The sequence below is a fragment of the Corvus moneduloides genome, chromosome 2, assembly GCF_009650955.1.
Source record: "Corvus moneduloides isolate bCorMon1 chromosome 2, bCorMon1.pri, whole genome shotgun sequence".
NCBI lineage: Eukaryota > Metazoa > Chordata > Aves > Passeriformes > Corvidae > Corvus > Corvus moneduloides.
Genome location: NC_045477.1, coordinates 26,166,060 through 26,307,989, shown reverse-complemented (window position 1 = coordinate 26,307,989; position 141,930 = coordinate 26,166,060). Strand labels below are relative to the sequence as shown.

The 141,930-nt window shown below is 43.5% G+C and overlaps 5 protein-coding genes across 11 annotated transcripts; 3 read left to right on the top strand and 2 right to left on the bottom strand.

Annotated features, from left to right (window-relative positions):
• Window positions 1-45,111: 45,111 nt before the first annotated feature.
• On the bottom strand, window positions 45,112-63,054 carry CD200R1 (CD200 receptor 1). The gene is made up of 6 exons (XM_032098579.1): window positions 62,751-63,054; window positions 50,772-51,080; window positions 49,762-50,016; window positions 48,397-48,496; window positions 47,413-47,464; window positions 45,112-46,161 (listed from the first exon to the last, which is right to left on the bottom strand). The coding sequence occupies exons 1-6, from the start codon at window positions 62,836-62,838 to the stop codon at window positions 46,039-46,041; spliced, it is 927 nt and encodes a 308-aa protein (XP_031954470.1). The 5' UTR covers window positions 62,839-63,054; the 3' UTR covers window positions 45,112-46,038.
• A 26,528-nt stretch (window positions 63,055-89,582) lies between these two features.
• GTPBP8 (GTP binding protein 8 (putative)) lies at window positions 89,583-94,449 on the top strand. Of its 3 annotated transcripts, none has more exons than XM_032098577.1 (7): window positions 89,583-89,896; window positions 90,244-90,342; window positions 90,803-90,933; window positions 91,278-91,377; window positions 91,793-91,911; window positions 92,356-92,482; window positions 93,072-94,449. In XM_032098577.1, exons 1-6 carry the CDS (start codon window positions 89,603-89,605, stop codon window positions 92,438-92,440), a joined length of 828 nt encoding a protein of 275 aa, XP_031954468.1. In that variant the 5' UTR covers window positions 89,583-89,602; the 3' UTR covers window positions 92,441-92,482; window positions 93,072-94,449. The 3 variants fall into 3 exon arrangements, with proteins under 3 accessions (XP_031954468.1, XP_031954467.1, XP_031954469.1); XM_032098576.1 differs by having other exon boundaries at window positions 93,069-94,449; XM_032098578.1 differs by lacking the exon at window positions 90,244-90,342 and having other exon boundaries at window positions 93,069-94,449.
• Window positions 94,450-95,840: 1,391 nt separating this feature from the next.
• On the top strand, window positions 95,841-98,333 carry TAF13 (TATA-box binding protein associated factor 13). The gene is made up of 4 exons (XM_032098574.1): window positions 95,841-95,909; window positions 96,033-96,111; window positions 96,587-96,684; window positions 97,681-98,333. The coding sequence occupies exons 1-4, from the start codon at window positions 95,883-95,885 to the stop codon at window positions 97,849-97,851; spliced, it is 375 nt and encodes a 124-aa protein (XP_031954465.1). The 5' UTR covers window positions 95,841-95,882; the 3' UTR covers window positions 97,852-98,333.
• Window positions 98,334-98,723: 390 nt separating this feature from the next.
• Window positions 98,724-104,940, bottom strand: NEPRO (nucleolus and neural progenitor protein). The gene is made up of 9 exons (XM_032098568.1): window positions 104,712-104,940; window positions 104,385-104,539; window positions 103,528-103,604; window positions 103,289-103,420; window positions 102,848-102,925; window positions 101,610-101,971; window positions 100,876-100,937; window positions 100,176-100,426; window positions 98,724-99,719 (listed from the first exon to the last, which is right to left on the bottom strand). The coding sequence occupies exons 1-9, from the start codon at window positions 104,923-104,925 to the stop codon at window positions 99,323-99,325; spliced, it is 1,728 nt and encodes a 575-aa protein (XP_031954459.1). The 5' UTR covers window positions 104,926-104,940; the 3' UTR covers window positions 98,724-99,322.
• A 67-nt stretch (window positions 104,941-105,007) lies between these two features.
• On the top strand, window positions 105,008-135,969 carry LOC116439268 (protein spire homolog 1-like). Of its 5 annotated transcripts, XM_032098571.1 has the most exons (16): window positions 105,008-105,272; window positions 107,176-107,207; window positions 107,656-107,820; window positions 108,569-108,694; window positions 108,972-109,037; window positions 111,892-112,053; window positions 114,067-114,135; window positions 114,611-114,743; window positions 115,205-115,329; window positions 117,000-117,075; window positions 117,623-117,774; window positions 118,698-118,829; window positions 120,143-120,207; window positions 121,052-121,079; window positions 121,490-121,632; window positions 122,775-123,668. In XM_032098571.1, exons 3-16 carry the CDS (start codon window positions 107,674-107,676, stop codon window positions 122,944-122,946), a joined length of 1,596 nt encoding a protein of 531 aa, XP_031954462.1. In that variant the 5' UTR covers window positions 105,008-105,272; window positions 107,176-107,207; window positions 107,656-107,673; the 3' UTR covers window positions 122,947-123,668. The 5 variants fall into 5 exon arrangements, with proteins under 5 accessions (XP_031954462.1, XP_031954463.1, XP_031954460.1 ...); XM_032098572.1 differs by lacking the exons at window positions 105,008-105,272; window positions 122,775-123,668 and adding an exon at window positions 135,614-135,969 and having other exon boundaries at window positions 106,400-107,207; XM_032098569.1 differs by lacking the exon at window positions 105,008-105,272 and having other exon boundaries at window positions 106,400-107,207.
• Window positions 135,970-141,930: the final 5,961 nt, after the last annotated feature.

Here is a 141,930-nt window from a genome sequence, read left to right as displayed (position 1 = left end):
TCCTGAAACTGAAGTATATTATATGATAGCAAATTTGTCTTCTTGAAGTCTGCTACTCCTGTGTATTTTTTATTAAGAAACGAGATCCTGAGAGCCATCTTAACTTTTTCTTAATGAAGCCTAGAGGAAGACTGTGGGAAAAATCTCTTTAAAAGATCAGCATTTCCATTAGGATCACAGAATATTCTGAGTTGGAAAGGACCCACAATGATTATCAAGTCCAGCTCTTAAATGAATTGTTCATACTGAGATCAAAGTCACACCCTTGGCATTATTAGCACAGTGCTCTAACCAACTAATCTCAGGGGGGTTTGCCCAATATTCAATTTATCACCATATCATATTATTTAAGGATCGTTGTCCAGAATAAACCTTAAATTTATGAAGTGGAGAACAGAATCCAAAAGCATTTTGATTCTGTGGAACCACCATGTTGTCAAGGGGCATATTTTAAATTCCTCTCCATTAACAACTTTGTTGCTTCTAAAACACAGAATCCATATTTTCTCCCTTGTCCCCCCTGCCCAGTAAACAAATATTTTGTGTCAGTGTTAGAATACACATTGCAGAAATCTCTCCCAATCCTCCCTGGTCTAATGTAGATATAAGTATCTAATACTTCTACAGTAAAATAGTGCATCAGAATATAGGAGATATTAGGCCATAAACATAGAAAGGGTCCATAGCTAAAGTATTAAAAAACCTCTCCTTTTCAGTCTCAGAGGTTAATACTTTACATTTGGGGAGTGCATTTATGTTTAGTGTGGGACAGGAGAACACACTATGGGGGAGTGTGGAAATGTTTCATGGTTACCCACTTTGGGAGACAAATCGCACAGAGGGGGGGCCTGTGCCCAAAGCAGGACACAGCCTCTGCTGTGAGGAGCACACAGCCTGAGACAAGGGTCTGTCCCCAGGGCCTCTGCCATGGCTGGCTGACAAAAAGAGCCGTGCGTGATTTCCCAGCAGATCATAACTTCCTCACTATCACTGCCTGTGTGTCAACAAAGGCTGGGGGCTGTTGGCATAAACTGAACTGGGAGAAAGGGAAACTGGAAACTACTGGCATCCAGCCCAGGCTTCAAACCACACAGCTATCCTATGTATTTTTTTGTTTATCTGAACTGGGGTTCTGTTTGAGGTCATCTTTAAGATCTGTGTATTCACCCAAGGACCACTCCTATATATAGCACACTTGTTTATGTTGCCCTGCTGTGCCAGAAGCCTTCTCTCCAGGAGATCCACATTGCTGACTCATTTTGTCATTGTTCTTTCCCATCTCTTGCTGGTAAAGGGCATAGTTGTTGCAAGCTGGTACTCAACTGAATTTGCAGTTCATTATATATCAAATAATTCTGAAAACAAATGTCACAGTTTTTGATCTTTTCAGTTTCACCCAGTCTCCAGCTTTGTGCTCCAGTTTTATTCTCATTATAAAAGAAAGTTGACTTCAAGAGATGGGTATTTCTTAAAAGAAAACCTGTGTGTGCAGGAGAATGGGAAGGAAATACCCCAGAAGTAGTTAATTGGGAGATACATCTGAGACTAAGCCATTCAGATTTATAAGTTGCTTAATTTCCAGAACTTTCAACTCTTACAACTCCTGTGAGATATTGTTTGTCCCAGTGTAAAACTCCAGGGTTTATGGTGACTTCCCAGTGATGGCTCACTGGTTACTGTGGTATCTCCTGCCATACAGAAAGCACAGGTCTGAACAAACAAGGAATATAAGGATAATTCTGGCTTGGGGCAGCTGGATGGATTCCATCCTGTGGTTTTCTGTGGTCCTCTAGTCCTATTCATCTGTCTGGGTGGATGAAGACAAGCCCAGGAAGATGTGTGGCCACACTGGGGCTGCTCTGTACCTCAGGATAAGGATGACACAGTATGTGTGTGGAAAAATAGCATGGTGTTCACATAGATGTTGTCTGGCACTGGTGTTACCAGTGTATGATCAAAAGCTGGGGGCTATCATTGTAATGAGGATGGATTTACACACCGAGCCTCAAAATAGGGAAGAATTTGTCCATCTGTTTCTCTGCTAGGGCTGCAGTACTACTTACATTTCTGGCACTACTGCATGACTGTTTCTCTGTACCTTTCTAAATCTGCCTTGTTGAGCAGAAAAATTGGAGCTGAGCTGTAGCACAGCAGTGGGTAGTTACAGTATTTTGGCAGGGAAAGGAAAATCCGGCTCACCAGTGTCAAAGGACTAGAGGCTTCTCTGCCTTCCCTGAATAACCTGTGCCTGTGCAGTGCAGGAACAGACATAGCTATATCTGGGATCTAAGCTGCACTCAAGGGTGTATCCAGGACCTTGAACTGGAAGGAGCAGACACAGAAGGATCTCAGTAGTCTCAAAGGACATTTCAGACAGATGAATAAAAAATTGGCAAGTTTCTCCAGTAAGGAGCATCAATTTAGACAGGTGAAAAAGTTGCTGTGGTGAACAGCCTGCTGCAAAGGTCTGCAGAGCAAAGCAGCATCACAGTGCACATTTGGGCAAAACAGATGGGAAAGCTGATGAATGCCTAAAGCTGTGAGGTTCAGAGCCTGCTAGAAACAAGCTGTTCCCATGCAGAAAGGTCCCTGGTGAAGCTGTCAAGTCCTGTTCTGTTATTCTGAACCAGAAAAGTCAATGTTTGCTCATCCTGGCACAGCTTCAGCAAAATCATCATAATAGTTTCCTGTGTGGTCTGAGATAAAAAATAGCAGCTCAAAATGGTTTTCTGTTCAGATTCAGTTCAGTACCCTCTCCAAAAGGCACTCTGGAGGAACAGCTCATTCTCAGAGCATACCAGTGTGCCTGGATGGTAAGAGGAAAGGTTTTAATTGCTCTGTGGATTTTGACCTCAATTTTGCCTGTGCTTTGTTTCACCTACCATTGTGCAAATCACTATGTCACTGCTCCCTACTCACTCAGCAGCTTCACTGGGATGAGTGAGTGGGTCACAGCTTGATTCCTGGTAGGTAAAGACCCATCTTTACAAAATCACTGCTGTGCTTGTGCCTTCACAGAAGTAAAGAGGCCAGTGGCTGACTAGGCCATGGAAATGGGCTTCTTGCCCTTAAAAAGGACTCTGGAGATTAGGGTTGCAACACATCAGCATGTGCTGTTGGCAGTAGCCACTGCTATAGCTCATCTTTTAACACATGGAGATATCAGGCTCCAGGATCATCAATCATACATTCATTTATTTTAATGAAAGGAAAGAATGAAGACTCCAGTTTCCCTGGAAAAGGATGAAGAAAAGCTTGACCTAATGCCAGACTAAAAATTATTAAAGGGAGACTGTACCTTTCCCCTTCTCTATAGACAGGTGTGCTGCCAGTTCCTGGGCCCCAGACACTGCAGTCAGTGGAGCAAAAGAGCCATCTTCTGTGCTATTCTCTGTGCAACAAGTGCAGCGTTTAGACCAAGGTCAGGCTGGAATTAGTGCTTTTCCCCCTGAGGGACATCATCACTATTATGCCAGAACCAGTCTGCACTGGGTGAGTTCCTTTGCTGGATTATCCCTTCCCATCCTGTGTGCCTCCTTGCCCTGTGACTCCCAGCCTATTCACAGCAGTGTCCTTAGGGCGCCTGCAGTGCTGGGATCCAGCTGGCAGCTTACCCAGAGTTGCTCTGGGGAAGGTTTTAGTGGGCTGTTCTCCTCTGCCTCGCTCCCACCCTAAAGCCACACGCTTTCATGCTTAATGTACACACAGGCACACCACATATGCACTTGTACAACAATCTGCTTTATCAGCCTGGACATTTTCATACATTGGAGATTTACACTCCCAGCTGCTGTGGTTACAGCCTGACTTCACTGGCGAGGAATTAGACTACTGTAAGGTCTCCTAAGCTGTGTAGGCATTTGAAAGGCAGCTGCTTTGCAGTGAGCAAATTTATTTTGTGCAGAAGGGGGCAAAATTATCAAGTTATCAGTTTTACCTTATTTTGGGACAAATCTCCCCAAATTAAAGCCCCCATTGTGCACATATAAAAAATGAGAGAATTTGGACCACAATATTGAAGGCTGTAGCTATAGATGGGGTGACAGAAACTCTCTGGTTATGATGCAATGTACTATATAACAGTTCCTTCCAGCTGTGTTTGGGTGGTAGAACACGGTTTTATTTTATAGTATGGATTCCCATTTGATTTATAGCTGAATTGGTTCCATTGCTGTCAGTGAGCTGTTCCAAAAGAGGCTTTATTTTCCCTTGTGTGTCCTGCAGTGACTCTTCCTTTTGCTGCTAAAGTTTGTAAAACATCTACTGAGAAGTGTGACGAGAAACAAGGTTTGCTGGATGCATTTATTTTCCATTCAGTCATACCTCTACCACAGGAGAAAGCAACAAGAACAGAACAATAAAATATTAACTGGTGTAACTGAACACAGAATTGGACTTAACTGTTTTCAACAATTATCACACTGTCTTTAATTTTAGTTTATTTTAATTCTTTCAAAATAACCTGTGAAATCATAGGCAGTCCACTTGGGAAGTGCATTTCTCTCATCATTTGTTCCACTTCATTTTGTCTTGTGTAAGCAATTTTTCATTTCCAAAACTTCAAGAAATGACACATGAAATTAATTAAACCTATTCTGATACTTTGTATCCATATATTATCCCTATTAATTGCTTCAGGAAAGCTGATGCAGCATCAGTAGTCAAGACTAAAAATACTGGCTGTCACTTGAAATTATGTCCTTCCACCTTTTTCCCTCCATTGGTGACAAATAAGTTGTGCCTAGCACAATATACTTCACAGCATATTCTTTCAGTCACCCTCTGCCTGTGTGGGTTTTTCCCCCGCTATAAAATTTCCAATTCATTCCTGTATGCCACCAAATTCCTGGCTAAAGTGACTGCCTCAGTGGCTGCCTGGGTTCTTCTTTTCTTCTGTCTGAGATGACTTTCAGTTTGATGTTAATCTGGGCCAAATTTCTCCCCACTTTAGCATTCCTCAAAATCATTGCACATATGTGACAGCAATAGGATTAAGTCCATGGTACTTGAAACTGATGCTACAGATTTACACAGCCTCTGTGGCAGTCATCCAATATTCAGTAATAATGTAATGGTTTTGGATCTTTTCCTGATTTTTCTTAAGCATCTTCATTCTGGCCTCAATAGCCTCAGTCTCCCCTGTACAGAAACATTCTGCTCCAACTCACATTTGTTACTTCACTCTGGTAAGTCCTCTGTGGCTCTTTTGGAGGTGAATACAGTATTATGGGTAAGTGTGTGCCATTGATTCATATAATGCTTCTACAAGGTTCAATGCATTATTTCTCATTCTGACTTAATAAACACTTTTTTAAGTCTTAGGAAATGAGCAGGTAATGCAATATTTATGTCTTCTAGTCATCCATCACAGAAATTGTCATGCATAAAAGAAGCCCATTGTTTCATTTGCAGTTCATCCATTCTGTCCTTTGGTCCCATCACGACTTTTGGTATGTCTGTTATCCAGCCTTGGTGGCTTGCTTCTCTTTTATTTGTTCATTCTGAGCTTCTAGTTTCTGACAGCATATTATCTTTATTGTCTGAAGAGCCTAACGCCAGAGTCAACTTCTCAGTGCTGTTTATTTAGCCAAAAGCCAAGGTGATGAAGATTTTCTGCAACAGAGTCCCTTAACCATGCTGCATTGGAAACATGGAAACACTGGAAACATCCGTCTGATTTCAGAGCACCATGAAAAAAGAGATTACAGGGGCATTTTGTGAAAAGGAAGGAGTGATGAGAGGAATTAATACTAACATATGGAGCCTTTCACCTGGAATTCAGTAGTTCTAATCTGTGATAAACAAAACTTGGTTAGTCCTGAATCTCTTTGGTTGTTTTGTGCTCCCTCTCGTTCTTGTGAACCCCTGTATCATAACAAGCACTAACAACTCCAACTGCAGCTCATTCTGCAGCGAGGCACACTGTGCAATCTATGGATAACTGAACCCTAAACCTAGTCTTAAAGTAGCATTGAGATGGATTTACACTGCTCCCATGCAGCTTTCAAAAGGGGGAAGAAGCATATGGAAAGCTGTTAAACTAGTGCTAAACAAAACTTTAAAGGAATGCACTTACTGATCAGTGCAAATTCTTGTCCTAATGTAAACACTGGAAAAACTCCCCCTGAATTATTCTGGATTTAGCCACAGGCCCCTGGAATATTCATGTGAGTGAAAATGGGATCCGTTAAAGAAGGCTCCTGGCCAAGGTGGTACAGGCCCCTGCCTTACAAAGTGGCTGCTAGACAGGCTTTTGAGACAAAGAGTTGACTTTTGGTGTTTATTTTAATTTATATTTAAAATTACTTGGGAGGGGAAAGTCAGGAAGGAGTTGACAGGCTTTCACCTTATCTGAGTTACAATCTGGACCTGATTGCTGTTCCACCACTCCAATCACCACGATTGATTTACCCTGCTTAACAAGGAAACACTGCGGTGCAGGCTGTATCATTGCCCTGACCTCAGCCACAACCTCTCCCTGGGTAAGAGCTCAGGTATGCATTTATGGTGCCTGCTCTGAATATTTGCAGGCAGGAACGGCAGCCTGAGCTGCTCTCAAGTCAGAAGGGAGAGCCAAGGTGCATTACATCATACATTAGTAATTCAACCAAGAGGCACTTCTACCAACACTCACTGAATTTCTCTTTTTCTCCTTCTGGAAAGAAAGCCAATTTCTATCGTACCAGGTTCTATTCACATTTTGTGACTTTTCTGGAATGCTCAAATGGCCTGTTGGCCTAAGTGAGTTAGGGAATAAAGTATCATTAAAAAGGTGAAAATTAATCACAACAGTATAGTCAGAAGAAAGATGTTTGATCAATATTTTCCCCAACATGCTGCCCACGAATGCTCCATAAATAGCTGTCGCACTGGTATATACAGCATTTTTGTGGGAATATGTAGGTTTGTGTGGACCTTTGTAGACTCTTAGGATTCTGTGCAACCAGTGATTTACTATCCTTGTAAACAGACATTTTGCAGAGAAAAATCTATGATCATTGCTTGTCTTCCAATCTGTGTGGCCTAGGATTTCACAATAATCCTTAACTCTTTCAGTTAGCACTTACCTTCAAGAAAATCTTCCTGACTCAAAGTCTTCACCAAAGCAGACACATCCAGTCAAAAGGTTGACATCCCTTTGCAACATATGCAACATGAAATATGCAACATATATTTGTTGTATATTATGTTTAAACTACATTTGCTTCAACATTGGTTTCTAGTAATGAGCTGTCATGAAGCAGCTAGGCTAGGATTAAGCACATACTTCTTTGGGCAGAAGCACATGGTTACATGCAAGCCATAAATTTGGAATCTTCCTCAGCTCTGCCTACAAATTCTTCATGATGCAGTGCTTAACTGCTGAAAATGTTACAAGGAATTCTGAAGGTAAGGAATGTGCCCCACAGATCCTAGGAGTATGGTGTCAGTGACTGAATAAACCAAGCAGGGAAGGCTTCCTGGAAGGTCTGAGGGGGCATATGTTAATGGGGGAGGTAGACACTTGCTTCAGCATCTGGCTGGCATCAGTCATTTGTTCATTTGTTTTGTGCAATGTAAGGTCTGGTCCTTTTCTCTTTTTAATCAGCAGGTACTATAAATTAGTCCTGGTTTAGTGCTTGAGATGTAGTGTACTGTAAAATTAGTATATCACTCCCTAGGAGACTAATACTCCTTCTGATTCAGTTTATCTTACTTCCATTTGTGCAGGAATGTGTTTGAGGACAAGACATTTTAACACTGAGAGATGGGGAAGAAGGAGAGGTGAAGCTAGTATCTGAACACTCCACAGCTAGGAGAGGAAGTGGGGAGTTTGTAATTAGATCCAATCTGGCTTTACATCTATTGTGTTGCACTTACACTTCATGCTTGATCAAAGAACTATTACATTCACATGGAGAAGAAAAGGTTCAAAATCTGAATCTGGAACAAAACTGTGTTAAGTTCCACTCAACATCAGAGATTTGCTTTTATCACAGCTGATGTCTTACCCACTGATACTGATATGGAGAATATACCTTTTTGGTGTGTTTTTGTTGTTTTTAATGTTCTGGCCTCTTTGGAATATTTTAAGCTGAAGACAGAGTGCTTTCCCCAGTGAGCACATACATTAACCATGTGGAAAAACAAAGCATCTTTTTCACACCCAAGCCCTTCTATAGTCATTCTGTGCATTCTGTGCACGCCAGGTGAAGCAGTCAGACGTACGGAAGCAGTCTGCAGAGGCAGAGCCTTGCTTTGGTTGATGTTCACCATAAAATGGTTCACATTTTTTCTGAGAGCTTTTGAAATCTCTTACAGAGCATCAGCCCTGGTGACTGATCCAGAATTGCTAGGGCATGGCAGTAACACCCAAACTGTTGTTACAGAACTGAGTCACTGATGCATAAGCCAAATGAGTGTAGAGGAAAAGAGGACCACAGTGATGGGTAAGATGTGCAGACTCTCTAAATCTGGTTTTTCATGTTATCCCCTAGTTTTTCACTGTTCATGAACTCATCAAACTCATCTTAAAACATTTGTTTACATTATTTTGTCAGCTCTAAAAATGATTCATGACAACTGACTTTATTGACTTCTGTGTATCACTGCAACAACTGGGGCAACTTTGAATCAATCCCTTCCTTCATATGCGGGATTACTCACCCGGGCACTGTTAAAAGATATACCTAACCTGAAGTGAGTGCCTTAATCAGTGAGCCCAGACCTATTCTTCAAGATACGAATATACTTAGCACCTTGTGGAATTTATGTCCTTACCTTAGGCATGCAGGCTCCCTTGTAACTAGTTCTGTAGTGTTTTTTAGAACATTATTAACACTCCTAAAGATTCCAAAAGGTAGTCGAGAAGTAAAGAAGTAGTAAAGAATTTCTTTCGAGGTGACAGAAAAAGAGTGGAAACCCTTTGCAGTGGATGAGATGCTTTTACATGTCGAACAGCAAGCTGAGTTGCCCATTCTGCATGATTATGTAATGAAAGACCCTATTGTGACAACGTGATACACCCAGGGAGAAGGGGTTAGAGCTGCTCTGCGATCCTGCAGTCTGAACTTCCTGATCTTTCTGCAATTAAAATTTCAGACAGCCTTGCATGTGTGCATTCTTTTGACACTGCATTCCCTGAGAGAGCGGCTGTTTGGATTTTGGGCAAGAGACTTGAAAACACTGCTGGATAAATAAATGTAAATCAGCTGCAGATGCCATTGTGCAACTATTACTCCTCCCTAAACTCCTGCAAATACTAAACCTCTGTGTAATGAATGAGTGGTTTACGTTAATAAGGTAGTTTGAAAGGTGTTAGGGTGAGGTAAGGGAAAACAAAGCAAGGGATCATGAAGTGCTTATGAACTTGAGTCTGTTTTTCCTTTCACTGGCAGTGCAGCCAAGTGCTGCACAAAACACAGAGTTGTTGCCCTCTACTTTAACTCGTTTTCCTCTACAAATTCCAAGCAGGCCTAACACTTCTGACTGCTAAGCACAGACCTGTTCTTCAGGCTGTCCAACAATTGCCTTTCCAGTTGCAGCTCTCAGTCTCCTGTGTTAATTACATGCTGCATATCTGAATATGCTGGATGGCTGTGTGATCTTTCTATGACTTAATACTTGCAGAGTATGAGGTCCCCCCATGTGCCATCTGAGTTTGAACTGAATAACCTACTATAATTTCTGCCACATATTGCACAAGCATGCCTTAGGAGTAGTATTTTGGACAGAGATATGAGCCAGTCCCATATATGAAGGAGTCTCATCTTCTCAGCAAGGTCAATTAGCCCAACTAGATTTCCACGTTAAACTGATTCTGAAGTAGTTCTGGTATCTGGACAGGGAAAACATAACTCTCTAGAGGCAAGGCCTGAACCTGGGCTGTGGATTTCTCTGCCATCCTTTGTACACACGCTGGTAAAAACTGCAAGCCTCACCTTTGTGCCTTTGTGCCTCTCCCAGGCATTTTCAAGTTCTTGACAATGTAAGACTGCAGGAACATGAGAACAGAGACAGTACAATTTTCTGCCTGAGCAGTGCTAAAGGCTTTCGTGTAAATGGTGATTAAGCTCTTTGATTCTGGATAATACAACACAATCAGTGACACTAAGTCCTTGGAATTCATGGAGGCTTTCTTTTCTTTCCCCCAAAATGGGAGCAACCACCCTCCCAGGTCATGGGCTTCTAAAAGGAGAATATTTCCAGATGGAAAATGGACTAAGCTCTGCTCAGAGAGAGGCCTCTCTGGTATGGAAAGAATGAATAAACTATGATACATGTCCTCCAGTACACTGTAACTTTAGTAAATTCCAAGTGAGCTAAAAGCTTTTATTGTCTGCAGCACAAGGCAAAGTATTAATGCACTAGGTTCACCTTCACATGTTCTTGTCCCCATCCTCTCTAAGAGAATATTCTGGTTATTCTGGTCATCCAGGTGTCATAATCAAGGCCTGGTAATACCACAGTGCCATCAGTCTTATGCAAAGTACAACTGGGATGCAGAGCCATGTACTGTCCTGTCCTGGCAAAACACATTTTTGCAGCCTAGCTCACCTCTAGACGAATGAAAATCACAATCCAGAAAATCTAATTAGTATTCCTAATATGAGGGGTCAGGAGAGAGGAAAGAATTGAGCCTTGCTTGGATATGGTCACTGGCACGAAATACAGCTGAGTATTGCCTGGCTGATGAAAATGTGCACTTGAAGACAGTGTTCCTGAGGGCTGAATTACTCAGAATCTGCCTGTTGTGCTCCTTATGGAGAAAAGCAAGTCTTTTGCAAGTACCTAGAACACCAGCATTTTACTGAACTGTACAGGTAGAGTAGGGCAGAAAAAGGGTTTGGCACCAGGATTCCCACATCCCGCTTCCTGACCTGGTTTGGATTCTCTGCATGGCATCTTACTTTTCTTACAAAAGAAGAAACCACTATCTCCTTGGTCTCAGAAAGTTTAATTTTGGGATCCTCTGTAAGAAAGACAAGTAGTGAAGGTAAAGATAATCTACTGACAGTTACAGAAAGGTTATAAATGCATGGTTTCCTATGATTGCTTCCATCAAATTTCCCCTCAGGTAAATCAATGTGATTAGGAAATTGTAGCATCAGCAAGGATGTTGTCACATCAGGAGATCAAGCAAGTTGCTTTTTTACCTCCATTCCGGTTCAGGTTAATCTGGAGCTGAAAATGTTCCTGCTTGGTTTCAGTTCAGACCACTAATAATTTGTTAACCACTTGCACCTGACTCACAACAGTCAGGTGCTGGAAAAGATTCAGTGGAACAGAGCTTCAGGCACAAAAAATATTACCTCCCCTTGTTAATTAACTAAAGTAAATTTTGAGAGGGTCTGGTGCTAGTTCAGGTTCTGCAAGGCTCCAAAACTACACTCCAATTCTGGTTCAAAAGAAAAATGACATTTCTAGGTGGCTTTTGGTTGGGTTCATTTCTCTGGTTGCATTGCCAGCAAGCATGGTGTCTTAGTCACCTGCTGTAAGAAGTGATGGGTGCTACAAACAGAAAAGGCCTACTGACTCATTTACTCAGTGTTCCTGGTGAAATGGGTTTATTTGATTCCTTGCATTTGCAATTCCTTAGTCCAGTTAATTGTATTTGAAACAGTCAATAAAGCTTCTGTTACTTAAGAGACTACTGTTCCAATTAACAGATCTTCCTATCAGGAAGGTCCCTTAATTTTCTTACAATTTCTTCCAGCATTGCTGTAGATACTTTTTCCTCCAAGGAGGCCAGACCAATTAAAACTTGTGGTAGCTTTTTCTGCTTCTATGTGACTCCATACAGAGGGCCAGATTTGCTCCCCCTCTCCCCATTGATACCTTCCTCACATGAGTAGTCCCACAGAAAGGAACACACTTGTATGACTAATCTGCTCAGCAGCATACAAAGTTCACTGTCTGGACTAGAATTAAATGACTTTTCTGTAGAGCACTACAGAGGTTGCAGAGGGGACGGATTAAAACTCAGGAGTCCCTAGTGGCAAATGCCTTGCTTTGAGAACTAGACCGTTCTTCCTGTCTAACTTAACTGAGTCTGGACACCAACATTTTTTTCTCAGATATTTTCTTTCCCCTTAAAAAATAAATAAAATGCAACTTTTTTCCTGTAAGGGTCTCCTCAATTGTGCCACTCTGTCTTAGTTGGATTAAATGCCTGAAAATGGTCTTGTTTTCCCCAGACATTTGCTTGCCAAACTTGTTGACCTAGCAGACGTATTGCTGTATGTTGGTGCATACATTACCTCAGCTTAAACTAATTTATGGGATGTGGCACCTCTGACACAGTTCCCCTGTTCCAAACAACAGTCTTAATCAGTCACACTCAGAAACATGTATAATACAGCTGAGGAGCTGTAACTACTAGTAGCTTTTCTCTTGATTAGGACTTTGGCGCTGGTCCATTATTCAGCCCTATGTGAACAAATGCGTGAAGCAGCTCACTGAAGCAGAGATGGCATTGACAGATGGGTCAGTGATTTTTTTTTCTGTCAGGAAGAACAAAAATGTGTTGAGACAACTGAGAGACAGGGAAAGTCATACAAGAGGATCCTGCCTTCTTAAATTTCCTCCTTGAAAAAAGATGTCTGGAGTGAGCCTGCACTAGACCGTGGTAGCATTTATTTGTTGTTTCTTGGGATGCTGTGGAGGATAGAGCTTCCTGAGGCACTGGAACATCTCTACAGTCACTTTGGAAAATAGGGATGCCGATTGTGACTCTCTGCTCTGCTTCCTTGAAAACTGCAAAATGTGGCCCTCAATATAAACATACCCAAGGGGCTGCTCCAGGTTGGAGCAAGGTTACATATCTCTTCATGACTTACTCTGAAGTTTGGGAGGACTAACCTCTCTACTGTATCTCTTTCCAAGGTCTAACCTGCTTCATCTTTTCTAAGCTAAGAACTACATAAGAGAGCCCCTGGTTATGCACCATATTTATTTCTGCATAGGCTGTGGTCACTTTCTCAGCAGAGTTGTGAATTTAGCCTGACATCCCCTTCAGCATCATTTTAACTGAGGAAAAGGAAGGAGAAGCAGGAACCGAGGGCAAAGAATTTACAGGGAAATTCTAGATACAGCTAAGTACAGTCCTCTGTTCATCTGTTTCTGCAGCTTGTTTCATAACTCAGGAAAATAATTAAGGTAATTAGCTAAAAGAATTCACTTTAAAGAGTGATCAGCATTTACAAGTGTTTTCCTTAAATTTGCCAAAAATATTTTTTCCATTTAACTCACAATTTCTCACTGCTTCTTCTTTTACTTTCCAGCTAAGTGAGCTGTTTCAAAAAATATTTGCCTCTCCTTTAAAGAAAAAAGGAGAAAAACGGGAAGCTAAAAAAAAATGGTCAACAAAGCCAAACAAAAAATTGCAAGATTTTTTTCATTTTTACTAAATAACTCAAAACCAAGAAAAACAAATCTCTCTGAAGTTTGGTTTGGCCTTTTTTTCACCCTAAAATGTGTGGACGTGCAGTAAGATGGATGAAATCTTACTGTGTGAAATGGGCTCATGGTGAAGGTCCTGGTGGCTGTGACGCAGCTTCTTGCTAAGCCGGCATAGCTCACCCTCATGGCTGCCAGTTTTACCTTACTTTGCCCTACAAAGAACACCCTGAAATACGAGGTGTTTCACCCCACATTTGAAACAAAAAGCAATTTAAATAAAAAGGAAAACATGACTCTGGTTATTTTTGTGAACCTGGGTAGGGTGGTGCTGCTAGTAGTGCACCAGACACCGGAGCTGCCATGGACTGCACTGAGCTGGGCAGGGAGGAAAACAGAGATGTTTTCAAGCACTCCTGAGTTGCCAAACCACCACTTCCCATTGCACTAACCCTGTCCCGACCCTTCCACCCTGCAGAAAAGGCCATTCTGCCCTACCCCAGGGCAACATCGCCTCTGCACGAGGTTTCAGCCGATGAGGACGTGCAGGTTATAAGGTGGTGTTTGGACACAAAACATTCTGGCCCCACAGCTGTGACGGGAGGGAAGAGGAGGGCACCCCATGGGCAGGGCGTGGGGAACAGCTGTGAGGCACAGGCAGGGGCTTGGGGGGCTGTTCCTGAGGAGCAGCAAAGGGGACTGGACTCCCTGCAGCCCTTGCTGAGATAAGAGCTGGTGGCCATGCCTCTTTTGAAGTGGGGAGATAGGCCCAAACTAATGCGTGGTGGCCAAGCTGCCCTGCAGCCAGACAATATGGGCACTTCCTGTGGGATTCAGGTGAGGGTCCGGCTATTTGGGTGAGGAGGGAACTCCTGGTTCATTCTGCTGCTTCTTTCAAGCCCCACATGCCTTGGTAGTGTTTTTAGGTGTCTGACAGATACCCTGAAATCTGTCGCTTCTGCCAAAGAATAATGGGATGTGTAAGTATGTGGGACACCTACCTATATGTTCCGTCTGCCTGAAGTAAGAGGATTTTTTTCATCTGTCCAGAATGAGGTAGGAAGAACGGAGTAGACACTGTCTGATTTTTGAAAATATAAATAGGCAGAGATGAATCCATTTTTTTCTCAGTGAATAGTGTCTTGTCACATGAGAACCAAAATATAATAAGAAAGAGGTGCAAGAAAAATGATACCTGGAGAAGAGATTGGAAGTACCTCTGGTTTTCTAGCTGTACCCTTTCAGAATTACATCCCCTTAACAATCTGCAACCAGCTTTCTCATCCATCAGGTTTAATGGGTTTAAGGCAAATGCATTTGTGTACTGTGGGCTGAAGATAACAAAACCCAGAAAGACTGTCAAAAGCCAAACCCTAAAGCTTTGTAAGTCTGATTTCTCCTCACGTTTTCCTGCATATGTCCAGCTTCTGTGTGTTAAACTAACGTGGAACTTTCTCTCACCAGTAACTCTAAGGAGGACTAAGAGACTCAGGATTCTAGGTTTGTTTTTTTCAGTACACCATGCTCTCTGACTGTCAGCATCCCATAAGAGGCAAATTGCCATGACTAATAAGTTCCATCTCACACTTCATATGAAGAGGTTTGGTAGCTTTTTCCAGAGCCTTAAATTGAATCAGGGATAAGCCAACAAAGAGATTACAGATATATCAAGAGTTTATTTTGCGTGATTGCCACATATTTGCTGCCAGATACAGTATCCTGTTTTCCCTCTACACTTCACTTGGAGATCAGATCAAATAAATCTCAACTTCTCAGTTATGTAGAAATAAAGCAAGCTGCCCTCTAGTTCTGAAATACTTTTTATTTAGCCAGAAATGAAAAAACCCCAGGCATTATGCTGAGAGAATTCACTTGATTTGAAAAGAGATTTTGGTGAAAGGTTTTTTCAAGTCTTTTCTGGGAGATGAGCCTGCGAGCCCAAACCATGACAAACAGGACTGGGGGAGAGGAGAGAGAAAAAACAATCCTCTGTGGACTTTTTCACTTAAAAATACTTTGGTTGTTTTCTGAGAGCTTTTCCTCTGAGCCCTGACCTATTTCCACCTGCTGCCTGGCATTTGATGAAGCACATTACTAAATGAATCCATTGTTATGGTTGGAAATAAATTTCCTCACTGGCAAAGGTTAGACTTTAGGATGCTTTTTACAGCCTTAGACCTTACAGTCAGCACATATTTGGGTGGATACTCAGGTTTCAGGAGCAGCTCCTGGTGCTGCCTCTCCTCTTAGGTCTCTGGATGTGACTGGGCACAAGTGACCTTTCTTTGATCTACAGAGACCAGTGAGAGCCTCTGTAGCAAAGTGGCTGCTTGTTATCCAGCAATGATGAGTCCATAAAAGGAGCTTCAACTTTTACCTGACACAAGGAAACCCATTGTGTTGAATTGACAGTAAAAAAGATCTTCAGGGTAATTATGTTGCAAAGCAGTGATATATTTAGAAAGCTTATCTATCTTTAATTGTGGTCAGTGAACAGGAGGGCTAAAATGATCCTGCTGCTGAACACTCTTGGAATAGTCAGGTGCTGGTGACTGCCATCATCTCTGGCAAATAATGTGTGAGTCTGTGGTCTCCCAGCACATTTATCTGTGAGCATGAGTCATGACTGCACACCAGCATGCCCACCAGACTTACCTGCTCTCTTCTGTTCTCTTCTATATGCACTGCTCTGCTTACAACTCAGGCCAGGTAAGAACCTTCAGAACAAGAAGTTGAACAAATCTATTAGAAACCTGTCATTCCAACAGCTCTTTACTAATGAGGTAAATCCTTTCCAGCTATTGGTGGAAAAAAATCAGGTGATCCTATGAAAAGCAAATTTAGGTACTCCAAACTATCTAACTGGAGGAGCAGAAGTTGTGGACATTCTGATATGGAGGATAGAGGGAGGTGCTGAGGAAATTCAGTTTATTGAATTTGATGGGTGTGAGATGTTGGGATGCATTTTGCCATGGATATTTAGTGCAGGAACTGTGCAGACACTGTAATTTCATTCATCCATCTTCTGTGAAAATTAGAGTACTTAACAGCAGAGTCTGAAGGCTTTATTATCATAGTAAAATGCAACTGTAGATGTATAAAAATGTGTTGCACAGTACAGAATAAAAATAAGACAGATTCCTGCCCCAGGAGCTCATCAATTAGATTCCAAATGCCCATGTTGAATTCCAGCTTCCAGAATTTTGAGTGCCAGCCAGGCTTTCCACACGCCTTGAATTCAGGGGTTTGCTGTGGCCTCAACTCTTGCTACATAGCTCCAACCCTTTCTTCTGCTGCTGCTCTGGGCTGGCTTAAGAGGCTGTTGCACTGTGAGCTGTGAGAGAAACAAATGATTCCACAAACTATTCCAAGATTTGTAGGCCTCTGAAATAGGTCCAGAACTGGGAAGTGAATTTGCAAATTTATACCCTGGCACTTCCTCTGTAACTAGCTGAGCCTAATAGGTGTGAGCAGGGCATTCCTACTGGAATGGGCCATCTCTAGAGGAACCAACAGTGGCTTAGGGCCACCACACACTCAGGCACAGGGAATGAGACTGGGGCAGCTCTACTTACTGCCTTTGGTAGCTGCACTGTAGAAACCTATCAGGATACTGGGTGCCTTCCAGGTGATCCCCAATGCCTGGCTTTGTTGTTTCTGGTTAGAAACGTATGTAACCCATGTCTTCATAGCCCAGAGTTTAAAGGAAAAGGTTGAAATTCAGTGGTAATCTGAATTAATTGGCTCTGACCTCACTGTAATAGGGAAAAAAATCTTAATGGATATAAGTGAATATCAAATCTGAAGGAGAGGGACTTGATGGGGAGATGGAGATCACTGTGGCACACTGAAGAAGATTTCACTTGCTCTGACCTATAGTTTTTGAGATGTGCTGCTTTTTCACTGAGAACCATTTCAATCAGAGAATCTGACCATTCTCTTCAGTGATTTATTTTCACATTACAGAAGCTAACTCCTTCTGCATGTCCTGATATCACTGGGAGAGGGAGCCTCATTGCATAACCTCAAAACCCTTTTCAGTTTTGTTTATTCTTACCAACATGTTGCATGGGTTGTTACCAGGGTTCTGTGGATGGCAGGAATCAATCTCAACGAAGTGGCTAGAGAGCAGTTATTGTGATGCTAAAGAAATCACCACAGCAGTAGACTTCTGCTCCTGTTGCCAGCAGAGGTTTGCAGACTCAGACAGTTGCTATCTCTTAGTATCTTATCCCCTTACTAAAATTTCTGCGCATCAGGCAAGGGATGATGAGGAGGACATAATGAGAGAGGTTATATTTTTCCTAATAGGAACTTCATTTTTAGAATTCTCAAGCAAGCATTAAGTTCATGAGAAAAAAATACTGACATTATCCTACAAATACTTTTATCTGTTGCCAGGCCAGAAAGCTGATTTTCTGGAGCTTAAAGTGTAGCCCTGGAAGCATGTAGGCTTTGTAAGCCTGCACTATGTGAACAGGCTTGCCAGTGAAAGTTACAGGAATTCCAGTTTATAAGTATGTAGCACTTGCAATAACATCATAAATATTTCCTTTCACATCACACTTGCAGTTCCCAGCACTGTTAATACAGATATATTGTCAATCCCCAGCCACTGAGGAAGGCGAGCTTGTCTGGAAACTGGTTCATTCCTTTACTGGAAAGCCCATTCCTTCCAAAAGTCTGTAGTGAGCTGGTTGTAAAGTGTGGGCCCCTGGTTTCCCTTCTAAGCACAAGGAGATTATTTTTGTTATTTCTTCTCTAGCAAAGACTCTGGGGTCTATCATCTGACTTCCTGACATGTTTGTTTATCCTGGGCTCGAATAAGTTCTTCACCTCTTAAAGCCACAGACAGAAGAGCATGTCTCAGTATAACATCTCATTTCCTTTAAATCTGTTGCTGGATAGATGGTGGGATCCTTTGTGCTGCCGATTTTCTCAGTAACGCATTGAGAGCAGGACTGTAGCAGAAGTAAGGCAGCACTGAAAATGATGACTATTTTTCCCTGTCAAGGCAATGTCTGTATATGCACATTAGAATCCCAACAAGCACCCTTAATCCTTTTGTGCTTCTTTATATCTTAGCATGTTTAAAAGTGGTTCACTATGAAACAATCTGAAAAATAAAGTGTTTTTCTGAGAAATTAGCACAACTTTAAATCTTAAGTTTTTTTTATTTATATGTAATAATAAAAATGTTAAAAATCCACTCTTTGCATTGAATCTGAGCAAAGAATACATACAAAAGAGAAGCTGATTTTGCTCTTAAAAGGTTTCTGATGTGCAAAGTGTGGAGGTATACCAGAAGTGAATGGCAAGATCTGACTGCAGATATCAAGGCTCTTTCTGCAAATTTAGAGAGATGTGTGTCCATGGAACTGCTCCATCATCACATCCAACAGCTGACTTAACACTCTAGCTGAGAGTCCAGCAAACAAGATTTTTGCTATGTTGTGTTCACTCACCTCTGTTCATGTTAGATTGTGGTCCAGGAATTCGAACTGTCATGGTCCAGCCCAGCAACAGCTGTGACACCATGTCTGGTGGGGCTGCAATTGCATTGGCAAAGCTCCATGGAAATGGACAGTACAGAGGATGATGATGATGACTTTTGCCTAAGAGCTGAGAACATGGCTTTAGATCTTAAATATGAATACTCTTGTATGCCATCTTGAATGGAGCCTGCTGGACCTGCTTTTTTAAGTGTGTCATTGAAGAAACCCATCGGCTTTGCAGCTTTAGTCTTGCACAAATTCCATATTCCATAGGGTGGAACCCAGCAGAGGTGCAGCTCTTGTCGAGTACCCAAACTCTACCAAGAACTAAGGGCTTTAATGCATCATGTTTTTTGAAACCTGCAAGAGCAAAATCTTCAGTGGAACCCTGCAAGGGGGATATCACAACATCCAACTTTCGGCATGGAACTTAGATGAGTAAGATTTGAGTGTCAAAACACCATTGTTTCTGAAGAGATCATTGTCCTGCCTAATGACACAAACACAGATTATAAACCTTGGATGTCATCTTGTGTATTTATAAAGTATGCAAAACCAGGAGCATGTTCCCCCAAACACAGTAGGAGTCAAGGTGTTTTCGGTTCTTAGCCTTTCAGAGACAGCATGGTGAAAGCCGCCTTTCTAGACCTTTTCACAGAGTTCCCAGTGTTTCTATTTAAATGTTGAATTTTGTTTCTTTTCTTTGCTCTCACTTACATAAGTCCATCCCCTGCTCTAATACACAGAAAAACATGCATGCCCTTGTGATATAAATATGTACCTAATGAAGCCATTCTGCTGATGTGTTTGAGGTTTTCAAATTGCTTTTCATTTGCCTATGCTTTGTGTGGTTAAGGTACCTGTGGTTTGAGGTTACTATCAGCTCATACTGTTAATTATCAGACTTTGATAAATTGTTCTTTAATGACTTTGTGTTTATTGACATTGTCCAAAGGACTCAGTTGAGCTTCAAGGAAGATTTTAAGAGTTCCATTAATTTCACTTTTTCAAATCCAGATAAGCAAATTAATGAGGCAAATGCTGATCCCTCTGAAAAGTCAGCTGGACTTTTTCTATCCCTTCCCATACATTAGCAGTAGGAAATATTCTGTTGGAAATGAGACAATAGCTAGGGGAGCAGTGGCTGATGCAGACTATACCCCACCTCATAATGGCTGAGGCTGGATGTGTGGCAAGGTGGTTGGGTGTGTAATCTCACTTACCAGGAAATGGAGCAGTCCACATTCCTGGCTCACGTGGAGTGAAAACTGTTCTTGCAAAAAGACCAGGAGAGAGCTACGTAGCACCTTGGACTCTTCACAAGGAAAAACCCATGTCAGTTTACTTTGTTGCTTTTCTACAAATAACCACTCTTTGAGGGAGATTTTATTTCCTCTCCCAAAGTTTGTATATTCAGAGTAGTGTTTCCTTACACAGACTCTGTGCTCATCCTGTGTTCTTTGTCCTTTCATGTCCAACAATCCAACATTAATATTTTGGTTCTGTGGTTTTCTGACTATACACATGGATGCCTCCAGTTAGGCTAATGACATGTGATTTCAATTATTATTACTAGTAGTAGTAGTAGTAGTGTTAATATTTCCTCCAGAAATACAGAGTTCCTAGACAGAATCAGAGCCCTACTGGAATGAGTATTTTATACATTCATGTACTGTCTTAAGAACAGATCTAGTTTTCTATTACAATTAATTTCTAATTGCTGGCAAACCAGAAATCTTCAGGATTTCTTTAAGCAGATGTTTTGTTCTTTTTCCATATGAAGCAGAACTTTTCATTGTTTATTTGCTTTTTAGGGCTCAGTTATCACTGAGTTTTGCTTTTGTACATTTTCATCCTCATCTACTTAAATCTCGTGGTGTTTCTGTAGATGTATCTTATCAGTATTGTCTTTAAACATATTTAGGGAGAAGACCAAATGGAAGGGGACCAAAGTATTATCTGCATAGTACCACGTATAACATTTGTTTCAGAGCCTGCACTGGCTTTGGTGCACATGGCTGCTGGTCTTTGGAGCCAACAAACTCCTTATATTTAATTGTCTAACACACAAACAAGCCCCAGTTACATAAAATATTGTCATGAAATACAGTGGAGTTATGCAATGTGTGAATCAAGTTGAGCTTGAAGCAAATCTCCATTTCCTGTGAACTTAAACAATGGTGAAATTTTGGATCTGGGTGAGAATTCTGTAGCTAAGGTTGACCTGGAGAAATTTAATTGCGGGATATTGCTAGGACCTGATTAGTACCTGAGGGTTCAAATGCTGACAATGATTCATTTCCTGCTTACTGCCAAGGGAAGTGTGCTTCAACATAAGGCAACAGGGAGGAAGAAAGGACAGGGAAAAGTCAGCCCCCTGCCACTTCACAAATGGCATTAGACTGAAATCTTTTGTCCTGGGAATTGTTTAAAACAATGCATGGTCTGTGAAAAATAATCTGGAGAATCTCCACGATGAATCTCTCCAGACCAGCACAGACTGTGAAAGCCAACAACAAAAAAACCACAAAGCTTGTTTTAGTGAAAAACAAACAAGCAAAAATCAAAACCCAAAAATCCATTCTAGGGCTTGTAATTTAGGACAAAAAGTGAAAAATGCATTAGATTGACTTTAAAAACCAAAAAGACATGTTCTAACTAGTTGCAGTGAACCAAGACTTCTATCACTCTATTCTTCTAGAGAAGCAGACTAGATTTATATGTAGTTTTGGAAGGGGGAAAAGAGCAGATTCTCTCTCAAATCAGTTTCGTTTAGAGCACAGCCTGATGTAGCTCTGCTTTCTGTCATCTGTGGATGAAACAGCATTTTTTCTTCACACACAAAAATAATAACTGCTAAAGGGTGTTACTTTCTCTTTTGCTCATTTTCAATTGCTCTTTCTATTCTTCTAGAATTCACTGATCTTCTTGGTAGAGCCTCTTGAAAGTGCTTATGCAGATCATAGGCAGATCTTTATATCTTATGCCTGTAATACTAACAAAATATCCTCAGTACATGGTATCTCATTTGCCCCTTGAAGTCAGCCAAAAAGCCTCTGATTTACTTTAGTGCTGTTTGGCTCAGACTCTGAATGTTGATTTAGTAATGTCACAGCAATAAACACTGCTTGAGTTTCCTGAAAAACAGTTGAAAGCTGTATATTTACTCTTCCTAACTTTTCTCTTAGAAGATGACACACACATCCTTAAGCCAAGCCTAGCCTGAATTAACTGCTGTCAAAGAATACCTGACATAAATAATGTTGTGTTAACGCAGCTACAATACGGGGAGGAATTTTTTAACTCTCCCAGTGTTCTCAAACTCAGACTTGTTATATTAATAGGACCTTGTACGTGTAATTTTTACTGAAGCATACTAAAAATTCCATCAAATTAGCATTATCCCCTTTGAATTGGCACTGCTCACTGCTTCCATGCTCTTCATTAGAAGAAATACATCTGATCTACAGTTGTACTTCTAAACTTGTTTTCAGGCACTTTCCCTGCACATCACCATACAGCTGCCTTAAGATACAGCAACCCACATTTCCTTAGAGAAACTCTAATGAGAGCAATTCGGAGCAGACAGCAATTTTAAAGATATTTAGTCTAAAGCATAAAGAGTAAGTGATATGAGGTGGGGGTTGTTGTCCTGGGCATTGAGTTGGCTCTTTGGCAGAAAATAACTGGGGTTATTCAGGAGCTCTCTGGCAATTTTGATGATGCTGCCTCTCATGAAAATGCTTGTGTTTCACTGCCTCCACAGAAACAAATCTAGTGACAGGTTTCAGCAGTGATGTAGGAATCAGCTCTTTTCCATCCTAATTTGAAACCAGGACTTTATACGCTAATCTACTTAATGAAAATACTGCTGTTTTGTCCATGCACAGATGTAAGGAAATGAAAAACAATTGAAAATATTCAAAAGCCATTTATGTCCACTTCTATAACATAACTCCTCCAACGGTCTCTTCTAAAACAAGAGAAAATAGATACTGAGGTCCAATTCCAATTCAGAAATGTGCTTGATGCGTCTGATCAACTGTTAGCACATTAAAATACTCCTAAATTAGGATGTAAAGATAAATATCTCTGTTGTAAATCAGGCTCACAGTTGTGTGATAAGATTTCCTATTATTGCATTGTTACTGTTATGAAGTAAAGAATGCTTACTATAAATTTAATGTATTTTAGTAACCTAGCAAAGATTGCCAAGGTTTCTTATAAAAGGAGCAAATCTGGTTTCTATTCTTCCGTATTTTTATGTAGCGAATATTCTTTTCAAAACCCCTCTTTTGGCCTTTGTTTTCTTGTCATTGTGGATTAATGAAACTGCTCTATCATTGGGATTGTCACGTAGATTGTCATGGAGCTTCTGTTACAAGTACAAGTTGAACAATTTACCTCTGCCTCTAAATGACAATCGGCAAAGGGTTTTACTCGTGTTGCTTGCATTCCTTCCTGAAGAAGAACTTTTATTAGTAGCTGGTTGTAGGATATGCCCAGCCACTGCCCTGGAGGGATGTCTGCTGAGATTGCACAATCCCCAGCAGGACTCCCTGGAAAGGCAACCACTTCTTTAGTCACAGCGAGAAAAGACAGACCCAGAATCCTCTGGGAAACCCTATGCAGATCCTTTGTAACCCATTGACCTTTACCCTCTGACACCCATCCCCTGTATCCCTATAAAAGCAAGCCCTCTGCCCCTGCAAGATAGAGCTCTCGTCCTTGGCTTTCCCCTTCACTGGAGTGCAGACCAACAATAAAGCTACCTCGTGCGGAACCAGCCACACGAGCCTCTCGTCTCTCTCTCTGGTCTGGCTTGGCCTGGAGGCTGCCTTGCAGAGCTGAGCTGAAATCACGAGCTGACAATCACTAAAGAGCTGACAGCTTCTGCGCGGGCCCTCCTGCCAGCAGCTGAGGGAAGACACCGGGCCTCGGGAAGGCGATTCCTTTCGGGACCATCTCCCCAGACCGGTCACCTCTTCCTGGGTCAGAGCTACTGACCCCTCCACCAGCTGTAATAGCTGGTGGCTTTACTAGTGTGTCACGTACAGATGAAATACAGGGCTGTCACCTTCAAAGAAATTGAGTTCCACAGCAGTATCAGGCATTTGAGTTTTATTCACTTTGTTAAGCAGTTCCTATGGAGTCTACATCCTGAATCTGACAAAACAAAATGCTGAAGGGAGAAGCACACAGGTTTGTGGAGTGTTGGAATGATGCTTCAGCTGCCTTGAGCTGAACATAGTTCCTAACAGATGAAAAACATTTTTGTTCACTTGAGATAACTGCAAGGCAGCCAAATGATTACATTCAAACTTTCCAAAGCTTGGAAATATTTGCTTCTGAGTCACAGCCAAACATGAGTAACGGCTGCCCAGAAGAGATACTGTTGTTTGGAAAGAGACAGACAGCTATAACTGATTGCTGTGCTGAGCCTGGAAATTCCATCTCAACCTTATCTTCAGCATCATGCTTTTGCAGCGCTCTCATGAGCTCCACCACTGCTGAAGCAGCAATCCAGGAGCAGCAGACCCACCTTTATGATGCGACAAACTGCTCCAACAAAAATTGTGGTGAATCCCTACACTGAGAAACAAGTAGTCTAGCAAGCAGGTAGCCTGGAGAACAGAAAGCAGTCATCAGTGTTCCTTCCAAAAAACCATAAATGTACTGCATAAAATTCAGCAAGTGATCTTTCTCTTTTTTTAAATTTGATTTTGATTTTTTGATTTGTGTGGTCAAACAGGATGTTCTGCCAGAATTAAATACAGGTTAGCCTTTATCAAATGACTGTGAGTAGTTGGCTGTTAACCATTTTTGTTGGTTTTGTGACTTCAAATCTTGGCCTACAGCAATTTATTTTTGCGTGTGGTGAATGATATTTCACCTATTTTTTGAAACACAGTTATTCTTGGAGTAAGAACTAAACATTCCAAGGACTTGCTGTAAATTAAAAAGAAACATGTAGGATCTTTGTAGAAACAAGTCACATAGGAAATGCCTTCAAAACAGTTTTGTATTGGACTGAGCAAGAGATACCGATTGGGATACTCATGGAGAATCAAAAGTGACAGACATGCAATATTTGGTTCTTAACTTTATTTATGGCGCCAATATGTCTCTATCCAATCTTCCCCAAGAAGGCTTTCTTGAAGACCTTAGTATGATCTTCCCTTCTCAAGCATCCTGCCATTTTTAATGGGAGAAGGTAATAACATTAGGAAACAGTCAAAAAAAACCCCTCCCAGGTTGAAAACAGTGCCTTTCCTGTGGTGCTTCAAGTCTCTATATGGATTTCACTTACCACCAACCAAAATGTTCCTTTTCTAAGAGGAGGAAGACTGACTCTTGGAAAGGACTAAAAGGTTCTGGGCATTTGGAGTCTCTCGTTGCTGCCAGCTTTTCAGCTAAATACGGTTGCAGACTCTCCACTGTGCATAGGGGGATAAAAAGCAGATGCCTTTCAAATCCCATGAAGTTTCTGTAACTGTCATTTAAAAGAAAACACCTTTGACTTGTGCAGCAGGCAAGCCTGAACCGAAACCACAGGGAGAGAGTAAATATGATCCTCATGCTGAAACCATAGGGAGAGAGTAAATATGATCCTCGTGGTGTCATTTTAAAAGCCTCTTTTCTGTCTGTAACTGCTCTTTAAAGGTAAATAAACACTGTTCTCTTAATACGTGAATTTCTTCCCCAGTACTCTATTAGGGATTGCACAAATATTACCTCAGTGTATATTCAGACATTATTAAAACAAATTATTCTGTTGCAGTACAGCTAAGGCCCATTCATTCATTCATTCATTCATAATGGTGGAGGACTGTGCAATGTCCCTGAGGTATGCCAGAAACAACCGTTCTCTTGTAAGCTTACACAATCAGTTATTTAAAATTGATTTATTTTGTTAATGTTGTATAATGGCTCCCAGGAGGAGATGAAAACAAACAGATCAGAGCTGATTATGCCTCCAGGTTATAGCTTGAGACAAGGCAGTAACTCGTGGGTCTAGAACTCACAGCTACAGAAAGATACTGCTTTGTGCTCTGTGTGCTTTTTTCTCCTTGCAAACCTTTGAACCTCACAGTGTTCATGTGCCTCAGGGCCTAAACCACCACAGGCCTGCATTGTACAGCTTGGCCCAAGGTCTCCAGATTGCCTGGACTGTACCTGGCAGAAGTCCAAAGAGGCTCTGTGTTGTACACACAGCTATGGGTAGTTTCAAACCATCCTTTAAAGCTCCCCTGCTCTTAGGTTCCTCTAGTCTTGGCCAGGTATTGGCATTGGATAAAACTGGCCAAAGAAAAAAATCTCAAAACAGCTGGGGATTCCTGGTGAACAGAGACAATTTGTTCCCCCTTTTATACTCTGTGTGTTGAAAACAGCAAAGGCGTGACCTAGAATACAAAGATCTGTATTGGAAATTGCTCAGCCCAAATAGGAAATTTGGAGCCATGTTCTGATTTGGCTTCCAAGAGGGATTTTAGCATATAGACATCTCTCTTCCTCTCAAAACCATTGTTCGTGGTTTCATCATTTCATGGTTTTCATCATTCATGGACATCGTTTCATGTGTTGCATGTTCCTGACTCTCCATTTGTTTCCATTTTCATGTCAGATGCAGGTTTCTGTCAGCTTTAATTAGCTTTAATTAGTCAGTGGTACGACTATGCAGCAGCTTTCTCTTGCCACAGGAGAGGGGTCATTCCTAACCTTGCTGCTGAGGTCGTTCCTTACCACTGCTGCTGTAAACAGCCCATGAATTACTTTTGCAGGAACAAAGCAAAACATCAGAAACACGAAGGGAGAAATCTGCTGTGTCGTGTGTCCACACTCACGCTGAACTGCTGCGAATGCTCTCAACCCAGAGGCCGTTTGGCCAGCTGGATGAGGCACACTACAGACAGTGGCTAAGAATGTAATTTCTGAGTAGGACTGTTGCACTGGCTGCTGTCACTGTGGTCAAAGTGCCTTCTGGCTGCAGTCACACATGAAAACCTGCTATAGTGGGAGCTGCTTCGCTTGTATGTAGCGCAGCACGAAGCGGTGTTATCATACACATTCCCCTTCCCAGCAAAGCTGTATAAGGGTGTCTTGGGGTGACCTTATGATGTGTATCCCATATCGCTGCCTATGCCCAGAAATTAATTATTGGCCTTTCTATGCCTCTGAACTGAGCCTGAGAGGGGGAAGAAAAAACTGAGCAAAACTTTCTCAAAGCAGTTTGAAACTTGTTCAAGGTCACATAAAGATAGCAGGTTTTTTTTTTCAGCTGGGGCAGGGGGGAGCGAGGAAGCACCCGGCTGGCAGCTTTTCCAGTCAGCTTTTGGCCAGTTTTTTTTGCAGTTCCTTGTTCTCTGGAGAGAGGCTGAGAGCTGAACTTTTCCTTCTCTGGAATTTCGGATTTTCTCCCTTTTCTACTGGACTGCCTGATTGCTGTAACATCAGAGCACATCGGGAGGACTTTTCACCGGGCACAGAGGGCCTGGCCCCGGCCCAAGCCCCAGCTCCGAGGAGACCAAAGGGAGGACTCGAACACTTTCTCAGGTTTTTCCTCTACAGCGAAAGATTTTACCATTTAACATTATTTTCCTTTCCCGTGTGCTTGTTAAATAAATAGTTTTATCTTCTTCACTTTCCTTCGAGGAAAATTTATTTTTTTTCCCGAACCTGGTGGGGGGAGGGGTGGTTGTGCCTTCTCTCAGAGTATATATATATATTTCTAAATTTGGCCAAACCGGAACAAATTTAGTGGCGCCCAACTGTGTGGCTCGAAGGACAGTGAAAAAACTTGTGCTAATTACATTTTGGGTTGAATTTACTTATTCTGTGTTGGAGTAAAATAGTCACCACGCTGGCTGAGTTCATAATGTCACTCTGGCTCGATGTACTCACGTCTTTCTGGTCCTTAGGCTTCATTGAGGTACTAGTGCTTTTTTGGTCCCTAGGGTTGTTTGCCTATCCACAACTTGCTCCAATCTTGTCCTTGATATGTAAATTTTACAGAGAAGGGAGACGAATCAGGATTTCTATTTTGCTGTGCTCAGTGATAATGATTTATAAGAAGTTGATAGAGGTACAGGCAACTGTTCGACGTGTGTATGATAAGTGGTTTCTCCGTCCTAACCCCAGTCCTAGCTTCAGTAGCCTGTTTTGGGAATTTATTAGTAATTGCACCCAGATTGTTAGAGGAGGAGGAGATGGGGTTTCCCTTGCCTTTAAATTTGATAGGTTATCTTTTGAGAATGTTCAGTATCCCCTGGATGTTAAAGAGACCACCCTCCTGGTATTTAATCTGGTAAGCTTCCTCTATGTGCTCTGTATGTCTCGCAGCTTGTCTAGAATAAGAGCTCAGATTTCCAGGGTGACTGCTGAGACACCTGACCCAGAGGTGGAAAATCCTGAGTGGTGTGGGGAATGGGAGGACATCGGCCAAACCCTAAAGAAATTCTCTGACCCGATAGTTTGGGATTTCCCATCTGAACAAATTCAGAAACCAGCTGAGGTGGGAAAATATCTGAAAGAGAGATACAATGACAATTCTAATGAGAACAAGCTCCTTGCAATATGTTGGGCTTTGGCATATGCCTATCGCACACTGCAGCAGCAAGTAAAGGTAGAGAGGCAAGAAGATCAATCAGCAAAGCCTGCAGACACCCCAGTCACTCAGGCTGCAGATAAACCAGACAGCCAGCCCAAAACAGATGGAGAGTCTAAGCCACTGACAGTGGCTCCTGTCACGAGGAAAAAGCACACAACCAAAACTGATCGCCCAGTGAAAGATGATGATGATGCAGGGGAAGGAACCTCAAAAGATACAGGGGAAGGAACCTCAAAACCACCAGCGGACTCAGGCACAGAAACCATTACTGAGTCCATGTCCATAAAGGACCTTCACAGCCTAAGAAAGGATTACACCCGACGGTCCGATGAATCCATAATAAGTTGGATGGTCCGTATTTGGGATGCGGCAGGTGATGATGTGATGCTGGACGGTGCTGAAGCGAGGCATTTGGGATCCCTGTCACAAGATCCAGTGATCGACCAAGAGATGAAAAGGGAGGCTAACTCTACCAGTCTCTGGAGGCGAGTTTTGACAGGCGTGATGGAAAGATATATGTGTGGAGATGATCTCTACATGCAGCAAACCCCGTGGAAGACCATAGAACAAGGGATCCAGCGCCTGAGAGAACTAGGGGTGGTAGAGGTTGTCTTCACACATGACCCAGGATTGAGGAGTCCAGACCGGGCCAGAGTTATTCCATACATGTGGCGAAAACTCATACAGCTTGGGCCACCAGAATACGCTTCTGCTTTAGCAATAATGAAACCAGACTACGGTGCAAATGAGACTGTGAAAGATATGGCAGTGAAGCTCCGAGCATATGCAGACTCTGTGCATGGCCCAACACATGCAAGAATTGCAGCTGTGGAAACACGTATGCAGAAATTGGAAGATAAGATGGAAAGGAATCACCAGGAGATTAAAGAGTGCCTTCTCCGCGGACGTTCCCCAGAGAGAAGGTACATCCCACGAAGTGAGCTGTGGAATTTCCTGTGTGACAGTGGGGAAAACATGAGGAAGTGGGGTGGACAACCCACTTCTGCTCTGGCAGCACGAGTGAGTGAATTGAAGGAGCGCAAGTCTCAGAAAGGAGGATCTACCAAAAAGGAAGTAGCTCCAGTTGCCTGTAGCCAAATTGCCGGAAATGATGGAAAAGACGACGGCATGTCCAATTCCCATGAAGGAACTTCTAAGATACAGGCCCAGGGAAAGAAGGATAACCAGGCATAGAGGGGCCCTGCCTCTAGCCAGGTAGAGGTCAGGGAAAACCGTGTTTTTTGGACTGTGTGGATTCGTTGGCCTGGTACATCAGAACCACAAAAATATGATGCCTTGGTTGACACTGGTGCGCAGTGTACAATAATTCCATCGCAGCATGTGGGGGTAGAATCTGTTTCTATTTCTGGTGTAACAGGTGGATCACAAAATTTGACCTTGGTGGAAGCTGAGGTGAGCCTGACTGGAAATGAGTGGAAGAGACATCTCATTGTGACTGGCCCAGAGGCCCCGTGCATTTTGGGCATAGAACTTCCTCCGGAACGGGTATTTTAGAGACCCAAAGGGACTCAGGTGGCTTTTGGAATAGCTGCTGTGGAGACAGAGGGCATTAAGCAATTGAACACTTTGCCTGGGCTATCAGAGAACCCGTCTGCAGTCGGCCTTCTGAAGGTGGAAGAACAAAGAGTACCAATTGCTACCTCGACAGTGCATCGCCGACAGTACCGGACAACTCGAGATGCTGTGATTCCCATCCACAAGATGATCCGTGAGCTGGAGACCCAAGGGGTGGTCAGCAAGACCCACTCACCCTTCAACAGCCCCATCTGGCCTGTGCGCAAATCGGAAGGAGAATGGAGATTGACTGTGGACTATCGTGCCCTGAATGAAGTGACTCCACCGCTGAGCGCTGCTGTGCCGGACATGTTGGAGCTCCAGTATGAGCTGGAGTCCAAAGCAGCGAAGTGGTATGCCACTATTGACATTGCCAATGCATTTTTCTCCATTCCTCTGGCAGCAGAGTGCAGGCCTCAGTTTGCCTTCACCTGGAGGGGCGTGCAGTACACCTGGAACCGACTGCCTCAGGGGTGGAAGCACAGTCCCACCATCTGCCATGGACTGATCCAGACTGCACTAGAAAAGGGTGAGGCTCCAGAACATATGCAGTACATTGATGACATCATTGTGTGGGGGAACACTGCAACAGAAGTGTTTGAGAAAGGAGAGGAAGTTATCCGGATTCTCCTGGAAGCTGGTTTCGCCATTAAGAAGAGCAAAGTCAAGGGACCTGCCCGAGAGATCCAGTTCCTGGGAGTGAAATGGCAAGATGGACGGCGTCAGATTCCCACTGAGGTCATCAATAAGATCACAGTAATGTCTCCACCAACCAACAAGAAGGAAACACAAGCTTTCCTAGGCGCTATAGGTTTCTGGAGGATGCACATTCCCGAGTACAGCCAGATTGTGAGTCCTCTTTACCTGGTTACCCGCAAGAAGAACGATTTCCACTGGGGCCCTGAACAGCAACAAGCTTTTGCCCAAATCAAGCAGGAAATCGCTCATGCGGTAGCCCTTGGCCCAGTTAGGACAGGACCCGAAGTGAAGAACGTGCTCTATTCTGCAGCCGGAAGCCATGGCCTGTCCTGGAGCCTCTGGCAGAAGGTGCCTGGTGAGACTCGAGGTCGACCACTGGGATTCTGGAGCCGAAGCTACAGAGGGTCTGAGGCCAACTACACCCCAACAGAAAAGGAGATCTTGGCAGCCTATGAAGGAATCCAAGCTGTCTCAGAGGTAATTGGCACTGAGGCACAACTCCTCCTGGCACCCCGACTACCGGTGCTGGGGTGGATGTTCAAAGCAGAGGTTCCCTCTACCCACCATGCCACCAATGCCACATGGAGCAAATGGATTGCTCTCATCACACAGCGCGCCCGAATCGGAAAACTGAATCGCCCTGGGATTTTGGAAATAATTACCAACTGGCCTGAAGGTGAAAACTTTGGTCTTGCTGATGAAGAACAAGTGACACGCGCTGAAGAAGCTCCACCGTACAACCAACTGCCATCAGAAGACACACGCTACGCTCTTTTCACCGATGGTTCTTGTCGCATCGTAGGGATGAAACGAAAGTGGAAAGCAGCCGTATGGAGCCCCACACGACGGGTTGCAGAAGCTACTGAAGGAGAAGGTGGATCAAGCCAACTCGCTGAACTCAAAGCTGTTCAACTAGCCCTGGACATTGCTGAAAGGGAGAAGTGGCCAAAGCTCTACCTCTACACTGATTCATGGATGGTAGCCAATGCTCTGTGGGGATGGCTGGAAAAGTGGGAAAAAGCTAATTGGCAGCGTAGGGGAAAACCAATCTGGGCTGCTGCAGAGTGGAAAAACATCGCTGCCCGAGTAAGAAAGCTGGTTGTGAGAGTCCGCCATGTAGATGCTCACGTCCCCAAGAGTAGGGCTAATGAGGAACACCAAAACAACAAGCAGGTAGATCAGGCTGCAAAGATAGAAGTGTCACAGGTAGACTTGGACTGGAAACACAAGGGAGAGTTGTTCCTAGCTCGATGGGCCCATGATGCCTCAGGCCATCAGGGCAGAGATGCCACCTATAAGTGGGCACGAGACCGAGGGGTGGATCTAACCATGGACAGTATCTCCCAGGTTATCCATGACTGTGAGACATGCGCTGCGATCAAGCAGGCCAAGCGGGTGAAGCCCCTGTGGTACGGTGGGCGATGGTCCAAATACAAGTATGGGGAGGCCTGGCAGATTGATTACATCACACTGCCTCAAACCCACCAAGGCAAGCGCTATGTGCTCACAATGGTAGAAGCCACCACTGGATGGCTGGAGACCTACCCTGTGCCTCACGCTACTGCCCGGAACACCATCCTGGGCCTTGAAAAGCAAGTCCTTTGGAGGCATGGCACCCCTGAGAGAATTGAGTCTGACAATGGGACTCATTTTAAGAATAGCCTTATTAATACCTGGGCTAGAGAACATGGCATTGAGTGGGTGTACCACATCCCTTACCATGCACCAGCTGCAGGCAAAGTGGAACGGTGCAATGGATTGTTGAAAACCACTTTGAAGGCACTGGGTGGGGGAACTTTCAAAAATTGGGAACAGAATCTAGCAAAGGCCACCTGGTTAGTTAACACCCGAGGTTCCACCAATAGAGCTGGTCCAGCCCAGTCTGAATCCCTGCATACAGTAGATGGAGATAAGGTCCCAGTAGTGCATGTCAGAGGTCTGTTAGGAAAGACTGTTTGGATTAATTCTGCCTCGAGTACAGACAAACCCATCCGTGGGGTTGTCTTTGCTCAGGGACCTGGTTGCACATGGTGGGTAATGCAGAAAGATGGAACAACACGTTGTGTACCACAGGGAGATCTGATTGTTGTGTGAAAACCACCTGTAGTGTGAAATGCCAGTATACCCCTGCTTGCTGATTGTCACTGTCACTGTTTATACATAGCTGCATATATATATTTACATATGTATTAATGTGTGTGGAGAATTAGAATATCTTAGTTTGGACATTGAGCCAACAATATGGGATAAGGGGTGGAATGTCTTGGGGTGACCTTATGATGTGTATCCCATATCGCTGCCTATGCCCAGAAATTAATTATTGGCCTTTCTATGCCTCTGAACTGAGCCTGAGAGGGGGAAGAAAAAACTGAGCAAAACTTTCTCAAAGCAGTTTGAAACTTGTTCAAGGTCACATAAAGATAGCAGGTTTTTTTTTTCAGCTGGGGCAGGGGGGGAGCGAGGAAGCACCCGGCTGGCAGCTTTTCCAGTCAGCTTTTGGCCAGTTTTTTTGCAGTTCCTTGTTCTCTGGAGAGAGGCTGAGAGCTGAACTTTTCCTTCTCTGGAATTTCGGATTTTCTCCCTTTTCTACTGGACTGCCTGATTGCTGTAACATCAGAGCACATCGGGAGGACTTTTCACCGGGCACAGAGGGCCTGGCCCCGGCCCAAGCCCCAGCTCCGAGGAGACCAAAGGGAGGACTCGAACACTTTCTCAGGTTTTTCCTCTACAGCGAAAGATTTTACCATTTAACATTATTTTCCTTTCCCGTGTGCTTGTTAAATAAATAGTTTTATCTTCTTCACTTTCCTTCGAGGAAAATTTATTTTTTTCCCGAACCTGGTGGGGGGAGGGGTGGTTGTGCCTTCTCTCAGAGTATATATATATTTCTAAATTTGGCCAAACCGGAACAAGGGCTGTCAGATCTTTGCTCTAAATATAAAATTCATGCCTTGGAGCTACTTGACTGCTGATCATTATGTAGCCCTGCAAGACTAAATCCTTGGGATTCTGTTGCTTGGCTGTGCTTGCCTCCGCAATCCATGCTTTTAGATAGTCCCTGAGGAGCAGAATCTGCCTGGCCTGAATGGTGATAGATTGTTGAAAGCAAAGTCATCCCCTATCTGTAAGAGAATCACAAGTTTTCCTTATATTCCTGGATCTCTGAGGCTTCAGTGGATAACAAGATCTTATTTCAATCCCTTGGCAACTATCTAGGGATCTGTCCAATAAAACAGTTATATTACTTCAAATAAAGTGAGGCCAGGACCAAGGATACATTTATGGTTTCTTAATGCCTTGTTTAACTGTTGCTACTTTAATGGTGTTTGGCCTTCAGATTTCGGCCTGATTCAAACCTCTGAGGGCTGAGCTTTCAAGGCAGAGTTGTCCCTACATCTCTTGGGTAGCTGTATCAAGTATATTAGACTGACACAACTGTGACCCTGGAATGTACTTTACGCCTGTGGCTGAAGGCCCTGAGTAGACCCTTCTGAGTGACACTTTTGAGTGTCTTCTGAGCATCTACTGAGCAGACACTTCTGAGGCTTATTCAGAGAAGGCCTAGACAGCACCTGCACACTTAAAAGCTGTTGGGAATCTCTGCATAGTCTGAGGTCTGCCCAGCCCTAGCTAGAGCCTCACAGTTTGTTTTAACTATGATCTTCCTTGCATGGGTCCTGGAACTGTTACACGCTCCTAATGTAGATGTGTCACTCTGTGCTGACAATGGCTTCATTCTTCGGGCCCTGCCTATTACAAGATGTTTGATTTCTTTCTTTTTATTTTAATGATAGGTATAAAACTCACTGTTGTTTAATTTGCAAGTTCTTTTTGAGGTGCATGAAAGGCATGAAGTAAAAGAGATAGAAAGTATACATCTATCATGAAGACTTGAAGTTATTTTCTTACACACTGTACCTATTTTGACTATTCAGATGGTAAACTATCCCTGGTAAACTAGGACCTCTAAATTTACCAGTAATGCATAAATAACATTAAATAATAGTAATGTTACATCCATATATCTGTAAATGCATACGGTATATATACAGCACAAATCTGTTTTGTAAATACCAGTTTAGGATTCTGCTTTTTTATTCAGAGCTTTTTATCAAGACAATCTTTTGGTAAAATTTAAAAGCACGTGAAATTTCCAATAAAGGACAAACTCTAGAAAAAGAATAGAGCAGGCATTGGGACAAAAAGGATGAGCAAATAATAAAGTTTATATGTAGAGTATGGATCAGATTTCAAAAGCAAATGAAATAAACTTAAGCAAAACAGCATGTATTCCAAGTTGGAATCAGCTATAATGTTATGAGAAATCTGTGTACCTCCTATTGTAAATATTTATACTTTTGAATTTCCTTAGTAAATGCCAGATATTATTCCCCAAAGAACATTATTTACTTGTTTTAGGTTTTAGCTTATCTGCCCTTCAATTCTCTGGTGAGATCAAATTCTCACATTACTGACACATGGGAGTTTGTTTATTGCAGATCAAAGGGGAATACAATTCATACATGCATTACAGCATAATCTCTTAACACCTAGCAGAATATAGTGATTAAAATCTGACTTCATAGAGCATTAAAATTTGAATATGATGCCAGAAAATGTACCATAAATCTCCCTGGAACTGAAATCCACTAGTTATCCTCATATACGTAACTTCTGCACGGCCTTCCCTATGTCAAATCACTGCCAGTTCTGCAACACAATTTCAAAGGGAGAATTCCATGCACTCAGAGATCAGGGGATTATTGGTGCAGGAATTATTCTATTTAAATTTACATATGAATTCTGCTCTGTCTCAGCATACCTGCAATTATTAGGTTTCTGACAATACACAGTCTATTGATCGGTCTTGCTCAAGGTGATGGGACAGATCCTGAGCTCTGACCTACCTATCTAATTCCAAATTATCCTGTATCTGTAGATAATTTCTGTCCCATCTTTCATGCTTTATGTTTTATCTGCTGTCTACTTTCCCCACTCCTCAGTGGGGATACAGTGAGGCTTACATGTCTTTTACTTAACTGCCTTGATGCCTGCCCAATAAAGTCATCATAACAACGTAGTTTGTTATTTTTGCTTTGAGCTTTTAAATGGAACATGCACTATTGACTGCAATGGCACAAGATCCAGCTTTTGTTTCTACAGGAGGTTGCAAGGGAAATGGAAATTCTCAGTGAAGGGTTTATATCTTCACTAGCTCACAGAGTCAGTAATTTAAGGTGAGCTTCCTCTACGCATTTGCGTATCTCACACCCTTTTGGAAAATCTTCTCTTTGATCTAGGAAGGTGTGACTGGGCATTAAAGTATGAAATATGCTGCTACAATTGCACATGCTTTCCAAAATCACTGATAACATCCTGTTCTGTCAAGTTGGTGTGTCTGTTTAACTTATAAGTTCCTTAGGTCAAGGACTGTCTACAGCTCCTTGTTTATATGGTAAATTAATCTTTGTCTGCGTTGATTAGTCCCTAGACATTACAATAATAAACAAAGCAGTTAGGAATCATCAGTCACATCAGATTTGAACTAGAAGCATAAAGGCAAGGCCTAATCATCCCTTGTGCCATTCACTCAGTCTTTTTTCAGCACAAGATGTTTCCACCTCCTTTCCAGCAATCCCCATCTCTTATTCTTTCTTTATGTGGCTAAAAAAACAGGTAAGAGAATAGTCTCAAAAATTCTTAGGAAAAAATTGTCATCTGAGCCCCTCCAGGTCCAGACAACAACAGAAAAACAGAAAAGCAGGGGGAAAAAAAGAAGAAAAAGTGTCTAGTTTGGCAAAAAAGTTTTGATCAAAACAGCTGCAATTTGCAAGGATTAGATCTGGTTCACTGTCCTACAGAGGTAAGAACTGGACAGTGGCTCTTTATGATTTCACAAGCCTCTGTGTAGGCTGCCAAATTAAGTATGTTTTGGATGGAAGTCTGAAGAAAGAGCTGGCATCAAAAAAAGTTTTGGTGTCCACTTCCAGCCCTAATAGTTTTCTTTTAATCTTTAGCCAGGGCATGGGAAATACAATCCTCCTTCATTAAAAGTATTTAAGTGATCATCTGTTGGACTGTATGTGACTTGATATTTGCCCCCTTTATGGGATGAATAAGCTGCATGGAATCTGGTTATAAGCTGAAAAGTCGCCATGGAAATTTTTACAAAGTTTCTCTCCTCTTTACCCCCCCCAAAAGTAACTTTCTTTTCTAGAACTACTTCTCCTCCTTCTGATGTGATGTGAGGAGTAAACCAAGGAGAGCACATATCTACCTGGAATAATACCTAAAAATATTCAAGGTAGTCCTACTGTATTTTAGTTCCCTAAAGCTCTCTTTCACAGCCATGTGGCCATTTAAGTGATTTTCTGTGTTCTCTTGTATGCTTACAGATAGAAGAAGGAAAAAAGTAATTGTTTACGTTCGGCTGGTGCAATTGAGCTTGAAATAGTAAGTGAAAGCAGATGATGAACAACCGAAGTCTCAATACTGTACACTGGTTTTGCAGGGTTTTTTTCCTAGTTCTTTTGAAATCAACACTCCCACCCCCACACACACGTGGCAGTGTTTGTAGATTTTGAGCCTCGGGATTGTTAGCAGCTGAGTCTTGTCTAACCTTTCCACTCTGGGGCGGGAGCTCCTCAGCTTGTGCAGCTAAACCACTGCTGGGCACTGGTCAGTGTGAAGTGAGGAGGCCACAGGAAAATAAACAAGCCAACAAAAACCAGTGTCCTGTGGAAAGCATTGCCTAGCAAATAGACAATAGACAGTGATTTATTTTTTGCTAAGTGACATCTTAAATACCAAAAGACATTAAAACTTTCAGTAGTATTCTCTGTAAGGATATTATACACTCTTCTGTGACATGGTGCAAATGCTGGGGGCTGAAGGACAGCTTGCCCATCTAAACTCAGTTTGCCAGTTTCAGTTTGATGATACAATTTTCACTTTCTATTCTGTGACTCTCAAATATTCTGTTCTCTCAGCTTTCTGTTCTCTCAGTGTTCAGGCTCAGAGGCGGCTGCGCTTTGAGGTTAAAAGCAATACTTAGTTTTTACACAATATCTGACATAAGTAGAAGACAATGCACTTCACAAAATAGATCTGTATCATTACCCTTTTACTTAAGGGAAAAGTGAGGCTTTTAGAGGTGAAGAAATTGGCTGTTGATTATTAGAGTATTACAGGCTTTTTTTTTATTGTTAAGGAAAGTTAGAGCATGTTAATTATTATTTTATTTTTTATTTACTCTTGCCGTAGATCTGTCCTGATTTTTGAGTAGTCAAAATGTGGTTCTTGGTGACTGTGTGAAAATCACAGAATCCTTCTTTCCCTTTATATTCTTGTCTATGGAAAATATTGATGATACCTTGATTTTAATTTTAAAATACTGATGATAATTGAAAGCAGATTAATAGAATTAAATTTAGACGTAATGGTAAAGTACTGCAAGATCTTTGGCTAGGAATTATTTACTGACAGGCAAGGCAATATTATTCATATGATACAGTATTCTGGACTGCTCTTAAAATACTGATACTAAACCCAGAGAGCCATGACTGACTACTTACATGAGCCTTATTGGATTAGCAAGGCAAAGGGAACCATGTTTTTTTAAAAATCCCTTTTTTATTGCCTCCCACGCTGCTCTGCTGTGGCAGTGGCAGTTCCTACATTTACAACAGCATCCTGGTTTGGATATTCCCTAAATCAGATTTCACCTTGATAGAAGATTTGTAATGTGCTGAGTTGTTTTCCTGAAATGGAAGTCCTGGAGCTGGAAAGAGGCAGTTGCACTGCACCCAGCCAGCAGTAAATACTTCTAAAAGGCATGTTACTACAGTCATTCATCTATAAATCATCTCTGTATAATCTCCCCTAAGTTTCTTCTGCAGATCTATGCTGGTGCCACCAGCTAGCCCAGATGTCCCTGTTCTTTGCTGGAACCTCACACCCACCTACTTCCCTTTCCTGAAACAGCACGCCAAGCAGCATGATGGATCACACGAGTCCATGCCCAGACATCTGTTTACTTTCTATTTGGAAAAACAGCTTTTCACATTATATAGCCCAGTGTGCACGTCTTCAGACATCCGCAGTGTGTCTGTGATGTGACCATACAGGCGTCTCATGTTGGCAGCACCCAACATTTTCATCAGCCTTTCAGTATTGAGAGTTCTGAGTGCTTGCAGAGAGGGCTGAGTTGAACTGAGGATATGAAGCGGTCACTCATGAGAAATGTGAAGGGAATTAAGGTGTGTGACTGTGGTGGGATGCAAACTTTTAATAGTATCTGGTCCCTGGTTTTCACTGTGAGAGAGCCATAAGGGCTGTGAAATAAGTGTTCCTGAGGGGTGTGTATGTTTCCCTGTGATCAGAAATTCTTGGCCACTTTCATAGGATTGCCTCAAGATAGAAAGGCCCCTGATAGCAGAGGGGTAATACATAGGTCATACCTTTAATAGGCAGGGCCAGCATCAGCTCTTCTTGTTTACATGGCTCTCCCCAGCTTAGCCCTCCATAGAAGCAGAAAGTGACCACTGTGTGCTCTTTCCATTGTGTTTTCCATTAGGTTTTGATCACAATTACCCGTTGGGCTGGTATGCAGTGATCTCTCACCCACTTCCTTTTTCTGTGTCCAAACTGAAAGATGGAGATTAAGCTTGATAACAACCCTCATGTGACGTCAATGGACACCCTAAAGGATCCCACCTTGTCAAGAACTCTGTAACTTTCTGGTTTAACAGGTGAGGGATGTACAAGGGAGAGGAGTAGGAAATTTGGACAAAGCTGACCTCAGATGTTTATTTTGTCTAGACAATAAGGACCAATTTTCTGCGTAGAATAACCACTGGACCGGATGGTCTGCTCTGTTGTTACTCATACTGAGGTCAGGGACCTGTGGAACTGAGGGCATGAATTTTACTGAAGGCATGGGATGTCTCCTAAGGTTTCTACTGCAAATCTGTGGATTTGGACCTACCAGCAAGAGGACTAACTAGCCCAGACATCCCTGTCCTTTGCTGGCTCTCTGCTGGGACACACACCTACTTCCTGTCTTGAAGCAGTAGCCAAGGAGGTATGAGGACAGTGGGGTCTGCAGGGAGGAACCAGCTGCTCTGTGGACTCCAGGCAGTACACAGATTTTGATACTTAAAATAAAGAGAAGAATGAGCCTTTCCACTGTGAAGCTGGAGTGCTGAAAATGGAAGGGAACTCCTGTTCCTATCTGCAGTCCTTTGAATTCTCATTATTCACTCCCTCATTTGTCTTTTACAATGCCAGCCCTACAGATCCCACTAATTTTTCCCTATTCTTTTCTCTATACCCTCAGAACCTACTTACCACCAAGCATTTGAGAGTTGTGTATACCACAGAGAAATTTCCAGTGATGTTTTAATGAGTTTCTTGGTGTATACCATGTTATTTTTGTTGGTTTTCCTTTTAATTGCCTTATTTCTCAATGTTGTTATCCACAAGAAAATGATTTTTTTTTCTTTTTGTGAGAACATTCTGCCACAAATGGAGCTCTAAATGTAGGAAAATGAGTCACTACAATTACAAATCTAATAAGAGAGTATTTGGAGAACTAATGCTTCTCCTGTGGAAGTGTTTTCCATAGGGCGAGGTAAAACTGTCATCTAGTGGTCATGATCTGTTCCTGAATTCCTGTTTTCATTTGGATATAGCCAGAATGTTTCCTATTCCCAGGATGAAATATACTGAAATACACCTGAAAATACTAAGCTAGAAAAAAATATGTGTTCGAAAGGCTTTGAGGTAAAGGGAAAAACCCTAGAATCTTTCATAAAGAATAAATTTATAACTTCATGCAGCAAAGCTGTGAACTCCCCTTTTTCTCTCTCTCCCACAATTTACCACAGTGACATATCACTTTCTGCCTTACTGAACAGCTGTGGGAGGCAGAAGATCAAGATAACTGAAGCTAAAAGAGACCATCAAAATAACCTCTCTTAATAGGTGTCCTGCTACAGTCATTTTACAAGTCAGTCTCAACTTTTCTGCGACAAGCACGTTGATGCTATCAGGAGAGAGCTGACTGTGTGCATCTTCTCACTTTGAGCTTATTTGTGTACCAGTGCTTTGCAGCTGCTGATTGCTAAAGGTAATGCTCACACCTACATATTAACAACTGGAGTTCAGTGAATAAATGTGAAGAAAAGCAGCACTGGGACATGGTGTAATAAGATTATGCCCTTACAAAAAAGGAGAACTGGCAGAGCAAAATGCAGTGCTATGAGTTTATTGACTCAGGCTGGAGTATTGCTGCATAGGATTAGCACCTGCATCTAGTACCTGTGATACTGTGGACAGAAGCAGGTGGGATTCTCAGATTTTTTAATGGAGAAATTCATGTGTCTTGATGAGTGAGGAAGCTTTTATGCAGGCAGTATCTCCTGGAGTGAATTGGCTAGTATAAATCATAATACTTAGCAAACAAGCTTCCTGCTCAGTTTGGTTTCCAGATTCTGTTTATAACTTGTATTTTCACAAGGTGGTGGATCCCTAGTTTTGGATTAGGATCCCTTTATTCAAGGTGCTTTGCAAACTCAGAACTTCAAGATACTATCTGCCTTGTAATGCTTAGCGTTTTAAGCATATATTGAAGGGCATTGCTGACAGAGGCAGATGATGGGGACCACAAGGAAATTACAAGACAGTCTGTACATAATTAGCAATAATTCCAATATGCCCACATGCTTAAGAATGTAATTTCTATTGAGCAGATGTTATTGAAGAGGTTTAACAAAGATATTAATAAAAATAATGAGGTACCTTTCTGGATGTTTATGCGGTTTCCTGACTGAGGACAGTGCTATCTGAGGTAAATGACAAAAAGCACAAGGTGAATTATTTTTAAACTTAATGCATAGTCAAAAATAGTTGTCATCTTTAGTCCACCAGAGAGAAAAGATTTCTCAATGGTGAATGCAAGGGAGAACAGGTTAGGCTGTGGAAGCCTTTCTTACATATTCATTATGAAATACATTTAGGAGTGAACATTCTTTGCTTAGTATTTGCTGTGAATAGGTTTTGCTCTGACTGCATAGCTTCTGTGCAAATCTATTTTTTTATCTTTCTTTCTAGTTATGACTAAATACACTGTACAATTTTCTTTCCCTACCAATTAAATATGAATCTGTTTTTATTCTGCTTATAAAGATTTTAGATTTTCTTAACATTTAGTTTAATAAATTGGGTTTTTTGAAAAAAATTATCTGGTATTCCCTAGCCAATATACTCATTCTCCAGGTTTGTGTAAGTACACTCATTCTTTAGATTTGTATGAAGAAATCCCTGCTGTATCTAGAGGGAGAATGCTCCTGTGAAAGTCATCCAGCTCTAGCATGAAAACTTAAACTTCTGTAGCCGGTAGGATAAATATAGAAGATCCTGAGGTAATTTTACTTCATAACTGGAAGTAAGCTGAGCAATACTTCAGCAGTCACACACTGAACCAGAGGGTCATGATGGACAGCAGGGTTAAAAACTAGGCTGCAGGTAGTAAACAAACAAATACGAGTAGGTGATACTGGCAGGAGAATGCAGTTGTAAATCCTGAAAGCTGTTGGGATGCAGAGACAGGGTTATGTCTGAAACACCACTTTCACTGGACTCTGTTACTAGCAAAGCTGTTTGAAGCAGGTAAGTGATGATATAATGACCTTTCTGCTGATATTTGCAATGTAACCAAATCTTACATGTTACTGTGATGGGTGATGAAGCGCTTTACCCGGTTCTCATGAAACTATTTCCAGTTAGGGAGGCCAAGGAATTGATGCATGTACAGAAGCTATATTCAGTCTCAGGATTTGTGGTGCATCCATTTTTTAGTACTCCACTGCTATCCTAAAGAATAGGTGAGCAGCTACTCTGTGGATGCACAGCAGCAGAGAATCTGCTGACATGCTGTGCGTGTGAGCTGGGTGCTCGGGACTCTACAGTCATAAGGTAAGTGTGATTATTAACCGCCTCCTTAGAGCAGGAATGGCAGTTATAAACTGTCAGGAGACTGAAACATGCCTGTGAAGATAAAATATAGTGGTAAAAGCGTGAGATGCAAATTTACCAAAATCAAATGTTGCAGCACAAGATACAGCATCGGTAAATGTGGTTAAAGCCAAAACCTGTCTGTACGGGATGAGCTGAAAAGCTGCTGACTTTCTTCCTGTGACTTTGCAACACGCTGGGGAGTTTATAGGGCAGGCTGGCCTGACTGCTAAGAAACAGCCAACACAGAAGTTTTGTGTGGAGGATGCCTGCACCACAACAGCAGCACAGTGCAGAGAGGAGCAGCAAGCACCCTGACAGAGAAAGAGGAGTGCACAAAGGGACTCTCTGCTTTAGATTTCTGTGCTGCTAAGGACAAAAAATGCACTTGTATATGTGTGTATACATAAGACTCTTAATACTATTTACCACAGTCACAAACTAAAATCCTGTTTTCTGCCCATAGCAGGTCTGATTGTGGAATAAAGTAAAGTACAAAGAAAATAATCAACCAATTAGCAACTTAGCAATGTCCAGGTCTGGAACTTATGTGATTTAGTTCAGTGTGATAGGCCTGTGAATGATCATAAAACCCCACAGCTAGAGAGCAGTTTAGTAGGTGATACACGTCTGTAAATGTAATATATTGCTTACAAACTGGCAACAACCTACCTTCAAGAGCTGATGAACCCCATTTATGAACACTGAACAACATAAACCACTTTCTAGTCCACAGAAAAAAAGCCTTAAGAAGGGATGCAACTCTATTTTTGAGTGGGAAAAAATATCACTGGTCAGTATTACACCTTTTTTAAGTGGAGAATTTCAGAGGATTATGCCTGTGTTGACTGTCTCTCTTCCTTGGTCAGTCACTGGAAAGGGAAGTTCCTTTAAAAGTTGTTTGTAGCTGCTTGATATTCAGCTTTGATCCCTTCCACTCTAAAATGCCATGCAGAAGTGGAGAAAAGCAATACTTGCATGCAGAGAGCACCTGGACAAGAGTGGCTGTTTCATAGCTGCTAGAGTGAGAGTAAATAACTCTATCGGTCTACATGAGTAATACATTTGGGAACTGCAATCAGTCTAGAAGTCTGTTTTCCAAGCACTGTGTCATAGCCCTTGGGAGCTTTGCTCAAAAGAAAACTCTAGCAATGTGTGTCAAAAGACATTTCTAAATCTAAAGGAAAAATCCAGTTCTGATGCTACAATCAGACCAAGTACCCAGTCAGTCTTTTAAAATACTGAAATAAGAGGTAGTCAACAGCGGTTTATAAATATATTTCTTTACTCTTACTGTAAAGTCATTTCATGCTTTAGGTAGAAAGGCATCAATCCAAAAAGTCTGAGAACTGCTATTATATGGAGGACAATTTATTTTACTTATTCCCAAAGGATATTCTGTGAAGGTGGGAACAAGTCACCTCAAAATGAGACACAATAAGATATATAAGCTAATTTACAGAGTAAAACGTGAACTTGCAAGTACATTGAAAAGAATATGAGTAAAATATCTAGACATACAAATGAAAAAAACTTCATTTGTTGTAGTTATAATAAATATGACTACAATTAGCAAGCATTTGATCATTTTTGTACATTATTGCACATTTATAGAAGATGTATTTGTAATTGTTCTGTTTTGTGAAATATTTTACGTTTGTTTCTGGTAAAAGTAGTCTATGGGTTTTGAGTAACAAAATTATTTTACAGCATCTTAATGCTTATACTCTTAAGAAAGAGAGGAATGCCGTATCTTCATAGAATCTTATGGGAAAATAATCATACCAGTGATCTGAAACACAGAATGAACATATTTAGTGGACATCACAAAATCATAGAGTGGTTTGGGTTGGAGGGGACCTTAAAGATTATCAAGGTCCACCCCCCTGGCACTGGCAGGGACACCTTTCACTAAACCAGGTTGCTCAGAGCTCCATCCAACCTGTTCTTGAACACTGCCAGCAACGGGGCATTCACAGCTTTTCTGGGCAACCTCTTCTAGTGTCTCACCACCTCACAGAAAAGAAACTTCCTCCTAATATCTAATCTAAACCTACTCTCTTTCAGTTTGAATTCATTCCCCCCTGCCCTGTCACTGCACACTCTTGTAAAAGTCCATCTCTGTCTTTCTTGCAGGTTCTCTTCAGGTACTGGAAGGCTGCAATTAGGTCACCCTGCAGCCTTCTCTTTTCCAGGCTGAACAATCCCAGCTCTCTCAGGCCTTCCTCATAGGAGAGGGGCTTCATCCCTCTAATCATCTTGATAGCCTCCTCTGGATCTGCTCCAGCAGATCCATGTCCCTCCTGTGCTGAGGACCCCAGATCTGGATGCAGCACTGCAGGTGGGGTCTCACCAGAGCAGAGCAGAGGGGCAGAATCCCCTCCCTCCCCTGCTCGCCACACTGCTTTGGATGCAGCCAGGATGTGTTTGGCTTCTTGGACTGCAAGTGCATGTTGCTGGGCTGTGTCCAGCCTCTCATCCACCCCAAGTCCTTCTCAGCAGGGCTGCTCTTAATCTGTTCATCCCCTGGCCTGTGTTGATACTGGGGGTTGTCTCAGCCTGGGTGCAGCCCCTTGCACTTGGTCTTGTTAAACCTCATGAGATTCCCATTGGCCCTCTTCTTAACCTTGTCCAGGTTCTTCTGGATGACATCCCATAATGGCTTCTCAAAATACTGGATATGAACCTAACAAGTCAATTAGTCATGCTAGTGCAGTCTCTTTCTTAGTGGATGACCTTCTAAATTTCTCCTTTATTTCCATTTTCAAAACCCAAGTCTTCCCTACCATTATCTTCTGCTATTTGAGGTATTCAGTGATGATCAGTACTCAGGTCACATGTTACTAACATATGAATTAGAAAAAAGTGGCTGTTGGTGGAAGAGTGTTTCATTTTAGTTCAGACATAACACTCCTCTGGTCTCCCAAATGTGTGCATCATAGTGTCAAGTGCATCAAAGTAACTACAAGTGACTGACAAAACTAGGATCTCCACGGCAAGAACAGCAAAGGGAAGACTGGTCACAACTTCTTTTCCAGGAAAAACTGTGGTGTGTGGTCTGTCACGTCTTCCCAAGGAATAACACATTTTTCCAAGGAAGAAAGCAAAATGGGGAAAAAAAGAACTATGGACTCATCAGCAGGCAGAGGTGTTTGAACAGACCTAGTGGTCTATGCTGCTCCAAAATCTGAAGAAATCCTCTGAGAAGTTTCTTTCTATAAGCAGTCTTCTATAAAGTACCTCTTTCCTTTTCCGGTGTTGTTGAATCATTCATGTTTCTGTACACAGGTCTTGTGGAAGATTCTGCCCCACTGTCAGATCAGACACTGAGTTGTAAATTACATTCTCCTTCTGCACATAAGTAGTATAAGGTTCCACTTCCATCGTGTCATCCTAGCAAAACAAAACCAAGAAGTGTGAATACAAGGAGGAGTTTAGTTTGGCAAGACTCTGCAAATCTTTCATCTGGACTGAAGAAAATAACTGGGAAATAGTGCTCTCATATTTATTCCTCTTCGGCTAAGGGAAAAAACCCCTTCTATTGCTTTTTCTACCAAGGAAAACGGATTGCTGTTCCTGTCAAAGATTTGGAGTGTAAAGCTAAGGTATTGTTTCACTTGCCTCCTTTTTTTCCCCTTTTACTCTACTTATTTTGGCCTGAAAAAAAAAAAATTGTATTAGGTTCTAATTCTCTAGAAAGAACAAATAATATGCTGGAGTGTTGACCTTGATTCATTCCTCCATCAGCCTACAATTTAATAAAAGTCACATGACATGACAGCAAGAACACTGGTACTTAAATCATTATTTTACATTAATGCAGCTGCATCTGTCAGCAACAACGGGGAGGTAGGAACAGCAGAACACTAATAACTAGATTCGACTAAGTCTCTTCAGAAACTGAAGCGTCTTTTAAACGATGACAGATTTGGAGGCTAGTGTATACTGTGGGTGCACAGATACAATATAATTGTAACACATCTTGTCTGCATAGAGATGCTCTTATTTGGGTTTGGCAGCAGAGAACAGAGACAGAGCTGACAGGTGAATTGATCAGCTACACAGAAAGCTTCTAACAACATAGGGAATCCAATAATATCTCCCAGTTTGCAGCTCAGCACTCCTTCCCTTGCCTTGAGTATGATTGTTTCTTTGATTGTAGATTCACCATGCAAGAAAAAGACTGGCCTTCAAAACTCACATTACCATTCTGGACACCAAAAGAGATGTTCTTTTTCTATTGGTGTCTGTTAATCTTGTTGCTTAATCTTCTTGTTCACTAATAGTTTTCTTAATATTCCCCAACCCAAGATATTGAGTCCCTTCCTGATTATTATTTGGAGAGCAGTTGTGGTCAGAGTATCTGATATGATGAGGGAAATGTGCTAGGACTCACTTCTTGTTAAGATTAAAGGATGGCAGTAGCTGAGTGTTTGCTGTTGGAACACCCCTCTAGTGTTTGCTCCAAGGGAAGATAAGCTTTGTTTTGTCCTATAAAGAGCTAAGAGTAAATATATAAGACACAGTAGTACTTGCTGAAAGCAGAGAGTAAAAATCTAATGTTTTCCTTTCACTGGTCATGTTTCCATGGCTACCAGAAGATCCCTGATTTGGTGATGGTCTAATTTGGAGCATTGTCCTTACCTGTTGGGAATGTGCAGGAGCAATTTCAGGAGGCTTGGTTTTGTGGCATGGTCTGTGAAAAAGAAAACAAATATTAAAACATGTTTGGCTGGATCACAGCTTGGTTTCTTTGATCAAAAGCTTATGACATATTTATTTTTCTTCTCTTCAAGAGTAAAGCTTTCTCATGTTTCTCTCTCCTTGAATTTGATCCTGAAATTATAGCACCTTAATTTTCTTAAGAAGTCTTTTCTCATGTTTGTGGGAGCTTGTACATAAAATGGAAGCAAAAGATTAAAATCAAAGCTCTCTGTAAGGATATACATTTTGTGGTTAGTGGAATTGTATAGAACTAATTCTTCACCTCAGAGGGAAAAGGCCTGAGAGAAAAACAGTTTCTGAACAGGCAAATGAGGAACATAGCTGAGGTCTTCAGTACAGGTGCCAATTCAGCTTTCCACTGCACAAATGATTTCTGTAGATTTTCCTTTGAACTACTTTTTTTTCTTCATAGGAAATCCTAAAGAGGCTAGACTCCAGCTACACCCAGGGAACTTTTTCATAAATACAGATACAATCTGCTGTCCCTTCTGATCATATGGCAGGCTGGCATTGATCAGCCCTCTGGCATTTAGCACAACTTACCAGGCAGCAGAACAAACGCCCTGATCTAACCAAGAGAGACACTGACAGACTATCACAGTATCTGAAGAACAGTTTTACTCTCACAAATTCCTATCAGAATGAAGAGCTCCCCTTTAGCAGGCAATGCAATGAGGGCCCTCAGCCAACTTCTTCCCATTTATATTTTACTCAGGTGCATTATTCCATGAAGATGTGCGCAATGCACAGTGTCAGCAGTACAGAAATATTTGATGTAGTTAATTCAGTTATTCACAGCAGCACAGACTGACAGAATCATATTATTTCAAGACACAAACAGTACTTTAATATTTCTTCCAGTGCTAGAAAATATTTCCTTAGCACCTTATCACACATACATACCTATCACTGCAGAGCTTGAAATAGTGAATGACACCCAACAAGATTATAATGAGCAGAACACAAGGAATGGCGTAGACATACCGGATAAAGCTGTCTCCCTCTAAACACAAAGAGACAGTCTCAGTTATATCTTCTTACTTCTCAGTTTCTCTCTTATTTCAGTAGAAGATTAAAGTTGTTTTAGCATATACACATATTTTCAGCATGCTTGTAAATGAAATATAGAATGAAATAGAATGTCCTTCACCAGAAGGGAAAGTCAGTAATGAAACCTGGCTGAGAAACACAAATAGAGTCTGTGTCGGAGACTAAAGCAGATTCCACAAATCCCACAGTGGACACTCAGAATATTTTTTCACAATGCCACATCTGAGCTCCTCTCAAGGACTCAGCTTTTCTCAGTACTCATGTGTAGTTCTCAAAAGCAACAAGAAAACCAAATACCAGAACCCAAGGGTCATACAGTGTCAGACATTCACAACTTGGAATGAAGTAATTCATTTTTTTCTGCTAGCCACACAAGAGTTGACTCTCTTTCTCTCTCTTATCATTGATGCCATGATGATTTTTGCCTTTTCTTTTATACTCCTGTTATACCTTTTTACAACTTCTGTATTCTTAGTGCTTTTTGCCTACATTCTTGGACTTGTTTGTTCAGCTAAGAGACAAAATATTTTAGAAGCTTCGCAGTTAGGGATCAGTGTGCCCCAGACCCCAAGGTCCTCTCCAGAACACATTCTGTAAACTAAGATAGAACCATCCAGGGGAAGGTTCCTTGGGGAGGGGGGCTCATCTGAGCCTCTCATTGGGGAATTTTTTGATAGATATGCTAATTAGTAAGACCTATAATGTTACACCAGATCTTTTGGGGGTGGGCATTGCGGTGTGCATTAAAGGACATTCGACCTAGACATAGCGCACCTAAAGATCCTTAAAACAAATACCAAGGTAAAATCCCTTTTTCCCTTCTAACCATGTTTGACTCTTGATTTTAAGACCAAGAAAACGCATCACCATAACATTTACGTTTGCATAAAAAAAAAAAAATTGCTGATATTCTCATTCCAAGTTATTATTTTATCCCAAAGATCATGACTGATTTGTCTTCGCTTCCAACAGCATTTCCACTACCAAAAGAACACTACAACATTTGTATATATATCCCTCTCAGGGAAGAAACCATTGGGAAATAGTGTCCAGAACACAAACAAGCTGGTGATGTTTCTGGGCAAAGGCAGCTGGGGATGATACCCTTGTCTTTGCAGGACTTCAGTGAATTTTTTAGAGATTTTCCCTCCTAGAAGGAACATGAGCTGACAAAGCTGAACAGGGGTTTGAACACCAAACATACAAAGGGAAACTCACCTAAGGGATAACACGCTATGGACTCACTCCAGTTCCCAGCTGGGTGGGACATCATGCAGGTGGTCACATTGGTCACACTGGTGTTACTTGCTGTGAACCTGCTGAGAACAGTCACTGTCCCGTTGTCGTGGCCTTTTTCCTCTGCAGTGGAGCTGCTCTCTGGGACCCACGAGAGCTGAGCCGGCGGCTTCCCTGCCGCTGCCTTGCACACGGGGCTCCCCTGCTCATCACAGTACAGGCTCGGCCTGGGGGGGGCTGCAAAGCACCAGCAAGGGGAGATGCATGGAGTTAGTTTGGCACAGCAGGGCTGGGCTGTTCTTGTTCCCTACCCAAAATGAACCCAGTGCAAAGAGGAGGATAAGGCTGGAGGTCCCATCCCATCCCATCCCATCCCATCCCATCGCAGAGATGTGGCCCCAAAGCACAAGAGACAGACAGTGTCTCTTTTTCCCTTTTGCACAATTCTCTCCCACTCAGGTGAGCCTCACCTCAGCCATTCATATCCTCTGTGAGTACATGGGAAATTGCTTCACACCTGTCATTTCTAACCAGTGGGAAAGGAAACAGCAGAAAGAGTTTTGGAAAATAAAGAGAAGGGATATGGCAGCTACTATCAATGAAATCCATGAGTTTATCCCAGCAAGAATTACAGAATGGCTTAGGTTAAGGGAATTTTAAGGGACCTCAAAGATCATCTAGTTCCAACCTCACTGCCATGGGCAGGGCCACCTTCCACCACCCCTGGTTGCTCAGAGACCCATCCAGCCTGGCCTTTAACACTTCAAAGGATGGGGCATCCACAGGTTCTCTGTTCCAGTGCCTCACCAGCCTCCCAGTACAGAATTTCTTTCAAATATCTGATCTAAATCTTCTCTCCTTCACTTCAAAAAAAGAAAAAAGTTCCACTTCTTGCTGCACACTTCCCCTGCTGCATGGGCAGAGGAGCTCTGTATGTCCAGGCCTGGCCATGGTCCTTTGGATAACTGTAAAAGGAGCAAGGAGTGCCTTACCCAGCACAGTCAGGTGGTACGTCGTGGGGAAATTCCCCTCTGTTGATACCATTTCGCAGCTGTAATATCCCTCCTGGGCTATTCCCACTTGCCGTATCTCAAGGGCAGGAGCCAGACGTGGTCTGAATATCAAGTTTATGTTGTCACAGCAGTTTGTTCTGTTTGTCATGTTCTTATCAGCCCTGTATACCAAGGAGCAGGAGCCTCCAGCCTTGGGGCTTGTTGTCCATGTCAGCATAGTGATATTTCCTTTGAGAGGGCAGGTGAGTACTGAGCTGTCACCTACAGTCACTGACACTCTGCTGTTCCCTGAGGAGAAAAAAAAAGAACATGTGAGACGGTGCCCAGGGATGTGTTAGCCTTGGAGTTGTGGTCTGCACTTCACAAGGAGACGTCTGCCCTGGTACACACCAGCATGAGGCCATGGCTGTGCTCATCTGCACATTGTCTGTCATCTCTTATTGTAACTGTGGGTTGTGGAGCCAGTGGCCTGTCACAGCCAACCCTCGCAATACTGTCAACAAATTTCCCGCTGGGGATCATCTTAGCGGACAAGACTGGATACTGGAGAAGGACCCTACTGCTGCCCATTGTCTTAAGCAGTTCAGCATCCAAACAGTGTGCTTCTATCAGCAAATCCTCCAGTGGGTTGCTCACAGGGCTGAAAATATAGAAATATGACTATTACATCTGGCCACATGATAGTGGCTTTTCTCTGGAACTGTTGCTACCAACAAAGTAAACAGTTTTACTTCTGCATTCCTACGAATCCAGCACTGTGGGCAAAGGCCATCTACACCTCTCAGGCATTACACAGGCGCACATAGCAGTGATGGAGCTTTGTGTAGGAGGAAAGTCATGCCTAAGCTTTCTAAATATTTTTCATATATTTGTAGCTTTGTAGATTTCTAATACATGGCTGTAGCTCCCAGTACTTTTCCTACCCCTTTCCCCCTACATTTTAGAACAATAAGGTAACATTAGCACGTATTACACTACATTCCTGAAATATTATTTAGTCTTGCCTCTTTAGCCAAGGACATCATATTTTTTTTACCATGTATCCTAGACATAATAAATATGGGTCTAGAAACTTGGGGGGTGGTGCTCCATATGGAGCAGAACCAAAAGGGGGATTACTTAACTAACTGCTCTTTTAATTGGACACTATTGTTAAATATGCTAATTTGTTGAACTTATAAAATTGTAGAACTCCTGTATTACATAGGCATTTTGCCATATTTACACCTGGATGCCTCCAATTAAAGACCTGCTTTTATATTACTTACTATATTAATACTGTCTTGAAAGTGTATTGTTTTGTTTCTAGATTTTGAAGGCATCAAAAGAATTTTGCCTTATGTCTCAGGGTTGTCTTATATGTGCATTAGTGTTGCCTACACGTCCATAGGCAGCCTCTTTTGTGAGGCACTGGTGAGACTCAGAGAAGAGTCTGAGGCACAGGTTGTGAAGAGTAGGAGAGGGAATGGAACTTTTGTGTCCGTTGGCTCCTGCTGAAATAAAAAGCAAGGAATCCCTAGAATTCACAATGTACGTGAATGAAAATTCACAATTAATGAGTTAACAGGAATAATACCCATAGCTGTAGTCCAAACAAACCTCTATTTACCACTTCACTCAGTTCCTCTTTTAGTAGGTGGCCATTAAACTTTGGGGCCGTAAACCACTCATCTCTCAGTTCCCTGTGTCACTGGTGGAACACGAGTTGCTCTTTCCTTGGGCTGAGCAATGGTTTTAGTGGCATTCTGAAAGCTGTGTGTGAGGAGAAAATCAGAGTACTACTTTCAAAACATGCATTAATCTGGACCGACAGCTAAAGTTAACCAATCTGATTGGTACTGACAAATGAGTTTTTCACAAATGATTCCAAAAATGTTAACCCCCTCCCCAAATCTTCCAAGCAGATACACTAAAGCAGCAATTGAAAGTTCATCTGGAATATGCAAAGAATTAGAAGATTTAATTTTTGCATGATTAGTCAAACTCTTGTCAGTCTTCCTCCATGGTAGCAGACCTGATTCCTGATTTTGTTGGGTTTTGCTACCCCCTACCCAGGTCTGGAATTATATTACCTGCGCTGTTCAGCACAATGTGAGGGCCAGTTCCTGAACATTCACAATGCTATAAGCAGTGGTCTTAATGAGCATCAACTTTAAATCATTGGTCAAATCATTACTATTAGCCTCTTTGAGAAAACTATAGTTGGTTTTACCTCGATAATATTATCTGAAACCTCATCATCTTCTTGAATCTAGGTGAATGAACCATTGCAGCTCAAGCACTTTTGCTTGTTTGACTGTTTTCTTGGGAAATGATTGCTGTCTTGCAAAATGAACACAGTTCACTGCCTTTTAACTTCTTATATATTCCTTTAAAGGTTTTTGCCTTTTCATTTTGAGCATTAGGTATCCTTGGGGTGAAGACACTTCAGCTGTTAAGAGTGTTCTGTGATGCATTATTACACTGGAGGTGTTTTTAAATGACAAGTATTTTTCTCCCTAATCGCATTCCAAGAAAATGTGAGGCACCTGTTTTAAACTCTGATGATTTTACCAGGAGTGGAAATAAAAGAAGCCTTTTGTCTCGTGATAGTTTCTGGATGAGTTCAATGAATGTCTCTGAAAATTGGAGAACAAAGTGTTTCCTCTCCTAGTTTTACATTGCTGAGGGCCTCAGAGCTCCGAGTCATGCAGAGTATGGCTGACCTCATCTGAAAATGACTAAGCAAACCCAAGCACTCAAACAAGCCCATGTATTGGAGCTGGGATTTTTTGGATGATGTTTGAAAACGTTGAGCATGAATGACAGTGCTGTACATATTTAACTGTGTACACTTTCATTTACATATTAAAGCAGCATCATTTTACTTGTCTTTCAACTCTTCATCTCCTAAGGAGCTCATTGCAATGTAAAAGTTCCCCAACATAATGGGTTTTCACGCTTCAAGGCTGTAAAGAAAGAGGCAGTGAAAGTGGGGCTTTCTGCCATGCCCTTCATATTCTCCTCTGAATGAATCAGGTACCATTCACTTCAAATAAGAAACCACATCAGTCAGCTTATAATCTGCTGAATCAAGTTTAAGTACAAGTTTAGGTTTACAGAAAATTTGTAGAAGGCTTGTGAAATCCCCTGTATCTTGTTATTAATTCAGAAGGCTCTTAGTAAGGCAAGAGCTTTTCCCCAGATGGCCGATTATTAGTAAAAAATCTTCTTGCTTATCCTCTCCACACTGCTTTCTAGTTTTGCAAAGGTGCCTTATTAATATAAAAGGTTAAACTGTTTTTACTTTACTGCCTCTTTCATTGCTAGAGTGCAGGTAAGCAGCATTAGTGTAAATATTAATTGTGAATTTTCTTCCTCGATCTGCTTTTTTTCTGTACATGCTGCTAGAAACATGATCATTCGATTTCTTTTACAGAAGAATGTGTCTGCCAAAAATCCTCAAAGGTTTGGTTAATTTGTGCTTCCGAAGTAACTCTGAAGTGACTTACAAGCAAAATAGGACTGGACCTGGGTAATACTTGATGAGGAGCTTCCAAACCATGAAGAATAATGTAATCCATTTTCGTAGCAGTTTCTGATGAACTTTCCATTTCAAGCTAAAATATAATCTCAGGAAATGTCAAAACTTGCTAGTTTTTACCACAGAGTGAACTTTATTTAGAAGCCATCCAAAATGGATATTCCCAGAAGTTAATATGCAAATAGCTATGGGATCCACAAGCTCAAAGGCTGTTCTTAAAATGGAAATTATCCTCAGCCTTATCCTGTCCTTCCTGGTCAGCCTTAGCATTTCCTCCAGTTTGGCGATGTTGCTAGGACCTCATGTTAGACTGAAGTTGGGCATACTCTGCTTTCTCTAATTTCTCTGAGCCTACCAAAAGCCATCTAAGTATCTAAAAGTATATTTTATTAGAACATAAATCAATATGCTAGAAAGGGACAGTTCTGCGGGGAATGCAGAATTGCTGGCTATACTCATGAAAATAAAAGACAAGAAAATAAATTTCCTCTGCTTCCTCTACCCCTAAAGAACAGGTTCTTTCCCTCAATCCTCTTTTCTACTCCACAAGCTTTTGTTGACTTGTCAGGCTGCATATTTCTTACATGATGACATCTGAGCTCCTTTTCCCTCACTTCCATGACTTCTTGTGGGTCTGCTCCAATCAAGCCCTTTGCCTGGGTCTCCTGATCTGCTTTTTAGTCCTTCTTATGCTGCCTGCCCCAGCCTGTGCTCTTGGATGTGGACTGAGCAGCTCTGAGGGAAGACACAATCTCCCCTTCCCTCTGGGAATTTCACTAAACCTAGAGGGTGCATGTTTAATCTGCACGAGAACTAAACAAACGAAAGTATTTCTTGTGGTTTAATCCCAGCTGGCAATAAAGTCCCACACAGCTGCTGGCTCACTCTCGCTCACTCCCCCCACAGTGGGATGGGGAGAGAATCAGAAAGGTGAGAAAACTCTCATGTTAATAGGTAAAGAAAAGCCATGTACACAAGCAAAGCAAAACAAGGAATTCCCAAGGGCAGGCAGGTGTTCAGCCATCTCCAGGAAAGCAGGACTACGTCATGCATAATGGTGACTTGGGAAGACAAACATCATAGCTCCAAGCATCCCTTCTTCGTTCTTCCCCTGGTTTTATGTGCTGAGCATGATGCCACATGGTCTGGAATACCCCTATGGCCAGTTGGGGTCAGCTGTCCTGGCTGTGTTCCCTCCCAGCCTCTTTTGGACCCCCAGCCGACTCACTGGTGGTGTGAGAATCAGAAAAGGCCTTGGCTCTGTGTAAGCACTGCTCGAAACATCCTTGTAATGTCAACACAGTTTCCAGCACAAATCCAGCTCCATAGTAACTACTGTGAAGAAAATTAACTCTATCCCTGCCAGAAACCAGCACAGCATTCCATTCTGTTAAACAGGAAAGGTTCAGTGCTGCAAGTGTTCTAATTCAGACCTGTCATCACAACACTGTTTTCTGGAATGGTCTTTCATGCTGCAAAGTGGCTAAAGTCATTTGCTGATGTTTCCTCTGTGATAAGCAATTGGTTTATGACCATTGCATTAGGGAAGATCAGCATTTCTCTACTCAAACAAAGGCTCAGAAACAAACCAGCAATGTTGCATGGCTACATCTCTCAAGGTGAAATCTCATTTTACAGCTGAGCTGAACTGACAGCTTGCTGTGGCTGAAAAAGGGGATAAGAGGTGCAGCAAAGGCCTCATCATCTGTGGGCCTGCAGAGAACAAGTGATGTGAAGAGGTGTGAGCTATCACACTCTTCAGTGTGATAGCTCACACTGCATCTCGGTGCAGTGCTAACTGTAGGATGGTAATTAAATGTCAGTACTGTTAAATATTTCATTGCACACAAGAGAGATAAAATGAAAGGTCATATATCCACATATTTATTGTAAATAACATCTCATTTTCAGTCATGTTCTTCACAATGAGTTGACTCTGGAAAACAGCAATCATTTTTTCTGTTAGCCAGAAAGAGCAGAGCTCAGGAAACCAGGATTACGTGCTGCCTGTCACACCAATGTGGAAAAAAGGTAAGTCAGGTTCTGGGAGTTCTGTACAGCACCAGGCTGAACCGTTTTATTTTGGTTGTGAATGCAAATCCATTGTGAACAGGTTTCACCTTGGAGACTCATCTGACAGTAGCAGGCCTTTAGACTGAGGTCCTCCAATTTTACTCCAGCCTTTGAAATCTAATTATGCCTCATTGTCTCTCCTTGACTGTTGAAGAAGACTTCAAGCCATGTCTAAGAAGGTTCTCAAGCTCTATTGCAGTGCATTGAGTGCACATTCCAGCACAATGACAGATTCCACTTTTATGTTTGAAAATGGACATATCCTCTCTCAGGAAAAAACAAACTCGGTTGAGGAGTTCACATTTGTGTTTCAAAAATGTGCTGGTTATTGTTGTCATGGTAAGATTACTGTAATTGACTTTGCTCCTTTTTCTTCAGTGTGGTTTATGTAGAGTGTTCGACAGCTCTCATGAATAACTAGTTGCACCAGCTTCTTTGCAGTATCACTTATTTAGTCATTTCTCCTGTTTCTCAGAGACTTTCCCACACTAAAAGAAGAAAGATTTTAAAAACAGGAAAATTTGATGGTGAAGCCACTAAACTATTGAGGGGAATCACTGCAAAATCAGACACAGCTACGCAGGTTGAAAGTGCTTCTGGTTGCTTTCAAACACGAAAGATTTCCAGCCTCTGTTATTCTTTATAGCAGGTTTTAAACCACAGTAGAACTTTTTATTGCCTCAATTTCCATGACAGCCTCTTCCAAAATTTAACTGTTAAAGAGTTTTTGCACTATAAAGAGACTGCTTTACTTTCTCCAACATATTGCTCAGACATCCTACTGATTCTTTATTTCTTAGAGCAACAATTTACCACATCATTTTGATGGATCTTCCCCCTACACCCCCTGCAGATATTAAACTTAGAGATATAATGAACTGAAACAATGATCATACCACAGCAAATGCCTAACTGTATCTTGGAATGAATGTAATATATGAGTCACAGCAAGTCATAATTAAAAAGGCAGCACCGGACGCTTGGAAGAGTTCAGATACAACAGTATCTGTGTTCTGCATCTGCGTTCCCCCTCTACTGCCACAGAGTTCCTGTGACACTCCGCAAGGCTTGTCTAGAATGAAATGAAAGATAAATAGAAGTGCTTTGCACTAGGGTAGGAATTGCTAACATACTGACAGACTCGTATATTGTGGCTTTGTGACTGTGAGAACATAGTCACAACAGCACAGGATGGAGGGTAGGCTAAAAAACACCCCTGTGTTTCAGGTGAGTAGTAAGTAGTAAGACTACTTTAATTTTCATTATAGAAATACATCAAAGAGCTGACCTAAGCTCATATGACTCTGTTTCTTGAAACTGAGAGCACAGCTTTTTCAGCACACATATATCTTTTAAAGGACACATTAAAAGACTTACACCTTTATTGCTAGTTTCACACTCATACTGTTTTATCCATACTTATCATTATTCCTCGAAAAGATATCCTATTCTCATTTAATTCTAGTTAGGCTTTTTCCTTATCTTCAGAAATTCCTTTCTTCCTCATACTCAAGTTGTTATTTTGCTCTTCTTTTGACACATTTCTTTTCTGTCACCACTACCATGCCAGTTGCAGTACTTTTCTTGCCACCAATACTGTGTCACTCTTTCTTGCTGTTTCATGCAAGCTGAAATAGCAACCTTACACACTTTGTCATTGGTTTTACAATATGAAGTGCTCATAGCATGGCTGGATTTTTTTAGATTGCAAACTTCAACGTGACTTTATATGTTGCAGAGGGCTGAGGACACTGATAGCACTCAATAGTGATCCCAAGGTTTCAGTCTTCCCATTCAAGGTGGAATATACCTTTGCAGTTGCCAGTTCCTAGTGTGTAACTTTTCTATGATCTTTCGATCGTCTTGAGCTTTCTCCAGTATCTTTTCAAGCAGTCTTTCAACACAACTGATTTTGAAGGCAATGAAAAGATGTTAATGTGTTTGATACAGTGTCCTCTTGAAAAAAATTAGGCTGAAAGAATAAAGGGACAACTACATGATGGATAAAGAACTGGGGTAAGGAGGGAAAGAAAAGGCAGTTAAATGGAGGTGCCAGGTTGAAGGTAGCTTGCTGATAATGTTTCTCAGCAGATGATTTTTGCTGTAATTCCGTTTAACTTTTTTACTAATGGCATTGGCTGTATCAGGAGTGTGTGAGGGAATTTGTTGAAAGCAGGAAGAATACAGTGTCATTAGTGTAAAGAACTGATATGTCACACTAAAAGAACCAATTGACCTTGATGAGTAGAATGATAGATGTGTGCTGAAATTCAGCAGCTAAAAATGTCATAATGATAAAACCAGGTAGTACAACAAATTTTGACTGGAAAGTAGAATAGAGAACCATGCCTCAATCAGTATTAAAACCAGCTTTTCAATAAAATAGGTGCTTGTTTTGATGCTCAAATTGTTTATTTATTTTCATCACTGCAATTCGATCCAGTGATTCAGTGATTTATCCTCACATAAATAAGTTATGTCTCGATATAAACATGACTGTGTAGAAAAAAAAAGGATGTGTACACTTGTTAAATGAAGAAATTAGTTGGTGTTTAAACGATGTGTCAGTCATGCAGTTTAGAGAACAAACACTGTTGGCCAAATCCTCAGCTGATAATAAATCATCACTGAACTTAACAAGCTGTTACATAGTACACCAGTCTGGCTGTAAACTTTGAACTTTGCTCCTTTTGTATGCAAAGTAAGTACATCTTTGTCCTTGCAGAATATGAGCTGGAATGGATGAGGGGAAAAGGGATTTGCACTGGATGTCAAAGTGCCTTGGGTAGAATTGCTTTAAGAGTAGCACTGTGACACCACGTGTAACAAAGTGCTTCCAGTTCTCACTACAGAAACAGATGCAGATTGTTTTATATTTTGTTCTGTGTGCTGAACTTGGCCTTTTACTCTCGGCCACATGAGAAGAAAAATAAACCAAGTACTCTTCACTTACGCTTAAGCGGCATTTTCCTACTATTCTAAACAAAAATAGATCATTGACTGCAAACTGTAGGTTGTGTGCCTTCTTTTTTCACTCTTTGCTGACAGCAGATAAGGGACTGCTGTGAAAACATACTTACGACCTCACTTTTATACGATTAAAATCTCAGTCATACCCTGTTTAGTGCTTATCTTTAGGACGGTAGTTTTCATCCCAGCATTTTCTTATTCAACACCAAGATAAGGCAGCATAAGAAAATCCCCTACACATTTTTTTTCTTATGAATGATTGTACCTCTAACTACAAAATATATCAGCTGTGAGTTTTAAGTAACATGTGTCTCTAGAAGTGCATTCGCAGTTAACGAAAATCTGCTTCCTTTGTAGGTCATGAAGTATGTGGTCAACTTGCAAGACTGAAATTCCTTCCTTCTGTGGTTTTGAAAGCAGACAAGTTCAGACAGGAATGCACTCAGTGTGTTTGGACCACAGCAAAGTAAAATGTTGGTATCATAAGGACACGCCTGGAAGGTTGTACTATGGCAATTTAGATGCGTTCTAAGAAAATTTTTGCTCAAAATAGTACAGAATTATTTTCTAAGAATTTGGATGAGAAAAACAGGCTGCTTGGATTAAGATGTTTTTAGGGTAAAAGAAGTCAGAACGATTCCAGCACATAGTCCCAAAGGAGCAGCAAAGAAATAGTAAAATGGAGACAAGTATAAGTTTAGCATAATAGTTTTTTTAGGCTATGATTTTTTATATCTGGAGCAAGACTCCACCATAAACTAGAATAGAAGGCAATAGAGACAGGTGCAGTGAAACATACTAGGACAGAGAGAGTCAAAAGGCAATGAAACACTAGTACACTAGTGAAAAAGAATTTGCCAGTTTTATTAAGGAAAGAAACTAAATGAAAGCAGTAGCATTCAAGAAAGTTATGTAGGAGAACTTGAACTATAGCTAGGTTGCTCTGTAAATCAACTTTACTTTTATTCACCTCATACTCTACAATTCCAGCACAATGTCACAGACTTCAATTTTGCACTATTGATAAAACTGAACAACCATAGAAAATCACATCTCATTACTGATAATAGATTTCTTGCAACTTCCTGTGAAGCAGTTGGACATACCCATTGTCACAGGATGCAACTACAGAGGCAGGACTTACCCAGTCAAATGCTGCAAATGTTATTTCAATAAAAAGAGATTTATTGCATGGACTTCTCATGAAAGATCTTATCTGTCCTTACCACTTCCCTTTGGAGTATGTACACAACCACTTGAGGTGTCGTGTGCTTAGTTAAACTAGAGAAATCTTCAAAGCATTACCAAAAATATTTTAATGCTGAGTCTTTTTCACTGCTGCTCTTGAGGATCATCACGAAAGGAGTTTTAGTAGAGATCATGCCCCAGCAGCTTCAGTAGCTTATTATCCAACTCTACCTGAGGGCAGCTCTAGGTATGACAATTATGAAGCAGCCTCAAGCCTTTTTTCTAAGCTGTCTCATCTGCTGTGGTAAAAACTAACCCAGTCACACAAAAACAACACACTAAGGAAATGTTAAGGAAAATGTTAATGGCGATAAAGTCTGGTTACACACAACAGTTTTTTCACTACTTTATGTTTTTCAGAGTAGCTTGCTCTAGTCTTCAGAAGGGGGGGACATAGATCCTTCTGACCTTCATGCAACACTGTGTATGACATACATGACTAAAATTATGTGGACAAAGTTCACACATTGGATCAGCTTGACACATTTAGCCTGTGATCTCTGAAGAAAAAAAACCCCTTGCCACTAGATCTTGCTCAGAGGAGCCACCCTAACATAGAAGGAAACAAGTTTAGGATCAGTGCTAGCTAAAAACTTCCCATCAAACGTGGGCTGCTTTTTATTGGGAGCAGATTGGAGGAAGAGATTTCAGGTGTGAAATAAGATTTTAATGGAACATCTTTTTCTACATTCTTTGAATGGCAATATATTTCATTAACCAAGACACCAAGAAATTAAAATCCAAGTAGCTTAGGGTGAAAACCCCCCAGTTTTTGGCATTGGACTTTTTAAAATATTTCCAGCAAAGTGAATTTTTTAAAATAATTTTTGCCAGTAGGGTTCCCCTGTCTCTCCATTTTCTTCAACATTCTGTGGTGTATCTGCACTCCTTTACTTTTTGAGCAACTGTATTCAAAAATGTAGATGGTCTCTGATGCTACCGAAATTAATCTGTATGAACTTGAGCAGGTTCCTCAGTATTCTTTTGACATAGTTCTTTACCTACAGAATAGGGACAGATTTTTTTATCACCAGTATGCCTGTTGTGAGGTTAGTGATTCAAAGTTTAATAATGTTCATGAAGTATTTAAATTTTTTCCAGTGGGTAGCACTGAGGTAACCATTTGGGATCCTTTATTATCACTCAAACATATTATAGGTGGATGTTCCATCACTGCCAACAATGACTGCATCTGTTTTGCTTTAAAATATGACAAAGGAGATATTTTTATTTTCTGACCAAGTGGAATGAAGTAAACTCTTGTCCATTTAGTTTAGTTCTATCTGTCCATAATAGGAATGGACACATGCATGTTACACATTATTCAGAGATGTCTGAAGTTTAATTTTGATCTCATGGACCTATCTGCCTTCTTCCTCCTGTACAGAAACAGTTTAAGTTTCTGGAACTGCTCCTCAAATCCCTAGTTCCATTATCAAGTCCCTGGATTGCTGCATGGTGTCTGGAAGAACACAAGCTCTAAAAATGCAAATGAGCAGTATGTGGGAAACATTAACTGCTGTAGCTAAACTGCATTAAGACTAAGTCAACTACACTAAAGGACAGAAGATCTGGACTGCCACTGCCCTTGGCACAAAAGCCTTTCCCATCTTGATACTGGTCGTGCCCCTTAGAACAAAATTGCAGAAACTGCTCTCCTCTGTCAGGGCATCAGAGACCTTCCACTTCTCCTCTAAAAGATGCAAGAGATCCCTGCCCTATTTCAGAGTGCCTGCAGCCTCTCTTCAGCAGAAACTACATGTCCAAAAGCTTCAACTTCACAAACACTTTCCCAGGCATATTTTTATTTATTTTTTGACATTTTTAGTATGTCAAAAGGATCAGTTTCTCAGATGACGTGGATTTGGAGGTCTCCGTAAAAGGCCATTTGTGACAAATTGTACATTCCCAGCTAAGGGTCTCTAAATAGTTGCTTACATGGAAGTCACAGGGAAAATTCCTGGCAGCCTTGTGACCACTAAGAAAAGAGGAGCAGGAGTGGATATTGGGAAAGCATGCCTTAATTGTGCTTCATAAATTTTAGCACTTAATAAAATCCACTGAATGATTTTCTAGAAAGAAAGGAGCTATGCACATTTCCCGTTCTTACATCCCAATGGCCAGTTGGTCCGAGTTAGACTCACCTGATAATCTCATGACCTTGGTGATGGTGAGCAGCACAAAAACATACACAGTCTTCCCAGCCATCTTCATGTTGGTTCCTGCTTTCATGGCTCAGGCAGCTCACTCCATCCATCCCTCCACCAGCTTAACTGTGGTCATGGGGAGCATTTCTTGCCTGCCAGTATATCCTCAGCAGCCAGTGTCAGTGTTTCCTCTCCCCCTTTCCCATGCCTCTCCTTTAGCTGTGCATGCTCCTGATCAACTGGTTCCTCAAAGCTGGAGAGCTTCCTCCTTCTGACTTTTGAGAGCACTTTTCAGAGCTTCCTGTGCTGAGAGCCCAGGCAAACGCTGAGGAAGCAGGGCTGAACAATTCTGTCTTCTGTTCATTGGCTCTCCTCAGGAGGCTGATGAGTGAAGATAAACCCTGCAGCAGAGTTCAGAAAGAGTAAAAGCAGAGGAGAGTATTCAATGTTGAGTTTAATATCAAAAAGGAAATGTTAGTCTTGGGAAACTAAAGAGAAACTTATTCTTCATGTTTCTCATTATTTTTCCTTCTGCTACTTTCTTTATCACACCTTTGGCACCACCTCCAAGAAAATTCTTCTTCATGTCTTCCTCAAAAAAAAAACAAAAAACCAGTCTTACATCTTCTCTGTAAGTGACATTTTCAATTATTTCTCTCTTAAGTACCTACTTAGCACATGGACTTCTAGACTTCTCATATATATACACAGCCTTGTGTGAACTTCTAAGTTCAGGCCTTGTGAACTCTTAAATAAGTTGTAGGTGTATCCTTACTCCATCCCCACCCCTGCCAACTAAAATATTACAAATCCAAACCTCGTTTCTTCCTGAATCTGAAAAAAAATTGTGAATATGGGACAGTTTCCAGAAAAAATGCAGAATGTCTCATTCTGGAGGACCGAAACAAGGAAATAGTAAATGTTTCTGAAATGAAACACTGATACTTCACATTTAAATTATGCTTTTGTTTAGAAACTGATCTAATTTGAAGGGGTCAGAAATCTGTACAAAAGGCAAAAAATTGAGCAATTTTTTTTCTTTTTTGGCACAATTGAAATTACATTTTTCTCTGGATGACTAAAACAAAAAAAAAAAATCCATTATTATGTGCCCTTAATCTAGTGCAGGCTTCCCATGGGGTCACAGCCTCCTCTCAGGCATCCACCTGCTCCAGTGTGGGGCTGCTCCATGGGCTGCAGGTGGATCTCTGCTCCAGTGTGAACTCCCACGGGCTGCAGGGGCACAGCTGCCTCACCATGGTCTGCACCACAGGCTGCAGAGAAATTGCTGCTCCAGCACCTTAAGCACCTCGTCCCCCTCCTTCTCTGACCTTGGTGTTTGCAAGGCTGTTTCTTTTACATATTCTCACTCCTTTTGCCAGGTGAAGTTGCTTGGGCATTTTCCCACCCTGCTTAAATGTGTTATCCCAGAGGATGGGCTTTCCAATGAGCAGCAGTGGAGAAGTTTGTGTGCTGAAATTTCCCCAAGCGACACCATGAATTTTACAGGTACTAGAAGCTGTAAAGAAATGAAGCACTCTTTGTGCACAGAGACTTGTTTTCAGAGTTTAATAAGGTTCTTTCCTTTTACAAACTTTTTCACCAAGTGCCTTGACTTTTGTACCAGCAAAGATGGAGGTACTTCACAGAGTAGAGAGAGGAGCCAGCCCGTGGGTGTGGTGAGAGTAAAGAAACGGGATGCATAAAGCAGCATAAATGTTGGTACCATGGGGAAGATGCTGAGCAGTGTGGGAACACAAATAGAACAGACAGGAGCTTTGTGTAGATGAGAAGGATTTGGGTAAAGCACGTGTGTGTATTATGCTAATTCTGCACAGGGTGAATTAAGAGCTGCAGAGTCTTGTGGATCATTCTGCTACTGGCAACATAGTAATTCTCCTGAAAATTTCCACAGGAAAATACTGTCTTTGAATAAGAAACTGAGATTTCCTTTGAGGAAAAACAACCTGAAAAATATAAAGTTAAATCAGTATTTTGAAGGGAAATTATGATTTTCATTTAGCTTTGTCTTAAACTGCTTTTCTCTTTTCCTTGTTTATGAATAAAAAAATGGAAACAACAGTTATTGTGGATAAGGACAGGTAATCCAGTCTTGCAATCAGAATGTAGAAGAGATTTGCACTTGTTCAGAGGGAAAGCATGAAGCTGTTTCATAATGAAAAGTTTATTTTACATACTTTTCACCAGAAATAACACAGAAATTGAATGTCGCCCACATCTTTCACTGAAAAATATGTTTGGGGGTTGTTTTTTTCAGAGTACCCTTGTGTGGGTTGTTTTAAAATAATACTGTATCAGTTTCTCCACTTCCTCACTGATACCATAATTTTAGAGTCAGGGTTCCCTCTCCTTTCCTAAGCCACAGCATTTCCCCAGTGCAGTTCTGTGGGTCAGTGGTAGAGAAAAGGCCTCAGCTATTGAAAGCTACAAGTCAGAATAATTAGCAGTGAGGACAGAGACGTAAGAGGAAAAGACAGAGAACAGATCAAAGTTGGCAGGAAATGAACTGCTCAGGCACTAGGACTGCACGCCATGTTTGAACTGTACTGATGACTGCAGTCTGATGTTCTGGTAATTTTGTTTGATCAGACGGGTGTTCCACAATGGTCTGCATTGATGTTCACTGGAACACACGAGTGTGAATTAAAGTCTTATGTAAATAAGTAAAAGAAAGACTGATAATGATCATATAAAGAAAATAATGCAAGACACAAATGCAGCTGGATCATCTGGGTCCCAGGATCATCTTGTTGACTACAGCTTTTTGTGGGATGGTGATCTGTATATTTTCATCCACTTGATTTTTTCAACTCAATATAGGATTTTGACGCTCCACTGTTCTGAGGTTTTCGATGTGCTATTCACAGTAACACTGGATTATTTACTGAGTATTTACCATTGACCTTGGAATTAGTAATGCATGTGAATAGATATCATAGCTGTGTTTTAGACAAGGGCATGGAGAGGAAGAAGATATGCTTATGTAAGTAAAGATAAGAAACAAGGCTGGAGAAAGAAATGGGCAAAAAGTAAGCAGTGTCATGACTCAAATGTAAAAGAAGTAGTGCTCAAATCTGATGCAAAGACAAGAGGATATTAAGATATAGAAAATGTGCAGACTTGTTGCGTACTGGATACAAGATTGCTGCATAAACATAAAAAACCTAAAAGATGTAATGGAATAGAGGAGATTATGGAAGAGAGCAAACTCTCTTCTAAATAAGAGAAGTCCAACCTTAAGTTGTCATCATGGAAGATCTTTACTATAGAAATTAATTCAGAACCAGAAATTAGACAGCTAGATACTTTGCGTAGGGAAGAATTACTTAAGATGTTGTCATGGTTTAGCATAGTTTGGGTTTTTAGTTAAAGAAGGCTCCATCAGCCACAGAAGTGATTCTTTGCAAAGAGGTGCTTACAGCTTCCTCTAGATGCAATAGAACCAATCAACTGGCTAGTTTGAATAATGACAACTTTTTAAAGCCACTTAAGAAGCTTGACACACCTCTGTGATCCACATTTAAGAACGGACAAACCCCAGGAAAGCCTCTCTTGCTTCCAGCTTTCGGACAGGTAACTGGGGGCTGCGGTGTGGCCAGTGGGGCCGGGCTGGGCCCTGCTCGGCACAGCCTGGCCGGGTCGGCCACAGCGTGGCTTGGCTGAGATCTCTCAGCCGCTTCTGCTCGCTGGACACCCGGCACGGCCCCCTCAGTGTGGGCCAAGCCAGCCAGGAGACAGCCATCGTGGAGCTGAGTGGCCTTGTTCCACCTGCAGCCCTGCTCCGTGCAGGCAGCCCTGCAGTGCGGCTCGGCCAGGCAGGCCTCCCCATCATCAAGTGCAGCCAAAAATTCATCTGAGTCCACTGCCCGGCAAAGATCATGTGACCAACAGCGAGAGGTGAATTCCAGCTGCAAGGCCCGGGTGAGATGAACCCTTTTAGTGTTGTAAGTTCCCTCCACAACAGATGAAGCCTCCAGATAGCAATCCTCTCCCGAGTCAAAAGGAACAGAAGGGTGAAGGCACGTGAAGAGAACACCATAAAGACACCAAAGTCAGTGAAGAACGAAGAGCTGAAACCCTGAGAGAGGAGAAAGAGATGCTTCAAACCTAGAAGCTGAAATTCCTTTGTAAGGCTATGGTGATGGACTATGATACATCAGAGTACCCATTGTAATTTCATGAAGCATGGGGGAGGTGGAGCGTTCAAATTGCAACAGTGAGCGAAAGTACCTGTGCTGAAATAAGCAAATGTTGAAGTAGCTGTGATTTGATGGTAAGCTTGGGCAGAGAGAGATGAAAGTGATGAAGAGCCTTGCTCCCAGGGAAGAAGACCTCTGTTCCTAGAGATGAAGATGCTCCCAGAGATAGGTGAAGAGAACCTTTGCTTCTGAACAGCTCATCCTTAAAATGGTACCCCAGTAGCTCAAGATTGGACCCTCAAAAGCAGTTGTGGGAAAGCTGTAAGTCGAGGGAAGGGACTCTCACATGCAAGCAGAGAACCATCCCGGGCGGCTGTCTCACTGTGATACTGAAGCCATGAGAGAACTGTTTCTTGTGGAGATGTGTCCTCTCCATAGCATGAGCAAGAGAGACTCCTCTCCCTAAGTGAACTGAAAAAGATTATTATAGAGGTGGTAAACTGACTGAAAATCTCAAGGGTTGTCTTTTTACGTTGTCAGTGGGACAAGAGAGAAAGGTGGGGGGAGGAAAGTGTTCTGAAGGTTTAGTCTGACTTTTTTCCTTTCTTTTAGGTCTATTAAGAAACTTCTTTATTCTTTTAAATTTTGTGCCTGCTTTGCTTTCTCCTAATTCTTATCTCACAGAAGGAAAATAAGTAAGTAATGGATATTTTGAACCAAACCACTGCACTTAATTGGTGTTTCCACCCGGTTTACGAACTGAACCCGCTACAGATGTCATTAAAATACTTTGGAAGCAACTTTCTGGTTGAGGGCAGCAGAACTTGGGAAGTGAGATATGAGAAGTGCATAGCAAATCATGACAAAAAACAGAAGTTTACCACAAGAAGGGATGAGTAATCACAGCAATCTTTTCTCCAAGTTATGCATTGAGAGCTGGGATCCCATGACATAGAATTCAGAGGATGCTAGAATGGTTTGGGTTGGAAGGGACCTTAAAGATCATCTATTTCCAGCCCTCCTGCCACAGGTAGGGACATCTTTCCCTTGATCAAGTTGCTCAAAGCCCCATCCAACCTGGCCTTGGTATCCTTCAATGGATGGGGCATCCACAACTTCTCTGGGCAACCTGTTCCAGTGTCTCACTACCCACACAGAACAGAATCTCTTCCTTATATCTAACTTAAACCTACCCTCTTTCAGTTTAAAGCCATTCCCCCTTGTCCCCCTACATGTCCTTGTAAGGTCCCTCTCCAGCTCTCTATCAGGTTGCCATCAGGAAGGCTGCTCTAAGGTCTCCCTGGAGCCTTCTCTGCTCCAGACTGAACAACCCAAACTCTCTCAGTCTGCTTTTATAGTACAGGTGTTCCAGCCCTCTGGTCATCTTGGTGGCCCTCCTCTGGGTTCTCTCCAGCAGGTTCATGTCCTTCTTATGTTGTGGGCTCCAGATGTGGATGCAGGACTCCAGGTGGGGTCTCACCAGAGCAGAGCAGAGCAGAGGGTGAGAATCACCTTGCTTGCCCTGCTGGCCACACTGCTGTGGTTGCAGCCCAGAAAACCAAGCACATCCTGGCTGTGTGCAAAAGGATGTGTTTGACTTTCTGGGCTGCAGGAGCATGTTGCTTCTCATCCACCAACACCCTCAAGTCTTTCTCCTCAGGCCTGCTATTGATTTATTCTCCACCCAACCTGTGTTTGTGCTTGGGATTGCCCTGGCCCAGGCGCAGGATCTTGTGCTTGGCCTTGTTGAACTTCATGAGATGTGCACTGGCCCAGCTCTCAGGCCTGTCCAGGTCCCTCCAGGTGTCATCCCTTCCCTCCAGCGTGTTGGCTGCACCTCACAGCTTGGTGTTGTGGGCGAACTCACTGAGGGTGTGCTCAGTCCCACTGTCCATGTAGCCAACAAAGGTGTTCAACTGTCCCAGTCCCAGCCCCTGAGGAACGGCACTCATTGCTGCTCTCCACTGGAACACTGAGCCAGTGACTGCATTGCTTGAGTGTGACCATCCAGCCAAATCCTTATCCACTGTGGTGTGGTCTGGGCCTCTCCAGTCTAGAGACAAGGATGTTGTGTGGGACAGTGTCGTGTGCTTTGTTTGTATGAGTCCAGGTAGATGGCATCAGTTACTCTTCCCTCATCCACTGATGCCCTCACCCATCACGGAAGGCCCTCAAATCTGTGAGGGAAGCCATGTTGGCTGTCGCAAATCACCTCCTTACTTTCTGTGTGCCTTGGCATAATTTCCAGAAGGATGTGCTCCATGATCTTGCCAGGCACAGAGGTGAGACTGACCAGCCTGTAGTTTCCCTGGGTCTTCATTACTTTCCTTTTTAAGAGGTGTGGTGGGGCGGTGGGGGAAGGGATGGGGGGAGGGGTATGTTTCCCTTTTCCCAGTCAGCGTGAACTTTACCAGACTGCCACATCTGATCCTGAGAAAGGCCAGAGTGGGACAGAGGATGACCTAGATGAAGAAATAATGCATGTAGAGGAATGAAAGTTGTCAGGATTTGCTGGCTGCATTAATTAGAAACATAGTGTGCATTTAATGTAAAGGAAGAAAAGTGGAGAGATTGGGATAGCTGAAGCTGAAGCCTGAGACATAGTTGAGGATGAAGACATTGCAAACAAGTTCAATTAAAGATGCTTTGAGTAAGTGCCTGTTTCCACACAGCAGCAGAGAAACTCAAGCATTGTTTGTTTAAGGTGCTACGAAGAATGCTCGTAGCCTTGCTGGAGACTGAACTTTCCCTGTCTTCCGAGTTCTAAGAGCACAGATCTAGGCTCTGCCTGTGGTTTTCAGTGTGGGTTATTGCAGAGCCATTTTATGTTAATTATCATAAATGTCATCAGATATTATTTGGCAGTCTCTGTGATCTGCTCTGTTTGAAGTGGTTTTACTGAGCTTGAAGTCCTTGCTGACAGCAGATTCCATGCTAATAACTAATTCAACAAGAAGTGCAGGAACTGTAAAGCTGGTTTTTAACTTTTATTCAAGTGTAGACAGAAATTAAATTTGTTCCAGGAACTTAGTTTCCAATGATGACATGAATATCAGAGTGCTGGAACCCAATCTGGTACAAAGTTAAGCTGGCCCAGTTTTGTTCACTTCTCATGAAGCTACCGTGACTTTCTCCATGTGAGAATTCTCACCGCTGTCTCTTCCTATGTCAGCTGAGAATCCTAAACATACGGATAGCTCAATTGTCTGCAAATAAATTAGTAAATCTCTGAAGCTGGGAATGGTTCTGGGAAAGGATCATGGGTCTCTGTGTACTGAGAGATCTGTTTCAGTCACAGAGGAAGTGCTCACCCTAACAATGAAATACAGTGGTTTTGTCTGGCAATTTTGCACGGAGGTAAAATTAAGGCTGGATTACAGTATGCAATGGCCTTGTTCAATGTATAGGGCTTTAAAACCAATTTAATTCTTTCAGAGGTTGTAGTGTGTGTCACACTTGTCAGTGAATTTCCTGCCTTTTGATGACCTGTCTTAGAATCTAGAACTTGTTACAATGGTGGAAAAAGAATTTCAGAAGTTTTATTTGCATATTCTGTAACAAATACTTTAATTTTGCATATCGAAGTATGAGAAAGAGAAAACGAAAGTATTCATAGCGTCATTTTTTGTGTAGGCAGATGCAAAACTTCTCTATCTACTTAGCTGATGCACTTTGATGTTCCTCCAGCTACTCCATTTCTTGACTCTAATAGAGTTCATTCACTCTATCTGGAACATGATTGACAGGTATGCCTTAGATTTGATTGTCTGAATGTATTGTGATTGCAGACTCTGTAATTTGAGCTTTTGTGTTCACCATGCCATGAAGGCCAGTGTGCAGTGGTCATTTCCTAGCCCATGGATCCCACCATATGGCAAGTTCCCTAGCAGAATGGCATAATGTAGCAGACTGGCTATGGAGATATAATGTATAATCTTTGTGGCAGCAGAGTGGCACAATATGCTTATAAAAGCTTCTTCCTGGTTGTTCTGTGGTTGGGTGTTGCTTATTCCTAGAAACACCCACGCACCTGAAAGTCCTGATGAGAATAAACTTCCTTTTGCACAACTCCTACTGGAGGGTAGGTAAGGCTGAGGTGAAGCCCACATTCCCAGAGTCCTTCTCCCTTCAGGGAAGCTTACATTAAATAGCAAGACTGAAACCTGGGGACCTGACTTTGAATTCAGAGCTGTTGTGAACCCTTTATACACATATGCAGGTAAATAAAATATTACTCATGTTTCAAAGTACTCCTGGGATTGAGTGTAGGTGATAAAAGTACTAAAGACCTCCCTGCAGCCTAATCTGAAATTCTGCTTCCCATCAGTCCTGGGAATCCTGCCTTAACAGCTTCTGCTGACCACGTCCGTGCTGTGCAGATGCTGACAGTGCAGAGCTCCCTGGGCTGGCTTTGAGCTGGCTTCAGAGAGAGAAGCTGTGCACTGAAGCCAGCACATGGCCAAGGCACTGCAATTTGTGTGTGCAACTCAGTGCTACCTGGTGGGCGTGAAGGAGTCCACCCAATGCAATGCAATGGCCTGTCAGATCACTTCTGGGTCACTGACACACAGCAAAGGCACACAGCTTCTGCTGGGATGAAATGTTGTGGCTCTCTTGAAATCAGCATTAAGATCCTTAAAATGCATGATGTTCACCTGCACAGGATCCTGAGCAGGTCACAGTGCCTAGGAACTTCCTTTTGTGATTCATTGTGGTTGTGTTCTAGCTTATCTCTCAGCAAGGCTCCCTTTGAGCACAGCTCCATATTGTGCAAGGAAGACTGGGCTTACTCGCAAAAGTGCTCTGAGAGCAGATGACTGAAAAGTGAGGAGGAAGTGGCTCAGAGGACCGGATGAACTGACACGTTTCATGAGAGGAATGATGAAGCCTAACTCCCCTCTCTTCTGGAGGTCCAAAGTACTTCAGTCTGCCCTTCTTTTCTTTGGTCAGGAGGTTTCAAAGAAATGAGGAATTGTTAAGGTTCTGCTTGAAAAACAGGAAGATGTTTCACTTCTCTGATTCCTTAGATACTTAGATACTTGACTTGAGGAATGAACAGGATATCTTCACTTGACAGCAAAGACTGAGGCTATTTTTTTTCTAGTAGAGATGCTCCCTAGCAATCTCCCAGGATAGGCAAGCTAATGATATGAAGGAGGAAATTTTGCACTTGCAAACCCTTTGTAGCACTCCAATGATGTGGCCTGGAAGTCTGCTAGCTCAGCTAGTCTGGGACTAACCTTGGCGCTGCTCTGCATGTTGTGCTGTGTCTATGATCCCCAGTGTGGTTGCACAGAATACTAAGGCTGTATGTGATCTATCCTCCATTATTTCAAGTACCTGGACTAAGAAAACATGAGAAATCTGTGGGGAAATTTTCTCTGACATAAGTCAATGGAAGTTAGTGGAAAGAAACTGGTGTATGGAGACTTTTGCAGGGTGTAGAGGCTTCATTTCATTTTCTGCAACAGATGCTACATGTGTAGGCAGAAGCAGGAGACTTCTGCCTGATTTTGCGGGTTTGGACAGTTATTTGTATCTTATTTTGCAGTAAGGGTGAGAGCAGATGATTCTAATAGAATGGACATCTCTATTTCTATTTCTACTGAAGAAATTCAAGTCCAGCATCAGATCATTCAAAGGTGCAAGACACTTTCTAATCTTCAGGAGTTAGGTATTGGTTTAAATGACAGTACATAAAGCTTAGTATCTGTTTCAGTACTGTGCCTGCATTGCTCTAATTTCTCATGTTTACTACAATTGCTGTCCACTATTCATATCACTGCAAAAGAATTAATGATTTATGTTTTACGCAGGCTTGCTTGCTTTCTTACTTCAACAATATCTAGTGATAAGGATGTACACAGCCCATTTATGTGCTAATGTAAAATTACTTCCTGTCCCTGCCTTCAGTTGGTATAAGGTGAGTTGAGACTAGTCCATCACAGCTGTGTTAGGCATAAAGTAGTTAAGTTAAATTTTGTTTAATTAAGATGTGTAAATCCAAAAGAATCTCTAGTTTAACTCCAGAAAGGTCAGTTTATTCATCAAGCCTTGATTTTTCCTGATAGTCTCAATTATTTTAATGTACAGGATGGAATTACCTGATTTCATGGTGCTGTTCTTGACACTTTCTAAGGAAGGTCGACTTGATATGGGGGGTTCAGGACAGTCCAGAGGTAAAGATCTCTCTTGCAGTTTTGCTATTGACTCATTCTGTCACCTTTTCTAAGTGAAATGGTAAACACTGCTTCTGTCTCAGAGAAGCTCCACTCCCAAGGCTACAAGTATTCTATACATACAATGCCTGTACTATGATGGGGATGCATATATTGGAAATTGAGAACCCATGGGTTTCTCCTGTGTAAGCAGACTTGCTAACCTAACAGTTCATTTTTTCTGATACTAATGTAAAGCTAGGAATCAGCCCTGCTTGCTACAGAACAAAGAAGGCCTGTCTGACACAGGGAAACACGAGACTGGTGGTGCATGGCATCTATATGATCTGGAAAACAGAGCCTTGACATCCCTGAAAATTGAAAAATAATTTCTCAGTTTGCTGTCCACTATTCATATCACTGCAAAAGAAAAGCATTTGCTTGGGTGATTTTGCTTTGTAACAACAATGGCCAAAACATGAGATCTCAGAACCATACGACTTTATCTGGCACGGAACTCCGAACATCACTTAATTTGGGAACTTGGCAATACTGACAACGTTTCAGGTGAAATGTTACTACAACGCTGGTAGTGACAATAAATTTGGGGTTTTATGTTTTAATCAGGTCAAAATTTTTAAACTAGATATTGGTGAATACAAGTGATTGACATTTGCAACACCCTAGTGCTTGGCAAGATTGCCTGAACAGTAAGCAGGAAAAGCCAGTGAGTCATTGTAATCTGGGGACATGCTTCCTCATGCTGCTTTGTTCCCTCTTTAGAAACTACTGTAGCTACTCTTTGGGTAAAAATGCTGAAAGTAGAATGAAACAGCACTAAAATCCAGGAAATGCTGCAACTTGAATTTTGATGAGACAAAAGTGCGGTACTGAGCACAGCATTTTAAGCTTCCCACTTTGGGCTGACTTTCTGAACCCTGTGCCCTTTGATTATAATGGCAACTTACAACTTGAGCCCTGCAAAAAGGATCTGTTTGCCCTGATAAGCTATAAATACCAACAGTAGCTTACTAACGAGTTTGGCATGGTTTTCAGTGAGTATGCAGCAGGAGTACAGCAGCTTTGTTTTCACCCCAGATCACCTTTTCAATATATTATTGTGATCCAAATAATGTCTGAACAGAGAATTAAATCCCCTGTGATTAAATATTCTGCTTGCTCTCAGGGTAGGTTGGGATACACACATTTATTTCATTACCTAGACCAGCTCAAGCTTCCCAACTTTTCCCTGCCAAGACTTAGTTCAGTAATACCATCTAGAAGACAGAATGACTGTATATGAAATGGCATGTATAGTTAATGCCTTGAAGTCACTGAGGGTTTTTGGCACCTATTAATGTTTGATTTCTGTGAGAATCAAAGATCTAAACTTAAGTCCAGAAGGATCAGAACAAACAGAACAAAAGTCACTGGAGAACACTTGCAACATGGAGTTCAGCCCCGGCTTTGTACCCTACTGATACAGCAAATCTTTTCACCGGTACTGTCTTGATGAGTAAAAAGAATAATCTGAGAACTCAAATCATGCAACTGTCTTAAAAATACCTGGCCCAGGCAGCTGAAATAAGCAGTATTTGTTGCATTGGACTTTTAACTTGATGAAGTTGATCACCTGTACAATCTGTGAGAAGGAATCTGCTAAGTTATCAGCCGCCTTTTCTCCTTGGTTGTTATCTCTGCTGAGAAACGTGTTATGAGCTTCTGTGTCACCAGAAATACTGAAAGACCAGAAATTACTTTAGAAGCAACATCTCATCTATGTTGCAGAATTCTCCCATTTTATCTATTTACATTCCACCCTACTTTTCAGCTACTGTAGCAGTAGGATCTGAGAGATGGGTCATTTGCTTCTTCTAGAGGAGAAAACTGACCCTTTTCCTCTGTTCTGTCCCCTGGGTTTTGCTATCTGATAATCCTTATTTGCCTCATTGTTCAGTGCATAAGACCAGGCAGTTGGGATAACACACGTTTGACTCGTGGGTGATCTTAGTAGATTAAAAAACCCACTCTAGTTGCCCTTTCATCACCACCTTGTGGTCACATCAGATGATGCTGCCCTGTTTCAAAAACACATTTTAGGATGGAATTAAATACTTTATTCAGAGCCTAAGACTTTTTTTGTTCAAAGGAGTAGAATTTGGCAAAGGCGATGTGGTGTTAATATATTTTTGAAGGTCTACTTTTTGTGAAACTTTAGGTGAAAGAATGTACCACTGTATGATTTTTACCTAATGTAATTGCTTGAATAGGTATGGCGTAATACTTCGTCCTCATTATATGCAGGTTTATTTTAAAATATTTAAATTGAAAAGTTTTATTAGATTTTTTTTTTTTTAATCCATGCTGACATTCACCTCCATTTAAACTCCTGTGAAAATTCATCTTTTTTAAGTAAGGTAAGTTCATTCTTCTGTACATTTGAGAACTAGAAAAAAGACAAAATGTAATTTAATGCAGGTTTTTTCACATTAAGTGTAAAGACTTAAGAATTTAAGCATTGTAAGAATTCATGCTTCAACCCCATGGCATAAAACCTGAAACAAGCAGAACTGAACCAGGGGAAAATTGCCTCTGATGTACTTGATAACTGTAATTTAAATCACTGATTTCAAATAAAACACTGAATTTGTAGTTGCTTCTCAATGCAGTGTACATGAATGGGCCAGAACACAGGCACAGTTTTTATTGTGACAAGGTACATATAGGAAGGAGTTTCGTAATTTGATAATTTTCCTGGTGCAACGGGCTACCTGGCTTCAAAAACAGACTCACTGGTTTAGAGGGTTGTTTGTGCTTGCCCTGGCTCCTAACATGTTGTTTAGATGACATTATCAGCAACACATGAAATGAATAAACTCTATTTGATTCAATGTAAGAGAAACTCCTGATTTAGAGCTATTAAGCAAATTACTTAATAGGGAAATGTTCATATGCATGAGTTGAAATACTAGATGTAGTAAAAATAAGCAAGGGCCAACAAGCTTGATGATAGAAAGACAGATAGCAGTAAGCAAAGATTAGGCAGGCCCTATTGTTTTTGTATTGTTACACCAGGTGCATTGTGAGCATTTGCACTCTCATCTGGAGGATTTGACACTGGACAGTTCCCCATCTCTGAGATTATCCCAGCCAGATCTTTTGTACTGTTGGTCAGGCTGGAACTTGTAGATTTTTAAATCCTTTTGCAAAGAAATAAGTAGGGCTCTCTCCAGGCTGATTATATCCAAAGAATAATGCAGCTGAAGCAAAAAACAATTTTGATTGTGAATAAAAGTCTGGATGCTGACAAAGCCTATATAAAACCCTAGCATTATGTTCATTTTAAGTGCAGCCCTCTGGACCAAGGATGTCCAGCTCAGTGGTAGCTATGAGTGACACACAGCCCACTTTATGATCCCACAAATACCGTTTTGTACTTAAAAAAAACCCCTCAAATTTGTTATTAACTCCCTTTTATAGCAGATATTCCTGTAGTTGAAATTCTGACCTTCTACTCTGCTGTAAACAGGAGCTGACTCTGACTCCAGTAGTGTTACTATGTTTGCAATCTCATTACTGAGAGAAATCCAGATGAAGGCAGATATATGGATGTCTGCAAACCTTGATAGATATCTCATAGCCTTATGGCTGTTTTGCCAAGCTGGGCGTTATAAAAACCTTTTTAAAGGTAGCTAAAATCTGATAATTCAATAAAGGATGGTGGTTGCATTCTTATGTCATTAGTTCTTTAGCAATTGTTTTTAATTCTAAAGAAAAGAAAGTATCTAAATCACTGATAAGATTAGGACAGAAGTTTCCATTGGGTCTTAGAATTACGTGTCTGATTGAGATGTCAAGACTCCCATGCAGTGGTGCTGTGAGCAGAACTCCTCAGTGGGTGGTGACACCATTTGTTTTTAAATATCATATTCAGAAAATCTTGTCATATTTTCAGCACTGAACCAAAAAGACATTACAAAGGGATGCAGTCCTTAGAACTACTTTTTAAGCACTTGCAGAAAAGCTGTGCGTGTACTCGGTGATATTTATGTGTCATTTAGTTTTCAGAAGTTTAATATTTAGTTCATAAGATATGTTGCAAGTTTTGTAAGTTTGATACCGAGTTCTCACAGGTTTTTACTCCTCCCTAAGGTGTGGTGTCCTAATGCCAGATGAAGACAGTTAAATTCCAGTGGACTTAGGTCTCTGGTCGGCTCTTTCTGTCATCTTTTCCAATTACCCTGGAGCATGTTTATCTTTGAAAGAGCAGTTCCAAAGAACAGTCTGACTTGCGCTCTGCACTTGTGCTCCTCTCACGCAAGGCACAAGCAGCTTTTGCACTTAATATTCAGGCCTGATCTTGTCTCTGTCTCACATGGGTCTTCCATACAGTCTGGCCTGTGCCAGATTCCTGTTGTGCAGTACATCCCCAGCAACCAGAGTCATGGTTCTCTCTTCACTTCTGTGCCATGACGCCCCAGTATTCTGGTGGATTTGGTCCTTGAAGCTGGGGAGCTTCCACCCCCTGTCATTTTGCAGAGCTGGGCTTCCTGTACCTTCTTTGCCTTGCCTCCGTTATGGGGCTGATTTGTGACTGATAAACCCCACAGCAGAGCTCAAACGGGGTAGCAGTTTCTTCTTGTCTGTGTTTCATATCAGAGAGTTTTCGTATTCTGAGCTAGTGGAAAAAACTTATTCTTTCTTTAGCACTGAAAATGTGAAAATTACACAGCGTCTCCCCAATCCTTCTACAAAACAGTACCAATATATGGTTTGTTAGGTTTGTGGTGTTTATGTTTTTGCAGCGAAGTGGTGCTCAGGCATCAGCAAGAGTGGAGTTCTGAGCCCATGTCCTGAAAACGGAAGGCCTCCCAGGTAGGTACTTCAAGAGAACACAAGGAATGGAGCAGAGATCATAGACACCTGGCACATTCTTGTCAAGCTTGGGAAGTGGTACCAATCCTGTTCCATATGCCTGTTCTAGTGCATACTGTCTACCTCTGGAAAATTTAGCATAATCAAAAGGGAAACCACATAGCCTGGGGGAGCTCGGAGCACTTGTCAGACCTATTTGTCTGTTGGATACTCGCCTAAGTGAGAAGCTGTCCTGGAAAGAACCCTGCTTTATTTTAAGTTGCTCCTGCCTCTTCTGGCAATTCTTGGCAGGCCTGAACAGGATATCCCAGGTTTCTGTCCTTTGCCCCCCATCTCCAAAATACTTTAAAAAATCACCTGACTTACCTCAGTGGTAGAGAGTTACTTGCTTAGATACATGATCAGCGCTCTGATTTATAATAACCAAGCACCTTTTTGCTGCAGCAAGACCACTTTCACTCTGTGAACTTGATCTTCATGTTAATTTGAAATATATATTCAGGGCAGTGTAGCTTTCTGCTGCAGGATTCTTTGTGGCTTTCAGTCACGTAGTTGCATTACCACAAAGAACTAATAGCAACCCCAATCTAGTTTAGTGAAATGCTTACTGTGCTGCTTCTCAGTGCAAAAGGAAAATGTTCTCTTTGCTCTGATGGCTGATTTACACACCACACTGCCTTTTTTTAAAAAGAAACTTTTAAAAAACTCTTTTTTAAAAACAGAGTTTACACTGCTTAGAAACTCTACTGCCTACATAGGCACACACATAAACCTGCATGCCTAGGTAGTACCTCTTAGTATGTTTATCATTTCTCAAATACTTAATAAAACATGGATGTGGCTGTGCAGAAGCTTCTTTTAATTAACAGTCAAATTACTGTTATAGGTGGAAATCTTACTTTTGCCTGTGTTCTTCAGATATACTGCTGACGAGAGAGTGGCTGTGAGGGAAAGAGCATAAGAAATGTCCAGGGGACAGGGAATGTCAAAACCTCCAAAATCAGACCATAACAGGTTTGTCTCTGACTCTTGCTGTTTCTAGTCATTTATGTGGTCATTCATCTGGTCATAAGAAAAGAGCTTGGTATGTCAGGGCACACAAAAAAAACCAAAAAAAAAACCCAAAACAAAGAGGTTTTTATCCAATGCAGACATTTTATGGCTTCTGTGAAAATTCCCAACGCTGGTTGCAACTTCATGTGGCTCAGTGATACAGGACAAAATAAAATGGAAAGAAACCTATCCATAGCATCTGCTTGTTTCCGAAGAACAATTTGATTTATTTATGTCCCAGAAGCAAGAACAACCACAGAATTTCTCTGTAGAAAAAGCATCCTTACAATGTCTCCCTTCTCGAGGGGCACACTCACTGGCAGATTTGAGGCCTCCTAGACAGTGAGTGAGATACAAAATACTTAATAAAATGAATGTTTTCCTACTACGGACACATGTAATTCCAGGAATGAAACTGTGCAGTGCTCCTCCTCATCAATGGCAAGAAGGGGCCAGCTAGAAGTAGTTGCCACTGGTCATGGTGTTGACACAGCTAGAGGCAAAAAGCAGAAAGAAAGGCTGGTGCAAGACATCCTGCTTCAACCATTGGCTCTGCTGGGTCTGACCCAGAAAAGTGTCTGTATGTGGAATACCTCTGTAAAGTGGAACCCAAGGATCCCAGTGCCACAGACTCCCAGGACAGCTACTGACCCCCACAGGGCAGGTAAAGTTAGACTTTGTTTTTTCCCAGCTCTTCACCCTTGTCATCTTTCTGGCACACAGTCTTCTCTTTCAGGGTAATGTGACTTACAAGGAAACAGACTTTACAAACAAGTTTCTAAAGCAAGCTCATTCTGCATGGGGCATACGGACTAAATGGGAACACTTGTTTGTCACTCTTCCTCAGTTTCCTTGCTGCTCTTCAGCAGTATTTGGGATTTGATTTGATGGTCATGGTTAGAGGTTTTCCTCTTGAGATACTTCTATAGGACTTTTCCTCTGAACTCTAGAGGCTCATGACAAATCTAGCAATCTTAAATCCCCCTGACTTGGGAAATGCAAGGAGTCTTGTTCTCTGTCCTGTTACTCACCTAGGGCTGTGTCACTCTCGCTCCATTTCCCTTTTCTGAAATGGCAGGCTTAGCCCTTTGTTTTTATTTTTCTCCTACTTAAAGGCTTAGAATTGGCTTGAATTTTAATTTATACAGATATCTTCCTGCCTTTAGTAATCTTTCTGGTTCCAAATTATATAATTGCTTTTGCCAAGACTCCTAGGGTCTGGGTCTACACTCACACATCTGTGTATAAAATCTTACAGCAGCACTGGACTTTCATTCTCTGGATGTTCCTTTGGGAAGAAAGGAACATACATGACTGTCTTCTTTGAGAAGAAAGATTCAGTGAATAGTGCACTGCATATATGAATTGTACACTTAAGAAGTCTCTGTCCCTTGATTAATTCTGGCCAGGCCTTTATGGGGACTCAGCACTAACAGAAAGGCAAAACATTAAACACTGAATCTCAGATATGTCAGTGCTACAGGTTTTCAAATGAATCCACACTTTCTGGTATGAGTAAAATGTTATTGAATTATTGATCTAAATGAAAAAGTAGAGGAAAATAATATCAGGCTGAGGCAGATATTTACCACAGATAATTCCAGCCCAAACTCCTAACATTTGATAATATTATAAATTGTAGAAAACAGACTTTTATAATGGGAAATGTTGCACACTCTTAAGAGCTGACTGTATCAGTCCTATCTACAAGCACTCACTCATGATTCTGCACAGGACTTGCATAAAGTCTACTTGTGAAAAAAACATGGTACAGTTTCACCAGACTAAAAGGCTTTTCCTCCTACTCATGTTTCACGGTGTTCTTTTCCGGATTGAAGCTTTTTAGCCTCTCCTTTTTAAACTAATCCCTTTCCAAAGTGACACATTTCATTTAACGGAAGGTCCTTAAGCCACTGTTATGACTTCCATTAGTCCCACTGCATGAAAGAAAAGGGTCCATGGATTAAGATGGCACACTCTGTAACATAACCTAAATTCAGCCTTGTTCCAGATCTTAGACTTCCTGTTTTCTATTGAGCAGGTAAGTGCATGTATTTTTCTAACTATAACCCCATGCATATTAGAAGTGCTGTTGTGTGAGTAAACATGCTGAAGATTAAGAGATGCTTACCTAGCTCGGTATTGCTAACTTAGGATAGGTAGAACAAAGGTCTCTGGAGAGCTCACACACTGAAAAGATGGGGGTGGATTTTTTCATAGTCTTCTGATGGACAGATACACTGAGTAAAACATAAAGAACCTGTGGTCACAGATTTGCTGCCTTGCAAATAAGCGTGTGTGGCAGGGGAAGACTTGAAACTTACTGATCTCTGTTTTGGTAATGGAAAGTTAGAAGTAATGGCTTGTTTTCTCACAAGAAGCTGCACCTACCCCTTGCTCACTTTGTACCATTAGCATAAACATACTACATACTACATCAAGAAGATGATAGGAAAAAAACAGCAAAGAAAGTCATATGTTATATGCACATTATTAAAGGCTTGAAAATTAAGCAGTTGGAAGCAGTAAGAAAAGCCCCAAACACTGCACAGCATATGTGCATTACTTTACAGTCAATAATTAGTCACAATATGGCAGTGCACACAAACCACTTGGAAAGAATATGCAGAAAGAATTAATGAGGGACTTTGTTATTTTTACCATCTGTGGCTGGGCCTTCACTGGAATGACCTGCAGCTGAGGCAGACTTGGTCTTGTAGGAGAAAAGAAACTGCAGGGAAAACAGGTTTATTAGAAGTTCTAGTGAGAGGCTTTCACTTGCTTGACACAGATGCCATGCTGGAACTCGGAGTAGTGTCTTCTCCTGGTCTGAGATGTGTTCTTTTTCCTCCTCCAAGAGAGTTCAAGAATGGATTATCTGCAAATGGGCAAAGCTCCAGTGTGTGATCCTGTGGTGTCCCCGAGCTTCGCTGTCCTTGAGAGAAGTGAAACCTGTGGCTGGGTTTGTAGAAAAGAGCTGTTAAAAGAGATGCTCCCACTTTCTTTTCTCTCATGCTCTGGCTGGATACCTCCATCTGCAGTGATGATTTTACTGCTTCAATCTCAGCCTGACAGGCCCTAGCACAGAAGGACCAGTGCAACTTCTCTGTGGCACTTAGGAAATTTTGACCCAGACTAGTGATGGCTCCTGGCTGTAGCAAGTTGCTTGGACTCAAAGTTGAATGAAATGTTCAGTACAAGTACACTTGTTAATGAGGTGTGTCCTGACAAGTGTGTGCAAAGCTCAATTGATTCCAATCAGTTGAGTGCCTTCCATTGTGCTAGGTTTGTTTTCCTGTGGAAACTCGCTCACCAGACCTTTCTACAATATGTTTCTTTTATTTCTGCATATAAGGGTGAGGTAAAGGCTAGGTTTGAAGAAGAAAACATCCAATTAAAATAAACTCCCAGATTCTAGAGTTACATGGCAATTTCATTTGTCTCAAGTCTCAGGCTGTACAGTTCTTCAGGGCATTATTAGGAATGACTGTAACATAGAAAGTAATTCACCCAGGACTGCATTCACCAGCATAATGCCAACTGCTACATGAGTATAATATTTTGCTGCTACATCATGAGTTGACATACAGAACAATTAAGCATCTGGGTGAATGTGGGGGAGAAATGCTCTTCTTTTCATCTGCAACCTTTTCTCTGCTTCAAAAGTGGACTGAAAATGCTGTCTCTCTTACATTTGCATGGGAATACATTTATTGATATGCCTCCACATATTTTTTTATCTGGTTATTCATATCTCGGTGCATGAGACTACATAGAACTGTGTGTTGGTTTTGCATGGGCTGGTTTTTGGTAGCCGGGGGCCACAGAAGTGGCTTCTGTGAGAAGCTGCTGGAAGCTTCATTCATGTCTGGCAGAGCCAATCCCTGATGGCTCTGAAGATGGACATACTGCTGGCCGAACCTGGGCCAATGAGAGAGGTTGGGAACGCCTCAGTGATAACATATTTAAGAAGAAAATCAAAACAAAGTGCACACAATTTTTCTTCTAGTCAGAGAAGAGGAGGAGGTGAGAACATGTGAGGGAAAACAACAGGCCGACACCAAGGTCAGTGGAGAAGGAGGGAGAGGAGGTGCTCCAGGCATTGGAGCTGAGATGCCTCTGCAGGCCCTGGTGAGGACCATGGTGAGGCAGCTGTGCCCCTGCAGCCCATGGGGATCCATGGGGATGCAGAGATCCACCCACAGCCCCTGAGGGAGGTGCCCATGCCAGAGTGGGTGGATGCCTGGAGGAGGCTGTGATCCAGTGGGACACCCAGTGGAGAGAGGGGCCCCTGCTTCCAGGCTGGAGCAGCCTGTCCTTGGAGGAATGCACCCTGGGGAAGAGCGGCCATCACAGCAGTTTTGGGAGGGCTGTGTGCCCATGGGGGAATTCACATTGCAGCAGGTGTGGCAGGACTGCTGCTCGTGAGAGTGGACCCATGCTGGAGAAGTTCATGGAGAGCTGTCTCCCGTTGGAAGGACCCCACGGTCTCACAGGGGAAGGACTCCTCTCTCCAAGCAGTGGGAAAAAATCTCAGGTGATGGACTGACCAAAACCCCCATGCCTTGTCTCCCTGCGCTGTTGGTGGGAAGAAGGGAGGGGTTGGGGAAGGAAAAAGGTGTTTTTAAGGACTTGTTTTACTTCTCATTATCCTCCTCTGACTCTGTTAGTAATAAATTCACTTTGTACTTCTATGCTGAGTCTGTTTTGCCCTTGGAGTGTTTTCTCCTGGTCCTTATCTCAACCCATGAACCCTTCATTAATTTTTTTCTCTCTTCTGCCCAGCTGTGGTAGGGGAGGGTGAGTGAGCAACTTCTGTGGATGCTAGGTGCTTGCCCAGTGTCAAACCACGACGACGTGCCAATGTTCTTTCTGATGTGTTTGTTACATGTAAAACCAACGTAACAGTCCTAAAATATGCTATCTATTCTTTAATCTCTATCTTACGTGTCAGGCAAGTAATAGCACTTACCTTTTAGGGCAGACAGGGAGTTTAAACTGAGCCAAAACAGCACTGATTCATTGTGGGGATTTTTTTTTGGTGTTTTTTCATTGTTGGTAGACTTCAGGGAAGACTCAAAGGTGTTTCTAAATGTTGAATCTGAATGCTTAACTCTAAGGCATTTTTGGTTGAAGCAAATTGAGGCACTCAGAAATTCAACATCCATCATAAATATACTTCCAGCTCTGCCTTTGGTTCAGGATTCTGTCTGGTCTCCTGTGCACTGTATTTTCAGCTGTAACCCTGAATGGTGTCCTGAGTTTTTGTGCAAGGACAGTGCAGTCCAACAGACATCTAAGCATTGCTGTGTAAACCACAGCGCACAAAGATTTTAGTTTTTTTATCCAATCTCCTCAAAACACAGTAACAATCTGGCTCCTAAATACAAGTAGTTTGATGGTGGATTATTTTATTTTGATAAATATTATTTATTTTCACTGACACTCTGCTGTTCCCTGAGGAGGGAAAGAACAATAAGGGCATGTGAGATGGTGCCCAGGGATGTCACTCATGGCCTTGGAGGTCCGGTCTGTAGTTCACAGAGAAATGCCTGCCCTGGGACACGCCAGCATGAGGCCATGTCTGTGCCAGCCCAAGAGCTGTGATTCTCTCCTTAGGCAGGAATACATCTCCAGTTTCATGGCTGCGTTCACATACGCTGGGCCTTGTTTTCACTCCCTCCCTCTGTAAGGTCCTCTCCCTGGGGCAGCAGATAAAGAACATGGCTGGCAAGCAGAGTCTGAATGAGCTGCAGAGCCCATCTCCCTGTGGAGATCTCTCAGGTTGCCTTTTCCCTCTGCATCACTGCCCAGTCCAGCAGAAGAATGAGTGTGTGAAAACATTTGCCCCACTTTTGCTCTGGACATAAGCCGCCCTTTTAATGGAGTCAAGCACAGGCGGCAATTTCTGCCTTGACACTCCAAAGCTTCTAGGAACCAATTTCCCTCACTATAGTGGGGACAGAAGAAATAGTTGAGGACTCCAGGGCATTTCACTGGAAAGAAAACACATTCCTGTTTGCTGTGACATGCAGAGATCCCTGAGAGTCTCAAGATCACAGCTTTGTGACCTGTTCCACCTGTACTAACAAAAGCAAACTAGAAAAACAACCAGGAATTTGCATAATTACTGTAGATTAGGAAGGAGAAGGATTAGAGCTGCATTCTCAGATCCCATATTTTTGGAATTTGCTCTTCTAAGTCTTAGTAAAACTTTCATTCTGAGCCTAATGTCTGAAAATCCCATTATACTTCACTTGTCAGGACAAGTCCCTGATACCAAAGAGTAGAGCTTGACAGGGTGATCAGATTGATCATAAAACCTCCCATCAATTGTGTTTATAATAAATTTGTTAATTATTATTAAAAATATAGTCCAAGGAAATCATTACCAAGTTCAGCACATTATTGCTTGACAACTGAAACCTTCCAAGTGAAAAGAACATAAGATGTACTTGAAGGGCAAGCACAGATTCAGACACAGCCAGTAGTGCTCTTAATGTCACAAAAAAAGCAGACAGGCTGGTGCATTCACCCTGTCCTTTCCAGCATGCTTCCTGGTGACAATATTTGGTCCAAGTTTCTCTTGGTGGAAATGAAACTCAAGACCTCATCTGGTTTTCGTTCACAGAACCTGAACCAACTGTCCCAAATGCACCTCACTACTCTCCCAGAACTCCATCTCCAGCTGGTCTCACAGCTACTCTTCTCAGATATCTGAAATGAATGATGGTTTGACCTGTCTCACAATGCTAGGATAGACAAAATCAGACCAGACAAGACAACTGGTGTTGCCACTTCCTTCCAGCTCCATGCTCTTGACTATTGTTTAGGATTTAGGTCAGTGTCAATGGTTATAGATCCCTCTTTCAAACTCCAGAGGAATGATTGTCAGAGTTTTTAATGTGGACTAAATTACTTCTGTAGTAATTCCCTAACATTTGAACTACATAACCAGCAACTGAAAAGAGACATCTGCTGCCGCAGACATGAGCCATAGGCAACGTCAGTGTGAATGCCTGATGTTTGGCAATAACATGCACAATAGAAAGTAGAGTCTTTCAGGGCAGACACAAAGCAGGCTTAAATGTTGTTAATTTACCAGCTCTGTCCACAGTAACCTTCCATTTTCCATCTCTGTATGGTCTGCCCCCAGAGAACCTCAACTGCAGTTCAGTCCAGGAAAAAAAACCCACCTTCCACTGAAATGTGCAGTTCCAGTCTCCAGGTTTTAGATGTGGGTTTGCTGGATGCTCTTGTTTATCCCACCCTCTGCTGTAATTAGAAGTAGGCAAAAGGTCCTATACCACCTTAATTTGTTCCTGCCACCTATGTTGTCACATAAAAAAGAGAGACTTAATTAGTGGCTGGGACCCTGGCCTGTGAACAGGGCACCTCTGTTCCCATCATCACACCTGCAGATGTAGTGTTAAATGGGACGATTGGTTTCTCTGCTGCCTTTCCCCCTGTGTCTGGCTGGCTGTTCTGGGTGTAATGTGCTGCAGAACGTTTGCCTGACAGGGGTAATTATTGCAGGGTAATTTGAAGCAGGCAAGTCTGCTCCCTGCAGCCGTGAGCTGTGTGGGACTCTGAGGCAAAAGTAGCTAAAAGCACTTGTTCTGTTTCATTTGTCACAGTTTGGCATAGAAACAGGGAAATCTGCCTACTAGTGTGGTTATGAACATATCTCTCTCTGGCCAGTGTGTTTTTTCTGTTAATAGATTCACCACAGATTTCAATTCAGTTAGGTTGCTGCTTTAGCAACCCCCCAAAAAAAGGATTAGCAGTGTTCCTGAAGTAATTCTTGAAAGGTTTTGCTTTTTTTTTTTCCTGCATTTATAGTTATTTGTGCCATAGGCAGTGACAGGAGAGAGGCCTGCCCTGTAGGTTCCAAATAAAAGTCATCTGTAGATTTATTTGGGAGCACTCTTCTAAGTATGCATGTAGCAGCCAGTGATTGTGGTCTGTCCTGAGCTACAGACATTTGAGCTCTGTCTTGCTATGAAACAAAGCAGGCTTTAAGAGGACTTAATTTACAGGACTGAAGTAGAACACAGGGTTTTTCTCTAGGTTTACACCATTAACCTCTCACTGTTAACCACTTTCACTGATCATAAATTTGAGAAGCAGCTTATGGATTTCAGTAGAAGTTTGTCTTACTACAAAATACTCAGAGCTCTCTCTGAGAAACATGTAGGTTGCTGGCTGCCTTTATCTTCTAACGGTCCTTCCTGGCCTTAATCTATTCATTGTAATAATTAAACCATCCAGACTTACAGGGCTTTAAACAGAGGGCTGTGACTGCAGAAGAAAAGGGGGTCTCTGTCTCTAAGGAAAGGCAGTGTTCCCCAGGATGTCCAGGCTGGCCTGAGTGTAAGGTTGAACATCAGGATATTTTCATGTATTACTTCTATAAAGATACTGATGAAGTTTACTTTCACTTGATGGTGTTAAAATTGCAATACTTTAAAGGTGAAATGTTTCAAGGACATACATTTATTTCTGTGGTTTTGCAGCCCTATGAACTGTAGTCATGACGGAGAACAATGTAAAAAGCTTTGTGTGTTTTTTTGATATGCAAATAGCACTCTGATACATATCAATAAAGTTGTAAAACTTCAGGGGTTTTCTTACTGTAGTGTGAACACAGGTGCCAACAGTTTTGTGGTTGGTTTGGGTTTATTTTATCCAAAATAGAACTGACCTCTACATAGTAGTCCTTGAAGAAACTGATTTTTTTTTTCTTAAATTACTTCATTTTTATACTTATCAGACTAGTGCTTGGAAAACTGGTGTCTGCAGCCAGGAGCTGCATGGTGCTATAGGACAGACTGCTTTGCCCCACTCCGTGGCCAAACAGGGCGTCAGCACACGGAGCCCTCAGCAGCTCCCCAGCGCGCCTGAGAACACACATGAGAAGACCCAGAGCTGAACAGATGATACAAAACTGGGAGGAGCTGTTGACTCCCTCGAAGGCAGAGGTCCTGCGCAGAGACCTCGATGAATTAAAGGACTGGGCAATCACCAACTGAGATAAGCATAATAGCCCAATCAGAATGAATAAAGAAATAACATTTATTATGCGACCGAAATATCGGTCTCAAAAGCCACGATCAAGAAAAGCAGCCCCGAGCCCGGGGTCGGAGCTGGGTGAACACGCAAAGATCTGATCTCTATCGCACCAGACCTCCCAACTTCACAAATGCTGCTTTGGCTGGTTCCTTTTTATACAGTTTCTGGGCAGAGTCCAAATTAATTGTATTCTTTTCCTGAAGTTGGACTGCACAAAGCCTTTCCTGGGTCTGATGAATTGTCCATCTTGGATGATGAGTGGTCCATCTCTGGTTCCTGGAACAGTTATTTTTAGTTCCCAGAATGTCCAATTCCTTATCAGCTGAGATGTAGATATCAGAAGATGGTGATCAAGTCATCATAGTGTTAATGTCCCGGTGATAAGATCCAACCCCACCTGGGGTGGAATTTTCACCTATTGATTACATTTGTGCTGAAAAAAACCTTCTTGTTTAACTGCTCTAGTGTTGTGGAATTTTCCTCTTAGCCAGGTTGGGGGGGGGGGGGTTTGAAACTCTGCATGGTTTTATTACATTTCAGTTTTATACATAATAGCATGAATTACATACTTTATTTATAACACCAACCATATGGAGTTCAACAAGGGAAAGTGCCGGATTCTGCACCTGGGATGGGGCAACCCTGGATTTATGGACAGACTGGGGAATGAGATGCTGGAGAGCAGTGCCATGGAAAGGGACCTGGGGCTCCTGGTCAATGGAAAGCTGAACCTGAGTCAGCAGTGCCCTGGCAGCCAGGAGGGCCAACCCTGTCCTGGGGGGCATCAGGCACAGCATTGCCAGCCGGGCAAGGGAGGGGATTGTCCTGCTCTGCTCTGCACTGGGGTGGCCTCACCCTGAATATTGTGTGCAGTTTTGCTCACAACATAAGAAGGATATAGAGCTATCAGAGAGTGTCCAAAGTAGGGTAACAAGGATGGAGCAGGGCCTTGAGGAGAAGCTGTATGAGGAGCAGCTGAGGTCACTTGGTGTGTTCAGCCTGGAGGAGGGGAGACCTCACTGCAGTCTAGAACTTCTTCATGAGGGTCAGAGGAGGAACAGGCACTGATCTCTTCTCTGTGGTAACCAGTGACAGGGCCCAGGGGAGTGGCCTGAAGCTGTGTCAGGGGAGATTTAGGCTGGATATCAGGAAAAGGTTCTTCCCCCAGAGAGCAGTGGAACAGGTTCCCCAAGAAGTGTTCACAGCACCAAGCCTGTCAGAGTTCAGGAAGTGTTTGGACAACACTCTCAGGCACATGCTGTGGTTCGGGGATGGTGCTGTGCAATGCCAGGAGTTGGACTTGATGATCCTTGTGTGTCCTTGCCAACTGAGCACATTCTGTAATTCCATAGACAGCCGGGCCTGGCGAGCGCCGCTCTGGGGGCCGATCCGGACGGCGGGCACACACCCCGTAGCGGGCTCTGACAGCCCCGGGCTGGGCGGGGGCACCCGGGGCACCGCCCCGTTGTCCCTCCCCCCGTCCCGCCCGTCGCCTTCCGGGGCCGGCTGGGTCCCGCCCGCAGCCGCTGGGATGCTGCTGCCCCGGGCGGGCCGTGCTGCGGGCCGGGCCTCGCCGCCGCTGGCCGCCCTGGCCCAGGTGCTGCGGCTGGAGCGGAGCCGCCGCACCGGGATCGTGTTCCCGCTGCAGAAGCTGGAGCGGTACCTGGCGCCCGGCACCGACACGGCGCGGTTCCGCCTCTTCCAGCCCGGGCTGGCCGCCCTGCAGCGCGCCGAGGCGCTCTTCAGGTCCGACCGCGGGCACCCCATCGACTACGTGAGCTCCGCCGTCCGCATGGACCATGCCCCGCCGCCGGCCCTGCCCGAGGTCAGGCGAGCGCTGCCCCCGCGCCCCTCGGCTGGGATCGTGCCGGGACAGCGGCTTCCCCCCGCCCGGGCCACCCCGGGCTGGGCGAGCTGCGGGGGTAAGGGGTGGTGGAGTGGTTGTGCAGCTTTGGGCGGCAGTGTCAGAGCGCTGTGCAATGTGTGGGGCACTTACTGCTGCTTTTAAAAAAATCGTTTATTTGTTGTTGTTCCCCGTTGTACAACTCGGCAGCCTGGCACAGAACACCTCTGTCCCCGGCCACTGGCAGCACGGGCTGGGAAATGACCAGGACTGGCTGTAGCGAGAGGTGGGCAGGTGTAGATGTGCCCTTTCTGCCTCTCCCCCTGCAGGTGTGCTTCATTGGCCGAAGCAATGTGGGGAAATCATCTTTAATCCGGGCCTTGTTTTCGCTGGCTCCAGAAGTGGAAGTTAGAGTGTCAAAAACTCCGGTGAGTGACATTTTTAACTTCCCTCCGTGGGTCATAAGCTGGTACCAGTCCGGAGGATAAGGCTGAGAAGGGTTGGAGGGAACAAGCTCTTCAGTAGCCTGAAATGACAGAAGGTGCCGGCTCTGGTGGCCATTAACTCTTGGCTGGCACTGGCCTTGCTCTAGCCCAGGAAGAGGCAGAAGGAGCCCAGCCTAGCTCTTCAGCCAGACAAAGGAGCTGGTGCCATAAAGCCGTTTGAGAAGAGCCAAGTTTAGAGACTCATTAAGGTATTTTTAGTCTGTTTTATGGTAGAGCTATGTACGATAGGGTACAAGGGTAGGAGACTGAACAGTTTAAAGCATTCTGGGGGGGTGGGGATCTGGTATAGAGATGTTTTGCAGAGCATCTCCTCATACACTGCTTAAAGCAGCTTTTTTTAAAACCATTCCTGTGCTTTATCTTGTCTAAATCCTCTCTTCAGGGCCATACCAAGAAGATGAATTTCTTCAAAGTGGGGAAGTACTTTACTCTGGTGGACATGCCAGGATACGGCTATCGTGCCCCGCAGGACTTTGTTGAGATGGTGGAGGCCTATCTGCAGGAACGGCGCAAGTAAGGGACCTACTTGTACCTCACAGCCAAAGGACAGCCAGACACCCCTATACAGTGTCATGTAATGAGGGGAGAAAATGCAGAGGGATAGCTGCTTCCATCCATTAGTTCTGACATCATTTCCCTGGAAGCTTCTGCAGTGTCACTCACTCATACTCTGACAGATCAAAACAGTAGGAAAGATTGAGGTGCTGCTCCATGCTGACCCTCAGTTTCCATGCATGGCTTTTCTTGGCTCTTCCTATACCCAGATCCCATGTTACTTGTTTTTACTTATGGATTTGGAAGTAGCAGAGCAGGCATGAAATAGTGGTGGCATTTACTGTTGCTTGTTTTTCTGGCAGCTTGAAGAGGACTTTCCTATTAGTTGATGGTGTAGTTGGACTCCAGAAAACGGATAACATTGCGGTAGAGATGCTGGAAGAGTTTGGGATTCCTTATGTGGTACGTAATGCTTCATTCTTGAGTTGGTTATAAGGTACACATAATCTGTAAAGGTGTGTACCCTGTACCTGAGCTTATGCAAGTTGACCTACCTAAGCAGTAACCCCACACGCTTTATTGTTAATAAAATAGGTTTAAAGTGTGTTGAGGGAGACAAGTAGGATTTAAGAGGGTCTTTTGTGTCGTTTATTAAATAAATACTTTTTTTTCCAATGCTCAGCTTGAAAAGGCTCATTCCTTATGCAGGCTGTAGAAGTGTTTTTGTGAAGTGTATTAGACCATTTTTTCCCCCTAGATATGACCAGAGCTTTCAGACTGCCTTGTAAGATGGTCCGGGACTCTTACAGATGTTACAGGTTAGCAGCAAAATAATCTTACTTTCTTCTTTTAATCCTCCCTTTCTGGATCCACGCAGATGGTGTTAACAAAAATTGATCGAGCTTCCAGGGGAGTGTTGTTAAAGAACGTACTGGAGATCCAGGAGTTTGTAAAGGAGAACACTCAGGGATGCTTTCCTCAGCTGTTCCTGGTCAGGTAAAGCTCCTCTCCACTGCTGCTGTTTCCTTTCTGGTGATGAGCTCAGTAGGGCAAGATACCTAAAACAGGTCTGTCTGCTCTAGATGCAGCACCTCTCTGTGCCCCAAGGATGGAGGGTGGGCTGCTGATGGGGAAAAGTCCCTTTCCCTCTTTCCCTTTTTCTGCAAGTAAGTGGAGCTTGTTTCGAAGGGTGCTTCTTCCTTTGGCACTTTTCAAAGGTGGACAGCAGTCCCTGTGCTACATGCTAGTGGGCTTTGCCATTTTATTTGGAGTTCTGGTAACCATAGCAGCTGTAATTGTAGGATTACACAGCCAAAGTGCAGGCTCTTCCCAAGGTGTAGTGTGGGACATGTAATTGAACACAGCCAATGGCTGTTTGCCTTTATTACTCCAATACACAGCAATATCTGGCACTAAACCTCCATGCCTCTGTTTCCACAGTTCTGTGGAGTTCTCAGGGGTTCATTTGCTCAGGTGTTTTGTAGCCCATGTTACTGGAAACCTGCCCACTGTAGAGGCCAGCTGAAAAGACCAACTCCTGCTCTGCTTGGCTCAACCAGAACAAAAGGTACCAAAACCAGACATCTGGGGCTTTTGTTGTAAATAACCCAAGTTACTATACAGTATTTTATAATAAATTAGTATTCATAAAGCTAAGATTTTTCTTTATTAAGTTCATTGATTCAGGAAGTTTGCAGTGTGAATTAATCCAGGTTATTAAAAAACTGTTTCATAAAACCTATATGATTGTGCTAAGGAGAAACAAAGCAGAGAACTTCCAAAGATAAGGGAAGTTTTAATAAATTTTCTCTTCCTTCAATGAAATGTTCAAAAAGCTATGACTGCATGCCTAAGCTCTGCTGTATTTAGGATATTAGAGATAGTCTAGTAATATTAATAAATACGCATTTAGTTTAGGAAAGAGAAACTACGGCCCTAACACTAAGCAAACTGTACTTGCCCAGTTGAACTGAATGATACACAGAGGTTTTCTCCTCTCAGTTAAGGTTAGAATAGTGGGGGCCAAAACCTACCACGTGTGCAACCTACCTGCTCTAAGGCCATGCAGAGTGGAAATAGCCAGCATGTCTGTGAAGGTGTGTTTGATGTCATGCATATTTTACTTTTGTAACTCTTCTGTGTCCTGTGTTCAGTAGGTACAGCAGGATAGCATGCCTTGCTTGCAGCACTGAGTTGTCCCTGTTCCACAAGGATGAAGGAAAGAACACATCTTTGATGGGGTCTGCTTTTCCATCACTGTTGGCTTGAAACAGAGTGGAATAAAAGACTAACATCTAGAGGAGCCCTCTCCTGCACATTGTCATCAGTGCTGCATCTACCTCCTGTTTTGAGATCCAGCATGAAGTTCTGCAGCTGCACGTGGATGAATTGCCAGATCTGAGGCACACGATCCATGATCTGAGTCGCTCTACCCTGGCAGGTGAAGCACAACACTGATGTGCCCTGTGCCTTTTAGGGGAACTGTGTCCCACAGCAGCTGTGTCTGGCTAAGAGCACCTGAAACTGTCCAGTTACAAGGCGCAGAACTGGACAAAAAGACAGCCATCAACAGCAGCACTCATACAGGAGAACTTAGTCCGAAGCTACCAAGTGCCTGTGTCAAACCCTCGCGCTCAGTCTTTGTCATGTCTTAACATGGCCAAATGTGGTTATGCAGTTGTCAAAGTTACTTGCATTAAGTGTTTAAACCTCAAGAAAGGAACGTTCTTTTTTAAACCACTCTGAGGGTGCAAAAGGACTAGAAATACCACTTTCTTTCACCGTGCAATTTCTTGTAACAAACTAGACATGAGGCAAGATCTTGTTTTCAGCATATGTGTAAGGAGTGGAGAATGTGAGGAATGATGTAGATTTGGCTCTCTAGATTCTGCATCTTAGCAGTGATCAAACCTGTAATTCTGTTAATATTTTATCTCTAATCCCAAATTGCTACAGAGCAAACTTGCCCAGGGGATGCATGATCCTAGAAGTGCAGCAGTAGCTGTACAGATAGAACAGGTGAAAGTGAACACTTCAGGAAGCATCTTTCCTTAGTATCTTAAAACCAGGATCTTCCAAAAGGATCAATCCTGTCAAGGCTGTAATTTTCAAGGCCTCAGCCTTGACTGAAGAGCTTCTGAAAATAACCCTAAAAATGTAAAACAGTGCAGTTCTGGTTTTAGTCCCTCTTCAGAACAAACCCCCTTACATTACATTATGGTACAATCCCTTACAGTGCTAGGAAGTCTTTTACTAACCACTTAAATACATTAAATATGTCCAGTTAATCCATTTGTATAAACAAACTGGATGTGTGTGCATGGAACATTAGGTACCATCTTCTCCAGAAGAAGCAGCTTTACCTCTGGACACATCTTGGTTTTATTCAGAAGTGCTTCAAATACTGGAATAACTCCTGCATTTTGCTCAGTCATTTGCAAGAGAGAACACTAAAGTTTGATTCTTGAGTGTGACAGTGCCCCTGTGACAAAACAGTAAATAAAATCAAGTCCTCTCCCTAAACAGTAAAACTTATATTTAAGTGCCTTCATGGGAACATGCTTTGGGTAAGCAGGTGTCTTGACACACTACTGGACCTTTTTTGCCAAGTTCTTGAGGAACCTGTTGTGTTGCAGAGTGAGGAGCTGCACTTTCTCAGGCCAGGGACACAAAAGCTCTCCCTTTCTTTGCCCCTTACTGATGAGTGGTGGGTGGGCTTGGCAGCATACATACACAGTAGAGCTCATGTCAGTTTTAAATTCAGTTTTAAATTCAAATGTCTTCAGTTGTTTGCAGTGCATAAGCTTCACTGCAGGCACCTATCATTACCTTGTAAAGCTTTGCCTCTTCTACAGCTGTTATTTACTGAAATGATGTTGATTATTAGCTTTTGTGGAAAAGGATTTCACCTTGTGCATCTTCCCTGGTCTTTCAGCAGTACTTTCTCCATTTTCTTCCTCTGTCTCGTCTGGTCTGTCACCATAACCCTGACACTACAAAGGCAGTATTTTTGCAACAGTGTCCAAAACTAGAACATTGCAGTCTGGACAGGTGCACTAGTAAATCAGTAAACTGGTTGAATAATTGAGCTGGGAGCATAGAAGTCAGTGGTTCATACTCCAGTTGCATGGCAGTTACAAGTGGAACGCTGCAAGGATCCATTCTGGAATGTGTCCAATTTAACATCTTTACAAGTAATCTGGAGGAAGTGCATTGCTATCGAACGTGCTTAGGGCACCAAACCGGGGGGAACAGTGGACATGCTCAAGGGCAGGGCTGGAGGAAAGGGGCTGGCAGCAACTGTATGAAATACAACAGGACTGGAGCACCTCCCCTACAAAGACAGGCTGAGACAGTTGGGGCTGTCCAGAAGGTGGAAACCTCATAGCAAGCTTTCAGTATGTGAAGGGGGCCTAAAGGGAAGCCAGAGAGGCACTCATCGGGAACTGTAGTGATAGGACAAGGGGGAATGGGTACAAACTGAAAGAGGGGACTTACTTTGGGCAACTTGGTCTAGTTGGGAGGTGTCCGTGTCCATAGAAGGGGGGGTTGGGATTAGATCATCTTTAAGGTCCATTATTCCAACTCCTTTACATTCTGTGATTCTGTGAACATGGGCAAGTGTGCCTTGCGGAAGGGAAGGAAAAGCCCCTGCCAACCGAACAGACTGTGAAAAGACATCCTTCCCGACCTCGTGGCTGACCCTCTTTCGAGCAGGGAGGTGGAACAGACACCTCCTGAGCTCACTTTCAAACCACGCTATCCTAATCTGACAATCCAATAATGAGTGTCGTGTACAGACTTGGAGAGGGTCACAGACCTACGCCCCAGCCACTCCGCGGTGCCCTCAGCACAGGCAGGCCCGGCAGCGCCGCCCGCCCCGCCCCGCCCAGCGCAGCGCAGCGCAGCACGGCGGGGCCGCGGGGCGGGGCCGGGCCGCGGGAGCTGTTCCGGGCCGCCGGGCAGCCATGGCGGATGAGGAGGAGGACGTGCCGGTGAGTGGTGCCGGGGCTGCCCTTCCCGGCGATCCGCAGCTCAGCCGCGGGCGGGAGCGCGGCGGGAAGGGGCCGGCGCCAGCCGGGCGCTGACCGCGGCCTCTCCTCGCTGTGCCCGTGTAGTTCGAAGAGGACGCGGAGGACGCCGGCGGGGGCCTGGACGGCGGGCAGGGCAGGAGGAAGAGGCTGTTCTCCAAAGAGCGTGAGTCGGGCCGAGCCACAGAGCCCTGCCCAGCGCGGACGGGTCACTCAGCTGAAACTTCGAGCTCACAGCTTATGGGGGCCCAAAACTCACTGCTCCTTAGCAAAGCAGCGGCTTTCATTCTGTGCCATGGCTGCAAGTGCAGAAAGCTGCCGCGTAGACCCCCCTCAAAAATACTACTAGTGCATCCTCTGAACCTAGGTGTGCCCGAAGTCAGCTGCGCTGTCAGTGTGCAGTGCTTTACAGCCTAAATGAATATTCAGAGAGCCTGTCCTCAGACATGATTTTCTGTATGTACAGCACCTGGCTTTTGTTGGCTTCTGCTTTTTTCCTGTATGTTTCCTCAAGAATTGTCCTGCCTGACAGACGAGAGTGCCGTCCTGGTGCAGGAATGTGCAGGCTGGTGAGCTCTAACTAGATGTGTGCAGCACTGAATGGATGAAAGACACCTCATGCTGAGTGTTTCTTTGTGCAGTAAGGTGCATGATGTATGGATTCGGGGACGACCAGAACCCTTACACAGAATCAGTGGACATTCTTGAGGACCTGGTAATAGAATTTATCACAGAAATGGTAAGTCAGCTCTAGACAGCACGGTCAAAACATCCTCACCAAAACTTTTAGCCTTCTGAAGGTTAATACCTCTGCATTATTTCAGGCTCCAAACTCATGGCATTAGTAGGAGAAACATAAACTTGGATTTTGTTTTTCCAAGATCAAAGCAAAATTTATGCATCTTGCTCCATGTGGGTTTGGAACACTGAAGTCCTTAAGTAGCAGTTAGGTTAGTATTGTAGGAGAGGAAATACCCATCTGACTTTGGGGTTCACTGTGGCGTCACTGTATGTGCAGCTGACAGAAGATAAGGCTCAGATTTGAAAGTCTGTCAACTTTCTATGTTTGCCCAGTGTCTGTACATGGATGGGAACTTAACTCTGCCCTACAAAAGAAATGCATTCTTGGGCCTGAAGCCATTACTTTTCCGGATCTGGATAGCGTTTCAAAGTATCCAAGCCAGGGCTTGCTTCCAGCAGCAGCCGCTTAGGGGTCCCTGTTGTGCTTAGTCTGACATGTCCTGTTCCTGTATCAATGTTGCAATGTTCTTCCTGACTCAGAAACCCATCCTAGTAAGCTGGGAAGATGAGTGATGAGATGTTCTCACAGACCCCTTCTTATTTTGAAAGGTTGGTCTTGCCTATCCTTACCAAAATGGATACACTGTCCCTACACTGTCCTCTGATACGGTTACCTCACATTGCTTCCAAGTTGTGCCTTATCTTCAGGTATTCTGCAGGCTGGGTGTCCTACATGTGATCTGGCCTTAGTTCTGATACCATTATGTAATGTATATATAGTGGTATGTTTGGGGTCTAAGTGACAGGCAGCCTGGGACAGCAGAGTAAGTCCATGGTCTTCTGGCAAGTTCTCTTGTGACTAGGATGATGGTGCCCAGAACCTGCAATTGCTTGCTTTTTTGTTATAAAATGACAGGAAATAAAGTGGAATTGAGAGCTTAAAAAACCACCATGGCAAAGGAATGCTGCTATCTTTTTTTTTCCCCTCTAACAGACACACAAGGCCATGTCCATCGGGCGGCAGGGTCGGGTGCAGGTTGAGGACATTGTCTTTCTAATACGCAAGGACCCCCGGAAGTTTGCCAGAGTTAAAGACCTCCTAACTATGAATGAAGAACTGAAACGAGCCAGAAAGGCCTTTGATGAAGCAAACTATGGGTCTTGATTTTGTGCACAAGCTGCACTGGAGCATTATTTGGGCATCTGTTGCTCAGTAAGAAGGAAGATCGTGTGTGTTGTTTGGAAGGGTTATTCGGGATGGAGGTTACTGCTGGGATGTCTACCCTCACTCCCAGCCTTTTCTGAGAAATATTCAAGCAGCTGAAATGTTACCTGATTGTATGTGGTATACTTAGGTATTTTTATACCGTTTGATGAAATGAGAAAAAGAGCTGTAAAAATTCCTGCAATGGCAGGAGTCTGTTTGAAGTAGGCCTATGTTCAGTCAGACGGCTCGAGGGCTGATGATTCATGATTCTCTAAAATAATTTCAGTTGTCACTGGGTGTTCCTGTGACAGGAAACCCAGAAAATGGATCTTGGTTATCTGTATAAAGACCTTAAGCCCAAACTACTATCAAAGTTGTGCTCTTTGCTCTGTATATGCTTTTTGAATAAAACATGTTTGTGCTCCCGTTTCACAGCTAAATGTACATTGACCAGTTCACACAAGGTGGGTAATACAGGGAGTTTAGCACTGTTTGTCTCAGTGGGCACAGCTCTTTTATTTTCTACCACTATTAAGCCTAAGAAATTGAACTTAGCCCACTCAGGATTTACTTGTACTACTTATTTGTAGCCCCCTCCATACTGCTGTTATACAGCTGCTCTGTACTAAACCAGATTCCTATTCTTCACTTTGAATTTTTTTTTCCTTAATACTTCCTGGTGATCCTGATTGTGGGAATTAGTTACAAGCAAGAGCCTGGCAGACACCACTAAGCCCACTGCTTTATCTAACACTATGGGGTACCTGTGCCTTATATTGCCAACCAGGCAGAAACTGCACTTAGATTAAAAAGATTTTGGGGACAGTGAGAAACATGTTCATCAGGAATTTACTGTTGCAGGCCACAGCTGTGCTTTCCCCTGCTTCTGGAACAGCTCAGGGGAGGTAGGTTCAGTTAATTCCTCATTTCAGAACAAGGATAACAAATGCTGAAACAGCCATAATACTGCACATCAAGGCTGTCCCCTGTACAAGGGGCACGGAAGGAAGGGTGTAAGGCTTGGAAAGGTGTTGGCAAGTCTTTTGTCCAAAGCAGCAGTAAGTGATCAGATGCAGCCTTCTCCCATGGATGGTAACTATTTGCACTGTGGATTTGACAGCAGCATTTAACATGTGGTCAAGCAGTAGAGAGGGAACTCTGAGTAAGGGTAACAAAGTCACTGTTCCTGGACAAGGCTATGTAAGAAGACAGATACTATCCAGGTATTTGGAACACCCTTAAAAATAAAAAACCAGCCATTTAAAAAAAAAAGCTGCTTTACAAAAACATAATAAAATGGTTGCTATTTTGTTAACAGAATTCAGAATGTGAGTTACTGACACACCATTAGGGTTCAGAGGGGTTTACTTAATAAAAAAACAACAAAAAACTAGAGTGACTTGACCTCTTTCCTCCTTCAAGTCCACGGTCAGACACCTATTGCTGCAAAAATAGAATCAATATCTGTGTGCTCAGCAGCTTCTTTCGACACAGGGCCAGGGCTTGCTTCCAGCAGCAGCCGCTTAGGGGTCCCTGTTGTGCTTAGTCTGTCATGTCCTGTATCGATGTTGCAATGTTCTTCCTGACTCGGAGACCCATCCTGGTAAGCTGGGAGGATGAGGGATGAAATGTTCTCACAGAGCCCAAAAAGCTCAGGAGGCTTTTGCCCAGCGGTCTGTAGAGCTGTCTTCAAGCACGAAGATGATGTGATCCTCCTTCGGCAGAACCGTGCCCCGAGGCGCTGCTTTGGCCGGCGCGTGTGCTGTGACCCGTACAGGAGGCATTTACAGACAGATGTTTTGACACAGCGCAGCTTTTTCTTCAAGCTTAAGGGGAGGAAAGTGCACAAAACAGAACTTTATCAGCTACTAAAATGTTACTTCATTTGGAGTTTGGAGAGATTTGCTTATTAGCCCTCTCTATCATTTTCCTTATCATATCGAGGAAACAGAACAGCACCTTGTACAATAGTAGCCAGGGCAGTCTGAATAAAGACAGCCCTTGTCTCATACAGTTGTTACAATTAAACATGAAATAATTTAAGTTGCATTTTCATCCTCCCTCTTAAGTACTGTACATTTGTTAGCCTTTTAAATCCTTTCACAAGTGACTGAAGCTAAACAGAATGCTCACGTCAGAGTGCTCAGTAACCTGAACTAGTGATCCTGTTTGAATTTTAAAAGAATGGCTTAGACCACTGTGTTTCACTATACAAGAGCAAAATACTTAATATTAAAATATAAAGTGTTAGACTCAGAAATCCCACACCCATGCAAAACTACCTGCATCCTTGAGCCTCCACATGGTGCAGCCGGTTGCTTTTCAACAACTTGTTACGCAGAAAATAGGCTTCTGATTTGAATTTGTTGGTTTTGCACCACAGAATAGCTTTTCTGAGTGCCTCTGACAGCTCCCCAAATGATGCAGCTGTTTGGACCATCTGCACAAAAGATCCAGTATGCTGTGATTTTGCTATCCGAGAGGAGGGTGGTGCCAACTTTGCTTTAAAAGGTGTTGATGCAATGCTTAGACCCTGAAACAAACAGTAACAGAAAGTGTTGTAAAAAGATGATGTGTCTGATCCTTTCTGCTGGAAGGGAACAGAACACAGGGGTTTTTGAGAGAACACTCCTTATTTTCTAAGCATAAAAGGGAACAGCGATCTTTTTTTGTGGAATACAGAAAGAAGAGGCAGATAATTAGAATTTGTATTCCTGTCTACTACTGACTTGCTCTCTGGTCATTTCATGTGACAAACCAACAAATGCCCAAATTCCTAAGCAGAAATAAGTAGCAATTTTCTGTGAAAAGCTTCCACACTAACTTGGGTTGTTAGGCAAAAATAAGGCAGGAAAAAGGGACATTTTCAATCAGGGATATCGTGTTTCAAGTGTTAAGAGTCTTTAAAACAACAAAAAAAACCTATTACATAAAAAAAAAATGAAACCACCAACCTAATATATAAAACAATACCAGACAAACCTCTTGTGCTGGATGTCTGGATGGCCTAAGCAAGGTCTTCACATCAAACCCTGGGTGCTTCCCTACAGAGAGAGAGGAGAGTTCCCATTACAACACCAAGACAGTTTTATTTCTTTGCATGGAAATGCCACAGAGCTCTCGGCAGGCTCCCACCTGTACTCAACATTTTCAGGCAGACTCAAGGGAACTGCACTCATTGTGCACTGCAGCTGGCAAGGAATGAAGAGCATGCAGAGGTTTACAGATGGCTGCAAAGTAGAGCTCAATGGGTAAAAGCTTCACACCAACACTTGGATGGCTGCAGTCACTGGCCATAGCCGTGACTGCAGAGGAAGACTTGGGCATAGCCCAGAACAGCAAGTGCAGGATACTTGTATCCTGTACCTACAGCCTCACCTACTCTTGTAGGGACTGCAGACAGTGCCCTTAGCTTGTTATCTACACAAAATCAGGAAAGTACAAGTAACTATTTTCAGGACCTATATACTGCATTCATTACCTGCTTCTCTCCAGACTGTATCCTGTTTAAAAGAACCCCCCCAAAAAATCATGATACTGACATTATCCACAGCTTTATAAAGGCAAGGGTACATGCAGCATTCTCTTCTCCCAAGGACAGGGAGTTTGTACCAGAACCACACTGTGGGCAGTAGAACTGCTTGGCCCTGTTGGACAGAAGTTGCAGTCAGTCTCTGAGGTGTCAGAAACCATTACACTGTGGCACAAGGCTTTACCTCTCCTGGCTCTGGGCACCACAACTGTCTCTCCAATGTCCACGGGGCACGGGATGCTATGGCTTTTCACGGCACTTGTACAGGTCTCAGATTTTCTCTTTTTCCCAACCTTTGATACTGCCTCTGGCATTGCTGGGAAGAGCTTCTTCATCCAGCTGGTAGACTTTTTGGTTGTAAGCATTTTAGCCTTTTGCTTCTTCGCCTCAGAGGATACATTAACTCCAAGGAAGTCGCTGATATCAGAAGGGAAGGTAAACCCCTTGATATAGGGTGTCTGTTGGGTCTCAGATACCAGATGAAGCATTGTCCACAGTGCACCATACAAGGATGTGAGGGTCTGCAATACACACCTGTACTGAATCCTGAAGACAGAGGACAAAAAAGTATGGAGTCTCCTCTAGCAAAACATTATGCACACTGAACAACTACCTTCAGCTCAGGTAAGAGATTCCAAGGTGCCCTTTCCCTATTTCCCCTCAGTACAAATGTACTTTTTTACACTTCATCACCCTGCTTTCCTTAAGTCTGAGCTTTAAGGAACTGTTCCAGATCAGAATGTAGAAGTGACTTAACTAGTAATTCCTGATCAGGAGCCCCTTTGCTTCTGTACAGTTTTGCTGAGTGCCACACTTGGAACCCATCAGGTTCTTGGGTCACATCCAAATCAGTCGCCAGGAAGTCTTCCCACAAAAGCACCCTGTACCACCTTAAGCCTGATGCCACAGAATTGCCTGCTCTATGTTTCCTGGAGATACAAGATTTCTTGTGCCAAAGAAAGTTCTTCTAACAATGCTGTTACTCCTTCAGCTACAGACAGCAGTTATTCTCGCAGACTGAGAGAGATCAGAACACCAATTTCCCTGGAAAACTCAGCAGTATAATAGAACATGTTTATCCCAGCCTTTCCATTTCAGCATGAGGCAGGACTTACTGCTTGCTGCACAGAGCACCAGGTGTTTGTGGCAGGCTGACACTAACACTGATTTCATTAGAGCTTCATACAGTTTGCTAAGATCCAAGAACAAAGCCTTTCATAAGTGCATTTAAGAAGTCTCTCCTCACTTGCACAACTCTGCAGGTGCTAGAATCAAGTCCAAAAGCATCGAGGGACCTTCCCTTCTCCTCCTCCCAACTGAATAAAGCTCCCCTTAGCAGCAAAGCCTAATTACAAGCCCTTCTCCCTGACAGGCACATCAAACAGACAGACACAAACAAGACAGACTTTTGAACACACGAACCAGAGCCGGCTCAGGAGCCCTGAAGCCACAGTGTTCAGGAGTATGAATTCCTTCGAGCAGAGGTGTTTAATGGACAAGCTGAAGATTACAGCAGTTAAGGTTAAAAAAAAAATAAACAGCATGTAATGAGATTTGCTGAACACACCAACTAGAGGCAATTCGCAAGGCGATATCCTGGAATAATCTGGGAGATGAGCAGCCAAACTTTGGATTGCTAAAGGCCAGAACAGCTGCCAGCCAACAGCCTGAGCTTCCTACATAATAACTTGAAAATAAGGTGAATAAGGTGTTTGGCTATCAAAGAAACTTCAAGTTGTACAAATGAATTGCACAGTTGAGTCCATCAGCAATACAGGGAGGGGCCTAGAACAGACCCAGATTTGGTCTCATGAGGTGCTACTGGTGAACTCTAAGAAAGTTTCTATGGTGAAAAAAGGATACAGAAAAGCTTTACAGCAACAATCCAGTAGACGCAGTACGAGCTTGCAGCCTCCCAATACCTTCAAAGCCACTGTTTCCAGCATAGGCTGGCTGGGAACCAAGCACTCTGTCTGGGCTTCGGATGCATTTTTCCTGTGTTGATACAGAGATGAGGAGTTGGTTATGAACTAGCATCCTCTTCCTTTAGCTCTGCAGATGGAGTTAATGGATAGTACAAGATATAGGACCATGACACTTACTTCGGAATCAGTTCTACCAGAGTTTCCAGGCTGCCCACCAGATTCATTTTCCATAGGCGCTTCAAACATTGTTCTACCTTTAAAAAAAGAAAATCCCTTTGACTGGTATTTTGAGATACTGAGTGCCCTGGTCAAAGAACTGTCACTATATTAAATGACACCTTCTCCTTATCAGTTTAGCAGTCCAAACTGCAGGTTTGTGTCATGGGATGTTCTGGGATGTTTCTGCATCTGCACTGTGATGAAAAACATCCCTTCATCACTCTACTGAAAATAAGGAATTACGTGAAGGACTGGAGTAGGCCGTGTTTAATTGGTGCTGCATGATTTCCCCTGCTGTATACAATGGCCTGTAGTACTGGCCGTCAAAAGGAAAACACATAAACAAATCAAGAAGGTAAGCACCATTCCTGCTCGATTTAGAAACAATTATTAATGAAGATGATGACACCCCCTTTCCTGGAAAATTGGCAAGGTGTTCACTTTTCAGCTTAAACCAGAAAGTATCTAATAAAGTAGGCTAGGATTATTATTCCATCCTCCCATTATTACAATTAGTTGAGAATGATGTCCCTGTATTACTCATGTATTCAAAGGTATGGAATTGTACCTACTTCAGGTCTCAGTGTGAGTATTGGAGACCACGGCTGGAAAATGGGAACTGCACTCGCTGTACAGAGCCAAGAAACCCACTGGGCTCAACTATGAGGGGACAAAAATGCACCTGCTCCCACACATTTTTTGCACGATGCTCCGGGCGCCAAGTGCTACTCCAAAGGCTTTTCAGGGAGTGGTGACTGGGAGCCGGGAGTACCCAGCTGCCGGGTCCCTGCCGCCCAGGCGGGGTTGGTGCTCACCTGCTGCAGGGCCAGGTAAGGCCGGTGCCGGAGCAGCCTGCTGTGGTACACGTAGAGCACGGCACGCAGCACGCGTCCCTCGGCGGCCAGGCCCGGCCCCGTCAGCCGCTTCCCGGCGATGTCGCACCGCCGCCGTAGCACCGACAGCAATCTCACTGTGGACGAGACCCGGGCACCGCCTCAGCGCCGGGCACCAGCACGGGGCACCACCTCAGCGCCCGCCGCCGCCCCGGCCGCGCCTCCGGCTCCCACCGATCGACCACCCACCGCAAACGCCCGGGAGCGGCTTCAAAAACCCCCCATCCCCCCTCGGCACCGCGCCGGGACCTGCGGGGTGTTGGGTCGCCAGCGGCACCGTGGCGCTGCTCGCGGGCCAGGGCACATCCAGCCGATTCCAGGGCGCGTCCCACCCGTCCCACGCCGCCCTGGGCGTCGCCATCTTCCCGCTGCGCGCGGCGAGCCCTGCGTGGGCAGGACCATCCGGGCGAGCCGGCGGGGAGAGTCGCGGGCCGGACCAAGTCACCTCGCGGGGGTGCGTCATGGCCCGGGGCCTGCCGTTGATGTACTGCATTCCCAAATGCCATAAGCGAGAAGAGAAATAAGTAGACATTTTGAGTGTTATTGACACTTTCTAAACCTCGCAATTCTCCAGTGTGTGCCTCGGGAGCTGTGGCCGTTGGGAACCAGCCCAGCAGCAGCTGAGCTGCTCCGTGAGGCGGTGCAGGGGTGTTCCGGGGGTGACCCCAGTCCCCAGCGCTGCAGCTGTGCCGTCCCATGTCACACACAGCCCTCAAAGTGCTGGAAAAGCTGCGTGACTGGCTTCACACCAGGAGCAATTCATATCCGGACTAGAGGATATAGTCTTAAGATGCACCAGGGAAGGTTCAGGTTGGACATTAGGAAGAATTTCTTCACAGAAAGGGTGATTAGGCATTGGATTGGGCTGCCCAGGGAGGTGGTGGAGTCACCATCCTTGGGGGTGTTTAAGGAAGGACTGGACGTGGCGCTCAGTGTCCTGGTGTAGCTGACACTGGTGTTCGGTCACAGGCTGGACTCGATGATCTCAGCTCTTTTCCCGCCCAGCTGATCCTGTGGTTGTGTGGCACCGGCGTTCTGAGCAAGGAAGGGCCTTGCTGCCCACAGCCCGGGTACCCGCCCCGCCGTCCCGACCGCTCCATGCTCCCAACCCCTGCTGCCGGAATTTGCTGTGGCGGGGACAAAGGGGCACTGCCAGGCCTGTGATGGATGCACGTGCCCCATGGAGTTGACTGCTGTAATGTATTACTGTTGGTGGAATAGTTTCCTATCAAAAAGATTCTTGTGGTGTTCTGAGTTCTCCTCAAATACAAGACATTTCCTGCCTCTTTCCCTCCCTGCCTGAAGTTGAATGTACTCTTCCTACTTGCAAACATTGGGATTCCAATTGATATATTTTTTAGGAACAAGGGAGTTAAATTGAGCACAATTTTTGTACACTCTTCTCTTGATTCCATTTTGTTGTGCACTTACTCTGTTCTTTTAAGAAATCTCATACAGATACAGATAAAGTCATGTCCCTTTAAAAGGACAGAGCAAAAATTGCCATTAATGGTTGCACCTGCGGGGAAGAGCGATAAGAGCAAACCAAGAGGTAGAACTGATAAAAGGCTGCTGTGAGCACTTGCCTATCCTAGAAAAGGGAGTGTTAAGCTCCCTAGGCATAGAGTGGTGATTAGAGGTGAAAAGAAAAATGGAGCCTCCAGAGTGTGAGCAGAGGATCACAAAGGTCTCTCTAGCTGAGCTTCTGAGGTGTTTTGAACATCCTATAAGTGAGGAGCAAGCCTGGGCTATCTGCTTTCAGTGTTGCAGAAAAATAGAGCAGCTGGCTCAGGGGCTGTTCCCATCACTCCATTCTGTATTTATAAAAGGTTCTGGGAGCATCTTTATCCATGCTGATGGTACTGCTTCCTTCAAGGTCTACCACAAATCTGGTAAGAGCATTGGTAGCTGTGGATGCCGAGGGCTGTTCCCCTAACAGACTGAAGTGTGCGGACAAAGTAGGGGAAATTTCTTTTCCCCTGCTTTTTTTTGTTTTTCTTTTCCCCTCTCTTTTCTCTGTACGTTGTCATGGAGCTATTCTCCTGCCTGTACTTCATTTCAGAGGACTTTAGATGAGTGGTAATACAGATGTATGACCTACTGATTTCTCTCGTAGTGCTCTGTTGAATCATTTGGTTTTAGGGAATAGCTGTGATGAAAGCCTTCTACCGCTCATGTTATTTGAAATAAATAGTCTGAGGCTTTGTTATATGTACTGCTCTGTTCATCTTCCAGCATATGGTTCCTTTGTTATGGTAACTCTCACAGCAGATTTATGATTGGTACTTTCCCTTTTTTTGGTCACTATGTGTAGCCAGCAAGTGGCAACCAGTCTGTGTTAGGAAGGGCTTGGTTGGGCTGCAGCAGAGGTCAGTGCTAGGCTAACTCTTCAGGGACTAGAGTGGGTAGTAAAGAATAAAGACAAAGATCCTGTGCCTTCCCTGTGGTTGGATATCAATTAGCAAACAACAAAATGCAGTAGCTGTTACTTTGGGCTAATGCTCACAGTAGCATGAGTCTCCTATGTTGCTTTCCAGGACTCCCCCAAATACAGGCCTACTTTCCCCAGGTGGGACTGACTGTAGTCAGAGGAGTTAGTTACCTTATTAAAAAAAATGCTTCCTGTTCCCCTCCCTTGAAAAGGGTTCTAAAAGCTGTTTATCAATGCCTGTACAGATGTCTTTCTCCCCTGACCCTCATTTTTCCCTTTCAGATGCTGGCAGCATTCAGCAGTCAGAGGACAAGGTAAGCCTGTGTCTTTACCTTCACTGTGTTTGCAGATGTAATCCTGTTGTAGTAGAAGGCCAGCTCAGGAGATGCAGATGTCTTTGGAAACTATCAAGGTGCTTAAATTTGCTGTGCCCTGTGAGAGTGACTTCCCTGCAACCAGGAAAAGGAAACAAAATTCTTGGACTGAATTTAAGTAAGACAATGGGACTGGGAAACAATGTGGACAGATGCTGCCTACTGTGGAATAGAACAGAGTCTTTCTGTCTTAATAACAGATATCTTAGGGCTGCCAATTAAGGCCATTTAAAAACTTTAAACCAGCTTAAATGGAGGGTATATCTCATCCTGAGAGATGTGCTCAGTCCTTGGGAGCAGAGGAGGGTACTGGAATGGTCGAAAGTGAAAGCTGTGATGTTCTCCACAATGCTTTGTGCTGCACTGCTTCCTTGGTCTCTGTCTGCAGCTGTTGGAGTACTTGGGAATGGTGATCTATGAAGCCCTGGACTGGGGAATCGACAGCCAAGTGGAGCGAGAACTGAGTGATCCTTTGGAGAAACTGCTGTGCCTCATGTTGAAACTGGATGACAAGGCAATGAAACCACCAGTCACCCTGCAGGATGTTATCAAGGTTTCCTTCTTCCCACTTAGTAAATATAGCAGGTTTAGAGGAGTTGATGGAACAGTGCCGTTAACCAACAGGCAAGACCGCTTCTGGGAAAAAGCTGGGTGGGCTGTTGGAGGACACAGAGGGAGCATTGGCTTTCCCATCAGAGGGAAAAAGCAAAACCATTTTAGGTGTTTGTAAGTGCCCATGGAAAAGAATTAAGAAGGAAGACTGAGCATGGCTTTCCCACAGCTGTGTCTACAAAATCCTGTACACAGTCTCCAAATTCAATACCTAGAACACTATGGATATTGAAAAAACTTACTTTGCATAGAATTCAGCTTCTGCAAAGGCTGGGATTTGAATGTCTCAATTCAAACAAGTATTTCCCCCTCAGCCATAATTTAAAGGTATGAGAAACTTCCCATCCCTCTGTCTGATCAGGGCAGGGAAAACGAACAGGGCAAGTGACTCCACCTGCTGTGGGTTGTTGTTCTTTGAACTGGAGGCTTCCCCTTTCAGGTGCTTGTTTCAAAGCACACCTTATGGAAAACAAGGTATACAAATTACACAGCTGCTTCCATTATTGTACGTAAAAGATTGGACATCTTCCTTCTTTGTTCCTCTGTATCTGCAATAGAAAAAAATATAAAGGGGCAGTGAAGAAGATGATTTTTAACCATGGATTGAGGAAACTGAATCTTGCTTTATTCCATCCTACCATGATTTTTTAAATTTCAAGATCTTTTTAAAATAGCTGCACTTCTTTCAGGTCTGCGAGGAGCACTTGTCCAGGCCTTCTGAGGCTATCAGCCACTATGAAATGACTTGTAGGAGTCTGTTTACTGAATATATGGAACTTCAGAAGCTTGTAACCATCATCCAGACCTCCAAAGAGGTACATTATCCATTAGCTGCTATTCCCTCTACCTTCACACACTCACCAAGTTCTAAAGTAACCTTCTTATCGCACTAGAAGTGGAGCACCTGGATGAAGGTCTGTTTTCACTATGTGAATAGCTGCTGGCTCTGCACCACTTTTATTTATTGTAGCATTTGAAAGTTTAGGTGTTTAGAGCTTCTAGGCTTTTCAGATAAACATTAGTAATTTATGCTGGATAGACAGGAGATCACTGAAGAGTGTAAAGTAATGACCTCATGTGCTTGCTTCTCAGAGACTGAGAAAAATGGATGTGGAAGATTGGGTGGAAAACCCCATTCAAAAGAAGAAAACCCATGGTGTAAGGGATTTATTTTCTTCATTATGGGGGACTGGGTTTTTTGGTCAGTATTGGCTCTCTGAGGCTTTCCATTGATTCTTCTATGAAAAATAGAGCTTGAACACAAATTAAACTGCTTAGGTTGTTCAGGAGCCTGAGTAGTTAAAGACTTGTTTGCAAAACAAGCTGGGGAGTGAACTTGAAGTTAAACTATTTCATATGTCAACCTCACGTGGACTTCTATTCTACCCAAAGATTGTCTTTGTGGTCCAACTTAAACCACTTCTAAAAATGAAGTTGGAGGCAGTCTTTGGAGTAAGTGCCCATAAGTAGTTACTCAGGCTCTTTCTACCCACAAATGAGCCCCAAATTCCAGCTCTTGGCAGGAACTGACATCTGCCAAAAGCAATCTGTTCCTTTCTCATAGCTGGACTGAAAACTCCCAGAAACCTGTTCTGTTGTTGGTAGTCCTGGGGTGGACTAGCTCACTCTTATTATGTGGGATCTCTGTTGGTCAGGACTGGCAGGGACTGAAGGCCAGTAGCACTGTCCATCTTTGTGGTTGTGCAGCTCCAGCAGCTCAAACAAAGGGGTGAAGGAGGGTGAGGAGATGTCTCTCCAGCCTTCTGTGCACTGCCTTTCTTGCCTTTGCCTTTTGTCCTTCCATAGACGTTGGACTGTGTGGTTGGGGCAGGGAAAGCAACTTGCTGTGCTCTTTTCAAGGCTCTACACAGTCAGGGCTCAATCAGAAACAAATAGCTTCAGGCTGGAGCTCTGCCCAGCATAAACAAATGCTCTGTAGTCTGGAGTCTGTGGAGACAAACAGCAAGCCCCAAGAGACTTGTGGACTTGCTCCCTTTGTCTAAATAGCACTTGCTTTGAAGCGTGCTCAAACTATTTGTATGAAAATGTTTGTGAAATGTGTGTTTGGGCATATTCTCAATTTTGTGATCTATTAAAATAAACTGGCAAGCTATCTCAAACCACAAACTCATCAACTGCTGTAGCTCTTTTCTGCAGGGAATACATGAATAAATACATGGACTTTGCTGTGTGGCCCGAAGGCCAGTGTATTTGGCCTCTGCTCCTTCAGGAGACATGAATTCCAAAAGCTGTTGCAAATCCTCTGCCTCTAGTTTCCAAGTCCTTAAGCACCAGTTGATTGCATTGCTCTGACAAACTCTTGAGTTTAAAATAACCAGGATGCCATCTTCTCTGTGATCCCACAGATTAGAGCTGATGCCTTGAGTGGTGCTAAGCAGGTAATGTGCTCTATGGACCACACTTTTTCATGTTGACTGATATAAAACAGGTCTTCTGAAATGCAGACTACAGCCTGACAGCATGCAGGGTTGTACAGTTTCAGCAGAGCTTATTTCTACATGTCCCTTGTTGGTATTCACCTTGAAATCTAAGCAGTGAGACCTGTTAGAAACTCAGCTGTTTTACCACTCACTGTTGAACTCAAGGCAATGGGTTTAGAGTGTTGTAGTCCTTTGTCTTGTACTGCATAGGTTGTGGAAAGTTTAGGTGGCTTTTGACAATACATGGGATGGCACAAATAGAATAATTGCAGTGATCCAGTCAGTAGGGAAGTAAAAGCATGAGTGCTAATGATGTCACCAACATCTGAAAAATGTTTTGGGTGTGCAAGTTGCTCTGAAATGACCAGCTGGAGGCAATTCTTGTCCCCAAACTAATGTGGTAATATTACAGTACAGAAGTCTCTCTTCAGGTCATGTCTCTCAGTCAAGTTCAGTCGCCATGTGAAATACAACTCTATAAAGTGCAAATGCCTTGGAATAAGCTATTCCAAAAGTCTCAAGTACTGATGACTTTGCCCAGAGACTTTTGTGTGTTCTCCCACACAGTATTAAATATAGCCTAGAAGATATGTCTAGTGTTTGATCATTCTTTGAGAGTTCTAGTTCTCTGGAGTTGAGGTATGACTGTACCAAAGCCAGGCTAAAACAGTCCAACAAAAATATGTCTCCTTGAAGGCAGCCATCAGGCAGAGATTGCCTAAGACTCTTCTTGGTATCTGAAGGAGTGAGTTGAGAGAAGGTGCTTCATGCTGTAAGTAGAAAAGAGAGAGAAGCCTAAGTCAGATACTTTGTTCTGAGGCAGTTTTCTAAAATGTTTTGCTTCCCTATCACTGTTTCTAATACCATGACTTGTTCTTACTCAATTTGCCACCGGGGTCCAGATAAGCTGTTGATTTAGCACTTCTGTTACAATGTTGTCTAAACATGCTATTGAGTTGATTATTTTTTTTCCTGCCTTTAACTTTTGTTGGGTTATACTGCATGCCTGAACTTCCTCAGATACTAGTACAGAAACAGGATGAGCAGATGTCAGGGTTTTTAGCTTGTGTCTCCAGGCTGAGATTACTAACCTATGCTGCCTTTAAGTATGAGATCCCTTCCCACTTGTCGTCTTCTTTTGTTTCTGGGTACTTCAACCCTTGGTTTCTGAAAATTTAGGGGATTTTAATGTTAAGATTTGGGGTTTCATTCCCAGTGTTTCTTAGGATCCAGTAAGATGAAAACACCCTTGCACCTGGAACACTTGCAGAAAGAAAATGTCTATTAATTTACCTGGCAGCAAAAGCTGTATTTTGCTGAAGTACATCCATAATGTTAATGACAAAATTTGGGAATGAGCTTGGTAAGCCAGCTACCAGTTTCCTTGTTGTAAATTAACTTCTTTGGTACTGCTCCCTGATCTGGAAGTGAGGAGAAGGGCATGTTAGGGACACAATTCTGTGTTTCTGAATGACTTCAGCTGTTAAGTGTGCCCTGTTACATGGAGGGAGGGGATGCTGCTCTGAAAGTTCTAGCCAGCTACTGACTTGGCCCTTGCTGGTTTCTCCAAGGCATCCCTGTGGCCTGGTGTCATCTGTGAGCTGCAGACTGGTGTGAGGCTGCGCAAGGCCGCTGAGCGACCGCAGCGTTGTGTGTCTCCAAAAGAACGCATTCGCTCTCCCTACGAGCTACTTTTGGATGACATTCAGCACAAGAGGTACACCCTGCGGAAGGTGAGTGACTGGAGTCAGCAGACAACTTTGGAAACATCTGCTCTACTTAATTTCTGAGCAGTATGTGTTGAGACCTCTTCTCCAAAGGCTTGTCTTTCTCAAAGGTACACAACAGTTCCATGGAATAGACTCTTGCTTGCTTGTGCTTTCCACCTTGGACACTTGTGTCCTTCCAGGCTCCTTGAGCTGAGCTGTGCCTGGCATCTTTTACTTGTTGCGACGTCTTCCCAGATACTGTGGTGTGTATGCAGGTGCAAAAGCCCTTTTGAGACAGTTCTCTGCTCAGCCTCAGACAGAGGCCTCTGGGCAGTGCACTCAACTACTGCAGGAGTTTAGTCAGGGTAAAAGATGTTGAGCCTCTCTCGGGGAGGGGTGGGGACTTCCAGCTTCACCACTTGGTTGGTGAAGATGACCAGGTACAAAAATGTCTGGGGTGTCTCTAAAGGCTTGGGATGCTCTTTGCTTGCTGCAGCTCGAGCTGGGAATGATGAGCAGATCTAAAACATTGGCACAAGGCCTTGTGGCATTGGCGTGCTTTGCAAACAGACGTCTCGGCAGTAGATGAGACGCAACTCTTCTTGTAATAAAGAGCGGTATTACAAAAAGTGAAAACTTTGCATACTGCACTAGGCATCAGCTTTTTTCTCCTCTGTGTTGGTGCTGCTAGAGTGTAGCAGGTTTAAAAGCTTCAGCTAAACCATGCACCTCTATAAAATCCCAGCTCTTGCTTGGCTTGACTCTGCCTCCAGGTAAGGCTATGTCATGTGTTTGGAGATTATCTATTGATGGATATGTAAATTAATAGTATTGGAAAGGAGACAGTGCATCATAACTAATTTGTATTCCTTGCAATGTACTGTGTATCAATTCACTGTGCAGTACAGAACTGTAACTCAAGGTGGCAGGATGATCTGGGTCTTGGGGTTTGTTTTTGTGTTGTTTTTTTTTTTTTTCCCTTTCCTTTTTTTCCTTTTTGGTAACTTTTTTCTTTGGTCCACGAGAAGCACAAACATGTTTAAAGAGTAGTAGTCAGAAATACTGAAAGAAAGCAGAGTGCTACTGCTCAGGTCTTTGTGAAGGCTCTTAAACTAGGATTTCCCCATCTGCAAAGCTATTTTAAAGCTTGTCTAGCAAAGAGTGGTCTAATTTGCAAATGAATGAAAGCACAGCTAGTGTGGGAAGCTGTAGTGTTGTTCTACCTGCACTCCCACGTGTTCTGAAGTTGTACACACAAGTGAAAGTAAATGGCATGGCCTCAAAATAGGAATAAGTGAACAAGGCAGCTAAAGACATGCATGTGCAATTGACTTTTTTGTCAGTTCTCCCCTATGCAAGCACAGGACTTGATGCTTCACATGAATATCTGCCCTGCAATTCTATCTTGCTATTGTTCCTAGTTTATGTAGGGCTGTAAGCCAGTCTCTGGGACTCTGGCTTATGCATACAGCTGCCTGCTGCTACTGTTCTTGTTAGTCTTGTTAACCCGTTCCATTGCTCTCCTCCCTGGAGCCGAGCTTTTACTGGTGAATATGGTGTGACCATGGTGGTTGTCAGGATCACTCCTGGCATTAGTGTGTGAGCATGAGGGTTTTCCAGCAGCTTCTCAGAGCAGTTCATGAGCTGCTGGGGCTAGAAGGCTTTATGCTCCTTGTGCAAGCCTCTAAGGGCTGTGCAGTACTTCCGATTGCCTCTGGTTTGCCATCGGCAAATCTTACCCTACCAAAAACCCATGTAAGGAAACTCCATTATTCTACACTTGCTGACTCTTTGTTTTGTTTAGGGGTTTTTTTGTTTGTTTGTTTTGTGGGGGTTTTGTGTTTGTTTGGGGGTTTTTTTCGTTTTGAGGTGGGGGTTTTTTGTTTGTTTTGGGGTTTTTTGTTTTGTTTTTTAATGCCTTCCCTACCTCCCTTGTTCCCAAATCCTTACTTGCATCATTTGCTGTGCTGCTGAATGGCAGGGTGTACAAGGGGTAGAGAAAGAACTATTTCTTAAGCATCACTTCTGCTCTTTCAGGTGACCGTCAAGCAAAAACACAGGGCCCCCAAAGTTGATGTAGCTGCTCCCAAGCCTCATCTAAAGCCGGTAGGTGACCTGGTGCTGAATCTGATGATAGCAAAACAAGTTAATTCTGGAGCTGACAGGATGTTTTGAAGGAATATAAAGCTAATACCTTAGCTACTGATTTGTATTTGGGAGGGGGTTATATTAACCATGCTTAACTTTTGAATAGACCCTCCTGCCAAACACGGCACTAGGAAAATGGGAATTGACATCTTCATAGAAGAAAGATGATCAATCTTCCTACTTCTTCCACTGCTACTTTAATTTGGAACATTTTGTGGTCTTCAAAGAACTCCTGGAGCTCTCAATTTCAAATTTGAGTCGCTATAGTGCTCTACTATGCATAGTGCTGAAGAGTGTCTCATGTGCAGGGCCCAGTGCCCTCTTGGGTGACAAGCACTTGCAAAACAGAGCCATTGCTGATGCAGTTGTTCTGTCACCACTGGTCTCCTTTCTCTGTCCAATGGCTCTTTGTGGTCCTATGCTTTGCCTGTAGATGTTGAAGGTGAAGCTGAAACAGTGTGTGCCCCAGGAGCCCAGCTGGCACAAACAGCTCATGGCAGAAATAAAACAACCACCGAAGCTTCGGTCAGCAGCAGCAGCACAGGAAAAGGGGAGCAGCTCCAAAGGTACTATACTGAAAGCACTGCCATAGAGTGACTTAGCAAGCAAGAAAGTGACGTCAGCATTGGCTAAAAATAACAGATGGCCTTGGAAATGAAAGCCCTTATCTTTTCAATAACATTTGTAATGTAAGGGGCAGGGAGGAATATACAAATTTGGTGTGATAGAGATGGTATGGCATAAGAAGAGTTATTTCTAAAAAATCTGTTTGTGTCTTATTAAGACTCAAAAGATATTTCAACTTGTGCTTTTTTTAAATGGATGTTCAAATTTGTCTGTCCACTAAGTGAGATTACTTAGGATTTTGACCATCACCTAAGACTAAAAGATTATGTAACTATCAGGACAAAGTCTGGTTAAATCTCAAATTCCAATGGGTGGGTATCAAATTTGTCATCTTCGTCCCAGCTCAGTGTGTCATTTAGTCTGTGAGTATGGGCTTTTTTGTTCTCCCTCTCCCCTGCAGAAATGCTTGTGGCATCAAATACTGCCTTGAACTCTCCAAGTGACAGTTTCTTCCATCTCCAAGATGCCAGTACTGAGTTTAAAATTGCCAACACTACAACACAGCAGCTGGGACCAGGAGCTCAGGTAAGGCTTTAGGTGAAAGGACTATGGAGAAGCATATGGGTACTTCAGGAATTGAGCTGCAAGCACATACATAACCTGGAAGGTCAGGAACAAATCCTAATATAGGAAATCTTGTCTCAAAAGTGAAAAAATGTGGTACTGCTGGGTTCACTGAAGTCAGTTTCCTCTACAGAAGCTCATGTTATATTCAGACACCTCTGTTTGTGGCATGACTGAAGCATATAGGTACTGATCTCTCTCTCTGACCAGTGACAGCATGCAAGGGAATGGCCTGAAGCTGAGTCAGGGGAGGTTTAAGTTAGTTATGAGGAAAAGGTTTTTCACCTGCAGGAACAGGCTTCCCAGAGAAGTGTTCACAGCACCAAGCCTGACAGAGCTCAAGAGGCATTTGAACAATGCTCTCAGGCACATGGTGTGACTCTTGGGGTGGTCTTGTGCAGGGGCAGGAGTTGAACTTTGGTGATCCTTGTGGGTCCCAACTCAGGATATTCTATGATTCTACAGAACTGAGGTCTGCTCTGGTCTCTGAAAACTAGATCCTGCAGAAGTTTTAATAGCATGGGAGTCTGACCAATATGGGTCAGAATATTCCCACTCTTACCTCACAGTGAGGCATTTGATGCTAGATGTATTGAGGTATTTTGATTTCATGTGGTATGTGAGCTCATGGAAGGAAAATGTAATGATTTATTTTCAGGAAGCAACTTGATGGGTGAATTCCCACTCATCTGTCTGTGTAGTTATTTTGGGAGCACCATTCTTCAGTAAACCATGATACACAGTCTTTGGGTTCTTTAACTCTTGGCTCTGTCATGAAAAGCTTGACTGCTTGGTTCTGGGATTCAGTCTGAGCATATTCCGAAATTCTGTGGAACAGAACTTAAGCCCTAACACATCATGTCTAGCACAGATGCTCTGGCATATAAACAGGAATCTGTTTTCTGTAAATATTTCTGCTTGAAATGTAGTTGCCTAACTGAGGAAAACAGATATGAATTAATAAAAGCAGAAAATCTTAGCTATATTTGCCCCAGTCTGTGCTACTTGTAGGAATATTCAGCATTTGAGAGCCCTGTGGTTGATGTATTACTGCTGAACTAGAAGGACTTTCATATATAATATAATATATTCTATATATATAATATAATCAAATTTGTTTTCTGCTTGTCTAGACAAGGTAGAAACAATGCTGTTGAGATAAAGCATGGGGCTTGAGTTGAGTTAATGGGTTGGGTTAGTCACAGTCTCTTGAACTGTTCTCCAGTGTTGCTACATGTGAACAGGAGCCAAGAAAATGGTTCCAGTGTATTCCATGGATTGCATAGGGAGGCTGTTGCAAAGTTGGTTCCTGAACAGATAGAACTCTGGTACTAGTATCCACTATTGGACTTGGGCAAGAGAGACAACAGGTGAATTTGAAACTTCACTAACTTGGCTGGAACTTCCTAGTTGTGGAGTGCAAGGGAAATTAACTTGTTATTCCAAGAGGAAGTAGAAAGTTCCTAAATGTACTCCATTGATTTTTCTCTCTGCTCCACTTTTGGCTGAGCCTTGAACATTTCTGATCCGTTGTGGGCATCCTGGATTTTGTTAGGCATCAGTAGTTCTAAGGAAGTGGCCTTGGTGTCTCTTATATGCAGATTATGAACATCCTGTCCTCTGGTCTACAGGAAACCACTCCCAAGCTGCCTGCCAGTGCCTGCCTTCCCTCCACCAGGCCACCAGGAGTATCCTGTTTCAGCACAGGTCAGTGCACTTCTGGCTGCACCTCTAAACCAGGTCACAAAGTACAGCCAGTGGTCTGATGGGCTCCCAAAGCCTTGGGCTGGGCTCAATGTCCACTTCTCTGATCACCTGAAGATACTTTGCAGGAGAAGATCCAACACTAAATAAAGTCTGGGGAGGTGCCCTTAGAAAATAATTTCTCAGCAGTTGACTGAAGCTTGTGTAGCTCCTGCAGCTTCAAAACAATGATTGCATGTCCCCAAAGGCCTGACTGGAATTTGCAGTAAAAGCTAAATGAGTGTTTTGAATATTCAAGTAGAAAGTGCAGCACTTCATTTTATGAAGCTAAATGGTGCTAATGACGCCTCATCAGTGCCTACTGACAAGCATAATTACTGTAACCTCTGCTTTTTTTTGTGATCTGAGCAGATGGGTTGGAGGGGGAGAGGTGTAAGCCTTGCTACCTTCAGAAGGCAGTGTAGTGCTCTTGAGTGTTAAGCTTTCAGGGTGAATACTTAGAAACTGACAGTTGGTTTTCTGCACCCTAAAACTCTCTCTTCCCATCCAGGTTTCGCTGCAAATTTTATGTGTCCTCCCATGAGTGCACCCACACCAGGAGACATTAAACTGAAGTGTTTCCTGAGCACTGGCCAACAGAAGCTGCCTCCTTACAGAGGAAGGTCCAGATCTTTAGAGAGAGGCCTTCAAAGCAAGGAATTTGTAAGTCCAACATGTCAGCAAGCAACCCTGGTCTGACACCTCTGATAATGACTTGCACCTTGATCCTCATGCAAGCAGTAAGCATGCTCTGTGGTTTTTGTCTTGGGACATATTGTATCTGAAGTATGTATATTATTCTCTCCTTGGAGACAGCTTAAGAGAAGACTGGATGCTGTAGTGTCCTTGTGGTGGCTTCCCACTTTGAATGATATGAAATAAAGTTTTCTCATACAAGAAGAGAAAAATACCATGGCATTACTTGAAAGTGTCCATCAAGGCTTCCTCAAGCAGAATGTAATTGAAAGTGGGACTGTCCTGCTTTCTCCATGTCCCTTCATTCTCTCTAGACTCTGATATGCTCACAAGGATCTTGTAAGCTGCAGTAAAGGGGAATAGTTAACAAAATGTGGATAGCACAGCATCGGTGACTTTTAAATGTATAATGTATGTAGAACTGAAGTTATCAGGCTCTGAATGATGGTTGTGGGTGAAATGCTGGGGTCTGTGTGCTTCTGTGCAACCCTCTGAATTATGGTCTCACCCTATTCTGCCCTGACAAGGTGTGCTGTGCTCTTGTCTCTTTCTTTCCTTCTGCATCCCTCCTTGCCCAACCTTGGTAAGTCTCTGAGCTCTCTGACACCTCTTGTATCCAGGAGGGGCCAAGGTGGCATCTGTTCTGTGGCCTGTTCCAAAAGGTAAAATGTCTCAAAGGAATCTGCTTGAAAACTGCAGCAACCACTCACCTCCCTGTAGTAGTTTTTCTGCTAGTATTGTCAAAGAGTCACCTGATAGTCCCCATCACAAGCAAAATAGGTTTTCAGAGAAAAATGCTCCTGATCCTTTGGGACCCAGTTTTAAGGTGATCTCCCCAAACAGCTGCTTTCTTCAACTTGATCTGATGTTTAACTTCTGTCTTTCAATAGGACTGTCCCTTTCCTACCAAGTGGCCATCACCAACCATTGTTGAGCTGATTGGAACCAGATATGCAATGATGGTGCTGGAAGGGCAAGGCCTCTTCCAAGGAGGTAGTGATGGTGTCTTTCCAAGAGCAAAGGTATGTTTCTTCTCGTTTTCTTTGTGCTGCCCTTGCCTTTTCAAAAGCTGGCAGGTTTCATGGCCCTCAGTGATGAACTGCAGAGGTGCCCTCTGTCTCAACTTATCCTATTCATAACAGCTGATCTGAGTTTGGCCCTAGGCTGGAAAAACTTTTTAGTATTTATGCAGTGATGGCTTCTAATCCATCTTAAACTGTGTAAATTGCCTAGAAAGTAGCCCAACTTTTGCTTGTTGCTTCTTGTCTGATTTCCATGTGAGGAGAGCTGACTGCCATGACCATTGGTCAGCTCTGAAATCCCGAAGTAAATAGTTGGGATTTGGTACTGCTAAACAGTGAAACGAAGGCTTTTGACTCAGGCTCCCACGCCCGAGTTGTGCTGACTCAAACCACCTTGGCAATTGGACATGAAGGCCAAGAAGATGAGGGGCACAGGGAAGGAGCTGTAGCTCAGGACTGTTGGCTGTTCATGTTTCTTGACTCCTGGCTTATCCCCTGAGTCTCCTTTAGAGAGGGGGTGTTGCAACCACCCCTCCAGAGCAGATGTCCTGAGTACAGGCCCTTTGCAACACAGATGTGAGGAAGCCTGTGCTTCTTGGCTTTTGGGTCATTTTCTTGCCCTCATTTATTTAGCAGTATGGACAGAGTCAAAGGCTCTACTAGCAGAGCTATGCTACTTCCACAAGCTATCTGACGCTCCTGAGACTGAATCCTTGTTTTCTTCTCACCTCACTGACCCTGCTTTAACTTGCCTGCTGTATGACTATTCTAAAATGGCTTTCTTACCCCCTGCTGTTTTTTCAGCTTTCTCAAGTTCTACTTCTCAAGATAATATCACTTTGACTGCCAGCTGTGTATGAATGTGCTCTTTTTTAGAAAGTCCAGGCAACTCATCAGCTTCCTTATGACTCATTTTTTGCTTCAGGATTGAATTCAAATTTGCCCTGATTTAATCTCTTTGGGATTGCTGCAGTCTACCTCAAAGAATGTCTCTCTTCTCTCTCTTAACTAGCTACTGCTACACTCTTGCACAATACAGCTATTGTTTGCTCAAGAGCCTTTTTTTAAACTCCTGTTGTCTGGCAGCTGCCCCAAACCTCTGCATTATAAAAACACTGGCCTACAAGTAAGAATTTTTTTGCCTTTTTAGCTTTTAATTCCTGTGTCTTTGCTATCATTTATTGGACCTCTGTTATTGTATATGAATATAAAGCCTTTAGAAGGTTTATGTGCTTGCTCTTTGGCAGGCAGTGGATCCTGTTGGTACAAAGATATTTCCCATTTGCATTCACAAATAACTTTCCTTTCCACAGATCTGTTTCAGCTGCCATAAGCAGATGTTTCTTAAGTGGCCTTACAACTGTTACCTCTGCAGCAGGTGAGCTGATATAAAAGAAAAAAACGAGGAGAGAGAAAAGAGTGAAAGAACAGTGCTGAGAATTTTCAGTATTCATTGGTTGTGCTACTGGATAGGAACGGGTTGCTGAACCCTTCAGCTTTGCCTTACTGCACAAGCCAGGCTGAAGTGTCTACAGCTGGGGAGGATGTGGAAAGTCTTGTCTCTGAAGTAGTATCTCAGTTTTAACTCTTAGTATTAAGTCAGCAATAGCCAAATTTCCTGTGCCAGTATTAAATTAATTTCTCTGAGATCAACCTCTGCATTTTGCTCTAAAGGTTTGATATAACTTCAGCCAAGGGCTTGAACAGGTTCTGGGGGAGGGTCTACACCAGAATCTTCTGTTGAGGACTGAAAAAGAGAACTCCAGACCTTGTGACTGGGGAAGGACTTGAGCCTACTTGTATCCACTTACTTGTCAGAGGCTTTCTGTTCACGGGAGAGTGAGAGAGGAACTTCAGGCTCATTAAGGCTCACTTAAATCTATTTGAAGGGGTTGTGAAGCACTGAATTGATTATAAGCAGCAAGTAAACAACCACTGGAAACTGAGCAACTGTCTGGTGGTAGTGCTGGGTGAAGTGTAATGAGCATTTTCAGATAAAGTCTTGAAGCTATGGATGTTGACACATTTCAGATGATTTAAACTACCAGAAATAGGAAGGCTGGCAATCTGAATAGGGGACTTCTCAGCTTGCTCACTTTGCCATCAAGTGATTCTGCCACAATCATGAGTTCAGACTTACTTGGGAATGTCACCTGTAGCTGCAATATTGGTATCTGCTGAGCTTTACTCAAATGATGATGCTGGAGAGTTTTTTCTTTCAGGGTTGTCTGCTGTGACTGCTGCGTTAAGGCAAGTCTAGTCTTTACAACAGCATATGGGATTTTTACATTTTCTGCTTTCCCTCCTCCTCACCTAGTCCTCAGAAGCTTTCCTTCATCCCACTGATACCTCAAATCTACCCTCTAGCTAGTTTCTAAGAAAATAGAAGAGGGAATAGTATGAGGTGTAAAAGTAGCCAGGGTGACACAGATATCTCTTGTCATACTCAGCTAAAACAACTCTGGTTCTTCTTTCTTTCATCCTGTGTAAAGTGGTTGGGATTACACTGTGCTCTATTTATACAAGGGTCAGAAAGTTCACTGCATTAATGTCTACCTTTTAAGTGCACCAATAAATCAATTGCATGGCATGCAAATTGTCTTGCTAAGGAGGAGGATGTGTTTCCCTGAGAACTCAGGTGACTTGTGTTGTGATTCTAGATGTCAATGCCCTTCAGAACATGTGTACATCTCCCACTTCAGTTCCTAAAATTTTTGAGACTCTCCAGAGAGGAGGACCCAGCTACTCAAGAGCAGAAGACCTCCGAGTTGCTACATGAAATAGAGCACTGGCAGTATTTTGGGTAAGCTGGGACGGGGTTGTTCTGTTTTTGCTTTGAAAGATGTCACCAGTTACTTATGCAAAGCTACAAACATGCAGACAGCAGTATGTAGTATTGGGCTGGTCTGCTGAATGTTCTGGTTTTAGCCACTGCTCTACCTAGGCTACAGTTCTCTTGGAAGTATTGTGGATTTTAGATGACCAAAAGGGAGGAAGTGTAGCTGCTCTGAAATGCGTTTTCCTTTTTAACTAACAGGCTTGTGACATGGATTTAGAAGTGTCTATATTAATGCAGACATAGAAGGCTCCTTGCAATACCTTCATAGTATGAGGATTTCCAGACCCCATCACATTCTATCCCCCACAGCTGGAGGTCTGTCACTACAACCCAGAAGTAGCCACTTTCTACCTAGACATGAAATGTCCCAGTTGTGGCTCAGGTATAACTGACTGAAGAGTGATGCCACACATGGTTTCTTGGTCTCTCCACACACATACAGACCCTTTCCTTTTGTCCCCAGAAAACGAATTATTCCAAAAAGAGCTTTTGACAATTCTGGGTGAAAAAGACAGACAACATGCATATAAGACTGAAAACATACATTATCTCTTCTTTATGTTCTCTTCTTTCCAAAGCAGTAAAATTTTCTACTGGGGGAAGCAATACCTTCTTTTTGGTCTTCTGAAGCCATTCTTTAATGTAGCCAGAATAAAGACACAGCAGTTTCTGGTTCTAAGGCTTGTACTTCAGTTGCCGAAAATCAGGAGCAGTGTTCATTACTGAAGTTGACTGCATGGGGCAGGCAGTAGTTTGGTCTGTGTTGTAATGCAAATGCTGCAGAAGAGGCCTGAGAGACTGCATTACTGTCACACTGCAGGATGGCCAAAAAATGTCCTACTGCACGAGGATGCAGCCATAACCTTGGACCAGACACAGATATCCATTAGCCCTTTGGCTGACACACTGTCAATAGAGAGAAGGTGTCAGTAAGGGAAGCTGTTCTGGTGCTTTTTAGCCTTCCTAAGTGGTGCTGATGGCTCTTTTGAACCTGTGCATTTGGCTAAATCACTTAGCAGCCTGGGAGAAGGGTGGAAGAGCACCATGCCCTCTAACCGAACCCTGGGTCAGCTTTCCTGCTTTTGTTGTTCCCTCTCCCCCTCCAGTGTACCCGTTGTTTTGGAGCCCCGTTGCCTAGCACAGCCGCTGTGCTGTTACACAGGGGCCATGGCAGACTGGCTGACTGCAGACATCTGTACACGGTGTGAGCAATATGTGTTGAATATGGCTTCCAGTCAACAGCACAGCATCCCTCTCAGGAGAATTTCCTGGACTTGAACCAAACTGGAACGATTCTACCATACATTTCTCCTGTCACTTGTTATGTACCTGAAATAAATGAAACAGCTTTATGCACCTACTGACATAAAGGCCTGAATAAAAGACCTCCCTGCTGGTTAGTCTAAGCAGGAAGCACAGTTAGTATTTCTGTATTGTGAAGTATTCTAAAGCTTTGTGGGTTTTAGAACTGTTTTATTCTTTTTATGTGTCTTGGGAAAAATAAATGTTGAAGCACTATCACGCCTTTGGCATTTCTTTCTTTGCACCTGCAGTTGTCATTGTTCTGTGGCACTGTTTGCATTCATTGCTGAGCAGACTTCATTTAATGTACTGAGCAGAGAGAAACTTCAAACCAAAACCCCCATTTCTGAGAGGCTTGGAAAGTGGAGTTCTCAGTTATGCAATCACATCACCATGCAGATTGCAAACACTCCTTCCTCATAACTCACAGCGTTGAAGCTCACTGCTTTGATGCATGTAGTGATGGCTGCTCTGTCTGCTTGCATCAGGAAGCAGATTTGGTTTAGGAAGCTTGTTTTGGTTTTTGTCTGTGCAATATCGTGCTTTGTCACCAGAGCTTTCTGTGCATCTCACAGATATACCTATTATATCTCAATGCTGTCATCAGCTGAAGGGCACAGGGTTGTTCTTGAGAGATTCTTGCTCATTGGCTTGGCCTTAAGCATTTGCCCTGGAATAAACTGGACTATTGCAACATTTCATGGATTTTTTTTTGTGTGTTTAAAACAAAAAGAGATACTTGATAGTATATTTATTGATCCCTAGCAATTGCCTTAATGGGAAGGGATGTGGGGCCTGATGGAGTTTGCCTTGGCAAGTTTTGCAGGGCCTGGATAGACAGTGTTGAAGGATACAATGGACCTGTAGCTGGAATGAGTCATGCTGAAGAAGATAATGGCTGGGAAGGCCAGTTCTAGGTAGAGGAGAAGGGGAAGAAAAACATGTTTAAGCTGAGCCCAAGGTCTGCATCCAAACTGCCACGAGGGTCAATATCTCCAGCTGACTTGCACTGGCCTGACTCTGTTTCCTCCCAGCTGCCTGTCTGCAAGCTCGTGCCTACTTGCAGGTTTGGGCAAGCTCTGCAAGTAAATGAATGTGGGGAAGCTGGAGCTTGTGCTTCCTTTTGGAGCAAGTTCAAGTGTTCCTCTTCCTTCAGTCAATTAGGAGGGGTGCAGCCTGCCTGTCCAGGTCCTCTTCTGCATGTGCCAATTGCTGGTGCTTCTGGGAAGCACATCCTTATCAGGCAGGTGGGCTCCTTGCAGGCTGCAGGGAATGGCAGCCAAGCCACAGGTGTGCTTGCTGGCAGGATGGGCACAGTGTGGGGCCAGGGGCGTGAGGCGCTCTGGGATGCTTGCTGAGTGCGGTAGTTTAGAGAGAGCCAGAAATGAGCTTAGATCAGCCTGCTTGGAGTAATGTGTAAGGCCAAAATGCTGCTCAGAGCTGGGGTGCAGCAGCAGGGAGAGAAGGTGTCTGTATGGCACTAAGGTAGACTTCAGTTCACCTGTGGAGCAAAGGTAGTTCTAGGTTCTGTCTCTTGCGCATCTGCTGCGGGGTCACAGGGGCTTGTTTCACTGCCTTTCCCTTTCCCTGCCTTGGGACCATGACAGGGGTGATGAAATGCCCTCACTTGCAGAACAGACAGGCAAAGCGGTGGGGGAGTTTGTGCTATCCCTGTCCATCCCTGATGTAGCATGCTGCTGGGATAACCCCTGTTCCCGTCATTCCTCTCCACGGCAGTGGTTGCAGTGGCCGCGGGACGGTGACAGTAACACCTCTGTCCCCTGTGCCCGAGTGCCATCTGGGCCTTCTGCACCCCGGCTGAGCCGGGACACCTCCTGTCCGCCTGGGGGCAGCCGCGGGCCGCGCCGCCCAGAGCCGGGGAGGCCCGGTGGGGATTATCTCAAAGATAACAGCGATTGACCTCAAAAATAACAGAGATTTTACCGTCCTCGTTTATTTTTATTTAATTTTGTCCGTCCCGTGGCACTTCCCCAAGCCGGGGAAGATCCCACTGGCAGACAGGGCCTGGGTGACGGCCAGGACTCCCCAGTGGGAAGGCAAGGGTGAGGGGGAAGGTGAGGGCGCGTGGGTCAGAGACAGCTGGGACGGAGACACAGCAACACAAAAAGGGGGTTTGAGGTGGAGGGGAGAGGCGGGAGAGGCCTGGCTGCAGTAACATCGTGTGGCTGTCAGAGTAGTTTGGTGTTTGCTGCTTGAAACCAGCTGGGGAAACACGCTCTGGTGGAATCACAAAATGGCTTGGGTTGGAAAGGACCTTAAAGAACATCTCATTCCAACCCTCTGCCGTGGGCAGGGACACGTTCCACTAGACCAGGTTGCTCCAAGCCCCGTCTAGGCTGGCCTTGAACACTTCCAAAGGAGGGCCACGAGGATGGTGAACGGTCTGGAGGGGAAGCCTTATGAGGAGTGGCTGAGGTCACTTGGAACAAACCTACTTGAACAACCTCATGCAGGGCACCGCTGCCAGCACCTTCTTGTCCAGGTTAAAGCTGGCTTTGAGTGGGGTTTCACCCTACATTTGATCCAGTTTGGCTTAATTGTTTTGCTTTGTTTTATTATAAAGGACAAACATAAGGACTTTCATTTGACACATGAAATAAAACCATAGATGCAATGTTGGGCAGGATTAGATTTAAAAGCTATGTGGGCAAACTGGGGAAATGGTCTGGAAGAAACAGGAGGCAGTTGAATACAGAGAAGTGGAAGGTCATACACGTGAGCAATAATATGAACTCCCAGAGTACAGAGGAGGGAGTGATGGGTTAAGTAGCAATTCTTCATAAAAGGGATCAAAAGCTGAATGCAAGTCAGCTATGTCATGGTGTTGAGGTGATAGAAAATAAGTTAAGGGGAGATGTGGCATAATTGGATCCAGCCCAGCAGAGAGCAGGGAGAACAAACGGAAATGGAGAAACCATTACCTACCAGGGAAGCCTGAAAGAACTGAAATTCTCTAACCCAAAGGAGGAGAGAACTGAAGATTTAAGCACATTAAAAGGCATAATCATTGCTCTTTCTCTGTGATGGAGGAGAGGAGAAAAAAAAAAAAAGAAAGAAGGCTTAAGTAACAGCAGGAAAGGCTCAATTTAGATGTTAGGAAAAACTTTCTAATGACAGGGATAATAAAGAATAGACTGCCTAGGGAGTGGAGAACTTTAAGATGAAGTTAAGCAACATCTGTCAGGGATGTCCGAGGTTTAGGTGATCCTGCTTGGGTTAGTGGAATGGACTGGTCTGACCTTTCAAGGTCCCTTTCAGCCTTAATTTTTCAGTGGTTCTGCGGGCTGACATTAATCTTCTTAATGGTATTTAAACAGTCAGCAGCTTCTCTTAAGTAACTGCTAGCAAGTCTCTTCTCTTGCCTGCGGTTTAAAATTAACTTAATTTCCATGCATCACTTTCGCCCTCCAGCTCCCAAGTCCTGCATAGCGAACCAGCAACTGAATTCCTTGACTGCTTGTCAGTACCTTCCTTGTGGCTCTGTAACTACACACAATAAAAAAGAAGGGATAGAAATGCTGCATGTTGGTGGCTATGCCACCAGTGTGAGGGTGCCCTCCTTTCCTGCATTTATATGCAGGAGATATGGTCCCCCTCTTGGGATAGCTGGGTCTCACACATGGTTATTTCATTTTGTGCACTCCAGGGACCTGCCTTTCCATGTTGCCTGCAGCCTTCTGAGGGAGCTTGTCTTGCCCTGCCTCTGGCCGAGGCTGGCCTGTTTCTGAAAGGAATCATGTCAGACCACAGGTCTTCGCTGTTGGTTTGTCACAGGGGCCTGGAGCACAGTTCTTATGAGGAGCAGCTGAGGGAGCTGGGGGTGTTTAGCCTGGACAAGAGGAGGCTCAGGGAGGACCTTATCACACTCTACAACTACCAGAAAGGAGGCTGTAGCCAGGTGGGGGTTAGTCTCTTCTCCCAGGTAACAAGTAACAGGACAAGAGGAAATCACCAGGAGAGGTTTAGATTGGATATGATGAAAAATTTCTTCACTGAAAGGGTTGTCTAGCCCTGGAATGGGCTGCCGAGGGAAGGGGCAGAGTCACCGTCCCTGGAAGTGTTCAAAAACCCTGTGGATGTGGCACTTGGGGACATGGTTTAATGGTGAACATGGTGGTGCTGGGTTAATGGCTGGATTCCATGATCCTAGAGGTGTTTTCTAACCTTAACAATTCTATGGTTCTATGATAAGTGTCCAAGCCCAGACACTGCCCAAGGTGTGTGGCATGTCTGTGTAACAATGTGTACAACAATAAGCGCTATAATTAATACATTGTCCACCAATGATGTCTCTTCAAATGGTTCAGACTCCAGAGAGAAGTCTGAAGTTGGCCCTGGGGCTGGGTCCCCTGAAGTCACTAATGAAGGTGAATTACATTTTTCATCTGCCAGCAACAGGGGAAGAGGGAGTGAAAAAGCCAGGCCACAATGAGCAGTATCTGGTCCTTGACTAGTGCTGTTGGAAAACAGGAGAGCTAGCGAGTGTGTCCTGAAGGCAGCGTGTCTGCAATTCCCTTGTTTTTTGCTTAAAACAGAAAAGATGGCATTTCCATAGCTGGGAAAAACTGTCCAGAAGGAGAGAGGGAACCACTGCCTGAAAGCCCTCACCTTTGGAAAATAACCCTCTACCAGGCACTGAGCTGCATGTATGGATGGTGAAGGGGTGATGCTGCTCAGTGTGACCATGAAAACTGGGTGGATATGGCACCAAGAGGATCAGAGCTAGGAGATCAGCGATAGAGGAGATAGCCATAAGCCAGAACAGGTTATCCCAAGTCAGGAAAACATGAGGTTTCCAAAACTTTGTTGCATACTCCTTAGTTATCTATCTAAACCAGAAAAGGTGACATTTCTATAGCTGAGAAAAATCATCCCTAATGAGAGAGAGGACCACAAATATCTGCCCACAGAGAAGCAGTCACAATTTCTCCTACTCATCCAGTGGTTTTAACCAGCCAAGATAATTGTGGGCCCGTTTCATGGGCCTTCACATTTGCTTTTGTTAACAGAGCAAGATCTGTCTTATCTCTGCGTGACAAGCATTAGGAACGTTATTTCATATGTGTGAGTAATGTATAAAGAAACGGAGTGGCCACCACGGCAGCAGGTTGGAACACAGGGCCTTTCACTCTCAGCTCTGAGCTCCTTCTTGCAGACCGTGCTGCCAGCTCCCAGACGTGGCGGGGCTGTTATTTATACGCGTAATAAAAAGCCACCTGAATGCAGCTGGAGTCCTACCTTCGAGCAACATTAGCACGCCAGCAACTTTATTGACAGCTATTTCACTTTGCCTCTCCTGATGCTGGGAATGAGAGTTTCAGGTGTGCTCCCCTTTAAAAAAAGCACTGTGAAATATGCATATATTGAAGTGGGCTGTGCTTTTTTGGAGCCTATAACCCAAACTATATAGTAGCTGCTTTGTGCACAAATTTTACAATTCCGCTCCAATGAAAACGTATTTATCAGAACCACAACAGTATGAATCTGACTCATTAAATAAGGCCTCATTTTTTTAAGGGAATGTTGGGAGTAATACAAATAGAGCAAGCTTAAAAGGCCCTTGCAAGGTAAGGGTGAAGCAAGTTTACTCCTTAACTGCTGCAATTTGGTAGAGGTGTTTTTGGAAATGCTATAAAAACCGTAACTCTCTTGAGATATTCTGAACACTGTTGTATCCCACAGGATTTGGGGAAAGGATGAGATTAGCCACCTAAATGTAAGTTTATTTGAACAAAGCAATTTATGTGAAATGCAGTGGGACTTTTCAAGATAAGAGAAAATCACGACCTTTTTCATTTTTTGCCCAGACACCTGGGAAACTCAGGACCAGCTACACTTGAGCACTCTGCATTTCAGGCTTTGCAAACTCAAAAGTTTCCCAAGTGAGGGGTGCTGCCAGCTGCAGTGAGCTTGATCTGTGCTTAGCGCTGGAGCCAGACGGAATGCTGACGCAGTATGGCTGCAGGCCTTTCTGCTGTTTTTACTCCGTGGAGTTTTTATGAGACCATATCTGTCAAACGTATGTGTGAAGATAAATCAAACAAGCACAGCCACGGCTCTTAAATAAATGTGAAATCTGAGTGGCTTCCACCAGCCCCTCGGTCCCTCCCCCTCGGCTGCCGTGTGTACTGAGTGTTTTATAGACACAGGACAGTGAAGGATGGCTGGTTAGGAGAAAGGGAAAGCAGTGGGGAGGCAACTCCAAGGGAAGGGGGTGATCTTGCAGGGGGAAGCAGAGAGCTACAAGATGGGTTTGGGGCTCATGCTGCTGAAATATTTGGGTCTGGAAAGAGCCTGGTTTGAATCTTGATGACTTTTGAAGAAGGAGAGACTCAACAAATTCCATCAGGGATGTGGTCTGATTGCTGTGATGGAATCCAAAATGCAATGAAGATGGGGATTCAGCAGAGCGGACAGGAAGGCACTCCATGCAGAAGTGTAATGAGATAGACCATGTTTGGAGCTAATGTTGTATGAGCACCACAAGGTTCCTGTACCTTGAATACCAAAGCATGAGAAGGACACCAAGCTTCTGCATGCCTCACAGCCTGTCTTCTCCTGGAAAATAAAATAATCTTAACCTGATCACCACTCACATTTTCCCACTATTCCCCAAATTGTTCTTCCTCCAGGAGAAGGGTGGTCCTTCCAAGGTCAGGGTTGAGGTTACTGACAGGTCAGGGAGGGCAAGGTCAGGCTTGAAGCTGACTCTCTGTACCAAAGCTGTCCCACATAGCAAGAGGGCCTTGCAGTTTCCAAAGCCATCAATCTCCTCCCCACTTTCACCAGCTATTCACCTCTCCCAGTTTTAAGTGGAAGAAAATACAGCCAACCTCTTCAAGTCCTTGTGTCGTGCCTCTGGGAGCTGCATTCCTGCTCTCGAGTGCTCAGTCACCGAAACAGAATAGCCAATATATCACTCCCATTGTTTTATTTGTGGGTTGAAGTTGGATCAATGTATCTGAAGGCTACTGTAACCAGGAAATTATTCTTCTGATTTCTGACAATGGGGCTGCTTCTTCCACCAAGAAAACATTTGTCACTTCTCCCTGGCTGCACTGGGGTTTGGCTGAAGGTGCTTGTTTGTCCTGGCACACAGGGAGGGCATCCTCGCCAAGGGGATGGGGACTCGACAGGAGTCGAGGCTCATGAACCACGTGGTAGCAAAGTGTACAGTGCTGGTGCCAAGGGTGAAGCAGGAGGGGCTGTGCCATGTGCTCTGGACATGGCCTGGAAGGCAGGAGTGTGGGACGAAGATTATTTGACAAGTCTTCTACATCTGTGATAACACTGTGCCTCGCTCTATTTTTAATGCTGATTGACACTAGGAGAGGACTTGACCCAAAGGAATATAGCGTGCTGCACATAGCAGCTCTTATGGCAGCTCCTGGTCCTTCTATGTATATCACCAGTGTTCAGCTGAATGAAAATCCTCAGAGATGGGTTTTGCCAGTAAAAATACACAAGGAAAGAGAATGCTGATGTACTAACAAGTGCATTTCTGATGAATTGCTAGTGCAATGCAAAATTATTATTAGCAATAATTAGCAATGCACATGAAACCGCCATTGAACAAATAATCTGTGAACACTCAGAAGGCCAGGAAAACACTTACAACTAATCTTTCTTTGAAAGTAAATGATTTAGATTGGATTTTGTGAGCTCATAGGGCCAGGTTGCTTTGTTGACGTGCTGGCGCTGTTACTTTCAATAAAATCTAAATCAGCCAGTTTGCATGAGTTGAAAATCTTATTCCAAGTTTTCTATTGATCATCAGAGTCATTATTAAAGCTAAATATTTAAGGAACTAGCTTTTAATTCACTATTGGAGTTGGGGTTTTTAAGAGTGTGCTGTAGGTCCTAGTGTATAGCAGATACATGCAGTTCCAAGTGATTCAGGGGGCACTTAGCAGCTGAAACGCTGAGTTTATACCGTCACGTGAGTGGGGAACAATTGTATTCTGATCCCAAATAACAGAAGCACAATTCAGAGGTCCCAAAGTGTCATCCTCTGCTGCCCTGTAGCCAGGGTAGGAACTTTGCTGAGATCAGGCTAAAGGTGCAGGTTGGCCTTGACATCTGCTGTCCTGGCTGTTGTGGGGAAGCCCCTCATGCTGGGATGTGTAACATGCCCTAAGGCACAGGCAGCACAGGCAGTGCTCAGGTGCCAGACCTGCCATCATTCTCTTTGCTTAGTCCAGAGGAGACAGGCACCAGTGGTGACACGGACCACGAAGGCGAAGCACTGGTGTGTCACCTCTTGCAGGCCTGTCCCTCCATTCCTGTCACCACAGGAGATGCTGGCTGCAGGGAGCTTCCTTCTACAGCAGCCATAGCTGCTTCCTCACCCCATCTCTCCAGTGGCACTGGGAGCAGCAAGCCCTACCTCCAGGCTTTTCAGTGGTCTCCTATCTAGCCTTGCACCCTTCACCTTCCCAGGACAAGGCTGGTCTGGATGGACACCTCCTGATCCTCAAGCATTCAGCAGCAGCTGCAGAAGTGCAGAAAGCTCAGTGACACCTGCTGCAGACGAGAGACTGAAAGGGGAGTAAGTGGAAACAGGCCCTGTGCAGAGGGAAAAGGAAGTTTTGGGGGGCAGACTGAGGAAGGAAGAAGGAGAAACATCCTAGTATTCCTCCGTTCCTGTCCTAGTAAATACTCCTAACAAGGCCTTCCATGTACAGTGGACCCTTCCCAACCCTTCCCCTCAGTCAAGTTCCCCCAGGAGAGATGCAGACTAAACCTAAACCTCTGCTCCCTCTCCAAACCCCTGAGGCAGGACACCGCTGTCATTGCTGACAGCTACCCAGCGTTCTTGAAGCTCTCCCCTTAGGGAGGCTTCATGCCTGGACACTTTATGCATTGCCTCCATCTATTTGCCCTAACATTTTTGTGACATCAAGTTTGAACCTTTCTTGCTGCAGTTTAAGCCTGTTATTATTACTGAACCTCTCTGTTTTGGGCAGGTAGAAGTGACTGGTGTCTTTCTCCCCTTGTTGCAGTCTTTCATGAACTTAAAGACTTGCTGTGCTTGTTATAGTTCTTCTTTTCTTAAGGCTAAACTTTACCAAAACTTTCAGATTTTCCTCCCAGATCATGTTCTCTAGACTCTGATGATGCTTCCTGGTTTTGTCTGGATTGTATTTAATTAGCCCACTTTTTTTTTTTCTTTTTTCTTTTTCCAAGAGCATGGCACTGATGACAAACACTTCAGGTTTTAATCTGCATTAAACCTCAGCTCCAGTAGTTCCATGTCCATATTTGTGCAGTCAGTTATTCCTCAGTTTGGGCCCTCGTATGGATTCCTACTACGTCCTTTCATTTTTTTCCCCCTGACGGTTTCTTGAATTTGTCAGGCTGTTGTTTGCTTTTTAAAAAAAATCTAATCCTGTCTTTGATGTCCCTGCAGATCCTTCCAGATTTGAGCACTCTGCAAATTTAATCATCTTTCTTCTAGTCCACAGTCCAAGTCACCAACAGACTGGAGTTGGAGACAGAGAGAGACCTGTACATCTCTGTTTAATAGGTTCCTGTCTGTGGAGAGTGAAGTCCTGCTCCCAGCCTCCTGAGTACCAGTGCTGTGTCTGCTCTGCAGTAGATAGACCACACATTCCTTGCTGGTTTATGAGAATTTCATGCAAGACAGTGTCAAAGGACCCACTCGAGTCAAGATACTGACATCTGCTTCTCCTTACTGTCCTGTGAGGTCTGTCTGCTTGTTTTAAAAGGAAATTAGATGGGTTTGTCAAGACCAGACTATTGGTTGTTACTCATCCCATTACATTCCAATTTCTTACAAATAGCTTTTTTCATTACTAATTCCAGAATTTTTCCTGTAATTGAAATTGAATTAATTAGCCTATAATTCTACATCTCTTTTTCTTTTTTTTTCCCCCAAAGACTTCTGGATTTTAACTTCCCTGGCTTTTGCTATGCTTCTGTATTAATTCTTAGAAAATCAGCCTAGATTTCACTCTGTGAAGATGTCTTCTTTATGCTCAAGGTCAACAGTGGCATTCTAGTCAATCTATTCTTTTCTTGTACTTATATTCCTTTCTCTGCACTGGTGTAGAGCTTGCTTGGGCACAGTGTGTCTTGCTGCCTTCCTAGCCCAGCAACTAGCTGGGTGCAAAAAATCCCCTGAAGTCTGCTAGTTTCTTCCTGGCTCGATGGTTTGCAGGACACTTGTCAAGATGATGAGGCCCACACCTGGTGACCTGTAGGCCACCCTCTGCTGTTGATGCTCCTGTGTTCTCCCTGAGCTGTACTAGCTACTGAATTTTACCTGGCAGAAGTTCTGGGTCACTCACCTCAGCACTGGTGCCACCTTCTTTCTCTTTTTTTAGGTCTTGTCAGAAATTATTGGCATGAATAAGACAGCCACATCTCCTGCCACGCCCAGCAATTATCCATTCCAGCTACTCCACTGGAGAGGGAAGGAATACTGAGCACCACTGGCAAACTAAAGTCTCCCCACTCAGTTACTTTTCTTAGCCTTCAAAGTCAAGGTTAGATCTGCATTACCATACTGGCAGTGAAGTCCTAGTTGAAGCCAGCTTTGGATAATGTTTGCTCAGGTGTAGTATCTTGGAAGTGAAATCATTGCTGCTCCTTTCCCAGAAAATATAGTCATTGTTTGCCACATTTAATTAAGTTTCCCCCTCTGTTCACACAGCCTCCCCCACACAGATCTGAAGTTAGTTTTACTGTTTCCTCTCAGCCTTCTCCTTTGATCCTAAAGTAGCTGTCACCTCAGTACCTACAGCCCTTCCTTTCTCACCTTGGCCAGCATAAAATGTGTTTGTGTGTTAATGGCTTTCTCCTCGGGGCGGCTGACTCTTTACCAGTCAGCTGGATGCTGGATGAAATCATTCTCTCTGCTGCTTCAAATATGTCACACATCTATATTTCCCCGCCTGGGTTTTATGTTCCATCCCGACTTCATTCACAGGAAATGATTCTGTTTGAGTTCATTTTGTTTTGGAAAGTGAATCCGTTGCCAGGGGAATGTGAGAGATTTCCAGAGACTAGGTCCAAGTTTAGTGCAGGAAGGTGCTACACAGACTTTGCCACCCACAGCCTGCTGCTGCTGTGCTGCAAGAATCTGTTTCTTTCTTACAGCCTCCTCAGCACCGGCCATACTCAAACCAACGTGTCTTGAGTTCTGTAGAGTCTCTGCTCTGGTCAGCTGTGTCTGTGACCTGCTGTCTCCACTTATCTGGCTTCTGTTAGCCATCTTGTCCTAGACCTGAACTAGAACTAACCCTCAGGTCTGCCCATCTGGGAAAAACCTGCTTCAGTAAACAGAGCTGTATTCCAGCAACTAAAGCAGGGCAGGAGCAAGCCTTCAGCTTACAGTGAAGAAAGTTTAAAATGGCAAAAAAAAAAAACCAAACCCAAACCCACTTGACATAAATAAACTACAAAATAACCCCATGCTCAAGATCTAAGTGCAATTATGAGTAGTACCATTTTTAGACTGTTGGGATAAAGTTCTGCAACAAAAGTTATTAATAAAATGCTTTGCCACGAGTGTGGCTTCAATAGCGTGACTCAGAAACCTCAATCCAACGACAGCATGTCTGCTGTAGAGCCTAATATGGATGCTGCATTTGGCCATGCCACAGCAGGCTGGATTCAAAGTGCTGGATTAGTCTGATTAACCCAAAGTATAAAGCAAAGTGCATTTTGTCTGATGTGCCGTCGAGTCAGTGCTGCTCAGCTCTGGTCCTGGGATGGGACAGATCAACAGGATCTGTCTCATGGGCATGATGTGTGAAGAGGGCTAATGGAGGAGAGGGTTGATTTGAGGAGGTCTGGAAGAGCAAACCTAGAAGGGAGGAGTGACTGTGTGTGAAGTGCCAGAGCAGAGTTGTGTGCAGTTACACACGCTGAGGATCCCCGTGTGCTCCCCCTCTGCTCCTCAGAGGTAAAACCTTACGCCGCTGTAATCAGTGACAGATGCCGGCTGCTGAACCAGAGCTCTGCTTCATCTCAAGAGAGGGAAGAGAAGAAGAAGGCACAAAAGATGTGTGTTAGAGTGGTTCACAAAGAACGATTACAGATTGCAGTCTCTGAAATGAACACATGTTTTTCTCTAGTGCTTGCTATAGATTAACTTTCAATTAAAAAAAGAACCCACATTTGTAGAGAGGAGGGTCTAGAGAAAGTGTATGTGATTTTTGCTTTTTTTTTTCATTTTGGTGTATTACTATGTCAACAGGCTCATTAAATCCTACTTCTATGGATCATTTTCAAATTCATGCTTACATTATGACCCAAAAGAATGAAGGAAAAAAATACCTCGATCCAAAAAATGGCTGGCAGAGGATGAACAAAATGTCTGCTTTGGGAATGAGCACTGCCTCTCCCTCTCTCATACATATGCACACATACTCTTGCTGGGCAGATCACTGCAGATCAGGATTACTAAGAAGAGTTCAGGCCAAGTCTGAAACAAGGGAAAACTCTGTCAGTAGAAACAGCTCAGCAGATGCACATTTATTACATTCATTGCAGCAGCACAGAAAACAAAACAAAACAAAACAATTTCTTGGTGCCTGTGTCTGATTTGCCTGCAATGACCTCTCTTTCCTTCAATCCAAATCCTTTCTTTCTGCAGATCTCCATGTATGGTTGGCATTCCACAGTTCGGGAAGCATCAATAAATCAGTGACAGACAAGCAAGGACTTCAGCCTTCCCTAGAGCTTGCAGCACTAAAAGTTCATCTCCAAGTGCTCCCTCTCCATTCCAAGCAGCAGCCAGGGTGCTTAAGGTTTGTGAATAGGAACAGCACGGGCTCAGTGCTGGCCAGGCTCTGAAACTGGAGTGGGAGGGGGTGGGGATGCAGATAATATTGGGTTGAACTGAACGCCATTAGATATTGGGCTACGCAGTGAGCCAAGAACTTGGGTGGTAGCTACTGTTGTGAATCATGGTCAAGAAATGTTGTTATTACATAGGGCTTTACATTGGGTTGGGGCCTGATGGGAACCGTGGGGATTCAGCTTTGCAGAACACAAAGACCAAGGAAAGGCTCATGGAGCAAAGGGGCAGAAATATCTGTCTGAAGAGGCTCCAGTGTGGCAGAGAGGATCCCGTATGGAGCATCGGTGGCAGGGTTCAGGTGCACAGGTAGCTTCTGTGGTACAGTATACCTGTCAGATAACACCTCAGGTGAGACAGGACCTTGGCAGGCTCCAACCTTGGCCCCCGCTCACAGCAAGGCTGTTTTCAACAGGTTGTGTTGTTTAGGTTCTGTTGTCCAGGACTCTGTCCAGTTCAATTTGAAAAAATCTCCAAGGATAAGGATTTCCCAATCTCTCTGTGAAACCTGTTTCAGTGATGAAATATCCTTCCAGACAAGACTTTTTTTCCTCAGCTTCAAGGAACATTTCTCTAGTTGCAACCTGTGCCTGTTGTTTCTTGTTCTCTCACTGGCCTCCTCCAAAAGCAGACTGGCTGTGTCTTCTCTTTACCTTCCTTTAGCTAATTGCATACTGCAAGTTCATTCCTGCATATCCAGGATTCCCTTTTTTCTCCAGGTTAAACAGGTCCCTTTCTCTCAGCTTTTCCTGATACAGTCCTCTGTTACCCCCACATCTTTTACTGGGCAATAATCTTCCTCTGTCCCATCTATTTGGACAGTAAGGTCTTTGGAATGGGTGTTATTATTTGGTACAAGCATGGCAAATTGAGTGGGGAGGCAAGGGACATGGATGATCACTTTATAGCTTTCTCCTTGGAGTAATCCTATTCCCTTGCCTTGCTGGAGGTCAGAAAGGGGCTGTAATTAAAGCTGCAGATTCACTTGGGGAGCAGGACAGGGAAGGAGTGCAGCACTGAGTGCTTGGTTATGGTCTCATAGATGCCCTCATCTTCTGAAGCAAGATTTGCTGTATCTGAACCCTTCCTGACAAGTGTATCTCCAGCTCCACTTACATTGCACCCTGCAATCTGCAGTGTGCCTTATCAGCTCCAAAGTTTCCCTATTATTGCTCTGTTGGCCTAAATCTTTGCTGCAAACCAACCCCAGTTCTCCTCATGCTCCTCCCTTGGGCTCTGCAGTCTTTAGGACAAGCCCTTATGTATTGAAGGGCTGTTAATGCTCCCTCTTAGTTTTCTCTTCTCCAGACTAAACAAACCCAATTCTTTCAATCTGCCCTCACAGATTATGTTTTCCAAAGCTTTTGTCGAGCTTGTTCCTGCACCTCGGAGGGCTCCCCAGTTTGTTTACCCAGTTTGGAGAGTGCTGTGCCCGGCGTCCTCAGGGCCAACTGCAGCACAGTCATTTTCTCCCATGCCTGCCCTGTGAATCTCTCATTAATGGGTCCCATCAAGAGACTCGCCTGTTTTGAAACAGCATGACAGTGTTGACTAATTTTTTGTCTGCAGTCCTGGGAGCCTTTCCTGCAGCAGGGCTCTTTATCCAATTAGTCCCCATTTTGCATTTGCGTTCCAACACCTCACTGTGGTATTTTGCACTCGCTCTTGTGTGATTTCCGTCCTGCTGATTTGAGACCAATTCTCCAATTTATCTAGATTGTTTTGAAATCTGCTGCTGCTGCCTTCCCCTCCACACAGACCCCATGGCTGCAACTCCTCCCAGCTCAGTGGTGCACATTAATGTTATCCTGATTTCTCCACAATATCCCTGATGCTGTGGTCCCTATTATCTCCAGTTCTGTGGTCAGGCAAGCTGTTGAACTGCCTGGGGCTTGGGGCTGAACCCTGTTTGCAGCAAACACAGTTGTTAACCTTTTGGGACAGTGTTACAGTGAGCTACACACCAGCTTGTAGCAGGATTTCACCCACCACGGGTTCCTGGTGGTTTGAGGCAGTTCTGCAGCACACCAGAGGGGACTGAGTATTGCTGGGCCATGATCTCTCCTGCTGGTCCTCTGTGAGCAGCACTGCTAAGCGCAAAGGATTGGAAAAAAGCTGCCTTGTGGTCCACAGCTGTGAGAAACTGAACTGAGAAAATTATCCAGAGGGAAGTTTTAGACAAAAAGATGCACAGAAGGATCAGGCGGACTTCCCTTTCTAAAGCTTCTTAAGTCCCGAAGTACCCTGGCCAGCTGGGGAGAGGGAGGTTATCCCAGAGTTCAGCCTCAGGACTGGGGTCTTGCACCAGCCCTCCTTTGGCCCCACAAACTCTTGGATGACCCAAGAGCCCCAGGAAGCACCAGCTCATGCCTGGGACCAGGGGTTCCCCACAGGCTGAGCCTGGATCAGAACCCTTTCCCCGCGCTCCCTTCGGTGCCTGGCTGTCTCCAGGCTGCGGCTGCCAGGCTGGGATGTGGGTTAGCAGATTTTTTCCACGCTGTTTCTCCGGGATCCCTGACAGAGCCCATCAGAGCTGCCTTTTATCAGCACTGCACGCCTTAGTGAGCCTGTCATGACTCACACACAATGTGCTCTGTGCCGGATTAATCCGGCTGGCTTTCATGCTCAGGATGTGGGCGACGGGCAAGGCGTGGAGGGTGGGGGGGCACAGGGACAGATGTAGGGCTAGTGGGGGCCCGGGACATGGGCACACTTGAGGACCCTGAAGTACTGAGGAGGAGGACTTTGTTTCGGTATGATCTGAAGGGACAAAGAGACAACAAGCCCACAGGCACAAAACTGAAAGGAGAGCAACAGGTGGCATGCTGCCTTCCAGCTGCAGGTACTTGTTGCTCTGCCTTTTTAGCAGGAGCCATGCCAGGGAGTTGTGCAGAGGTGTTCAGCCCCATCAGTGAGTTTGTTTGCACTGCCACACACTTAACTTCCCTCCCTTAGCTTTAACTTCCAACTTCCCAAGAGCATCTGGGTTTGAGGCTGAGGGAGCCAAGGGTGGGAGGCAACCCTTGCCATATACAATCACAGAATGTGCTGAGATGGAAGGGACCCACAAGGATCATGGAGTCCAACTCCTTCCCTGTGCAGGACACCCCAAGAATCACACCATGTGCATGAGAGCATTGTCCAAATACTTCCTGAACTCTGTCAGGCTTGGTGCTGTGACCACTTCTCTAGGGAGCTTGTTCCAGTGTCCAACCACCCTCTGGATGAAAAACCTTTTCCTGCTATCCAGCCTAAACTTCCCATGACTCAGTTTTATCTTGTTTCTTTGAGTCCTGTCACTGGTCACAAGACTGAAGAGATCAGTGTCTGCGCCTCCTTTTCCCCTCTCAAGGAAGTTGTAACTGGAAGGAGGTCTCCCCTCAGCCTCCTCTACTCCAAGCTGAACAGGTCAAGTGACCTCAGCCACTCCTCAAAGGCTTCCCCTCAAGGCACTGCACCATCCTCGTGGCCTTCATTTGGAGGTGTTCAAAGTCAGGCTGAATGGGCCTTGGAGTAGCCTGGTCTAGTGAAAGGCATCCCTGCCCATGGCAGGAGGGTGGAACTGAAGGAGCTTTAAAATTCCTTCCAGCTCAAACCACTCTCTCATTCTATGATTCTATGAAGTGCAGCAAATATAAGATTGCATGCAGCTACAGTTATTTACACAGTATTTTATAGGAAGAATTGACTAAGAGCATAGTTAACCTTTTGTCCCAAAGCCATGAGCATGCTGTCGCTGTCTGGCTTTGATTGTCTCCTGCCACCTCTTGAGTCCCTCCAGCTCCTGCCATGTCCCATGTTATTTCTTCCACCAAATCATCCACTCAGTCAACCATAACTTATCCCCAGCTTGTGGGCTCACATAGTACTAAGCATGTTTTGCAAGATTTCCTGCAGCTCTGCTGCTCCAGAGACTCAGTGTGATATTAGTCCAGCTGGGGTCATGGCTATGTGTTGCTGCAGGTACATGAGTATAGTTTGGTGTTCATCTCTGTTACACAGATCTATCCAACCCTTAGAGAAGGAGAGACAGATATTTGCTAATTCATGTGCAAAAACTTTCTTTGAGGCTGCTAATACTTTTGATTTAGGTGACATTTCTTTGATATATAAACACATCTGTTAAAGCAGATCACTCAGGGGGCTTACATGTCTGTGAGACAGGTATGTCTGAAGCCTTGGTCCATGAACTGAGAGAGGACAGTGTTTATAGCTCATCTTTCATCTTTTCTGGACTGAATTTCCAGAGTAATTAACATTTCTCAAAAATGTATTGTTTATGAAATGGATGTCTGCAGAAAGGGCTGCCGTGGCAGTCCTCCCTGAAATGTGTGGAAAGCTTGAGGAAAGCTCTTCACTTTCATCCCAGTTACCTGCAAGCTATGCAAATTTGGGATCTCTTTCTGCTTATTTGTGAGAATTATTTGCCTCTGAAATAAAGAACTGTGAAGTTGAGCTGAGAGAAAGAGTTACTTCTCCTGAAGGTAAAAAATACCCAGTAATTTATGTTCCCTGCATAGTTAATTTCTGTGAGTCCATCATCATGGGCAATTAGCATGTCTCCTAAATTATATCCAAACTATGGCAATTCAAGAGGAGTGCAGAAAAGCCGTATTTGTGTCTTCCAGACTCTCTTTGGAGCGCATATTCCCATGACAAGAGCTGCAACCTGAATAGTTCCTTTTGGTGACAGTCACAACAGCTCAGCCAGGCACAGAGGAGGGAGCTTGACCCACCTTCCTGGTACCCACCTTGTAGGGCAGGTTATGGGCACTGCTGCTGCCTTCTCTGCTGGCACCTTCCTAGTGGGAACACCACAAGGGGCTAGGCAATTACACTCTGCAGTGCCAAACACAGACTGTTTTGGGAGCCTTGCTACAGCGCATCACATGAGGGTTTGGGGCTATCAGTCCAGCACTTGGTTAAATGGCCTGGTTGCTTTTTATATGAAGAGGTGTAAATTTGCCCAGAGCTAACACTAACAGCTTGGTTAATGGTTTTTTAGGTATGCAGAATGGAAATCAAACATTGCCATGCCTTTCTGAACAAGGACATATCCTTCATATCCTAATCAATATAAAGAAGAAACGGGAAGATGCAGGAAAGTATACATATTTCTTGCCAGTTAAAGGTATTCAGTTGTGTAATACATCACCACACAGCTCTTTCTCAGTGGTTGATCATTTCATCTTCAGTCACCAAGTAACGAGGATTTTCATTCATCTTCATTAATTGTAGAATGGAGAACCTAAAATAGTTCGTTGTTCCAAAAGCTGCTCTTCTGTTCTGCTTTGTCACCTTCTTCCTTTCACTTTCCTCAGGTGCAAGGCCTTGATTTAGCAAGGTGCTTAAACATCTCTTTATGTTTAAGCATATAATTACGTTTATTCCTACCCAGCAGCACCTCTAAGCATGTTCTTAACCATGTGCTCCAGTTTCTGCAGTTGCAGTGAAGTAAGGCGAGCAATTAAGCAGGTGCTTTGCTGAAGCAGAGCCTAAATGACTACTTTAGTCCTTTGTAAGAAGGAGTATAAATCCTCCTCCTGACAGGGGTGGGAGTGGGGAGGCATGCATTTTATTATCATCCTCCTCTTTAAAGCTTGACTTGGTCTTGCAGACTGCCCGGGTCCTTCCTTGTGCTGGTGACCAGCTGGTAAGCGGCTGTCACCTCTCTGAGAGCCACAACCATGTACAAAAAAATCAGATTTACAGCAACATTGACAAGATCATCATCCCTTTTATGGAAATGCAGGCTGGTGGCAGGGAAGTTGGGAGCTGGCTTGTGTTAACCCAGGCAGGGGGAGGACAGCAGGGCTGCCCCACTTTACACCTGCTGAGCATGGGGCGGCGAGGGAGGGAAAGGTTTTCCCTGGTTTTGTTTCACACCACCTTCTCACAGGGGCCACGAAGCCCTTCTGCAGTCACTGTGCTGCTTGGAAAAGGAACACTGTCTCTGTTTAATTTTAATGCAGCCCATTAACTAAGCTGACTCACTGCACTTTGTCCATCTGGGTCGTCCCATGCCCGCCGGAGTTTCCCTTTCGTATTATTCCCCATCGATGCAGGAGGCCCTTTTGACTCACCCCCTCCCCTCCTCCTCTCCCCAGCCCATC

What these genes read in the sequence shown, in the direction of transcription:
- GTPBP8 (XM_032098577.1), top strand. Translation starts at nt 89,603, where the DNA reads ATGCTGCTGCCCCGGGCGGGCCGTGCTGCGGGCCGGGCCTCGCCGCCG. An exon ending in TTAGAGTGTCAAAAACTCCG is followed by an intron (nt 90,343 to 90,802) that starts GTGAGTGACATT and finishes TCCTCTCTTCAG; the next exon opens with GGCCATACCAAGAAGATGAA. An exon ending in CCTCAGCTGTTCCTGGTCAG is followed by an intron (nt 91,912 to 92,355) that starts GTAAAGCTCCTC and finishes CTGTTTCCACAG; the next exon opens with TTCTGTGGAGTTCTCAGGGG.
- TAF13 (XM_032098574.1), top strand. Translation starts at nt 95,883, where the DNA reads ATGGCGGATGAGGAGGAGGACGTGCCG. An exon ending in ATGAGGAGGAGGACGTGCCG is followed by an intron (nt 95,910 to 96,032) that starts GTGAGTGGTGCC and finishes GTGCCCGTGTAG; the next exon opens with TTCGAAGAGGACGCGGAGGA. An exon ending in GAGGCTGTTCTCCAAAGAGC is followed by an intron (nt 96,112 to 96,586) that starts GTGAGTCGGGCC and finishes TTCTTTGTGCAG; the next exon opens with TAAGGTGCATGATGTATGGA.
- NEPRO (XM_032098568.1), bottom strand. Translation starts at nt 104,925, where the DNA reads ATGACGCACCCCCGCGAGGTGACTTGGTCCGGCCCGCGACTCTCCCCG. An exon ending in CTTACCTGGCCCTGCAGCAG is followed by an intron (nt 103,605 to 104,384) that starts GTGAGCACCAAC and finishes CTTTTTTTAAAG; the next exon opens with GTAGAACAATGTTTGAAGCG. An exon ending in GTGGAGGCTCAAGGATGCAG is followed by an intron (nt 99,720 to 100,175) that starts GTAGTTTTGCAT and finishes CCTCCCCTTAAG; the next exon opens with CTTGAAGAAAAAGCTGCGCT.
- CD200R1 (XM_032098579.1), bottom strand. Translation starts at nt 62,838, where the DNA reads ATGAAAGCAGGAACCAACATGAAGATGGCTGGGAAGACTGTGTATGTT. An exon ending in CAAGGTCATGAGATTATCAG is followed by an intron (nt 51,081 to 62,750) that starts GTGAGTCTAACT and finishes TTTTCTCCTCAG; the next exon opens with GGAACAGCAGAGTGTCAGTG. An exon ending in GTACCACCTGACTGTGCTGG is followed by an intron (nt 50,017 to 50,771) that starts GTAAGGCACTCC and finishes GGTGCTTTGCAG; the next exon opens with CCCCCCCCAGGCCGAGCCTG.
- LOC116439268 (XM_032098569.1), top strand. Translation starts at nt 107,127, where the DNA reads ATGCCTGTACAGATGTCTTTCTCCCCTGACCCTCATTTTTCCCTTTCA. An exon ending in AAAAGAAGAAAACCCATGGT is followed by an intron (nt 109,038 to 111,891) that starts GTAAGGGATTTA and finishes GGTTTCTCCAAG; the next exon opens with GCATCCCTGTGGCCTGGTGT. An exon ending in AGTATCCTGTTTCAGCACAG is followed by an intron (nt 117,076 to 117,622) that starts GTCAGTGCACTT and finishes CTTCCCATCCAG; the next exon opens with GTTTCGCTGCAAATTTTATG.